We start from the raw sequence: 144,179 nt of genomic DNA, 5'->3' as shown, positions 1-144,179 counted from the left end.
TTATATATAGTTTCCTCCATCTTGATATATAGTTTCCTGGTAATTAATCATATATTTCTATGATAATAGTTATCCTCGAACAAGAACCGAACTCACTTCTTTTCATGTATACAGGAAACTTACCGATGATGAAATTTTACAACTGATTGTAGAGGAGACTAACAGAAATGCTGCATAAGTAAAAAATGCATAACGTTATAGCAGATAATCCAAAATTCATACATGGAAACATACCAATACAAAAGAAATTTTAAAATTTTTGGGTTGTGTTATGTACTTATATGGGAATTGCCAAGCTTCCCAGAATTGCTGATTATTGAAGTAAGTCACCATTGTATAATTTTACTTTTATCTCTTCGCTAATGACCCTGAACAGAGTTTGAGCTTCTTTTGAGATTCTTACATTTTGCTGATAACACACCAAACGATCGTTGCCATAAAAATTAGAAAACTATTTTAAATGACACAATTACTACGTTTTGCTCAACAATAAATTCCTGGCTCAATACTAGTTGTTGATAACAGTATGATTCCCTTTCGAGGAAGACTACCTTTCAAACAATATAATACCTTCAAAGCGTCACCGCTATGGCTTGAAACTGATTAAATTATGTTTTTCTACAGGTTATACCATGAAAATATTTATGTATACCGGCAAAATGGCTAATAAAGGGCAGTATTTATTGGGAAAAATTGTAATAGATTTAGCAAAAGACTGGCTACAAAAAAGAAGAGTTGTAATAACTGATAATTACTACACGTCTGTGCCATTAGTAAAACAATTATTAGATACTAATAGTCACTTATCAGAGACACCACGTAAAAATAGAAAATATATTCCAGAAGATATACTTTCCGTAAAATTAAAAAATGAAGAGATAAGTGGAAAGGAACATCGTGATGGCATTGTTATAGACAAATGGCACGATAAAAGTAATGTGCTCTTCTTCACGAGCAGAAAAGGAATCGATATGAAAGAGACAGGTAAACATAAGAAAGATGGTGTAGCTATAATTAAACCTAAAGCAGTTATAGACTGCAACAAAGGAAAAGATGGTGTTGACGCCTCATATCAACTCGCAAGCTTTTTCTCACCTGTAAGAAAAGCTGTTCGCTGGTACCATAAAGCTGCAATTAAATAATAATAATAATAATAATAATAATAACGTTTATTTCCATGAAATATACAATTAATAATATTACAATAAAATAATTAAATGACAATAAAATTTTAAAAAATATTACTTTTACTTTGTAGTTCTGTAATTGGTTCAAGGTAAATAAACAGTAGTGCCCATTAAAACAATTAAGTTGAGCATGGGCCATTTTTTAAATTGCTTATTTATATTGGTCCTACAGAAAGGCCTGTTTTACTACTTTATTAGTTATAATTATTACCTATATTAAGATAAAACAAAAAAAATAACAAAAAAATTTTTATTAATTAATTAACAAGAGAGAGACAATTCATGCATGCAATCAACCAAGATAATAGCATATATAAATTTTTAAGATTTCGCAATCTATTCTTGATTTGACATTAGTTATGACCTAATTGGTCTCAAAAAGGTGGCTGAACAGTTGTCTATGATTTTGTTTCAAATACCTAGTAAACAATGTCTTAATCATTTTTTGCGAGTTAATAGTGATTAGGTATGTTTTGTAAATTTCAGGGAGCAAATTGTAGATTTTTCCTTGTAAATACTCAAAATTTCGTTTACCAACTGTTTTCTTTGCAATATTTAATTTGACAAAAGACTGTGCTCTATTTCTCGTATGATAGGTATGCCCTAATGGTGTGAGTAAGTGTTTATTTTTGTATAAATTGGTGATTATTGTAAGAATATATAACTGTCTTGTATCTAACATTTGAGTTTCGGTATAAAGATCATTAGTAGGGTATCTCGAAGGTCTATTGTAAATAATTTTTAATATTTTTCTCTGGATAATGTCTAATTGGTGGAGGTATGTATTTGCAACTCCACCCCAACTAAGGATTCCATAACGTAGACGCGATTCTACCAAAGAATAGTAAATAACCTTCAGATGATGGATATCCAGTATATTACGTAAATATCGCATTTTGTACAATAGACATCTCAATGTTTTACACGTTTGGTTTATGTGTATATCCCATCGTAGATACGAGTCGATTTGAACACCAAGGTATTTTGTGTTACTCACTGCATTAATACTCAGATTTTTTATTTTTATAAATTTGTAATCTGGTAGACCACTCTTATAGCTTGTAAATGGAACATAAACTGTCTTATCCATATTTACTGTAAGAAGTTTGTGGTTAAATATATCAATAAGTCTTCCTAAGTCATGTTCCATTTTTCGCTTTAGTTCCATCCACGTGTCTGCAGGGTACAAAATTGCTGTATCATCTGCAAAACTTAATATCTCACCTTCAGTCCGGTAAGTAAGAATATTGTTTATGTACAGTATAAATAATATGGGTCCTAGTACAGTACCTTGTGGTATACCAAAATGTATGCTTTTAGCACTACTCAATTTCCCTTCTAGTCGCACTCTTTGATATCGATTTTTTAAGTAGCTTTCCATTAAGTTAAATGTGTTTCCTCTTATACCAATGTCTGCTAAAGTATCTAATAGTTGTGAGTGACTAACCGTATCGAACGCCTTTGCCAGGTCTAGGAATACACAAGCTGTTGGTGTACTGCTGTCAACTAAATTGTAAATTTTGTTAGATAGATACGATATTGCATTTTCCGCGGATACTCCCTCCCCAAAAACCATATTGTTTGTTTGAAATTAACTTATATTTTTCTAAGTATAATACTAGATGATATTTTATAGCCTTTTTCAATATCTTGCAAAGTGAAGTGATTAGTGAGATTGGTCTGTAATTATTTGTTAATTTTGGATTGCCTTTCTTATGAATGGGAATCACCACTGTTTGCTTAAGTTGTTCGGGCCATTTGCCGCTAGAAAATACATGATTTAATAAATAAGTAATGGGACCAGTTAGTATTGGCGATAGTTCTTTAAGTACTTCAGATTTAATACCATCTATTCCTGGAGCTTTGTTCGATTTTAATGAGGCTATAATCTGAACAACGTCATTTTCATCCACAGGTAATAAAAAGAAGGAATTTATTGTAACGTTTCTCTTTGGTGGTCGAGAAGGAGGTTTTATTATCTTCTGAGCATATGTTTCTCCAACTTTTGAAAAATATTTGTTAAATTCCTCGGCGATCTCATTTGTGTCGGTAATACTTTGGTTATTTGCAGTAAATATTTCTTTGATATTTTGAGTATTAACATTTTCACTATTATAGTTATTTACTATTTTCCACATATTTTTTGAAGACTTATTATTTTTCATAATTTCTTTTATAAAGTAATTTTTCTTTGTCACCTTAATAAGTGTGTTCAATTGTTTACGGTACTCTAGGTAAGCTTTCCTTTTTTGTTCATTTGTTGGATGATTTATGTGATCTTTATACAGTTTATTTTTTTTATTAATTGATTTGACTAGTCCTGCTGTAATCCATTTTTTTCGCTTTTCATTTGCGTGTTTTATTTTGATGGTTTTAGTATGTTTAATTATATAGTCATTTAATGTCTTTATTAGATATTCTGTTATGTCATTCGTATTTTTTATATTATAATACTCAGTCCAATCAAAATTTTTGATATCCATTTTTAGGGTCTTATAATTAATTATTTCTCTAGTTTTTTGTTTTAAATATTTGATACTGTTTACAGGTATGCTGATTAAAGTTGCTTTATGATCTGTAATGCAAGTATCTAGGACATCTGCTTTGCAAGTATTTATTGTCTGTTCAGATTTAAATTTAACAAAAATGTGATCTAAGCAGTTCTTTTGCCTCGTTGGTTTATTAATAATAGAAACAAAGTTATGTTGTGAAAAATTATTTAAGTAAGCATTAGTTATTTCATTATTTTCCAATATGTTTATATTAATATCACCTAACAAAATATGACAATATATTGAAGCCGTTTTTGTTTCCTCTAGGTATTCATTTAGTTTTGATACAAAATACTCAGTATTTGTTGAAGGTGGACGGTAAAGCGAAGTTATTAATATCCTTATTCCGTTATTATACATTATACATGTTTGTATCACTTTATGGTCCCTTATGTTTACAATTTCTGTGCAATAATCTAGATCATTGTTTATATATATAACTGTTCCATCATTTCTATTTATATTTCCTTGATTATAAACTGTATGATACCTATCAAGTTTATGACACTCATTGCCGTCATTTTTAAATGTTTCCGTAAGTACAATACAGTCAAAATCACAGTCTAGTTCCCTTACTATTACCTCAAATTCATCAATGTTCTTAGATAGGCTCCTGATGTTTTGATGCAGTATCTTAAAATGTAGGCGATCATCATGTAAATATTGTTTAAGATTTTTTAGATCATTGATCTCCTTAGTTGCGAATGGTATGTAATTGATGTCCCTTATATAAGCATCCATTATACAATTAATTGCACAAGTTCTCTCTCAATATTTCTAATAAAGATATTTTAACAAAAATGTCATCAAAATGTATATAAAATAGTTATAAAAATTTTTAGTTAAATTAAAAGAAAGACAAAAAATAGAAAAACAAAAATGGACAAAACTATAATTAAGTTAAATATATCGAATAAGAATATATAATTTATAAAGAATGTAATACAGCAATAAATGATAACTAAACGCCAAATCTATTGTACCAATGAGAATGTTATTAGTACCAGTTAAATATATAACAATATACAGTTAAAAGACAATAATTAGATAAAAATAATATAACATATACAATAAAAGTACATGCAAATACAAAAATAGAGAACACTAAAAAAAAAGAAATATAAATCTTATTTGAGCCTAATTTATTGATTTTTTCTGTACAAAAATACTAAGCTGAAATTAATAATTTATGTAACGATTGAACTTTTCGAATTTTTTCTGGTTCTATTGGCGATATTGAGATCCGTATTGTCTTTGTTAGAATTACCTGTTTTTGGTGTTCCTTGATGTGTTAGTTTTTGATTTGATGTTAATTTTATTTCAGTCTGTTGTGGTTGTGATTTCTTGTATCCGTGTTTTTCCTGAGATGATGGGTTTACCGGTTGTTTGAGTCTCACGCCAGTTTTATGGATAACTGGTGTTTGTAGTTGTGGACTTTCAACTTCTCGTTCGACTAAAGTAGTTATAGGGGTGCTAGGTTCACTTTGTGTACGATGTTCGCTTCGTTTCTCTTCTTCGGTGTGGTCCAGATATTTTAAATCTTCTATTGTATACTTTCTACCATTTACAATTAGAATATCTTTTTTAACGTAACAGTTTGGTTCGTTGCTTTCTTTGAACTTGAGTAGATATTTTTTTATAAGTTTGTGCTCTTGCCTTTGAATTTCTGTTTGGTCGTTAACAATGCTTATTTTTGAACCTTGTAGGTTTTTTTTATTTTGAAAAATTAATTTTTTTGTGAGGTACGACAGAAACTCTATTTTAATTGGCGCAGATTTACCTCTTCCCAGTTTATAGATATTGTTTATATCACGCTCGTTTATTTTTATTTTTAATAGACTATTTATCAACTCTAGTATCACATGAAAGTCGAAGATTTCTTCTGTACTATCCAAACCAAATATGATAATATTGTTTCTTCTATTTTGTCTCTGAAGTAGTTCTATTTGTTGTCTTAGATGCGAATTTTCTCTTTCAATATCATTCACTTTTCGTTTAAATTCTTCGATTTTTAGTGAGAGTCTCACCTCGCTAGCATCGATTTTACTTAAAATTTCATTATTTCCTGCCTTTATAGCATCTTCCAGTTGTTTTAAATTTTCTGGTTCAGGTTGATGCATAATTTACAAATTTTCGTGCGTGGCCACCTTTAGTTTGAATTCTTGTTTGGTATAAAAAAAGTTAGTATTGATAAATTATTATTGTATCGTAGATTAGGATTATTCTTGTTTTTTAGCTTTTATCTCATTAGTTACTGGTTCAATCAGATTTATTATATCATTAACAAGTAGTGTAGTAAATATATATCAACTTACAGTAGTCTGAATTTATTATATTTGCTTTATTCCTTCTGTTATGTAGCAATTTTTGGGAACGTGTGTTGTTAACGTGGCACTACACTAATTACTTATATAATTTCTTCAACACACCAAAACAGCAAGTTATCTCATTTTGTAAAACACTAATCTTTAGTTTAGTCAATTACAGTCCGATGCCTGAACCTATTACTACCGAAAAGCATTTGCTTGTTAAATTTGACGACAAAACTATGAACAATAGGAAGAAGAGAAAACGTTGTAACCAATGTTACACTGAAACAACTGCAACAAAAGGCAGTAAAGAAACTCAAAAGACATCCAAACTTGTTTCTTCGTTTTGTTATGTCAGCGAAAAGTTTTACTGTGTGACATGTTTCACTAAAAATCATTAAGTTGTTCAAGATCACCGGTGATACTAGTGGCACATACGTGTGTTATATGGTACTGCAGTGCCATTAGCATCACCCGTGATCTTGTTATTGTTTTTTTTCAATTGTAAGAGTGTAAACTTAATTTGTATTATCAACTGTTTGTAAGAATAAATATTATTTTGTAAGCATGTTTCACTTTGGAACCTGGAAACTTACCCAACACTCTTATGGTGACAGCCAATGTGTAGAAACTTTATTTGTAAAAACACTTAAGAAGTGTGGGCATTTTATGTAGAAATAACTGAAAAAGAATAAGGGAATACTTACATCTCTAGGTTTATTGTCATTTGTAATGTCAAGAGTAATCGCAATAGTTTGAAGATACAGATCTATTCTGTATTAAATTTAAAGGATGTTTTCAGTATTAATCACGACTTGGATCACACTGTATATATCGGTATATGTATTATCTTATTTGAAGGCGTTTGTCCATTTTATTTGAAACTGAAAACATTCCGCTATTCGTTTTCATTCTATTAAAATGAAAGCATTTAACCATACGAGATAGTTGTATTCCAACATCAGTTTATCACTAAATAAGTGGACGATTAAACAATGTAATTAAAAAAATAGCAATACTTACTTAAATAAAAATTGTATTTCATTTATGGATAAACTCCAAGAAATCTTTTACAAATCGGACAGTAATGATAGTGAGATTTACATGAAGATATACAACAGGGTATCCAAAAAAGTGGACAAAATGTCAAACACAAAATTGCGGTAAATATGTATGTCAACATATTTGGTACACTAACAACGTAAGTAACAATATGGTTTCCGCAGTAAGGGCATATGGCAACAACTGGAGTAGGTCCAAAAATAATTATAGTGGTTCGTTGTCTCATTAAAAAACGTAAATTTTTCCTTAAAAAAATTCGTCAAAATCTTAAAATCAGTGGTAAAAATTACATTCTATAAATTTAGATAACATTCTTGTTTTACGATTTTTTACATTTTATAATTCTTGACAATTACAACTGACACATATCACAAATCCCATAATAGTCCTGGATATCACGGTAAAAATAGTAGAATGCCTCCGATCATTTTTGCTTTTTGCTTTTATACTAAGGACGTAATAGCAACAGAAAAAAAATGTGGGAAATTGACAATTTGTTGGATGATATCGAACTAATTGTTATAAATATAAATAACGGAGATAGTGATGACTGTGACGATAATAATGATAATGATGATAGTGAAGCAGAAACTAAATGTGACAGCGACTGACAGAAAAAGGAACTAAATATAATGGTGTACAATTACGATTACTTACACACGAAATTAAATACAATAATTTCTTTTATTTTCAACTTATTTATTAGTTTTTTTTATTTAGAAAAAAAAAACATAATCCACATCAACCACGCAGGGTTATTAGTGGAGTAACGTGCACAAGAGTTCATTTTATTTACATTAAATATATGTATATAAACGTAAATCTTTTAAATAATTAATTACATGGTCAGTGTTTATGGTTAAAGTGGTTTTGATGTCATCTGAGATTCCATATTTCTTCTTGTTTCTTCGTGATACTGACAGTCAATCATAATATGCTTCACCGTCAATGGGAGACAATAGTTTCTGCAGGTTCGAGAAATTTCTTTGTTGATTAAGAATTTATGGGTCAGTGCAGTGTGTCCAATTCTTAGTCGGTCAGTTATTACTTGGTCCTTTCTATTGGATGGATTATTCGAGATGGTCTTCACAAGGGGATAAATCTCATATAGTTTGATTCCTGAATCTTTCCAGTAGTCTTGTCATATGTTCATACAGTGGTCTTTAATTAGGTTTTTGAGATCGGAGTATGGGTAATTTCTTGATTTGGTTGTGTATTGTGAGTTTATTCGACTTGTGTTTTCTAGATTGTCCAGTTTCTCATTTCCAGTTATTGCTACATGCGACGGTACCCAGATAAATGCTACTTCTTTTCGAGTTGATTGAATTATATTTATCTCATTTTTTAAAGCCTAAAATATTAGATTTGTAGGGTATATTTGTTTTACACCTAATAGGGCATTTAATAAGTCAGTGATGATGACACATTTATTCTCACTACGCGTTTTGAAGAAAATTAAGGCTTCCAAAATGGCTCTGGTCTCGCCTGTGAGGATGCAAGCAGTTTGAAGGTATGGATATAGTGTGAGTAGTGTATTTACACTAGTATGCAGAAGCGTGTCTGTTATAAGCTTTAGAGGCACCACTGAAAATTTGGAGATAATTAGGATAATGAGATATTACTTCGGAGTACAAGTGTTTAATGAAAATCATCCCTTGATTATCCCTCAACTAGTGATGATTCGTCAGTTTTGTCAGCTGAAGAAGGGTTAGGGTTTATTTTTTTCTCTAGTTGGGTGACATTATTTCTTAACCTAGAATTTTGTGTGTAACATTATTAAGGATCTGAATTAGTTCCTCTGGTGCATTGGAGTAATCTTTAGAAGTTAATTCAGGGTTATGAGAGTTTAAAACATTTTCCATTAGATCACATATTTCATTGAAATTTAGTATAAAAGGAGGTGATCTATTTTCGATTTTGTCTTTGATGGATTCTAGAGAGTGAATGACATCTTCGCGGGGAGTTTTGGAAGAGGTTTTGGGTTTCTTTGTTGGTTTATATTGTTTAGGGGTATTAAAAACGGATGATTTGGTTTTTGGGTTGTCTTCGTTAATTTCAGGAGATGATATGTTGTCTTTTTATCTGTTTAGAATTGACTGCATTATTTAAGGTTATTGGTGTTTCTGGTGACGTAGTATTTTCAGTGTTATTTACAGCTGGTGCTGTTGTTTTGGAAGAAGAAGACGAAATGTTTGGATTATCTTTAGACATGTTTTGGATGAGGTCGATTTTCGTAGTATTTTCAGTGTTATTTACAGCTGGTGATGTTGTTTTGGAAGAAGAAGACGAAGTGTTTGAATTATCTTTATATATGTTTTGGATGAGGTCGGTTTCCGTAGATTGATATATTTTATCATTAGTTTCAGTAGGTTTAGATAATAACGATGTGGTTTGAATTGTATCTGAGAGGGGAGTTGAAGGGGTATCATTAAGTTCATGAGGTTTAGATAATGATAATGTGGTTTGGGTTGAATCTAAGAGGGTAGTTAAATTAGTTTGGTTTGAAATGTGAGCGCATTCTGATTCTTGATGACCAATGGTTTTACATTTGGAGCAATTGAATTCGCTTATGAAGAGAAATACCCGGTAGGAAGTATTATCACGAGTTATGGTAAAAGAGTCAGGAATAGACATATTTTTCAGGGATGTAATGAATGACTGCCTTCTAAAGCTCAGAACATGACTGTACTCACTTTCAGATATACCTACTCGAAGAAAAGTCATTTTGGATACAGTGTGAATACCAAGTTTTTGTAATTCTTGTTCAATTATTTCGTTCAGAATTGTAGGACATGCATTAGATATTAGAAGTCTCTGGGCTGGAGAAATTAATCTTCTTACTTCGACTTGACATCCATTTATTTCGATATATTTATAAGAATGAAGAAGAGCATCAACAGTGTTTTTTGAAGAGAGGTATATGCATATCCTATTTTTAGCAATTCTGGAGTCAAAAAGTACATTAATTGGACCCACTAGTGATCCAACAGCTACGACGTAATCATGGATTTTTGTACCTTCAATGCTGGAAATGACTATTGCTTGTTGTTTTGTTGAATGTTTAAAATAATTTACGACATCTGAGTAACTGTGTTTAGTGGAGTTGTGGGTAGTATTATTGTTGTATGAAGTCATTTTATTAATTTTCTTGATCACAAGTTAAGCCGATCCTGTGGCCGGTCCAAAAAACTGGTCAAGACCCAACTGGAATTTTTGTTATCTCTTTACGTAGCTATTATTTAAAGATTATTTTGTTGTTGTTATAAAAATAATACGAAAAGAAGTGCTACTCACTTGAGATAATATTGTCAGCACTAATTAATGCACTTAAATTTGTAGTAGAGGTATAAAATATTAAATTATGGTTTGTTTTTAGCATTTAAAATGACTATATTTCGGGACAGCTGATAACGTGGTAGATTTGATCGCTATCAGGACCGAACTCTATATTTATTAGTTTTATTTTCGGATATTTCTACGTTTTGTTATTGCCAACATATACAGTGCGGTTTTTAAAAGTCCTTCCCGCCTTAACTTTTTAACGGAACAATACATAAATAAAATGTTTCTTTATATTTTAGTTTTATTTTATTAGATTTTATTTAAATCTATAAACAAATGGTTTGTATCGCTAGCACATACTGTAGAATTAAAAACAAACTGCTTGTATGACATAAATAAAAGGCATTTCTTAATTTCTATTTTATTTTAATTTAACCCAAGTATGTTGTAGCAAATATTATTTATGTTTGAGAACCACTGGTAGCTAAAGCCAGGCAGGGTCGTTAGTGGGCTTTAGTACTTAAGCTACCCTCAATACAAAAGATGGATTAGGCTAAGTAGTAAGAAGTGGCGTTTATTTTAATACAAGTTTGCAAAGAAGTATGGCATCGATTTTGTGCATTTACCCTGTACGGACTAGTCACTGAGACAATCTATAATAACAAGATACTAAAACGTATAAACTACATATACCTACTTACTTCATAATATGTTATAATTTTAAATTCACCAAAAAACTGCTAATTCCGTAGAAGAACTTGATAATAAATGCCACTTATCGTTTTTACAACGCATTATTCTCAACTGTCCTTACAAGCTATTTACGAGGTACCTTAAGCTAGCAAGTATTTATGCTATAAGTATTGGCATTATTATGGCAACACAGCAAGCAGGTGTAAAGACGTGTGAAATGTCTCTCCAAAATAAATATTGTAAAAAGTGTAAAAAAACTGTAGTAAATGGAGTAAAGTGCATAAATTGTGACGCTAGCATCCATGTGAGTTGTGCTCGAAAGAGTAACAATGTTAAGTTTATAAATGACGAGTTGATTGAATGTTGTTTACCAGTGAAACCTGAAGATCAAATATTTTTGGAAGCAATGGATAACTTAATAACAGATGATAAGGTAATTGATATTAACATATTCAAATATATAATTAGACAAAAAGATACCCTAATTAAAGAGCTATACGGAAAAATTGACCTTATGAGTCAACATATTGATTTACTAAAACAATTAAATTCGCAAAAAAATGTTGTCGAAAATCAAGAACAACTTATACATCAAAATAAGGTAATAAACAAAGACACACTTATGGATTCAGTCGAAACAAAATCAGTTCGTCAACCCATCAACGCGAACAAAGATCGCACTGTTGCCAGTTCTTCCCAAAAATGTGAAGTTACAAAGAAAGATGTTTCAGAAGCGATATTACAAGTAACTACAGAACAAAAGTTAAATGAGTACATATACGTAGGTGAAAGTAACCAGGAAAAATCTGAATGGACAGAAGTAGATAGAAGGAAAAAAAGAAAGCATTTAGTTGTGGGAAAAAACACTGAAATGATATTAAATGGAAAAGAAATCAAGGGAGTACATAAGTTGATAGACCTACATGTATACAGGGTCGATCCCGATATGACTGCGGAAAATGTGAGGGAACTTATGAAGACTACATTTCCCGAAGTAGAGGTAGAATCCCTAAAATCAAAGCATCCTGATATTTACAGTTCATTTAAAGTTACAATTTTTAATAACAATTTTAAAGAAGCTATGTCTCCTAAAATATGGCCATGTGGAGCTCACGTACAACGTTTTTTTCACGTAACACCCAGAAAGCCGCAAGAGATGTAGATAAAAGTGTACGAATAGAATCAGCGGTAGTGCAAAAGAATATAGGAAACACCTGTTTTTGTGAAAGTGATATGATAAGTTCTGATAAACAAAAGTTGGTAGTAAATCCTGACCAAACCAGTTTGGTAAGCATTTTTCATATAAATACACAAAGTTTATTAAATAAAATTGATCAACATAACATTTTTTTAAAAGATAAAACTTACAATATTTTGTGCTTTTCTGAACATTGGCTTAGAGAATCTGAATTAACAACAGTGATAATTGACAGATACTTTTTATCAACTTGTTACTGTAGAAAAAGTAGAGAACATGGGGGTGTTGCTATTTTCTGCGATGGCAAAATATCTACACGTCCAGTTTCTTTAAATGATATATCTTGTGAATATGAAGGTGAATTTTGTGCTTTGGAAATTATAGATATAAAAACTATTCTAGTATCAGTGTATAGAACAGGTAACGCAGATTTCCAAATTTTCTTAGGCCTATTTGAAAAATTATTAATATTCTGTTCTAATAATTATGTTCAAACAATTATAATTGGGGATTTCAATATTGATTTCAAAGGCACTTCAAATGAATTAAAATATTTTTCCGATCTAATTTCTTCTTTTGGTTTAACTATGAGGATTGATGAATTTACAAGAATCACTGCTACATCAGCAAGTTGTTTAGATAATATTTTAACAAATATAGATAATGAAATAGTTGGGTGTGGTGTTGTAGACCCATGCCTTGCTGATCATTGTGCTCAATTCCTGAATTTAAAAATAAAATCTGATCAAATTGACAATGATAGGATATTCAGAAGACACATAACATGTAAAGGCACCCAAATGTTAAAACAATCACTAAAATCTGTGGATTGGTCGTTAATAAACAATTCAATAACATCAACGGAATTAGCTGAGTTCATAATTGACACATATGTAAAATTAACTGAAGTTTGCTTTCCAGTAAAAAAGTCAAGAATTCATTTTGAGGCACCTGTTTCTTGGTTTGACGATGAACTAAGGAAAATGCGAGTAAACCTTTCGAAGATAAAAATTACTGCTAACCTTACTAGTGATTACACTCTGTATAATCAATTCAAAAAACACTATCAATTAACAATATCAATAAAGAAAAAACTGGCATATGAGCAGTTTTTCTTAAAATCTGATAATATATCTCGAGATTCTTGGAAAGTCATCAATTATCATAGGAATAAAACTCAAAATAAAAAAGTAACTTCATGTAATATTTCATCAAACGAGTTTAATAATTACTTTACTTCGGTAGCGGGAAATATATTGAACTCGTTAGATGAGACAGATGAAAATGATGCCATGAATTTTTTGGAGGGAATATACTCCCCTTGCCACTCGTTGTTTTTAACACCTGTTAGTGATACTGAAGTTAGGAATACATTATACAGCTTGAAAAACTCAAAATGCACTGATTTTTACTTCTTAAACAAACAATTAGTGATAGAAACTCTGGATATTATTATTGATAAACTGGTCATACTCTATAATCTTTGCCTTATCGAAGGAATTTTTCCTGATGTATTAAAAGTAACAAAAGTGTTACCGCTACTCAAAAAAGGATCTCCAGAAGAAATTGAAAATTATCGCCCTATTTCTATTATTCCCATTCTTGGTAAAATTTTTGAAAGTATTTTGAATAACCGCTTAATAGAGTACATAGAAAAGTACAAAATACTTCATTGTAATCAATATGGTTTCAGAAAAAAATGCAGCACTACTCAAGCAATTCAGGAAATTGTAAGGGAAGTAGTTGATGGCCTAGAGAGAGGTCACTTCGTGTCTTTAACATTGTGTGACTTATCTAAGGCTTTTGATTGTGTCTCACACACTTTACTTTTAGACAAAATGCACAAATATGGCATAAGGGGAAATGCTCTTAATTTATTTCGATCGTATTTAATAAACAGAAAACAGGCCGTTTTTTTAAATAATAACTACTCCAATTTTCACAATGTTGAACATGGAGTTCCCCAAGGGTCTATATTAGGACCTACATTTTTTCTTCTATATCTCAACGATATATTTCATTATACCCACCCCTTAAGGTGTATATGTTTTGCAGATGATACAACCGTTATTAGTACCGACCAGAATCAATATAATTTAAATAACAAAATAGGAAACGATGTGCTTAAAATTAAAAACTGGTTTACACATAATAAACTAAAACTAAACGAGGATAAAAATCAAAATATAGTTTTCAGTTCAGATCGAAGACACATTTTTGGATATAGCATCAAATTGTTAGGGATTTTTATGGATGACAACTTAGATTGGGGCATCCATATAGACAACTTAAGTTCTAAACTCGCCAGTACAATATTTGTAATGCGTAACCTGGTTTATTTGGTACCTAAAAGTACCCTTAAAATGTGTTACTTTTCATTGTTTCATAGTCATATACAATATGGAATAGCTGTTTGGGGCAACTCTGGTCATGCCGACAGAATATTTAAATTACAAAAGAAGGTGGTGAGGATACTTGCTGGAGCGGATTTAAGGGATCATTGTAAACCATTATTTTTGAACATGGGTATTATGCCTCTACCTTCGCTTTATATGTATGCAACACTGTTGGAAATTCACGATAATAAAAATAAGTTTACTATAAACTCCCAATTACATGATCATCTAACAAGATCGAGGGATTTAATTAGGTCACAACGATTCAGACTATCAAAGAGCACAAAGAATTCAATTGATATTCACTTGTATAACTATCTGCCTAACGAAATAAAAATTCTGTCTCCACCACTGTTTAAAAATAGGATCAGAAAGCATTTTTTAACATATTGTTTTTACTCAAAGACAGAATACCTCAATACACCTTTATAATGTGTACCCAGTTTGGTTAGAATACTGTCGATTTACTATCTACATATCACATTGTATTATTGCTATTAAAATGTACTAAGTTTTATGTATTAGTTTATTTAGTCATCGATTCGGGAATATTCTTAATTATTTGCACATTTTTCTTACTTCCATATTTCAAAGATTTTTTATGTGACAGTTTAGGTTTGTTTTTTTTTTTGGTTAGAGATTTTTTTATCTTAAATTTTTAATTTTAATTCTTCTGCTAATACTTACATATGTATATTACTTTAGCCAATATGGTTAAGTTAATTTTAAGTTTACATTATTATGTCTTTTATTGTATTTTTTATACGGACTTCAAACTTTATATAAAGTGGTCAATAAACGTTCTATCTATCTATCTATCTATTTCTGCACATGGAAAATTATCAGTTACGTTGAGATTTCTCGCAACTGGAAAAAGTTATGATAGGATTTAAAATTCTCAGCAATTATTTCATCTCAAGCGCTTGGAAAAATTATTCCTGAAACATGTGAAGCCTTGTATAAAGTTCTTAGAAAAGATTTTTTTATTGAAATTAACTTGTCTCGACATCTGTGGCCATTCACACGGGTACAAGAACGTCTGGAGTATTACATATACATATAAGATTATTACATTATATAAGATAAATACAGTAAGTTACAAATAGTTATACATAGTTACGTATAGTGTTACAAACTTTGTTTTTTTTTAACAAACAATGTTACAATATTTGTTATATTCGATAATGTAATCTGCAATCTTTTAAAAAGTCAATTAGAACACTGTACACATTAAGCGAACTAAGCATCTGTTTCAGGTTACCGGTTATATTATGCGCTAGTCTATATATTCTATAATAACTGCACTCAACGACTTAGTGTTCTACTGTAAGGTGGTGAGAATTACAATATTCACAAGCAGGTGGATTTTCGGAAGTAATCAGGTATCCGTGAGTGAAGCGAGTGTGTCCTATTCGGAGTCTTCTAATGATGAGTTTGTCCCACCTAGCCATTGTAGGTATCTTAAATAAGTATACAGTGGGATTAATTATGTACAGTTTTGTGTTTTGTCCATTCCAATTATTGTGTCATGTTTTACGAGTGTTTTGTTTTATGGTTGCTGCTAGATCTTGATGAAGTTGAATTTTTTCTAGGCTTAGGTCAGAACAACTTGCTTTTCTTGCTGCGATATCTGCTGACTCATTTCCAGTGATCCCCACATGAGATGGGGTCCAAAGAATGGTTATTGATGTTCCTCTGCTGTGGTTTTAATGACAGATGTGTTGGATTTTTTTGGACTATCGGATTTAAAGTATATGTTGGCAATGGACTGAATTGAAGAAAAAGAATCAGTGCATATAGCTAGAGATTTCGTATTGGGAGAAGTCATTTCAAGAGGTTTAAGGATACCATATAATTCTGCAGTTTGAATACTATAAGTAATTGGTAGTCGGTGTAGAGCTTAAGTTATGTTTTCGGTACATACAGCACAGCCAGTATTCTTTTCATCTTTAGATGCGTCGGTATAAAGAACTTGATTTTACTGTTTTGCATTTATTGCTTCTTAAAATAATTGTCTAAGGAGGTGGTTATGAGTGTCTACTTTTTTATGTCAAGTTAGACTAGTATTGAAAGCAGGTAGCTTATTGGTCCATGAATAATTATTGGAAGTACTGATGAGGGTAGTTATATTCAGGTCTATAGCTGCTAGCAAAGGATTTACTAATTGTGGTAGGAGGTAAACAGATCTGTCTCTATTTTCAGAAGCGTAGTGGATGTTAATGAGCTTCAGTACTGGGTTTTTTGGGTTGGCTGAAACTCTAGTGAAATATGAAGAGAGTAAAAGCTGACGTCTTATGAAAAGAGGAGGTTCCAAAGCTTCAACGCACATGCTTTTGGCGTGGCTAGATCGAAAAGCACCTAGACATATACGTAAGGAGGTCGTTTGTATTGAATTTAGGGATTTAAGAAAAGTATTACAGGCGGTCATGTAGAGCATAAATCCATAATCTAATCTAGAGCGAATAAGAGCTATATAGATTCTCAATAACATATTTCCTTCAGTTCCCCATTGATGATGTGCAAGTGTTTTCAATATATTTAGTTTACCAGCACAGTTGTCCTTTAGATTTTTTAAGTGTATTTTCCAGTTGAACTTATGATCGAATATTAGGCCCAAGATTTTATGATGATTTACTGTAGGTAAAGGACCATCTTTTAAATATATTTCCGGGTTTTAAACGCTTTGCTTTTTGTTAAATCTTAGTATCGTAGATTTTGAGCTGGAAAGTTTGATTCCATGTTGTATGGACCAAGAATGGATATGCTTGCTCCACTACAGTAAATAAGTAGATCATTAGCGTACAGCAGAGCTTTTACTGGTTGGCGAACTTCTTTTGAGATGTCAATAATTGCCAAGTTAAACAGAATTGGACTTAAAACAGAGCCTTGAGGTACACCATTGATCTGTTCAAGAACATTTGACTCATTACTGTTTATTGCAACTTAACATTTACGGTGATTTAAGAAGTTATCTATGAAGGTGTAAATATTTCCTGTAATCTTATTATCGATGAGTTTCTGTAATAGTACATTCTTTAGAATAGTATCAAAGGCGTTTTCAATATCGAAGGCCGCCACAACTGTATCATGTTGCTTATTGACATTCTCGGTTATATGGTTTTGTAGTTATACTAAATTGTCCATTGCGCTTCGATATGGTCTAAATCCCGATTGAACGGAGCTAATTATATTGTGCTTTTCAGAAAACCAGTTAAGTATATTCACAGTTATATACACATGCAACATGTTAATGAAATCGGTCTATAAGAGGATGGCTCTGTTGAAGGTTTGTCGTGTTTTTTTATTGGAAGAATGATGGATTGTCTCTACAGGTCGGAAAACTTTTCGTTGATCCAAAGAAGATTAGAAAATGAAAGTAATTTTGTAAGTCCATTAATGGCTAAATTTTTGAGGAATATGGAGGGTATATTGTCAATTCCTGCTGCAGAATTTTTTAAGGTAGATACAGCAAAGGAAAGCTTTTGAAAAGTAACAGGTGCGTTTAAAGCGAGAAGGTCATCTGAAAGATCTGTAGTAGAAGGAAGATCTTTATGTTGAGTCAGAGAATTTGTGTAGTTGTCGTTTTTGCTTTTATTATAAAAATGAGTTGCCATAATTTTAGGAATTTGATAATCTTCAGTTACTATTGAATTATGATAACTGAGCGCTGAAACAGGTGTGTTGTTTTCCCGTCTTCTTCTTCTTCAGCCTTAATTCATCCTTGTTGGACATAGGCCTCCTCCAATTGTTTCCACGCTTCCCTATCTTTTGCAATTCTCATCCACTGCTTTCCAGCTACAGCTGTTATATCGTCTATCCATCTCTTTTTGGGTCTTCCCACGCTTCTTTTTGTTTCTCGAGGTCTTCAGAATGTCACTTTATGAGACCATCTGTTGGTGTCTTGTCTTGCTACATGTGCTACCCATTGCCATCTTCTTCTTCATGTGCCTTGTCCGTTCCGAACGTTGGCAATCAACATGGCTATTCTGACTTTGTTTACGGCAGATCTGAATAGTTCAGCAGATGATAATCCGAACCATTGCCGCAAGTTTTGGAGCCACGAGTGTCTTCTCCTCCCTGGACCCCTTCTGCTGTCTATTTTCCCTTGAACGATCAGTTGTAGTACTCTATATTTATTATGTCTCATAACGTGACCCAAGTATTCCAACTTTCTTTTCTTTATACTTATTCCTACCTCTCTCTCTTTACCTATCCGGCGTAGTACCTCTTCGTTGGTCACGTGCTCAGTCCAGAATATACGTAATATACGTCGGTAAGCCCACATTTCGAAGGCCTCTACTTTTTTCATCAATGTTCCGGTCATTGTCCACGCCTCCATTCCATATAACAAAACCGGGAATACATAACATTTCAAAAGCCGAATTTTGAGAGGTAGGGTGAGGCTTTTAGAGGTGAAAATTTGCTTCATGCTAGTGAACGATGCTCTTGCCTTTTCTACTCTTATACGTATTTCCTTCGCTTGATCCCAATTTGAGTTAACTGTTGTTCCCAAGTAGATGTACGAATCCACGTGTTCAATTCTTTCATTGTCTAATATCAGTTGCTGTGGTGGTTGTTGGGTTTTGCTTACTAACATCCATTTGGTTTTTGTGATATTTAGTCTGAGTCCGTATTGTGCACTTCGTACTATCGTACCCCCTTCTTGATCTCAATTTTATTGGTCAAGGTAGATCCTACTTTCACTTTAGCTGTTTGGCCCCAATAGAGACTCGCTATTGTTCGAATGTCTCTGTAGTCGACTCCGATCTTATGGAGAACTTCAATTATCTTTTCGTACTTTACGTTATCGAATGCTTTTGCGTAGTCTATAAAGCATATGTACACATCTTTGTTCATATCTCTGCAGCGCTGGATGAGTACCTGTAGACTAAAAAGTGCTTCTCTTGTCCCAAGAGAATTCCGAAACCCAAACTGCGAATCTCCAATGTTATCCTCGCATTTTTTGCTTATTCTGTTGTAAATAACCTTGGTGTATGCCTTCGAAATGTGGTTAATTAGTCTTATCATCCGATGTTGATCACAAGACTTTGCTTTTGGTTTTTTCGGTATGGCAACAAAAGTTGAATCTAGCCAGTCTTCAGGAAACTCCCCGCTGTTATAAATATTGTTAAAGAGTCTAACGAGTGAGTCTAGAAATTGACTGTTTGTTTCGCACAGCATTTTCAATACTGCCCCGTATACGTTATCGTTGCCTGGTCTTTTGTTATTTTTAAGACCCTTTATAGCATTCTCCACTTCTGATTTTATTGCCATCTCAATGTCGCTATTTTTTCCATGATGTCGGTTACTTTAGTTCTTCGACGTATTTCGGTGTTAGGAATTTTGTCTCTGAGGCTTATATTTAACATGACCCTCTCCATGGCCCGTTGAGTTACTCTTAATTGAATCGGTGAGATGAAAAAGGTACACATTCCAAAAAATGCGAATTTAAACTGAGATAGCCATTTTGTTTCTAAGATCAAGTTCCATCTATGGAGTTGAAAAAGGTACACATTACATTACAAAATATTACTTATGCAGAGGTCAAAATATTCCGTTGAGTTGAAGAAGGAACACATTCCTGGAATGTGTCCCTTCTTCAACTCGACGCGTGTCACACAGCGCAAGTGTAGTGGGAGTCCGCACAGTTATCGTTTGCGCATATCCGGCTTCTACACATAAACGGCCAGTCATTTATCTGTTGTTGTTTAGTTAGTGTGGAGCTGTGTTATAACGTAAACAGTTAACAGTGAATAGTTATAGTGTGTTATTTGCGATGTCGAGTTCAGACAGTGAAAATGTAGAGCCACGCCGGAAGAAGGGAAAGTTAAATAAAGAATTACATGTCAGAGAGATGGAAAAAATTGCTAGACGCAAGGGTGAAGAGTTTGTTACGTCATCAGGTAAACTAGTTGAAGCTAAACAAACTGGCCCTGACTGTCAGTGTAAGAAACAGTGTATGTCTAAGCTATTAGATGAAGACAAAAAACGTATTTTAGAAAAACTTTATGCTGGCCAATCAAAAAATGAACAAGACACCTTTTTAATGGGGTGTATTGAAAGATTCGATGTCAAACGGCACAGACCAACAGTTGATCATTCAAAACAAATCAATGCCTCATTTAAGTATTATGTGATCGTGTCTGGAAATCGTTCAGAAGTATGTCGCAAAGCATTCATAAGTTTGTATGCAATTTCACACAAAATAGTTATCAGACTCACAAATCTCTTGGCGAAGGGAATGTCTCCTCTTGACATGAGAGGCAAGCATTTAAATCGTGTTAATACTATTCCAACCACTATAACTACCAAAATACATGAACATATCGATTCATATCCTAAATATTTAACCCATTACACTAAGCAACCTATAACCTATTTGGATGCTAAGTTAGATGTACTGAAAATGTATGATATGTTTCTTCAAAAACACCCTGACCTTGGAACAAAAGTAAAGTACGAGTTTTTTCTAAAATACTTCAAAGAAAATTTTGGATATAGATTTGGGAAGCCACAAGTCGACGTATGTTCAACTTGCGAAGACCTTCAAACTAAACTAAAATCCACTACATTGAATGATAACGCTAAACGTACCGCTGCTGCAGAGCTAATAGTGCATAAGAGACGTGCAAAAAAATTTTACACTAAGCTCAATGAAGTGAAAGAGTTGAGTAAAACTAGACCTAATGTAATGGGGATAGTTTTTGACTACATGCAAAACTTACCGCTACCCAGTTTGCCCGTACAAGAAATGTTTTTTCTGAGAAAGTTATGGTACTATGTATTTAATGTTTATGATTTTAAAAACGATAGGGCAGTATTCTACACATACCCCGAAGGTGTTGCAAACAAAGGACCAGATGAAGTCACCTCTTTTGTATTAGATTTTCTTCAAAATGAAATCCATGCAGAGATTACGGAACTCCACATTTTCAGTGACGCATGTGGCGGCCAAAACCGCAACCACACTATGGTGAGGGTACTTTCAGCCCTAACTATGACCGGTAGATTTACATCAATCCATCAATATTACCCGGTAAGAGGGCATAGCTTTTTGCCATGCGATAGAACCTTTGCAGTTATTAAGAGAGCAGTACGAAAATATGATCGCATTTATTCTCCAGACCAATACAAGGCCATCATAGAAAACGCCAAAAAGATTCAACCAACTTACAAAGTAAAAGAAGTAAAAAATGAAGATGTACTAGCCTGTAAGAAGTGGTGGCCTCTTTACTTTGTTAAATTACCAAAAAGCCTTGAAGATAAAAGAATATCTTTTGCCATAAGCAAATATAGTTATCTGATTCACAGAAGTGACCGGAAAGGATACGTGGTAGCGTCATCGTTCATTGGTGGTTTTCTCTCACACACCTTTAAACTTACAAAATCCAATGATGTAGTGCTTCCTTCAAGCAAGGCTTACGATTATGGAAAGGTACCTATTAAGGCAAGCAAGATCAATGACGTCATGAAACTCATCAAATACATTCCAGAGGAATACTTGCCCTTTTATGATGAACGTCGTACTTGGCCAACGACAAAAGCTGAGACCCCTGATGAAAATGATGAAAATTAACTTTCCATTATTGTGCTGTAAACTTTTTTTATAAATCATGTATGTATTTTAATATTACATTGCTATATTTCAAATTATTTTGTTTCATGTTGCCTTAAAATCTCATTTGCAAGATATTGAGTGTAAAAAGGGACACATTCCATTATCTAAAATGCTAATAACTCAGACATAGTATTAAAAAAACCAAAATAACCATAACAGTTGAATGTCTTCCATTTACTTGTGAAACTTCATAATGGAACCATTTTCTGTAACATATTTAGTTTTGCAGATAAACAGTTTTTTTTAGTTCCTGAAAAATAGCCATTTTGGAATGTGTACCTTTTTCAACTCACCGATTCAATTGTTCTGCCATTTTTCTTGTTATTGCCATAGTTTCCAATCCATAAGTTGCAACTGGTAGTATACAAGTGTCATAGGTTTTTCGTTTTAAGTGTATTGGGGTTTTTCTGTCTTTTAAAATGAAGCTCAACTTCCCAAAAGCAGCCCATGATAATTGTGTCCTTCTTTTAATTTCTAGGGTTTGATTTTCCTTTTTGTTTTTAATTGCATGTCCTAGATATATATATTGTTCTACCTTTTCTACATTGATGTTATCTATCGTGATGTTTTCTAAGCTGTTGCTTAATATCTTTGTTTTGTCGAGATTCATTTTTAATCCTATTTGATTCGATTTGTGAATTAAATCTTGTAGCATTGATTTTAGTTCATGGATATCTGTGCTTATTAGTACTATGTCGTCTGCGAAACGCAAATGGTTAAGATATACTCCATCTACTTTTAATCCCTTTTCGACCCAATTTAGTTTTTTGAAGACATTTTCTAATGCCAAAGCATATAAGAAAGAAAGCATATTTCTCGATACTGTCGAATGCTTTGTGATAGTCGACAAATGCCAGATGTAGTGGTATGTTGTACTCTATTGTTTTTTCAATAACTGTCTGGATTGTTTGCAAGTGATCGATAGTGCTAAAACCCTTACGGAAGCCTGCTTGCTTCACCGGTTGGTATGCATCTAGCTTAGCTGTCAATCTATTTGTTATTATTCGGGTTAGTAGTTTCTAAAGGTGTGACAACAAGCTTATTGGTCGGTAGTTTTCTATATTTGCGGCGTCTCCTTTTTTATGGAGTAGAATGACTTCCGCATTTTTCCATGCTTTTGGTATTTGTCCTTCCAATAGGCATTTATTCAGTAATGCTCTCATTGCCTCTTCTAATGCAGTGCCTCCCATTTTTAGCATCTCTGAAGTAATTTTATCTTCTCCTGGTGTTTTCCCATTTTTCATTTGTTTTAGGGCGGCTCTAATTTCTGATGTTATTATTTCAGGGATATCCTCTGAGCCCACATTTAAGTGCATTTGTTTAATTTTTCCCGTGCATTTTCCCGTGCATTTGTTTAATTTTATTTCAAACTTGACTGGGGACCATCAATAGATATGGAAAATATGTATTTATTCCAACAGTCTTTTTTGCTTTGTTTTATTAATCTTCACTCTATAGCTTTTAGTTGTTTGAATTTATTCAGGCTTGACTCAGTTCTGATTCTACGATATTTATTTACTGCTGTTTTACTTTCTCGGATAGCTTTCTTGCATGCAGTATTCCACCAGGGTAGAGTTTTACGAGAAGACAATATTGTGCATGTTTCAATGTGCGTTTGAGCAGCCAGAGTGATTAAACTCACTAGGAAGTCTAGTGCTATATCAGGATCTTCTGGTAGTTGTCGCTGGTTGACCTTGTTTTCAATTAAGTCTGAAAAGTTCTTCCAGTTAGCTTGAGATAATTTCCATTTTGAAATTTTTGCTTTGGGTTTGCTGATATAATTAGAAATCAAGATAGAAAAGTGATTACTGACATAAAGCCAATTCATTGTAGTCCAAGTAAGAAGTGGTGTTAATGCAAAATACCAATTTATATACATAGATAATGGCATAAATGGTAGAATATCCGATGGAGGAGTACTACAAAATACTTTATTTTTTTTTTTAAATTGGAAAGTAATGATTTACATATTCCAACAAGTGAGACGTATACAGGAAGTAACCGGAATTTACCATATGTATTTGTGGCAGACGATGCCTTTTCATTACGCCCCGATATTATAAAACCGTTTCGGCAAGCAGATTTAACATCGCGAGAAAGAAAAATTCTTAATCACAGATTATCTCGGGCCAGGCGCACTGTTGAAAACACTTTCGGGATACTGGCATTTTCGGATATTTTATACCAATATAAATTTAGAACCCGAAATTTTCCATAAAGTAGTGAATTCATTAATTAATTTCCTGTGCCTTACCTAATTTTTTAATTGAACACTCACAAAAGTCTTATGTACCTCAGAAATGTTTCTATCGAGAAAACTCTGAAAACGGAACTATAATTTCTGCAGAATACAATACACAAAATACTACCATTGAAAACTTAGAAAGGAGAAACCCAGGAAATACTTTGAATAACGCGAAGATTGTTCGAGAAAATTTTATAAATTATTTCAATCATTAAGGAATAGAATACCATGGCAAAAGGATCATGTAAATTAAATTATACTGAAATGAGCTGTTGCTTAATATCTTTGTTTTGTCGAGATTCATTTTTAATCCTATTTGATTCGATTTGTGAATTAAATCTTGTAGCATTGATTTTAGTTCATGGATATCTGTGCTTATTAGTACTATGTCGTCTGCGAAACGCAAATGGTTAAGATATACTCCATCTACTTTTAATCCCTTTTCGACCCAATTTAGTTTTTTGAAGACATTTTCTAATGCCAAAGTAAATAACTTGGGTGAGATGGTGTCACCCTGTCTCACGCCTTTGCCAAGGTCTATTTTCATAGTTTCCAGATCATCATCTATTTTTACGTGAAAAGTAGCATCATCGTATATATTCTTAAGGAGGGCAGCATATCTTGAATCTACTCTGGCGTCGTCCAGTGCTGTTAAGAAAGCATATTTCTCGATACTGTCGAATGCTTTGTGATAGTCGACAAATGCCAGATGTAGTGGTATGTTGTACTCTATTGTTTTTTCAATAACTGTCTGGATTGTTTGCAAGTGATCGATAGTGCTAAAACCCTTACGGAAGCCTGCTTGCTTCACCGGTTGGTATGCATCTAGCTTAGCTGTCAATCTATTTGTTATTATTCGGGTTAGTAGTTTCTAAAGGTGTGACAACAAGCTTATTGGTCGGTAGTTTTCTATATTTGCGGCGTCTCCTTTTTTATGGAGTAGAATGACTTCCGCATTTTTCCATGCTTTTGGTATTTGTCCTTCCAATAGGCATTTATTCAGTAATGCTCTCATTGCCTCTTCTAATGCAGTGCCTCCCATTTTTAGCATCTCTGAAGTAATTTTATCTTCTCCTGGTGTTTTCCCATTTTTCATTTGTTTTAGGGCGGCTCTAATTTCTGATGTTATTATTTCAGGGATATCCTCTGAGCCCACATTTAAGTGCATTTGTTTAATTTTTCCCGTGCATTTTCCCGTGCATTTGTTTAATTTTATTTCAAACTTGACTGGGGACCATCAATAGATATGGAAAATATGTATTTATTCCAACAGTCTTTTTTGCTTTGTTTTATTAATCTTCACTCTATAGCTTTTAGTTGTTTGAATTTATTCAGGCTTGACTCAGTTCTGATTCTACGATATTTATTTACTGCTGTTTTACTTTCTCGGATAGCTTTCTTGCATGCAGTATTCCACCAGGGTAGAGTTTTACGAGAAGACAATATTGTGCATGTTTCAATGTGCGTTTGAGCAGCCAGAGTGATTAAACTCACTAGGAAGTCTAGTGCTATATCAGGATCTTCTGGTAGTTGTCGCTGGTTGACCTTGTTTTCAATTAAGTCTGAAAAGTTCTTCCAGTTAGCTTGAGATAATTTCCATTTTGAAATTTTTGCTTTGGGTTTGCTGATATAATTAGAAATCAAGATAGAAAAGTGATTACTGACATAAAGCCAATTCATTGTAGTCCAAGTAAGAAGTGGTGTTAATGCAAAATACCAATTTATATACATAGATAATGGCATAAATGGTAGAATATCCGATGGAGGAGTACTACAAAATACTTTATTTTTTTTTTTTAAATTGGAAAGTAATGATTTACATATTCCAACAAGTGAGACGTATACAGGAAGTAACCGGAATTTACCATATGTATTTGTGGCAGACGATGCCTTTTCATTACGCCCCGATATTATAAAACCGTTTCGGCAAGCAGATTTAACATCGCGAGAAAGAAAAATTCTTAATCACAGATTATCTCGGGCCAGGCGCACTGTTGAAAACACTTTCGGGATACTGGCATTTTCGGATATTTTATACCAATATAAATTTAGAACCCGAAATTTTCCATAAAGTAGTGAATTAATTAATTAATTTCCTGTGCCTTACCTAATTTTTTAATTGAACACTCACAAAAGTCTTATGTACCTCAGAAATGTTTCTATCGAGAAAACTCTGAAAACGGAACTATAATTTCTGCAGAATACAATACACAAAATACTACCATTGAAAACTTAGAAAGGAGAAACCCAGGAAATACTTTGAATAACGCGAAGATTGTTCGAGAAAATTTTATAAATTATTTCAATCATTAAGGAATAGAATACCATGGCAAAAGGATCATGTAAATTAAATTATACTGAAATGAGCGAAGTTGATCTAAATACATAGTTTTAAGCTTTGGTGAAATTTGTGAAATAGTGTGTTTTATATAATCAACTTAATAAAAAATTACATTACGAAGTGTAAAATATTTTACTTACCTCAGAACTATTTTCATCATCAAGATCTAAATTGGATGAAGATTCTCTGGGAGTGCATGGTTATGAATAAAATTAAGTAAATCGAAGTACCACGATTTAGAACAGTATACATCATCAGCAGATGCCCCAGACTTTAAAGATTGTCTATATTTCTTTTTTTCCTTCCTAAAATTGCTTTTCCAATTTTTGATCTTTTTCACAACCACTGCTTTGTCCGCATCTATCTTAATTTTTCTACAGTAAAACCTCCGTTAACCGAAATAATTCGGGGGGGGGGGGAGGCCGTTTCGGATAACAAGAATTTCGGTTAAAAATAACATTATTTTTTATAATATTCTTGATCAAAGTATTGGTATTAAAAAATACTATGAGTTGATTTCGTAATGTTTTCTAATAAGTAAATCCAAAATTAAGTAATAAAATTAGGTAAAATGAACAAGTTTAACATGCTTTTTTAAAGAAATCTGCTATTTTTTTGCGTTTTCGTTTGACAATGATGTTTCTCTCTCCCTCCATCGTTAATTTGCAGAACGTCATGAGTTTGCCTCATTCGATTGTTCGACGAAGCGTAAAGCAATCCGAAAAGGACAAAACTTTATGTAATGACAACAAAAATTAAGAATCTAGTCGTGTCCCTAACTAATTAGGTCTACTGTATAAAATTCTTTTCTCTAAAGCATTGAAAATCTCGTCTACGGTCTTGTGCCGCCTGTTGCCTCTTGGGTCGTCATCTGATATGCTCAGGTTGTCTTGATAAAGATCCATATCAATGATGTCCTGGTCGATGAATTCACATTCTGAGTCATCAGCTGCTAACCAGTCACGTATCTCTTCTTAGTTAATTTCATCATGTCCCGGCAAATTTTTAATAAAAGGTTTAATTTCTTCTGTCATTTTCTTACTATTTTCTTCTTCAGGATCGTCAATCAACATCTTATCAAAAAGTTTGTTCCAGCATTTTTCCAAAGTTGAAGATTTGATCTTGGCTCACGACTCACCACGAGCTCACCAATAAAAATGTTTTATTGTTAAAGATTTGAGAATTTCGGGAAAACTTTTAGATTAATTCGTCTCCTGTAATAACAGATGGCTTAAGAATGCTTCTCTATAATGTCTCTATGACTCCCTGGTCTAACGGCTGGATTAAGCTTGTGACATTCGGTGGCAAAAATCTGACAATTGTCACCATTTTGTAGGGTTTGAGGGCGAGGGCGCATTGTCAACAAGAAACAATGCTTTGCTAAGAAGGTTTTTTGATTTTAAAAAGGATTTTACACTTGAGACGAATTCATTTTCAAACCATTCTAAAAATAAAGTGGTCGACATCCATGAACTTTTTTGGCTTCTATACCTTAAAATGCCTTTTCGGAAATATCTTTTAGAGCTCTTGGTTTTTGTGATTTCCCAACACACATAGACATCAATTGGTGAGTAAAATTAACGAAATTGTTTACGTTTTGCGACAAACATTTACTTTTTATTGACGAAATTATTGAAACTGTCAGCCGTTTCGGTTAAACGATGTTTCGGTTAAAAAGGTTTCGGTTAAGGAAGGTTTTACTGTATTAGCAATTTATAAGCAGCTTCTTGTTTATTTAGATTATGGTTATCTTTGTTTATGATTTCCCAAAGACACGGATGAATTCTATAAATTCTTCAAGCGTTTTTTAGTTGAAACTGGTGGCATCATTTTCTAGGGTTAATTAAAGAGTGGTGTGACAATACGGTGTGAACGAAAAGACCACCTTCACAGATAAACTCTAGAAAACAACTGACGGGACCTACACAAGCGGCCGGAGTACACGCACAGATGCACAGGTACATCGTACGGTGTCACTCGAAAAAATTAATTTTTGATTTTGCTCTGGTCGCCAGTGCAGGTTCAAAAAACTGCACAGGTCTATTCCCACACATGTTCCGGTCTGCCTACACAGGTAGACCTCTCCGGTAGACCGTAGTGTGTATGGCGTGCATTATGTCATACTAGCAATATTTTTGAAGAGATAATTAATCGCCGAGCAGCTATTAATCTAAAAATATCTATTATATATAACATATATTAATGTAAAAACTATGGCTTGATCTTTATTTGGTAATGGAGTGGCGTTTTGATCTAACGCTGCTGAGTATGATTTAACCTTATTGTTGACATTCTGTGAAGTAAAAAACTGCACTGATTATAGAATCAACAAAAATCTGTACTGATTATAGAATCATCAGTTTGTTAAACCACTTATTGAAAATTTTTCTGAAGGTAATACGTGGTCGTATCTACAATAAATGCGAAGAATATCTGGATGACACACAGTATGGTTTCCGTAACGGGTTTGAAACGAGAGAGGCACTGTTTGGAATAAACGTACTTGCTCAAAGTTGTCGAGATATATCTGTAGACATATACTGTTATTTTATTGACTTCCGAAAGGCATTTGATCGTGTTAAGCACTCTGTATTAGCACAAATTTATATTGGAATCCAACAACATCAGTTTTAGTCGATGGTGTGGAATCACAGGCTGTTAATATTAAAAGAGGAGTTGCCTCAGGCAACAGAGATGCCTCTTGTCACCTCTGATTTCAACGTTTACTCTAAAAGAATTTTCAGAAAAGCACTTTCTGAAAAACAAAAAGGAATACTTGTGAACGGTGAAGCCATCAATAATTTGCTATATGCGGATGATACAGTACTCCTATCTTCTAGTCAAGCAGATCTGCAAACTCTACTTGATAGTGTCGTTGAGAGTTGTAGGGAGGCAGGTCTGGATCTGAACATAAGGAAAACCAAAATACTCATAATAAGTAAACAACAGCATACAAAACCATCTATATATGTAAATAATACCAAACTTGAGCAAGTTGATAAAATCGTTTACCTTGGACAGCAATTAAATTGTAACGCAGAAAGTCACGGCGAAATTAGATCTAGGATAGAGTAGGCTAGAGCGGCTTTTAGAAGGATGTCCAAGGTGTTATGTAACAGAGACCTAAAATTGGCATTGAGGATCTGCCTACTCCACTGCTACGTGTTCTCGGTCTTCTTTATGGTGTCGAGTCCTGGACTGTGAATAAAATCGATCTAAATCGCCTTGAGGCTTTCGAAATGTGGTGCTATAGAAGAATTTTAAAAGTTTCCTGGGTAAAGAAAATTCGAAACTTTAAAATACTAGAACGTCTTAGCAAGACTACTGAGATCATAAAAAGCATCAAACAGAGAAAGCTGGAGTATTTCAGACATGTAATGAGAGATCCCAAATATAAGTTGCTACAAAATATCATGCAAGGAAAAATAGCAGACAAACACAGTAAAGGACGAAGAAGAACCTCATTGTTGAGGAACTTGCGAGATTGGTATGGTGTTGATACAAGCATGCTATTTAGGGTAACAGTGAATAAAATTAAGATAGCTATGATGGTAACCAACGTTCTGAAAGGACACTGTACATGAAAAAGAGAAACGTTCCAACGTTTGTTGTACTAGAGGAATTAAATACCTAACGTACTGGAATGACCATTGTTTGCTGCAATATCTTAACTTATTTTAAGAAGACAAAAAATAAAAATTTATTAAGGATCCTTTTTAGGACCAGATAAGCCACAAATATCAGATGATTTTCAGTATAATGCAATAAACTTTTATTAAACGCAAACAGAAAAATAGGATCTAAATATTAAGAACGCTCGCCCAATGTACGAATAAAATGTTTGGAATATGTTGATGGATTATACAAAGAAATTAACGAAGACTATTAAAACTTTAGTATCGTATTTTTCCAAATCGAGTTATGACAAAGCTCATTTGCATGTTATGTTGTATTGTATTCGAAGTTTGTTAAGGTCATCATACGATTTTATAAATTCTTGTACAAAACTAAGATAACAAGGTATCGATATTTATTTTTTTTTGGTTAGAAATTGTTACAAATTTTTAAATTAAGTTCAAATCAAAGATCTTCAACGTCACTAAAAAATAAATAGTAGATTTCATTGAAAACGATCTTTTGACGCTGCACCTATAAAGCTCGTGCCAAGGTCAAATAAAAGCGAATTGTACAAAAATTCACCCAATATTCAGAACTAGATATAAAAACTTTTAATAGGTATAACAATAGGGTATCTCCAATGAAATAGTAAAAGACTAGACATCTGATAATTTTATTGTTAAAAGGTTTTTGGTTATTGTAAATTAACAATTAAAAGATAAAATAAATAATTATTTTCCTTTTGTTGTTTGAAAAAAAGTCGTATATGTGTGCATCATTCGATAGACCTAAAAAAAACAAACCAACATTTACGAAAATATTAAAATTTGTTAAAGATGGGGAAATTCGATTTAACTACACAGTGGCTAAGCTTGCCGTCATATTTTTACAATAAAACGCGCTGTTAAAATATTACACAACGGAATACTCTATATTATAGGACAATATATCGACAAATTCAAATAGATAATTTTGAAAACTCTGTGAAAGGGAGTGTCTTAAATTGAGATAAATATTTTATTTATTAACAATTCGTAATTCGTAATTAGGTAAAAGAAACGTTTGGACGAAATAATAGACTATCGATTATGTATTTTACAACGAAACCGCAACGTTAACGAGGTTTTATTATTTCATATGATCAACGGCCCCCAAATAGTACCATTTAAAGGGGTGCATTTTTTGAGAAAAGGGTTAATTAGTTTCTATGCACTAGGGTGCATTTGGGTAAATTATATTCAGTTTTAGTGCATTAACATCTACAAAAAGGTTTTTCAAAATTAAATTTCCTATCAAAATTTGACCCTTTCCTTTAAAATTTCATTTTAAGTTAAAAAATAATTTTTTTGACAAAAAAAAACAAATCCAAAAAACGAAGCAAAAAAATAGGAGAACACTCAATTTTTCTGAATTTTCTGATTTTTATGAGCCCAATGCCTCGACAAGTTTATCCATGGTGAAAGGTGTAGCCCACTCAGCTCCCTTGTCCCTCTATACTCTATGCCATCTACCGACCGGAAGGAGCTCTCGTGGTACCTCGATTATTGTCCATAAGCATTTCATAAGGATATTATTATGCATGGAATCTTGAATCATGGATCTTTATGACGATCCTGTATTCCTGACCGCAGATGTCCTCATCTAGCTTTTCACACAGCTCTTTCCAGTGCCTTCTTTTTCTGTAAGGATTTTGATTTGTAAGGAGTTGATCCATGCTCTGTCCCTTCCTCTTGTTAATTTTCTTCTCATTGTTATACATTTATTTCTCAGTACCTTGATGGCAGCATTCCATCAATATGACATCCTGTTGACATCTTGGCAATCTGTCCTGCTCGGTTTCATTGGTGTCAGGTTTTCCACCGTCAGTGATTGGCACTGTATTATGCTAACTCTCCCTTTACTTAGATCCTCGTATACTTTCGAGTCATTTTCATGTCGCATTCGTCCCTTGATGTTCCAGACGCATGGACGGCGTTAGTTGTCCCCGTTTCGGTTATCAAGAATTCGATGTACCAATGTTCCGTTCTGGTGTAGTCTGGCAAAACCTTCCAGCCTCTTGCCTTAGCCACGATTCCTTGTGTTGCCATGGTCATGTCAATATACATGCCCGTACCGCTTCTAACAAACGTAGACTCTAGACCTGAGTTCAGTATCACCAGGTCCAGAGTACTCACCCAGTAAGTCAGTATTCTACTGTCGGTGTCGGTGATTGGAGATCTACACTTCTCTGCTTTTGCGTTAAAATCTCCCAGCATAATGCATTCTCGTATCCGCCCACTTTCACGTTTGGAGAAATATAACAGCAGACCAGCCGCACCCCCTCCACCTAAACAATTACATATCCTTCCTTCGGCATAATTTCATACACTCGCTGCTTCCTATTGTAGATTCGTACTGCAGCCCTCCCGATCGTATCCTTACCTCTGTTACATTTGGCTCCGCCGTCAACAGCACATCGATGTTCTTTTCTACTGCGGTAGCCTCGGCAAGATCATGTGTTAATCCTGCAGTTCTCCCGTTAGTTTGGAGCACCCTTAGTTCTCGAGTTTTGTTTCCTGTGTTTGCCATTATTAGGCCTTGGACTTATTTCGCGTTCTCTTTCGTAGTGTTTCCACTTACGCACTCTTCTTGGGACTAGTCCTTAGTGATATCTTCTATCAACCAGTCGGCTAAACTTTGAGCATATTCCTGAATTCTTCACATGACCAGTCATGTCGCAGTTGAGATATCTGGTTATTTCTTTCTTGCATTCCAGCGCTATGTGACCCTCTTTGCCCATCGGAAGCATCATTCTCTTCTGTTCTGCCCCTTATAGTGCCACTGTATCTTTCCAAAGGCGATTTCCACATCCATCACGGCACTCTTCATCCCTATTACTTTGCTTCGTTTCTCGGTCCAAATTTTTATGATGTCACAGGCCCGCTCGTTGCTAGCTGCTTTTTTTGTAGCCATTTCGATCTCCTCCTTCGTTGTATTGGGTGGGATTTCCTGTACCTGGATTCTTCTGTTTACGATGCACCGTGTTATCACCGCTCTCGACACGCATGTATTATCAGTGAGGAGTTTCTTCACTTCATTCGCCATTTCCCATCCGTCGCCCAGCTCCAGTGATATTCCTTGGCCTCTAGTCTGTGATTTTTTCCTGTCAGTTTGTTGTTTACTTCTGTCATTAGATTCACAAAAGATTGTTCTTTACTTTTGCTAATGATTACCACACCATTTTGTTCTTTGGGCTTGGGGTTGATGATGGCCGACCTTTTTGTTGATTTTTTACCTAGAAGTATATCTCTTTCTCTTACAACCCACTCCAAAATTCTCCCCGATGACTTAACTCCCAGTGCTGACAGCGTGTGAATTGCTACGTTTTCTCTTCCTAGCTCCTTTATCTTCTGTACCAGTTTCTTACACGTTTTAAGGCACTTTACCGGCTAAGGTGTTCCTTCTTGTTTGGGAGATTGAATCCATACTTCTTGTGGATCTACGCTTCATCTTTAAGAGCAGACATCATGACTCTCATAGTTCCCAGGCAGCGTTCCTAGTCCACTTTTGCTGGAACACCTAGTAACTTCGAAAATATAGATTTGGTCTTTTCAGTGGCTTTGTTGTCCTTGTCGTTCTTTGTGATAAAGACTGCCGACTTTCTTGAAGCCTCTTATTGCTTCTTATTTTAATCCACTTTCTCGATAGAATCGAGCATCTGATTTCTCAGGATTCTGACCTCCCTCTTTATGGATAGCATTGTATTTGGTACGTTCCTCATGGGATTCTCGAGATCCGCTACGCCGTCCCGAAGACGCTCCAACTTTGATCTGGCTTTGTAGATAGGTGGCTGTCGCTTTTTCTCCGAACTGGTCGTTTCTGTCCTCCTACTTGGTTTTCTTTTTTGTAATCTCAGCATTTTCCATTCATCGTCTAAGCTGCTTCCGCTGTCCGAACCGCTCGCTTCCCCTTCTTTTTTTCCTTTCCTTTTCCTTCCTTACAATCTCCTCCCTTATTTTATTTTTTTCTTTTTCTGTTTTTGTCCTTTCCTGTCACTTTACCATAACTATCCTTCCCGCTGGTTGTGCTTGCACTTTTTCTAGCTCCAATTTCTTACTTTTCTTCCATTTCTCTCCTCCAGTTTGTTCACGCCATCATATGGTTTAAGTTAATTTCATGCATTTTTTTTCTGATGTGGCAACGTAGCAGTCTATGCAGATGCAGATGTGTGTCATATATGCGAAGATAAAAGAGTAACTAAAAGAATCTCCAGATGACAGCATACAAGATACGAGAATCGAGGCCGACGGATAGCGAGCGAAACAATACTTATTAGCGGTCATAATATATTCATGTATTGTGTTAATTCAAAATAAATAAAAAAAATATTTTTGCACACGGAGTTTAACTATGTACCAGCGGCACATTCGAAGTGCAAATCAAGTTACATCACGGTTATTTTTCTCTCGAGTTTTATTCCTAGATTTATTTTACTTTCTCCCTCATCCCTGCTACTTCCTCTTTCGTCTTTTTTATTTTTCCTTTTCCTTTTCATCTTTCTTCCGACGAGTTGGGTTATGCTCGTTGGTCCAGTGGGGCCGTACGCCGTTACCTTGCTAAAGCAATTTACTCCTTGAGTCGTCATCTCCCTTGGGCATCGCTTGTAGCCAACCATGTTACCCTTGGACCATGCACTTCTTTGGCAAGATGGTGTTATACTTTGAGGTTGGGGAAACGGTATATTAATATTATGCATAGCCGCCTGCCCAATGCACATCCGTTTGTTTTCAGTGGTTTCTTCCACTGGTTTTTATATTCGTGAAAGTTTTCTTTTGGGGTGTAGGTTTGGCTTGGGAGTATTTCCTGTCATACCGGGATAAGATAGGACTTGGGTAATGGTGAGCGGAGAGCTGCTCCGATTTGACGCCATTTACGACGAGCAGAAGACACTGTCAATGTATTCTACTATAGCGACCCGCATTCACACAGGGGGAGTTTTTGAGAGTATGATTCTACATAGTTAGTCAGTACTAGGACTAGGTCTGTGCAGCTGGAGTTTGGTCAAAACCCTGCTCGTTTCACAGGGATATGTTGAAGAATTGTTTGGCCAATTCTATCCTATAGTATTTTTTCAAAAAGTTTGTAAACCATACTTAAAAATGCACTTGGACGGTATTTTTTTGGCAAATCGTTAGCTTTCCATGGCTTTAAAATGGCAAACATTTTTGCTCTTTTTAGTTAATAAGGAACATTTCCCGTCTAAAGAATATCGGAGAAGAACTTCGAAATCCAGTGCCTAGTAAATCTGCAACTGTCCTTTAGAAACTCCATGAATACCATCAAAGCGATCATTTTACTAAGAGTTTCTGTGATTTTCTTATAGGTGAAAGCGTTGGAATACTCTATTTCAAGTGAACTAGTAGATTTTAAATTCTTAAGGGGTTTTTTTAACTTTAATTGTGTTTAAGTAGTGTTGAGGTGCTCTTGAGGTGGATATTATGTTAAACGCCACTTGGTTTGGTGTTACTAGATTAGTTGGGCGGTCGGGTGGGTTACTGCTTTCAAGTTTTCAAAACAGTGACTAGGCTGGTCTACTAGAATTTTTAAAATCTAGTAGACACTTTCAACTGCTTGTCCATTTCAGGCGCATGGCGGTATCGATCCTGTAAGTAATTTGACTGCAATTTCCTGCTTTCCTTTAGAGAATTAGTCTTTATAGAATTTTTCATACAGTTTTTCGCTATCCTTAGACCACCAAGGACTATACTTTTTGTGGTACCTGTTGATGACCCATGGTGACTGTCAAAATCTCCTACGTACATGGCCGCAGTGTGTTACGTGTTCGTAAACATTCAAAACATATCTGCCAGGTGAGAGCAGGGGACTTTCTACGTTTGTTCATACATAGGTTGCTATAATACAAACTGCAGGCTCTATCGTAGGTCGCACCAAGTAGATCATAGCCTGAGAATTTTTATTATAACATATAATACGTTGTAGCAATTCATTATTTAATAAATAATAACACTTAAAATTAACATTTTTGTGGTTTTTGAGTTAAAAATTATAAATCTTAGTGATGTGAATATCATTTAAAAATACTTCAAACGAGTTATAAAAATGTCATTAAATATTATGAACTGGTATTATTTTCTTTACTTTATTAATTTGTTACTGTTAATTATACGATTTAAACAATATATTGTGAACGAGACATTTTACACATTAAGTATATAAATATTATAAGAAACTTACTTTGAGGACAAGAGCGCGATTCTGTGACGCATATCCGTAACAGCTTAATGTTATAGGAGTCTGAGTCTGCACTAGAAACATTGCCAAAAGTTGGCAATTGCTCTTATTCCATTGATACCATTTAAAAAAATGTGCTTTCTGAAATAAATCTTCTGCCTTGAAATAAACGGATTTTAACGTATTAAATATATATATATATATATATATATATATATATATATATATATATATATATATATATATATATATATATATATATATTAATATAACATATATAACATATTAATAAAATAAACAAACAAACAAATATCATTACATTAATTATATAATATGTTAATTCATAAATTGTGATAATTATTAAGGTCCAATTTTTTATATTATTTTGAATTCCTGCATTTTATAAAGAGTATATAAATAATAGTTTTTACATAAAAATAGGGATGTTGTTATTATTTTTTATTATTATTAAGGAATAAAACAAACGTCTTAACTCCTAATAAAGCAAGAATTATAACCAAATTAAAAGACAACTTGGCACTATCAGAGGTAGCAAAACGTTTTAACATAAGCAGAACCACAGTTTTTCTATTAATAAAAAGTGAAGGGGAACAAGAAAGTCTCGAACAAGAAAGCAAAGGTCTGGAAGACCAAAACTATACTAAATTAAGGTATGTAAAAATAAAACTAATATTTTGTAATATCTCCATCAGCATTGATAACAGCTCTGCTTGTGATAAAATTCTTCGGTCCATCTGCATAAAAGGAACTATGAAATTGTCTTCTTCAGAGAACTCTTCCCAAACCTGTTATATTCAGTGCCACAGATTTTTAGCATTTTGAGGTATCAAGTTACGCCAATACAACCGTTTTGTAGTTACCCTCCACACATTTTCGATTGGGTTTAAATCGGGACTGTAGCTGGGCCATAGTAAGGTTTCGATGTTGTTACTCTGGAGCCACTGGTTTATTATATTTGCAGTGTGAAAAGGACAATTATCTTGTTGGACGATAAAATTATTTTCTGGATATAACTGTTCTACACTGAGAAACATGATGTTTTCTAGAATATACAGATACCCTGCCCAACAAACCTGCCATCAATACGACATACCATTCCCACTCCTCTGGATGAAATCCATCCCCATACATTGGCGCTAAAGTGTCCAGCTGTTCGATATATATCAACATATAGAGGATTAAATCTATTATTGTCTGGTATGTATACTCCAATTTTGCCCTTTTTAGGAGATTGAAAAATATTCTCATCTGTAAATATTACCCTGTACCAAAAATCTTGATTTTGTAGCTGCTGGTTTAAAGCAAATATAAGTCTTGATTGCTTTTGTTGTAGTGTAAAAGCTTGTTTTTGTGCTGCAGTTCGGTACCTAAAACGCGATGCTTTAATTCTGCTTCAAGTTGTTGTCTTTTTTCCTGAAAACTGTCACATAATTCATACAGTTCTCGCATCTTCAAAATGATTCTCTTCTAATCTCTCCAAAAGCGTACGATCTTCATGAGCGGTAGATAATTTTGATCTTCTAGAACCTTGCTTTCTTTCGATCGTTTCTTGTTCTCTTCATCTTTTATTTATATTAAAAACTGTTGTTCTGCTTATATTAAAATGGTTCGCTACGGCAGATAGTGACCAGCCATCTTCTAGTTTCGCTACAATTCTTGATTTTAGTTCTTTGCTAGCCTGTGGAGCTATTAATTTTTTGAGTCGTCTCAGTTTTTTTAGGAACCAACCATGTTTATATACACGGACGGGTGAAAGTATGTAAGCGTCGCGTGTTAGCTCACTTGAAAGTGATTCAATTGTCCATTCAGTGACATAAATGTATAACATATGTGCGTGTACAAGGTCAAAATATATAATTTTCAAATTACTTTAATTTACGAAAGCAGAAGTATGTCTTCTTCTCTCCGTACCATATCCTTTACTGACGGTTGGCTATCATCTTATTATTGGGTGTTTTCACTTTTGTTCACTTTTTATTCATTATTATTTCCGGTTCACTTAATATGAGAGGCCACTTTTGGGCTTACTCTTTTAATTCAAAGAACTTGTTAATTCCTTTTAAGAGAGTGTTACTCTTACAAATATAGATTGCTGCTGTTTTGTAAATACAAAACGAAACGTTTCCTCTAATATACGGAATAGTTAACATCTACCTTGTTTGTTCTCTTCTCGTATCTGACAGATCTTCAAGAGTTACAGTGTGAAAGGGATTTTACTCCATTTCATTGTTTATTAACAATAATAAATTTGGGTAGGCAGTAAAAAAATAATGATTTGCGACCTAATGGTGTACAAAAATATTGGTGCCAAGCAGGAAAAAATTTAGTTTTCGGAAAAAATTTTCCACATTTTCGGTAATTTTATACAGTACGGCATTCATACAAAAAATTTCGAATCAGTGTATAGAATAATTATTTTTGCAACGCCGTACATTTGGGCTAGGACAGGGTTGAGAAGTCTGAGGAACAACCCTTAATTTTAATTCCCATGCTTTGTGTATCGAAAAGAATTAGCGGCATAGTTTTTAAAGTTGTTATTACATATTGTAGTATTGATTTATATGTGATTCATGCAGGGTCAAATGACCCATTAAAAATATCCAATGGGCTTGAGTTTCTATCACAAGTAAATATATATTAAAATCCTAAACACCACTCAACTGTCGTGACCAATAACGTTAGTCCCTACGGTGCGTGTGTGTGTGTAGGCTTGATGACCGACAAAAACATTTGTACCCGACCGATTTAGTTCTACAACCGAGACATTCCGACAGATGACTTACCCATACCCAACCTTTTGAGTCGGGGCGTAACAATTTTTGTCGGTCAACTAGCCTACATACCCCAATTATCGGGCCCAAAATTGTTGAACACGAAAGTTGGGTTGTTTAGTTGGAACCTGTGTAGGGGCTTTAAATGTGATATCAGTTATATAGACCGTTAAAATAAGCAAACAAAGTGCTCTGTTTGTGACACTGAACCGGCTAGGCAAAAGACAGTAGTTTTGAGTAGTATGGATCTCTCTAATAAGAACCTATATGTTCCTGCAGTGCATTTTTTGGACCACTTTTGGACGATTTATTAACAGAAAAAGGTCAAAAAAATGGTAACTTTTCACTGTTTTCGTCTATCAGCAAAAAGTAAAGCATTTAAAACAAATTTAATTATAATAAACTTATAAGTCATATTGTCAAAAACCTTTAAAATAGAGTTTTTTGAATGTTTCTATTTATATTTTTTGCTTAGAAACTTGCATAAGTTAGAAATTTGGTTTGTTTATGAATTTTAATTACTTTTTTCAAAATAAACCTAGAATCTTTATATTACACGTAATACTGGTTTTGGTAGTGTTTAAGATATGGTCAAAATTTCAAAGCGATCAGTCAAATAGTTTAAAAGTTGTATAATTTATTTATCTCAAAATAATTTTTTTGCGACAATATTTAGTTAGTTACTCAGAAAGTCAGAAAATGATTAAGTTACAGCATTTCTATATGTATTGTTCATGAAATAAGAAAATGTATTCTGTTAATATTATTTAAAAAAAAAAGGGAAAAAGGACGATTCTAAATATTGCAAAATTATTTTTTAGAAACATGTCGATTTTTTAAAAACTTTTTAACTGTTGCTTATACGAAAATTGTTTTTTTTTATATTTCGAAAACTTGCATTTGTTACAAATTCTGAAAAGAAAAAGTTGTCTTAGGACAATTTGAGACAAAATAAGTCCGTTTTTTTTTTAATTGACAGCAGCTTTTTTGATAACAATTAGATATCTCATTAGCGTCAATTAAAAGAATATACTTTAAATTTTTATTGTAAAAAATTTGAAAGAGATTACCTTTCAACGGAATCGTCCACAAAGCTTTAAAATGTGGTCCTTAAAATCGGCCGGCTTTGAAACTGGCGGGAGTGATGGAGGGATAAGGAGCTGTTAACTGTATCTCTGGTTCTTGTTTATGGATTTCGACCTTTCTTTTTTTAATTTGTATGCAGTTTTTGCGTACATTACGAATATGTAATATTTTTATAAATAAATGGTTAAATAAACCATCTAATTTATTTAATGAGTTTTTTTTTTATTTTTTAATTTTTCTTTTTTGTAATATTTGAGGTAATTTTTATTATAAAGCATAAATATGCATGATTCTTACTATTTATTTATTATTATTTATTTATTTAACAATTTTTAAGCAAATTATAATAACATGTTTTTTGCCTTAAACATACTTTTTTTGTTAACTTGAGTTATTCTGAGACGAAAGTAATTTTTGTGTTTTTTTTTTGTAACAATCAAAAACGCCGAAAAAAGCTGATTTTAATGTTTTTGGTGGCAATTTGCAATAGATTAGGTATCGGAAAACTAAAAATATGAATTGAAAGCTTTATGGGGTAAAAGTCCATTAGTTTTAGAAAAGCCTTTTGATTTTGTATGACCTAAGTCAGTTTAAGATATCCCTAGACCAATTATTGATATACCGTTGCATTTCGGGATCTATACAGGATTTAACGAACGTCTTAACTTTGTATAGACAAAGTGTAGACGATCGTGTAGACAACAGTTAAAAAGTTATTCTAATTGTTTATAGTGAAAAAATCGACAAGTTTTTGCAATATTTAAAATCGTTTCATTAAATTTTTTTTAATAATATTGAGAAAATAAATCTTATTAGAATTTTTTATTTACTTACTGCAACCTTATAATTTTTTAACTTTTATTGTTGCTAAAAAAATTTATTTGGGATAAACAAATTTAATAACTTTTAAATTATTTCGCCGATATCTTTAAAATTTTAACCATACAATCAATACAAGAATTTACATTTTGTGTAATATGAAGGTCGTCAGTTAATTTTTAAGAAAATATTACAATTTATAAAATAAACCAAAATTTTCGACTCATTTTACAAGTTTCTAAGCAACACATTTAACAAACAAGGAATAAAAACATTTAAAAAATACCATTTTTAAATTTTTTTTAAATGATTTAGAAGCTTACTACTCTTAAATTTGTTTTAAACACCTTATTCATTGCAAATAGATGAAAACAGTGAACTTTTACCGGTTTTTAACATTAATTTATTAATAACTAGTTAAGTCCAAAAAATCGACTGCTGAAAACATATAGTTTCTTGTAACAGAGATCCATACTACTCAAAACAACTGTCGTTAGGCCGGTTCAGTGTCACGAAAAAAATCTTATTTCCCTGCTCTTGTCATCGAATGCGATAGTACGCACTTCGATGCGCATCGCCCCGCCTCGAATTTTCCCATTGGCTCTTGACCTGGAAATCCCTATTTATCGCTCGAACAGCGCATATAAATATTGGCGATTTTCAGGTCAGCCAGGTCAGTCCCTCACGGGCTCTCCGAGAGCTTAGTGCTCTTGGGGCGCTGCTTCCTGCTGTTCCAATTATACTCTGTGGCTGAGATATTATTCAACTACAATCTGATGTTTTATTTCGACCTATATTTTTGTCATGTAAGAAATATCTTGTCTTTTTCAAGACAAGCCTTCAGAAGATAAATAATTACAAGTCCATACCCAGAAAATGGACTTGGGTAGAGGATCTTCTGACTGCGATATTCGAAGCCCTCTACAGAGCACCCGGAGATAACAGAAGGTGGTTAGACCCTTATTTGTTCCCCCGAGGTGACACACTATTAATTTTTCGTTCAGATACAAAATACTCTACAAAAAGATTATTTCCAAATTTTGTTTAAATGTTTAAAAAATAATGTTTGTATTTTCACAGTGGTAACTGACAACTATTCCTTTACTAGTTGTATGACTTCAAGCATCAATATGCACTACCGATAATTGTTTTCACTTAACTAAAAATAAATTATTTTAGTAAAAGCAGTGGACCGAAAACTTATGTAACTAACGCTCTTAGACCTCGAGTGGAAGAGTGGTAAATCGCCTACTTATATTGAACCTAGTCGCCCGTATTAATATAATTTTACGTTTAAATACTAAAGCTATCTGTATACATACAGTTATTAGTAATTGCTCCCCACTTTCAGCAACATAAGTAAGAGATGCTATTGCTGTCAAAGCAGCTCCGATATATGGAACAGATCTATTCACACCTTTAGTCTAAAAAAAGAAAAAAATATATCTTTACTCACTATTAACTTTTTTTATATAGATAATTTTTGTTATATGGCGTCTTGGTTAAACTGTTTTTGATATTCTGAACTGAAAAAACAAAAAATTTATGCTTAAGTTTAACCCTTAACTGGTATGGTAATTTTAGAGGACCTTTTCTGGTGTAGTCGGGTCATCCACAACCAATAAGTTTAGGAAACCTGAAAATGATTTTATTTGTAATAAACACACACACATAAACATACACATGAAATGAGAACATGAAATCACACCACAACCATTCCTTCGACACTTAAGAATGCTGATTGATGCCGGACTCAAGCAGCAAGTAGAGTATGTCTCTGTTAAAGCGTCAGCAGCCTTATCACGGCTAATGCTGAATGTATGTAGCCCAAAACAATGCAGGAGGACGTTATTGTCGTCAGTAGTCACTTCAGTATTAACATACGGAATGTAGATTTGGGACTGACACTCTCGGAACCCAGGAGTCATGTAGGAAGGTCACATCAGTATAGCGTCTGATCGCTTTAAGATTTCTCAGCGCATTCCGCACAGTATCTGAGGATGCAATATACGTCGTAGTCAAGATGCTATCCATTGAAATGCTAGCTGAAGAAAGGAAGACCCTTTATCAGCAAATAAAATCAACTACATTTACATCATGCCGAGATGAATTAAGAAGAATTGAATGGCAAAACAGCAATGATCGATGACAATAACAGTGGGATTTCGCAACAACAGGTGAATGTTTGGCTGATCCACAAACGTGGCGAGGTCAACTACTACTTGACACGCTTTAAACATGGCGATTCTCCAGAGTGCCCATCCTACGTTGGGGTCAGTTAAAATGCGGAACACGTGTTTTTCGTGTGTCTTCGTTTCAACTTGCTGCTGAGTACTCTGGAAACAGTTATTAAACAGAAAATTGGACCAGAAGCAATAGTAGCAGAATTGCATTTATCGCAGGCAACTTGGGATGCAATCAGCACATTTGTGATGTAAGCCCTCTATGATTTTCGCCGCATTAAAAGGAGACGAGCTGAAAATAGAGACGGTTAGAAAGAAAGAAACAATGACAACATGAAGGAAGAGCAATAGCTAGATCCTCTCCCCGTGAAGTAATATACCTTACGGTAGTACCGTGGAGAAAAGATGTAAAGACAGGAAAAGGGGATGGGTTTTAGTCGGTATTGTATTGTAATATAAGAGTCCGACATACCAGTCTAATCCTAATGATCTTTTTCTTCTTCGCGTGTCATATCATATCAAAATCATATCAAAATTATCCAACGTTGGCGATCACCATTGGGAAGACTTCTCGATCTTCTGCAATATGGAATAATTGTCCTGCATTTGTTATCTGTGTACATTCACGAATGTTTTTTAACCAAGAAACTTGTTTTCTTCCTACACCTGATGATACGTGAAAGTTTTTTTAACCAAAACGAAAAAATAAACACACACACGTACACACCTGTGTATTCCATTGGATAGTGTGACTCACATCTTCCAAGATGAAACCAATCATACTCCTATCTGATCTCCAAGCTATGTCAGCACCCTTCCTCATTGCAGGACATAACGATTGGGGAGGCTTATGTATTGATCGTTGGTTTTCATTGTGCCTGATTTTAGAGATAGCTAGAAAACAACTTTTCTCCATATGAAATGACTAAATTTAATTTTAATTACTTGACTTTAAGACTTTGGCACCAAGCTAAGTTGGTATTAAACAGTTTATGATAAATTAATATAAGGTTAAATGCTCGAATAAATGAACTTTGATCAAATAAAAGGCTGATATCGAGCACAGTTTATTAATTAAATCTTGCCCAAGTATTTTCGCTTCCTAGAAAATGCCCCTGAAGATGCTCTAGGAAGCGAAAGTACTTGGGCAAGATTTAATTAATAAGCTGTGCTCGATATCTGCCTTTTATTTGATCAAAGTTTACTTTATGATAAACTGCAGATTTTCCTGGTCTTTCGCGATGACTTACTTATATAAGGTGATTTAGGTGATTTTCTTATTACATGGTATACCCAGTCCAGAGCATGATCTCCATTTCTTTAGTACCCCATTTAGATAGATTTTAAAAAGTATTGAAGATAGACTGCAGCTTTGCCTTAGTTTCTTATTTACACTAATATTCTCGTATAACTGATTGTTAATCTTTATTTTTGATCGAGGATCGTTGTACAAGTTAATTATTAATAAATGAATCTTTCGGTACTTGCTATAGTCTATATATAAGGACTGTATTATAAGCTTCCGTTAGTGTACAAATAATAGATAAGTTGGTCTTTGGCTAGCCAATATTTTTTCATTTAGTGTGGTTAAAGTATAGGTATGGTCAATGCAAAATCATCCTACTCGAAACACTGCTTGTTGTTTCAGCTCAAGCGATTCATATTTTTTTTGACAGGGGTTTTATAACTTTTTCGTATAATTTACTGAGAGCACTACTGGTAAATGAGATGCATTCTCACCTCTTCTATGCATTGGTATTATTCATTCTTCTTTTCAGCTTTAAATATTATAATATCCCCTTAAATATATCTTAATATATTTTGTCAGCATATTAGCAAGCGTTGGTTTTGCATTTTTTAGAAGTTTGCAGAATTGTTTTTTGGTTTATAGGCTCTTTATTTTTATAGTTTTAATAAATTAGCAGTTAGGTCCTATTGTAATTGTAATTTTTGGTCCATGGTTTTGGTATATTTAGAGTATTTGTTAAAAATATTCAGGTCTGAACTCTTGTAGTTCTTTTGCTTAGTGACTTTCAAATACATTAATGTTGATGATTTGTAGGTTTTTTTCTACTTATACTCTTTCTTTTTAATGAATCTCCAAGGCTCCGAAGACTTGTTTTCACCTAGACATGGTTCCACTTCCTCACATTTTCGTTTTCATGTTTGGATTTTATGTCTTATAATCATTATTTTAAAAGTTCTTTGTTAAATGCGATATTGTATTTTATCATCGACTTATATGCATAATGCATATTTGTGTCGTAGTTTACATAATGTACAATGAAATCTATGGTCTAGTCTCTTCTGATATAGTTTTCTTTTTATCCAAATTGTAAAGGGTGTTTATACTAAATGTTGTTTCTTTCTTAGTAGTTTCGTACTTTTCGGTTAAAATTTAATTGTGTTTATGTTTATAGTAAATTTGAGCTCGAGTTTCAGTAAGTAATGATCCGATCCACATTATTAACCTCTGTATAGTTTTGCATTTTTCATGCAGACGTCTAGTCATCTATTGATTTTAATTGCCTTGTGTCCTGATGCTTAGTTTATTTTTATATATTTTTGTGGATCTAGGTAGTATTACATAATTTCAAAAAATATCTGTCAAACTTAATGTGAATTTTGGGGTGAAATTTAAATAGATTATTAGTAAATAAATATATATGTTTGTTTATCCAGTCAATGTGAACGAAAAGTAAGCTCTAAGCGAAGTGAAAATGTTTCCTACAGGGAACGGACCAGGATCAAGTGATTTTCAATACGCTAGAGTGCAGTTTCCAACTATAATGCAGAACGAGCCTACAAATATAATACATCCGTATTACCAAGTAAGTCAAATAAATACTCAAGCTTCACCATTGTGCTTAAATCAACCAACAGTAAACCGAATGATACCTTTGATAATTATCAACTATATCAGGTACAGCTAAAACTTGCCCAGCAAACCAACTTTTCTCATTCCACATCAAACTCTCAAACTAACTTAAACTAAAAAAACAATCCAGAAACACAGAATGAATATGATTCCATGCCCCAATGAAGAAAATGAAGACTATCAAAATAATAAACACCCAAGGCAAACAATAAGATCAAAAAGAAAAAGGCTTAAACGTCAAGATTCAAAAGAAAAGGAAGCTCCAATTACACTCAATAGGTTTTAGCCACTTTCACAGGAAAACTCCGTAAATGATACGAGCAAACCAACTTTTCTCATTCCACATCAAACTCTCAAACTAACTTAAACTAAAAAAACAATGCAGAAACACAGAATGAATATGATTCCATGCCCCAATGAAGAAAATGAAGACTATCAAAATAATAAACACCCAAGGCAAACAATAAGATCAAAAAGAAAAAGGCTTAAACGTCAAGATTCAAAAGAAAAGGAAGCTCCAATTACACTCAATAGGTTTTAGCCACTTTCACAGGAAAACTCCGTAAATGATACGAATAAAAATATAGCAAAATGATAGATAATTTAGTTCAAGCAGTAAAAGTAGAAACTTACTTTACTAAAGCCTTAACAAACACTACAATAAAAATTTTACCAAAGATACCTGAATCCTACAGAAAACGATCACGTACGAGAGGAAAAAATCGTCCTCCATACATACCAACCTAAGGAAGAAAGAGCATACAGAGCAATTATTCGAGATCTACATCACTCCTTTCCGATAGATGAAATAAAAGCGGAAATCCAGAAAAAGGGTCATAAGGTAAGGAAGGTTACAAAAGGCACAGACTGAGCCGAGAACCATTACTATTATTTTTTGTGGACCTAGAGTCTCAAGCAAAAAACAAAGAATTATTTGAACTACAGTATATACAACATTGTAAAATAAGGGTAGAACCACGGATAATTAAAAGAAATAAACCACAATGTACACGATGTCAAGAATATGGTCAAACTAAAACGTACTGTGCAAAACCATATAATTGCGTAAAATGCGCTGGATCCCACAATACAAAGGACTGCAAGAAACCAAAAAACATGCCAGCAACTTGCACTCACTGCAATGGAGAACATCCATCTAAATATAGAAGATGTTCTGTTATGGTGAACTAGTAAATGTCAGATACAAGGACAAATCAAAATAAATCCCGACTCAAAATCCTAATCCTAATCCTAAATCATAATGTAAATATACCTACCCAACATCATGCTCATTATTTCAGCAGAACCAGTTATAGAGATGCTGCCATTGAAAACATAAACGCAGATAACAAAAATAACAACAATGAATTAGCAGATTAACTATCAAATTTCCTAAATGAATTTAAAAATATGTTCTCTCAGCTCTTAAACCAAAATAGCACGATTTTAACCATGTTAACTACAGTCATTTACAAAATAACAAAATAGCTTTCAAGTCCTTACGAATTGCGTCGTACGAATGCTAATGGCATTTCAAATCATGTACTAGAAATAGGCTACAGAATAGCACAATGCCACATAATAGCTAATATAATTAAAACAACTCCCGAAGAGAAAAAGTTTTACGCTCGACTGTTTCTAGATATACAAGAGGTATTTGATAGAATATGGCATAAAGGTGTCCCCTACAAACTGAATACGAATATACTTTATACTAACATCGCATCTTACTGACCCTTACTTCCAAGTCAAAATTAAAGACAGCTACTCAAATTACCACATCATACAATCTGGCGTACTTCAGGGTAGTGTTTTGGGCCATTTCTGTATCTGATATTTACAGCAGATGTTCCAACCAGCAATAATACCTTCTTAGCTACTTTTGCCGATGACAAAGGAATCTTGACAGTGGATGTCGATCCTGATGTAGCATCACAAAGAGTACAAAATCATTTAGTCAAATTACAAAACTGGCTTAAGCGATAGAAGATCAGTGTTAATGATAGCAAATCAGTACAACATACTTTTACAACAAGAAAATCCTCATATCCGCAAGTTTATATTAATAATACTTCCATTCCTATAAAACCAGTTGTCAAATACTTGAGATTGCATCTGGATGAAAAACTTTAACAACATGGACAACGCACATGAAAACTAAACGGAAAAAAGTAGATCTTAAACAAAAAAATATGAACTGGCTATTTAACAAAAAGTCTCAGTTATCTCTTGAAAATAAACTACTTCTGTACTACAAAGCTATACTCATACCATATGGACATAAGGACAAACTATGGACTGCAGTAAACCTTCAAATATGATCATACTTCAAACATTCCAATTCATAATACTTCGAATGACAAGTATAGCTCCATGGTAGGTATGTATCTAACCAAACACTTAACAATGATCTGGATATCCCATTACATAAGGACATAATAAAGAATTACTCAATAAATTATAAAAATCGCACCACTGATTACAACAATGAACTTATTCACCCAACCACTTGCCGAAAAAGATTAAAGAGAGTATGGCTAGAAGACCTACCGCAATAATACTTAGAGAACCGTCACTGGACGCTACCTAACTCACGTTAATTTACTTACAGACTATTTACTTATTACTCTGTGTATGGAGTAGATTGTAAACATGAAATATAACAATAAAAAAAATTGCGTACATACAGAGTACTGCATTAATGCTAGTAAGTCCAATTACTTATTTGTCGAAAAAGATACGAAAATAAATATTTAGGTAAAGTTGGAACACAGATATCTTCAAATATACCGGGAAACCCATATTGACGGGGTGAAACAAACTTATCTTTTATTTAATAAAACACCCTGTATATTTTTACGTTTTTGGTTACTTTTCGATGTTCGATACTCGTTTTTTCAATATAGGGATTGGCAGTGTTATGATAGGTAATTTAAACGATAACTATACTTTTTTAATAATTTCGCAGCAAAATTAACACCCTGTAAAATTGTAGAGATTTGATATAAAAAAAATTATTATTAAAATATTATTGATATGCTTTGCACAAAAATATATCAGTAATCGATCAAAAATTTCTTTTTCTTGGACATACTCATCTCGAATATCATGCAGATTACAATTAGAATTAAGAGCAAAAAAGCTAACATGTACCAATCATGATTATTGTAGGATACCTAGGTATATAAGTAGAAAAATGGCCCACAAAATGCTTTTAGGAATTTTTAGAATTCTTATCTGCTTACTTGGTCGAAAGCAAATTGACTATTGAAAGCAAACATTGTAATAAGCTTTAAATGAGATGGCTCCGATATAAAAAAGAATTTGAAATTAATAACCTTTCAGTTCACGCGCCTCAAAAAGTTGCATCAGTACACACGGCGGACTATGAGTCCGCATATTGAAATAGCAAGTATGAGACGGACTAAAAAATTCTCTGGATAAAATAAAATAAAATAAATTACAAACACTTATTTATTAATTATTTTGCATGTTATACACATTCATTACAAATATTTTTGCAGTGTTGTAAACACATATATATTTTTCACATTTAACACATGAATACTGGGTCGAACGGTTCTTTTTTCTGTCGCAGTAACTGCAGCTTCCCCTTTGTTGGCCAATATTTAACATGGAGTATAAAACTACCATTGGCCATCTCCTGGTATTTATTGCAGTGTTATAGGCAGCACACAGCTTGTCCACGATATTAACACCCTCTTTAGTATTGTTATAATCCATTATGATTTCGGGTTTACCTGTTAGTTCATCTATTTTAGTATCATATCGAAGACTGGATAACAGTGGTACGTTTTTATTTTGCTTGTAAACTGTTGTTAACTAACCGTGACTTTGGGAGGTTGACAAACTGAGGTGGTAATTCTGTTTTGTTTTTACGAATTGTATCAAATAACATTATCTTTTTCGCGACAACGGCGCTACATAGATTTCAAGATTTGAAGTAAAGTAACACTTGGCATCAAGTAGGGCGAAAATTGGTTAATTTGAAATATATTGCCTATATAAGCAATGCCCTCGAAACCCTTCCAATTTCTCATCCACTATTACCAAATGAAAAGGACTGTAAGCAGTTTTGCAGTTGGTAACGAAGGCATCAAATATTTTCCGTATGTGTGCTAACTTATCCAGTTTCTTGCGTTCTTCACGAGTTTCAGAATTGTCGAATCTTAAGTGCCGTAAAAGAAATTGAAACCTGTTTAGAGACATCACAAGTCGAAATAACTCCATCCCTGTTCCTTGGGTATCATTAAGACGCAGGCCAAGTACAACAATCCAAAGAATGCTTGAAGCTCGCACATGTTCGAAAGTGATGTATCTCTTTCGCGCGAATAATTGGCTGCAGTTGAAGCAATATGCTGATTTGTATATTCGACAATAATTTTTAACATATCTGTAATATAAAAGTATTTCCAAGTTTCAAGTGGATATTTCAATATTTTAGTTGAAGTTTTCGGACCAGGTAAATGTTTCAATAAATCTGATTTTTAAGATCTGGTTTTAACAATCTGAGATGATGCGTCTTTTTTTCACTTAATAAATTTGTTTTTGCCAATAAAAAATGCTTCTTTGACAGAAGATGCTTCTACTTCAATATCCGAAATATCTTGTTCGCTCTCTGAATTATCACTTCTTTCTTCTACATAATCTTCTTCTTAATGATCATCATCATCCTAGAAAGGTTCTTCTAACTCATCATCTAATAATGCTTTCTCCATCAACTTTTGATTCGTAGTAAGACTGCTCTGAGTCGTAAGACGAAATCTGGAAAAAAAAAATAAACTGAAAAGATTATTTGTTTATAAAAAGAATTGATTTTGATTATAAGATTAGTAAGAAAAAAGATTAATTAACACATGAATATTATGGATATATATGCTCACATACTAACTAGAATAATATAAGTTGAAAAAAATATGATCTTACTTTTATTAATTAAATACTCCAATAAATATAAAACCTATGTCAATTACACTAGTATACGCGCGCGGACTCTCAATCCTCATTTGCTTGTAATTGGGAAAGAAGTTAACTTACTAACTTCTCAGTTTAGACTAACATAAACCTAAAACAGTCGAGTAGCCGAGTAAATGAAGACTTACAAAGCGGCTACAGAAAATAGTGGGATGTATGCTAGAAATTTTACATTTCAATCAAACGCGGACAGTGAGTCCGCGCGCTTGTGGTGGAAGGTTAAATTCAAATATTTTTTTCTCATTCACAGCCGTTCACAATTTTAGAGATTTAAACCTTTTATGACCAACATTTTGATAAAAACAGCGAGGACCAAGGGGGGTGAATAAATGTCTACACATATATGTATTAATCAAAAACATGCTTCTTTATTAAAACTAGTTTGAAAATAACACTTTTACAAATAAAGAAAAGTATTCCTAGACGTAAATAAAACAGTTAAAAGGATAATAATTTATAACTTGTCCGGAGTAATCGGTTACAGTTGAATTGCCATCATCGCAGGTTATACATTCATTTTACTTCTTGCTGTGCTTACAGCATACATACTTCTGGCATTTTGACCAAACAATCTATGGTTGTTTTTGCCAACTTATTGGTCTTTTTTCTTTTAGATTTAAATGGCATCGTCCCTTTTTATGTTGGAATGGTGATGAAGGTACAACTTGGAAAATTTTGCGTTGAAGTATATTTTTCATGGCATGCTGTACAAAATGTTGAAATCTATTTGAATTTGCACCTTTGCTTTAAATAGAAGGTAGAGTTAAGGCAAGTCCTAATTCTTGCAGAAACAAACCACGACGATTGCTATTATTTTCATTCCAATTTAGAAAATTAAAAACAAATAGACTACGTATTATTGGTTTCAACATCCAACAAAGTGAAAAAATTAAAATTGGTAATGTTCGCGTAGATCGTCATTTGGTCTAAAGTATTAAAACCTCCTTTAGTTTTATTACTAAAAATATTGATATCTGAATTATTTTTGAATTTGTTACTATAACATCATCAGAATGCTGGATTGATAGAAAGAAAAGTATCTTTGTAGGCTTCTGACGTGTTACATAAGAAAAAAACTAACTGGTGTTTTTCCAGATTTTGCATCTGAAAATTCAAACATATTTGAATACAATTGCCTTTCTTTTGTTCAGTAGGTACTTTCGGACCAAAGTCTTTTCAGACCAAAGTCTTTGTGGAGATCCTCTTCAAACTCCACAGAAGTGTAATATCGGCCCATCGTTACTTTACCAAAGTTTCGAATCGGAGACAGCAATCTTTATTCTATTCTCTGTGGATCTCTAGATGCTGCAATCTGCAATTAAAAACTTTAAATGGGGATTTGTTTTAAAATAAAAATAACATTTTGTCTATTACGATGTCTATAAGTGGTATATTTATCTCAAAAATATATTGTTTAGCAAATTAAATATTTTTCATAAGGGTGCAAACTTGTCTGCTTGGTTGCTCTCAGCTCTGGTGGTTTTATCGTTAAATTTTAAAATGTCTTGAAAAAACTTCTCGGAATTTATTTCGACTAATCGGGGCAATATACGCGTCCTACGATGCACCCACCATTCGAAAACTTGAACTTAATTTAATACAGATTTAGTGACGGCCTAGCTTTAAACTCCATACAATAATGTCGAGAACATGTAATATTTGATGAGTCTTATTTTCAGGTTTTTGTCAATATTCCGTCCACATAATACTTTTTTCATTTGGAAGAACACTGTTTTGGTCGTTTATATTTCCAATTGTCATTTCATTTATATTTGAACCGTAATAAGACTTATTCTTTTACATTTAAAACAAGTAAACAAAGTGTCACTTTCATTTTAAGTCGTTTTAACTAAATTCGTAAATACCAAATATACCGAGTTTTTAGACCCAAAATCGTTATAATCTAATTTAATGTAATATTAATTTTTTTTAAGTATTTCCGGAGTAAAGCATTTTTTAAACAGCTGCAATATATTTTCTACTTTTCCTTCGTGTCAAACTCCTAGTTGCTCACGAAAAATATTTGGTACAGCTCGCCGCATAGGGCTCGGTGGGTTGGTTAAGTAAATTCTTTCTGGCTTTGATTTGTATACATATGGCGTGTCACAACTTTCATCAATTGTAGTAAAACTGGAACTATCATCAGTTGACATTTTAATGCCGTCGTTTTCGTTGAAGACTTCAATATCGTCTTCGTTTTGACTCACGGCTGAGTCACTGTTGACGAAACCAATAACTGACCGAACCTCAAAATTAGAGAGGTTTGATACCCTTCTTCTAATTCTTTCTGCGTTAAATATTTAATAATTTTCATGTTCCTTATCACATATACACTATATACAAAAAAATGCTTTAAACTGCGCTACGCAATATAGAAACGCGAAACAAGGCAGAGGCAGTTCAAATACTGCAAAATATAATTTCAACGTAACTGTTTACTCGTATTTACGACGTTGTTAGCCATTAACTACTAAGCAGTCTAGATAACTGTCAGTTCCAAAAGCAATTTTAACCTGTGAGACTTCTTTACCGCCTATAATAACGTTCGGATGTATCAATTCATTGGAGCGAGGTGTATTAATTCGCGTTTAAAACAGGAATCACTCCACCGTGCTTCAATGCTACAGACCATCTCTTTTCTCCCTATAGCACTCTGCTGCGCAACAAGGGCACACTATTAGCCAAATGCTCTTCATTGTGCAAATCCTGGGTAATAGAACTCCAACATCGTTCCCTAACCGATTCAAATTAAGGATAGCGTTAGGCGCTTTATTTCTGTTATCCCCTAGTCAGTTCCATAATGGACCAAGAGGGTTATTTTATAGTCCGCTGTAAAGTTTGTATAAAACTAAAAGAAAATTATTTAAATTATTTAAATGCTAATTCCGTGGCAGTTAATAGAGCCGTAATACGCGACAACTACTAATTATTTTAGATTTGTACGAACAAAGTTATTTAGAAAATTGGATGTAAAACAATTATGTAGATAATTTTTTACCTACCCTTCGTCCTTTTAGGGTTAAAAGGCAAATAAAAAAGTAAAACATAGTCACAATCGTCAATGGATAACTTAAAACTTCTTAATTGTTGTTTCCCAATCGACTATTGTCGATAAATGCCTTAGAGAAGAAAGACTTAATGAGCCCTATTTATGAAAACTTTATAGATGAAAATTGTCTTGCGTTTTATTACGCCTTAGGTACATCAAAAAAAGCAACCAAGGTGGATTTTATGAACAACCAATTTTTTATCCAAAATAGGACCTTTGTCCATAATATCCAATAAGAAACATGTTTTTGTTATTTAATAGATTTCTTGATTTCATATTTTTCTTAACTATACCTTTATAGTTTTATGGTAAACGTTGATATGACAAATATTTTTCTTACAAAAACCCTAAAAACAAATTGGTGTTTCTACTTTTTTTTTTCTTATTATATATACATATAAAATTATAACAAAATTATACAAAATAAATTTCACCAAGTAAATGTAAGCCTTATTGCAAAATTATAAAATTATTCGAACAGGTCTCCTATAAAATTAGCAAAAAGTAACAATTTAGCTTTTGCCGTAGAGTCACAGAAATAATGAAATAAATAATGACTGGTATTTATTACTATACTAAATACTATTAGGGCGCGGATTATATGCAAATAGACTATACGTGCATATTTTGTTTTGTACGTAAAAAAAATGCATATTTTGATAACTTTTTAATTTACCTGCATATTAAGGTCATCAACCCGAGAAGCAAGTGATCCTGTAAGTTTCCTTGTCGTATATTCTTCTATTAATTATCCCTTAGTTTTCTATTAGGGATAGAGTTGTGTATTTGACTGATTGGAGAGAATCTATTGCAACTGGCTGAATGACTAATGTCTATGCCATTAAAAAAAAAAAAAAAAAAAAAAAAATCTTTTAACCCGATCTCACTGTGGTCCTTAGACAACAATAGAGTATGTAGTAGGGACTATTTATTTTTATTACTGTTATCTAAAGGAGTTTTATAATAATGAATGAGACACTGTATTTGTAAATAATTCTACTATTGTTAGAAAATAGATAATCCTATATCATTTTAAGGAGGTTTTAGGATCTTATAATACGGTTGTTTGTTTGCGAATTAAATATTGGGTTAATCAGAACTAGACTCAGGTTAGTATTCGTTTGTTAAAAACCTTTGGTGTATTAACATACAATATAGCGAGTTTTGATTGGTTTTAAAAATGGTGAAAATAGTAAAAACTGCGAAGTGGATTAAGGGTATTTCCAAGTTAGAATTTAGTGGAGAATAAGTTTTTTGCAAAGCATGTTCAAAAAAAATTGTTTGGGAGAATAATTTTCAAGTGAATTAGCATTTAAAAACAGCGTTGCATATCGGAAAAGTTGCAAAAATGAAATGTGCGCCTGTTCAACACAATGTTAAAAACGCATTTCAAAATGTGGGAGCAAAATCTAAGCTGAATAAGGAACTTTTTCAAGAAAACTTTAGCATTCCCAATTTAGAAGTTTTTTACCAAGGCATTGCAACCAAACCATTCCTGATGAGTCGACCATCAGAATGTTCATGTTAATTCGGTCTACGAGACAGTTTTTCAGGAAATAAAATCTTCAATTGGCATGAAAAACTTCTACATCGTTGTGGATGAAAGTACTAATGCTTGTGACAGATATATAGTACATCTGAGAATTGGAAAACATCAAGAAAATAAAAAGGAAAAGACAGTTAAGATTTTATTTCACGTACAGGGCGCCTGTGCATCCGCTTATATACGTATTTCGGCCTAATGGGCCTCTTCAGAACGGCTTTCACAGTCGCTCCGAACGTGAAAATAAATCTTTTCTGTCTTAGGAAGCAACTCTAACATGGCTTCGTATAGATGCAAATAGCGACATCCCAAGACAGAAAAGATTAATTTTCACGTTCAGAGCGACTGTGAAAGCGGTTTTGAAGAGACCTATTAGGGCGAAATACGTATAAGCAGATGCACAGTCGCCCTGTACGTGAAATCAAATCTTAACTGTCTTTTCCTTTTTATTTCGATATACTCTGTACGAGTACTAGAAACCAATTCGCTAAGAATTTTGCTTAGTTGAGGAGATATGTTGTTGAATGCAATTTTTAAATTCCCCATGTCTCCAATAACATCTTTATCAACGTGTTTTTTGCCTTGCAATTCTTAGAAGGCACAGTTTAAAGCAAAATTATGAATGTGGTTTCGAAAATTAGATTACTGATTCTAATATCAAGAAAATAATTCTACAAACGCATACTTAATAGCTTCGAAGCAGTTAAACAAAACCAATAATGTGACGGTATCCAGATTCATATAGCAATCTCTATGAAGCTTCTTTCTTCCAAATCCAGTGCAAGAAGAAAAGTTGTTGGTGCTTCTACCTGATGCCGTACACTATACGGTAAAAGTAGGACAGAACCTTAAAGTATTTTACCCCAATTTCGTGCATGTTACATGTCTCCTGCACGGGACAAACCGAGTAGCAGAAACCACCAGAACAGAATTTCCGTTTGTAAATAAGCTTATTTCAAATGTTAAAAAAGTATTCATCAAAGCCCCTCTAAGAGTGCAGATGTGCAGATGTATAGGAAGAGACTGCCTAAAGTTAGTTTATTACCAGAACCTGTAATTACCAGATGGGGAACGTAGATTAACGCGGCTATATTCTACGCTAAACATTTTAATGCCGTTAAAGACATAATTTTGGACATAGAGGACGACGCTCGGAGTTTAGTTTAAAGTAAGGACACTTGTTACAAAGTGCAAGTGTAGCTAGATATTTACTTTTTATTAAAGTTAATTTTGGCTTTATACCAGGTATGATCACATCATTAGAGAGTGGACAATTAAGTTTAACAGAGTCCATTAGTACTATTGAAACTTTATGGCTAAGTAATATGACAACGTTCCGGGTGCCAAATAAGGCGCAAAGCAGAAGTGACTTTAACAAAGAATGAAGGATTTAAATTTTTTAAAATAGTCAAAAATATCTACGAAAATAAGTCTTTTGACAAACATGTACCATGGCCTTATAGTATACTGCCAAAACTTCAATATTGTCTAATCACGTCAGTAGACGTTAAAAGAACCTTTTCTATGTCTATATACATTTTTGCTGATAGAAGAGAATCATTTTCACTGGAAAATTTCGAAATATATCTTGTTATAAATGCCATCTTTTGAATATAGTAGGTACTTTTTGACCCTATTTTATTCTATTGCATAATTAATTTTTATTACATATTGGATTTCATATTTTCCATATTTTGTAAAAAAGTCAATATTTGTGTATCTTTTCATGAAAAAAGATGCATATACTTGCGCATATTTTTTCAAAAAACTATTGCATACGTACCGCGCTCTAATTATTATACAGGGCGGTCCTTAAGTAATTGTACAAACAGAAACCGTAGATTCTGCACTTTAAAATATTACGATTTAAGCCTACTTGCTTTAATAAAATGTTGATATTAAGAAAGATACAGGGTGTTAAAGTGGAAATTTAAAATTATATTTTTCGCTATAACTTTTACGTTTCTAAATATTTTTGCACAAAAATTTACATTTGGATGCTTTTGTGTAGGATAAATTATAATTTTATACCTACTTTAATGTAACTAGTAGAGGGCGCCACATATGCCACATGGTTGGCATAAATTTGCGCTTAACTTGTTTGCTTTTTAAGTTAGCTCTATTTGTGTTAAAGAATATTAAAGATACATTATTTTTACAAAGAAAAGGTATACTTGTTAGTAACCTGAAAATTTAACCGTTTTTGAGATAAAAGCATTTTTTAAGTCAATTGCACAATAATTCTTAGTTTGATATTTGTGCGGTAAAGCACTGAATACCTGTAGATAAGCATAATTCATAGTTTATTCTTATTAAAACAACTCAAAGATGATAATGTAACATCACAAAATGCTTTGTTATATGTGCTAAATATCTTATTGAAGAAAATATATTTCATCTTCTTCTTTAGGAGCCGTGTTCGTATTCAGACGTTGGCCGTCATCATGTTTACAATTTCCCTTTGCTATCGCTTCTTAAGTTTCTATAATGGCGTTTGATTACTTTTCTCTATTGTAAAATGCTAAAAACCCAAAATATGTGGCTTATGCAAGATGATACACAACCACATTCTAGAGAGAAGGCAGTTAGAACTAACTTAAATACAACTTTTTTGAACGTTGGATTGGTCGTGGTAGTCATATTCCTTGGCAATGTGGTGAGATATTGATATAATTATTTAATTCATAAAAAATCCGAAAAGAATACTTATTGTTCATTAGGTGAACTGTTTACCCATTTTTATTAGGACAAATAGTAACTAGAGCACAGGCATTGAATAACACATATTATGTGTCCTGTTTCATAATCCTCTTGCTACAAATCTAACCTGAAAGACTCAGCATTTTTACAAAAACATCATCGTTGTCCTAATAACCGATATTGTTATAAATATAATAAATATACAGGCAATTTAGTTCAGCATAATATTATTTCGTTAGTAAATCATAATAGTCTATTTGTTCGAGATGTAATTATAGTTACTAGTAAGCTGTAACGTAATCATATGAATAAGTAATGTCATCAATATATTCATACATTATACATTATAGCCACTACGTAGATCCGAATTTAATCCGCTTGATTTTGGAGTATGGGGCGCATTAAAACAACATGTCTATAAGAATCCCATAAACATTCGCAACGAACTATGGGAAGAAATAAATACTGCAGCAGTTTCTTTAGAACCAATGATGCTATTTAATATGAGACGATTTTTTATGGAATATATTGGATATATTGATAATTAAAGAAAATGTAAACATATTTATATAACACTTACTTTGATAAAAAGTTGTGTTATTGTGTTTAAAAATCTCTTAATTTGATTTGTAAACAAAATGTTTTGATTATGACTTTAATTTAACATAAAACGTAAAATGTTTGATGTCAAATCCTATTATTCTGTTATTTTGCCAAATCCTATTATTATCCTGCTGATATATTTATTTTATTTAATATTTCGATCCTATTAATACAATATAATAAATATAATATAATATAATATAATATAATATAATATAATATTTCGTTCCTATTAACTTTAGTTAAAGGTATTTTATACCAAAATTCAGAAGTATTAATGTGTTTGTCTATTTTTGTCTTCGTTGCCTGGAGTAATTGCCTTAGATCAGAATTATGCAGCTGATTTTTAAAATGCAATTATCTCGAAAACTGTTGGGTTCTGAAGTTATTAACAAGTATACCTTTTTTTTGTCAAAATAATGTATCTTTAATATTTTTATTCCCAAATACAGGTATCTTAAAGAGCAAAAAAGTTAAGTGAAAATGTATACCACATATGTGGCATAAGTGGCGCCCTCTATTAATTACATCAAAGTGTACATCAAATTATAATTTCTCATATTTAAAAGTACCCAGCTGTAAACTTTTATACATAAATGTTTACAAACGTGAAAGTTATAGCAAAAAATAAAATTTTAATTTTGCACTTTAACACCCTGTATCTTTCTTAATATTAATATTTTATTAAAGCAATTTGGCTTAAATCGTAATATTTTAAAGTGTAGAATCTACTGTTCCTTTTTGTACAATTACTTAAGGACCACCCTATATATTAATATAATAATTATTACTTATAAGTAATAATTATATTAATATGTAAGTTATGACATTACTTATGACAAAGTAATTGCTGCAATATTAAAAAACATGTAGTAAGATTCTAATAATATATTATATGGTCTGCACTTACTAGTATACAAACAAGTATAGTGGCCAAAAGAATAGTTCCAGCAATGGTTATAGCAGCAAACCGAAACTTTGAGAAACTGTTATAGATATTCAGGCTTCTAAAATAAAAGTTTTGCATTATTCATAATACTAAAAGTAAATAATGTACATAAATTAGGCAACAGTAACGCAGCACATGTTGTAGATTTACATGGCGATCATTGATCTGTTATTATATTTAAAGATAGGCTATGTGCATCCTTTATTATTTTCAGTATATTCTCTTTTATTTCGCTCTCTATAATTAGATTAATAATTAATTTTTGTCAGAATACATTCTACATGAATTTTTTCACGTGTTATTTTGATAGTGAAGAAGAAATGGAAGTAAAGACAAAATTTTGCCCAAAGCAAACTGCACTCCTATAATGTCAACATAAAATTTAAGTCTTGGTCTTTTGAATAAGAATGCAATATAATTTCACTTCTATGTTTCAGCAAATGGAGTTCTAATGGTGTAGTGATGTGTCTTAAATAGGTTCTCCTATTCTAATGTTAACCTCTCCTTTACGATGGTGAACCCTGTTATCAAAAACTAGGCTCTTTCTTTCGACTTTCAGTGGAATAACTGTAATAACTAAAGCTCAAAAATTTATCTGTATCCTTATCTCAAAATCTATTACCCCAGGCGAGTAGAAAAATTATTCCAGAATCTCGCACTAAACTGCTAGTTTGTCCCACAGATCCTTAAAGGGCAAAATAATGACCTGTAAGCATATCAAATTTAAAAACTCTTAAAAATAAACGACGGTACATTGAATGCTAGATCCCTAGCAACCGAATTCGAAAATGAAATGGTATGTGATAGGCGTTAGCGAGCTAAAACAATGAGGGGAAAGCCTAAAAAACTGTAACCAGATTATTTTTTTTATCAGCTCGGTAAAAAAACTTAGATTTTTATCATCAAAGCGCAACATCAAAGATTGGACAGGATTAGACTTTCAAAGTTTAAAAAGGAAATCCCAAAATAGGGAAGACTTTGCAGAGGTCATCGCCAACCTTCGCTAAGAAGACGGCACCTAAAAAAGAAGAATATCAATGTTCAGATACATATTACATAAAATCTTCCTAAGGCGATTGAAGACAGCTCTCGCCTTTTCTATACGACATCTTATTTCCTGTGAGTAGTCCCATTCCTTATTTAGGCTGCATCCAAGGTATGTAATTTTATCGATTATTTTCAAGGGTTCATTATTAGCTGTGAATTGGTGATGCCTTACGTCGTTTTTACTTACTACAAGAATTTTGTTCTTCTTACAGTTTAATTTCATGCCGTATCTGTCACAGGCTTCCACTGCACGGTCTATTAATGTTTGCAGATCCTTTGCATTATTAACAATCAAAACCGTATCGTCCGCATATCTTAAATTGTTTATGATTTCACAATTGATTTTTATACCTTCTCTTAAACCATCAATAGCTTCCCTGAGCAGCATTTCCGAGTAAGTATTGAACAACTTCTTCTTCTTCATGTACCCTGTCCTTTAAGAACGTTGATTACCATCATAGCTATCTTAATTTTATTCACTGCCACCCTAAATAGCATGCTTGTATCAACACCATACCGATCTTGCAAGTTCTTCAACCATGAGGTTCTTCTTCGTCCTGGACTGTGTTTGCATGCTATTTTATCTTGCATGATATTTTTTAGCAACCTATATTTGGGACCTCTCATTCTTCTTCTTCTTAAAGTGCCTATCCGTTCCGGACGTTGGCGATCATCACGGCTATCTTCACTTTGCTTATTGCAGCGCGGAACAGTTCAGTGGTAGTCGTGTTATACCACTTTCGCAAATTTTGAAGCCAGGAAATGCGTCTTCTTCCCGGTCCTCTCTTACCATTTACTTTCCCTTGGAGAATCAGCTGGAGAAGGCCGTAACGTTCTTGATTTCTCATTACATGACCTAGATATTCCAACTTTTTAGTTTTGACGGTCATGAGAATTTCACATTCTTTCCCCATTCTACGCAGGACCTCCACATTAGTAACTCTGTCAACCCAGGATATACGTAAGATGCGCCTTTAACACCACATTTCGAAAGCTTCGAGCCGATTCATAGATGCAACAGTCAGTGTCCATGCTTCCATTCCGTAGAGCAGAACTGTGAATATGTAGCAGTTCAATAGACGGCATTTTGTTTTTAATGATATGTCTCGACTGTTGAAAATAGTTCTCATTCTAACGAATGCTGCTTTTGCTTTTATTATTCGCTGTTTAATTTCTGTTGAGTGGTCCCATTGGCTATTTAAATTGGTGCCTAGATATGTATATTGCTCGACTCTTTCGATATTCTGTTGGTTGATTGTAAGTTGAGCGTTTAGTATTGGTTTTTTACTAATTGTCATAAATTTGGTTTTCTTTATGTTAAGAGCTAGTCCGTATCTGTTGCTTACTTCTGTTATGCGATTTGTTAATATCTGTAAGTCATTCAGATTATCGGCAAAAACTATAGTGTCATCTGCATATCTAATGTTATTCAACCATTCACCGTTTATTAGTATTCCTTTCGCACAACCGTCTAAAGCTTCCTTAAATACCCATTCAGAATAAATATTGAACAACAATGGAGACAAAATACAGCCCTGTCGTACTCCACGTTCTATTGCAATTTTATCAGTTAACTGGTCTTCTATTTTGATTTTGGCCGTTTGATTGTAGTAAATGTTTCTGATAATTCTAAGATCTTTGTTGTCAATTCCAATTTCTTGCATTAGAGTCATTAATTTGTCATGTTTTACTCTGTCAAATGCCTTCTGGTAATCTATAAAGCATACGTATATATCACAATTCACATCCCTGCATCTCTGAAATAGCACCTGTACAGCAAAAAGGGCCTCCCGTGTTCCCAGAGCATCACGAAATCCGAATTGTGTTCTTGTTAGTTGTTCCTCACATTTTGCATATATTCTTTTGTGGATGACCTTTAGAAATGTTTTAAGTAAATGGCTCATAAGGCTTATAATTCTATAGTCTTCGTACTTTCTCGCATTGGGTTTTTTTGGAAGATTTATAAAAGTTGACACTAACCACTCTTGGGGAACCACGCCCGTATCATATATACTGTTAAATATATTTGTCAACCATTTTATGCCATCATAGTCCATAAGGTTTAAGAATTCTGAGTGAAAATTATCAGGGCCTACTGCTTTACCATCTTTGGTGCTTTTGATGGCATATTTTACTTCTTCGACTGTAAATGGTGGTCCAGATTCGCAATTGGTGTTTGTTGTAATACCAGTGTTACTTCGTATATCTTCAAAAGTTTTTTCCACGTATTTGATCCAAATATCTCTTTTATGCTCTATTTCCAGTACTATGTTTCCCTGATTATCTGTCAGGAATCCAGTGTACTTGTGTTTATATAAGCCTGCCGCTTCTTTAATCTTTTTATGGAGGTTAAATGAATCATGTTTTTGTTGTAATGACTCTGTCTCTGTACACTTCGAGCTAAACCAATTTTCTTTTGCTATTTTAATAGCCCTTTTTATTTCGTTATTTATGTTGTCTCTCCTCCGTCATCCATTCCTTTTTATTTGTTCTTTCAGGTTTTAAGTATTTTTCTGTTATTTCTTGACTTACTTTGTGCAAATTTTCTAGTTCTACATCTGTGTTATCTGTTTTTGTACATGCCCATGGTTTTTCTGTACGAGCCCACGTTTTTTCTTTTAGGCGTTTTTGTACCTTTTCCTTTACTGTTTTATTTTTCAGTTGGTTAATATCGTACTTCATAATTTTTGGTCTTTGAACTTTCTTTAAACTAAGTTTCATTTTGGCGATAAGTGAATTGTGGTCCGAATTTATGTCGGATCCCGGGTACGCTTTAACAGATGTTATAGAGTTTCTAAATCGTTTGTTAATAAGAATATAGTCTATTTGATTTCGTACTGTGTGATCTGGAGTATCCTGGGAAGATTTCCACGTATATAGTCGTCTTGGAGGAAGATCATAAAAGGTGTTTGTCACTACGAGCTGTTCTTCAGTTGCAAATTCAATCAAATGGTCTCCGCGTTCATTACGTTCCCCTAGACCAAAGGATCCCACTAAATTTCCACTTTGTCCTTTGCCAACTTTGGCATTAAAGTCTCCCATTATTAGTATTATTTTGTTTTTCCGAATCCTTTTGACAATATTAGTAAGGTCATTGTAAAATTCTTCTATGATTTCTTCTGGGGCGTCCGCTGTAGGAGCGTATACTTGAATAATGTTTGTTTTTATGGGAGTTGTGTTTAGCTGAACTAAGAGCATCCTTTCTGATACAGGTACAAAGTGACTGACACAATTGGCGATTTTATTATTCATAATTAGGCCCACTCCATTTATATGTTCGTTCTTAAGATTTCCTGAGTAAAATATTTTGTGATCTTTGATAACTCGGTATCCCGTATCTGTCCAGCGCATTTCGCTTATTCCCATAATATTAATCGAGAGTCTTTCCATTTCTTGAATGGTATTATAGATTTTTCCCGCCTCGTACATTGTTCTAACGTTCCATGTACCTATCTTTATGGCTGTTCGCAATACTCTTAGAGATCCATCATCTAGAATGTAGTTTGGTTCGTGAGGATTTCTCTTGATAACGACCTGGAAGGCCTCACGGTTTGAGCTAGATTTACCTTCCCTGCCGGATCTTGAATTCCGATTTTCATGATCAGTAGTCGGAATCTTAAAGTTTTTTATCACCATGATAATTGTACTAGAGATACTTACAAGAAAATCCACAAGGAAAATAATTCCTGTAGCTGGCTGTATACCACGTATAACAAAAGAGGTTAGTCTTTGTATGTGGGTATATTTTATTTTATAAAAACCCTTAAAAGGGCAACATTACTAGCACGAACGTTTTCGGAACAACTGTTCCATCATCAGGTTTAAAATGCCTAAAATAAGTATAAACCATTTAATTACAGCAAACGTGGTTTAAAATTTTGACTAAGGTTAAAAACAATAAAATGGTTATACTTACAGGTTAACATGCCTGAGCCACCAAAATATTTGGGTAAAAACCCTTTAAATTGAAAAATGTTACCAAAGATTGTACATGATGTTTATAATATTATGTGATGTTTAATATTTTAATTAGATTTTACTTCAGGTAACATACACCCATGCTTAAGTGAGTTCCAGTGTCCGGAGAGTAAACCTCTTCAAACGGACTACGGTTGGCAACTGATTGATGAAATACTCATGAGCGGTGTCAAAAACAAAATGTCAGTGAACCATGAAACAGTGTTAGTTAAACATTATATTACTACAGCCAAAAGATTAAAAAACTTTGATGATGTTAAAATGATAACAGTAATCCAGGTGTTGGGATTTAAAAATTTTTTCTATAATTATTTAATATTGGATGTAAAAGATGTAAATTACTGGTGTTGTTGAAGGTCATGTTTAAGAGGATGACGTATGCATTAGGCAGCTTATGTTACTCTTTATCGTATGGAGTGTGGTCTAAAAGGTGTAATTTGTGAAGAATTAGCTGAAATATATGGAAATGTCCTTTTATGTTGCTCACATCTAGGACAAGGAAAAATAAATAATATATATTTGTAGCTAATGTAAGACTTTTTTTAGTAGATGAAATTGTTTAATACTGCTAGTATCGTAAAAAATTTTTTTTAATATAAGTGAGTCCAATAGATTGAGAAAAAATGATTGAAAATCTTCCGGCTGAAGGAATTAAAGTTATAATATATGTGATTAAATTTAAAAAATTTTTTGGAAAGACTGAGATCCTCAGAGACCTGGCAGGAATAAAAGTAAATGGAATGACTGAAGAATAAAGGAGAGTGGGTTAAAGGGAAATGAATGAGTTAATCAACAAAATTAGAGATGATAGAGGTCCTTCATGCTTAAAGCATCTAGCACCCTGAACAAAATATATTTTGGTTATATTAAAATCCGATACATAAAAGCCTGAAATTTTATTTGTGAGTATGGTGTACTAAGTTGTTGACTAAAAGAGGGGGGAGCAATGGTTGATTAAAGGTTTAGGTAAAGTGGGAGAAAGTGAATTCTGATGAATTGCTGGATTGTGTTTAAATGTTTACTGAGTTTAGAACTAATGGGTGGATGGAAGATATATGAAAAGACTGAGAACTAGCAAAAGAAAAAGAATGGACAGGAATATGGTGAAAACGTGAAGATTGTAAAATAATGAAATAGTGAGGTATAAAAGATATGATGTTAACAATAGGGGGCTGAAAAATTCTTTTGGAGGGAGTATTGTGACAGTAGTGTAGAGAGAATGATTGTTTTAAAAAACAACAATTGTTGAGAAGGATTAAGGTGTTGACATTTATAGAGGAAGGACAGATGAAGAAGATGGGGTAAATTTGAGAAGTGTGGGTTATCAGTATCTATAGGAAACCCACACAAACCGACCATATCATACCTTTATCTTCCAACCACCCAATGTCACATAAATATGCAGCCTTCCATAGTTATATTCACCGCCTAGAAACAATCCCACTATCACAATCTAACTACCAAACAGAACTCAATATTCTAAAACAAATAGCATCCAACAATGGGTATGACCCCAACCTCATTAACAAACTTATTAATAAGAGACAACTCAAACTATTGAGAGAGGCTGCGTTCCCCAGAGACTTAACCATTAAACCTCATTATGCTTCCTTACCTTACCTTTAAGAACGTCTTTCTGGAGATATCAGATATATCTTAAAAAGATCTGTTGAGAATACCCACATTTCTTTTAAGGTCCTGAACAATCTAGGACAATGTTTAACCAATTCAAAAGATTGCATCAACTACATGGATCGTAGTGGTGTTTACAAATTACAGTGCTCTGATTGTGATGCTACATATATAGATAGAACCTGTAGATCACTAACTTCCCGTTCCCAAGAACACACTAAAAAAGAGAACACTTCCACCTTCTCACAACATCTTGCACAACATAAACATACCCTCAACATACCAGAAGACGTCTCTTTGTTACATAATATACCCCAAAAAAATTTTCTAAAATTAGATCTATATGAAGACTTGGAAATAGTCAAGGAAAAGCAAAGAAGCCCCAACTGCGTTAATCGCCATGTATCTTTCAACCGTGACTTTCAACCCTTACACCGACAACTCTTCTCATAACCCACACTTCTCAAATTTACCCCATCTTCTTCATCTGTCCTTCCTCTATAAATGTCAACACCTTAATCCTTCTCAACAATTGTTGTTTTTTAAAACAATCATTCTCTCTACACTACTGTCACAACACTCCCTCCAAAAGAATTTTTCAGCCCCCTATTGTTAACATCATATCTTTTATACCTCACTATTTCATTATTTTACAATCTTCACGTTTTCACCATATTCCGGTCCATTCTTTTTCTTTTGCTAGTTCTCAGTCTTTTCATATATCTTCCATCCACCCATTAGTTCTAAACTCAGTAAACATTTAAACACAATCCAGCAATTCATCAGAATTCACTTTCTCCCACTTTACCTAAACCTTTAATCAACCATTGCTCCCCCCTCTCTTAGTCAACAACTTATTACACCATACTCACAAATAAAATTTCAGGCTTTTATGTATCGGATTTTAATATAACCAAAATATATTTTGTTCAGGGTGCTAGATGCTTTAAGCATGAAGGACCTCTATCATCTCTAATTTTGTTGATTAACTCATTCATTTCCCTTTAACCCACTCTCCTTTATTCTTTAGTCATTCCATTTACTTTTATTCCTGCCAGGTCTCTGAGGATCTCAGTCTTTCCAAAAAATTTTTTAAATTTAATCACATATATTATAACTTTAATTCCTTCAGCCGGAAGATTTTCAATCATTTTTTCTCAATCTATTGGACTCACTTATATTAAAAAAAATTTTTTACGATACTAGCAGTATTAAACAATTTCATCTACTAAAAAAAGTCTTACATTAGCTACAAATATATATTATTTATTTTTCCTTGTCCTAGATGTGAGCAACATAAAAGGACATTTCCATATATTTCAGCTAATTCTTCACAAATTACACCTTTTAGACCACACTCCATACGATAAAGAGTAACATAAGCTGCCTAATGCATACGTCATCCTCTTAAACATGACCTTCAACAACACCAGTAATTTACATCTTTTACATCCAATATTAAATAATTATAGAAAAATTTTTAAATCCCAACACCTGGATTACTGTTATCATTTTAACATCATCAAAGTTTTTTAATCTTTTGGCTGTAGTAATATAATGTTTAACTAACACTGTTTCATGGTTCACTGACATTTTGTTTTTGACACCGCTCATGAGTATTTCATCAATCAGTTGCCAACCGTAGTCCGTTTGAAGAGGTTTACTCTCCGGACACTGGAACTCACTTAAGCATGGGTGTATGTTACCTGAAGTAAAATCTAATTAAAATATTAAACATCACATAATATTATAAACATCATGTACAATCTTTGGTAACATTTTTCAATTTAAAGGGTTTTTACCCAAATATTTTGGTGGCTCAGGCATGTTAACCTGTAAGTATAACCATTTTATTGTTTTTAACCTTAGTCAAAATTTTAAACCACGTTTGCTGTAATTAAATGGTTTATACTTATTTTAGGCATTTTAAACCTGATGATGGAACAGTTGTTCCGAAAACGTTCGTGCTAGTAATGTTGCCCTTTTAAGGGTTTTTATAAAATAAAATATACCCACATACAAAGACTAACCTCTTTTACTTACAAGAAGTCTTCAATGCAGTGGTTTCTCCTTGCCTTCTGCATCCTTATGCCGTTCACTAAAAGTCTTAGTTCCTCCGCCTTCGAAGCCGATTTCTCAAACTCCAGGACAAAAGAGTGCCCTAAGATCGCAGTATCACAGCCGCTTAACTCATGATGTGAGTGTCGCCTGTGAGTATCTGGAATTAAGCTTACAGGATTTTTACTTCCCACAGCCTTAATCCAGTAATGACATTACTGCTGCCTAATGTCATATCCTCAGTTGATCCTCTCATTACATGCCCGAAATACTCCAAATTTCTCTGCTTGATGCTTTTTATGGTCTCAGTAGTCTTGCTGAGACGTTCTAGTATTGTGGAGTTTCGAATCTTCTCCACCCAGGAAACTTTTAAAATTCTTCTATAGCACCACATTTAGAAAGCCTCAAGGCCCTTTAGATCGATTTTATTCATAGTCCAGGACTCGACACCATAAAGTAAGACCGAGAGCACGTAGCAGCATAGTAGGCTGATCCTCAGTGCAAATTTTAGGTCTCTTTACATAACACCTTGAACATCCTTCTAAAAGCCGCTCTAGCCTGCTCTATCCTAGAACTAATTTCGCCGTGACTTTTTGCGTTACAATTTAATTCCTGTCCAAGGTAAACGATTTTATCAACTTGCTCAAGTTTGGTATTATTTACACATATAGACGGTTTTATATGCTGTTGTTTACTTATTACGAGTATTTTGGTTTTCCGTATGTTCAGATCCAAACCTGCCTTCCTACAACTCTCAACGACACTATCAAGTAGTGTTTGCAGATCTTCTTGACTAGAAGCTAGGAGTACTGTATCGTCCGCATATCGCAAATTATTGATAACTTCAACGTTCACAACGTCGGTGATAAAATGCAGCCTTGATGTAGTTTCCGTTTCACCACGAATTCTTGTGAGGTTTCGTTGTTTACTAGTACAGTTGCCCTTTGCTGTAAGTATACATTTTTAATTAGGCGTAAATCTTTGTCATCAACACTAGATTATCCTCAGTGCAAATTTTAGGTCTCTGTTATCTTTGTCACCAACACTAGATTCTTTCAGTATCTGAAACAATTTTTAATGTTGCACCTTGTCAAATGCTTTTTGAAAGTCTATAAAGCATGCGTAGACTTTGCAATTTGCATCTAGAGCTCTTTGTATCAATACTTCTGTGGAAAATAGGGCCTCTTGCGTTCCCAGTCCGCTTCTAAGCCCAAACTGAACACTGTTAATGCTTTCTTTAAGTTTTCTTTATATGCGAGAGTGAATAACAGAAAGAAGGATTTTGGGTGCATGACTTATTATTCTGTAATCAGAGCATCTGGTGGCATTTGCCTTTTTGGGGAGAGGGATGAATGTGGAAACTAGCCAATCTGTAGGAAATTCTGATTTCTAATCATTTTCTTTTTTTTTTTAACAGTCAGCTGGAGATTTCTAATTGTAGAGTTTCGAGGTGGTAATTGGAAAAAGGTGTTCATTATTGCACTATCCATTTCCTGGCAGAACTGAACAAGGCGGTCTCCTCTATCATTTCGCGTTCCTAGTCTAAAGGGTCCCACAGTATTGCCAACACCTCCTTCGCTAACTTTGACATTGAAATCTCCTAGCAGGATATTCTCTTCTTGTTTTTTGGTATATTTTAGGGATTCTTTCAATTGTTCATAGGATCTTTCTATTTCCTGCTCTGAGCTTTCCGAAGTTGGAGCATATGCTTGAATAATGTTCACGTTAACTGGTTTAGCATTAATTTTGAGTACTGAAACTCTATCTGATATTCCTATAAAACTAAGTACATATTTGTTAACTTCTTAATTTATTACTATGGCCACTCCGTTTTTGTTTCTTGTAGCATCTCCACAGTAGTATATTGTATCCTAAATTTTAATGGTAAATATCTTTAACTTAATCTTTTAATGTAAATATCATCTTAAATTTTAATAAAAAAATATTTAGTTTTTACCCTAGAACCACAAGGTGGAGTTTGCAGAACATTAGCAACAAGGTGCGTCCGTCACGTAAGACCACTAAACTCGCTTTATTAATTTCAATCCCTGCTATATACAACTTTAGTTGTTACGGAAAAAGTGTGTTTATTCGGTATTCATCAACATTTGATACTAAAATTGATATATTTATTAACACCATAGTTATAACGATTATGATTAGAAAATTAAAAAATTTGCCATATTCGTATTGGTATATACCTAAATAAAATAGTGCGTTACCAAACTTTTTTAATATAATGTTTATTAAAACTGGTAAAATAAAAAACAAGATACATTTTTTTTTCAAAAAAATTTATTTAAAATCTACACACCTGCTAAGTCGATGTTCAACGCATATACTTTTATGGCAATGTTCACATTTATTTTGAGCCTTTCTATTCTTTTTTCTTTCTTTCTTTCTATTAGCCCGTCGGGATACTTCCTGTACTACGATTGGGATGACACTGTGAGGTGTAATATTTTAGAAATTACACCTGGCAGACACGGCCCCAAGGTCAGGGAGGTAAGAAATTCAAGCGGATCCCACTCTAGTTCTGCCTAGAGCGTGAACTTCCGAGTAAAGGTACTGGGTGGCACCTAGAAGCCGTGCTGACAACGGGTCAGACGGTCAAAAAAATAAGCTTTCCTCCAAAGATTAGGACTTCCACCCCACGCGATTATGGATCGGTCACGATCCCCACCCTGCCGAAAGGCCACTCCAAGCCCCAATGGTTATAGTTCGAGGTATAAACTCAACTATAATATCTATGATGCCCTCCTAGAAGACCAGGACACAAATTACGAGATCTTTGAAGATCTCACCACCGAGGACATACACGAAAGGGACTTCAAACGCCCCAAGACCAAGAAAAAACGAACAAAAGACCGCGCGGAGGGAAACCGCGAAAAAGAAATGTACTCCACTGACGACGACGTACCACTCGAAAAACGAGCCACTACAAAAAGGATGAGACAGAGGAGCAGTAAGGACGAAAAGTCCGCACTGGCAAAGATGAAGATGATATTGAAAGAAAAGGACGCCGAAATAGCAGCACTAAAACAGAAAATTGAAGAACTGCAGGATACGATAGTAACCTCGCAAAAAACAATAATTGGCCACATTGACTCAAAGTTCCAAGAACTTAGCAATGGAAAAGAAAATAAAAAAACCAAGAAGACAACAGAAACGGTCTCAAAAGAGAGCAGCAAAAAAAATACCTGGGAAACCCAAGCCAAAAAGGCGTCAAAACCGGAAAAGTTTACGGGAACAATCCCAAAGACAAAAGCAACCGCAGAAAAGTCCACGGGAACAATCCCAAAGACAAAAACAACCATAGAAAATACAAAAAAGGGAAAACAAGCAGAAGAACCCAAAAACAGCAAGAAGAAGGCCGTGAAGGAAGACTTCCCTCCACTAGCGACCCCTAGTGCAACAGAACTAGAGTGTCATCAGGAAAGAGATGCGTGCGCTACACCACGACCTCCGACTCCATGCCAAGCACAAGCAATGGAAACCGACAGAGAACAAACCACGAAACAAGATAAACCAACGTGGAAACCAAAGCCGCCTGTAATTAAATTACGGAGCGTCAGCCAGACAGGAGCAATACTAGACATTGCTCAGAAAAAGAAGGTGATAACGTCGAATAGACTATCAAGAAGTGGACAAGAAACGTTAATACAAGCGAAAAATCCAGAAGATTATAGGTCTATGGTAAAAATCATAGAGGAGTATAGTCAAAAAACACCTATACAGTGGATTGCCTTCCCACTAGAGGAAAACATAAAACCAAGAATGGTTTTAAGAGGACTACCTCTAAACACAGACGTTACAGAAATGTTCAATACTCTCAAAGAAGAGTATGATATCGAATGTGAATCAATAAAGAATATGATTTCCAGAAAGAGTGATAAAAGAAATCTACCAATGTTTGTGCTGACACTGGAGAAGGAGGACGTGGAAAAAGCCAGGCGCATTACTAATCTGATGCATATGAAGGTTCACATCGAAGACCTCAGAAAAGCAACTGGGCCCACGCAGTGTTTCAACTGCCAGGGGTACCACCACGCGCAGAGAGCGTGTTTTAAGACACCTCGATGCGTACGATGCGGAGAAAATCACTCCACAAGAAACTGCCAAATGCCCCGAGAACAAAAGGCAAAATGTGCCAACTGCCAGGGTCAACACCCGGCAAACTTCAGAGGATGCCCCAGATGTCCAACCTGGGGAAGAAAACAACCACAGAGACAACAAGCCCCGCAAACAAGGCCGCAACAAACATCAAGCGGACCTTCCTACGCACAGGCAGCAAAAGCGCAAAATACCGAGAACACCATCTTGATCTCGAAACAACAGCAAGACGGCCTAGTGAACTCAGTTAAGGAACTGGTCACTAGAATTGTCCACGAGGCGATTGCAGATATAAAGCTAGCACTGAACTAGTGCAAGCAAACAGGGGATACTTGAGGATAGGCTCCTGGAACCCAGGAGGCATAAGGACCAACCAGAATATACTGGACGAACTGGTCAATAGATATGAAATGGACGTCGTGGCAATACAGGAAACAAAGCTCACGAACAACATCAACATCAAGTTTCCAGGCTACGACATATACAGGAACGACAACACAGCAAGATCAGGTGGCACAGCAATATTAGTGAAAAAAGGCATAGGTCACATCAGAATTCTAACACCACAACTAAATACTATGCAAGCAACAACAATAAGAGTACAAATGAGGCAAGGAGAAGTCAGAATTACCTCCGCCTACGTAAGACCACAAGACCTACTGATTGAAGACGACTTAAATATGTTCCTAAACAACGAACCCTCAATCATAATATGAGACCTAAACGCAAGATCCCCAAACTGGAACGACAGAGCTACGAACAGAAACGGAAGACTACTAAACACATACATAGAAAATAATGACGACGTTATGGCAATGGGCCCCACAGACCCAACGCATTACCCAGGAAACGGACTTCCTACACACATAGACATTGTAGTAGCAAGAAACCTAGGACTACAAACAGAAATACAAACATTAAACGAAGGCACAACGGACCACAACCCCATCCTATTAGAACTAGGAACGTGGGAAGAAGAAAGTACAATCAAAAGAGTTAAAAAGAAAACAAAGTGGACAAACTTTAAAAGACTCGTGAGCACTGGAATTAACATGGTTCCAGTGATAGACAACCCACGAGAAATAGAAGACAGAGTCCTAGAGTTGGAAAACATCATCCAACAAGCACTCAGAAACAGCACTACAGAAGAGGAAGTAGAAATGCACACGGGAAGATTTAAGGATATACCACAAGCAATAAAAGACTTAATAAGGAAAAAGAACAGAGCAAAGCAGACAGCGGGAAGGACAAGGAACCAGGCAGACAAAAATAGAGCAAATAGGCTAAACAGAGAGGTCAAAACAGCACTACAATAACACCGTAGTGAAAGCAAGGAAAACCACATAAGAGACATGGAGGAGCAAGGACCAAATATGCAAAATATTTGGAGGCTCCAGAGAATACTGAGAAACGACAGAAAGCAAATCCCTCCATTACATGGAGAAAACGGAATAGTCTACACCACAGAGGAAAAAGCAGAAGTAATGAGGAGTACTCTCGAAAGAGAGTGTACAATAAATTACCACCCAGATGAGGACATCGACTTCATAGAAGAAGTCGAAAGACAAAGAGGAAGACCCGAAAACCCGAACGAAATCATCCCTCCTACATCACCGGAGGAGATAAACGAGCTAATTAAAAATAGCTCGCCGAAAAAAGCACCTGGTCCTGATCAAATAACGAACAGGGCTCTAAAATACTTACCAGCGAGAGCCATAGTATATCTAACAAATATTATCAACGCGATGCTAAGATTCAAGAAATTCCCAAACAGATGGAAAGAGGCTCATGTCATAATGTTACCAAAGCCCGGAAAAAACAGCACATTCCCGCAAAACTACAGGCCAATAAGCTTACTACCTGCAATCAGCAAGATTGTAGAGAGAATAATACTCGTCAGACTCCAAGCTGAAACAGACAGATTAGATATAATACCCGAAGCCCAATTCGGTTTTAGATCAGAACACTCCAGTGAGCTACAAGTACTCAGATTAACAGAGTACGTAGCAGCTGGATTTAATGACAAACAATTCACAGGAGCTGTCTTCCTAGATGTAAGCAAAGCTTTCGACAGAGTCTGGCATAAAGGACTTATCTACAAAATGAGACGATACGGCTACAGCGGAGCAATGACAAGACTAATCTCTTCGTACTTAAGCAATCGTAGTTTCAGAGTCCGGATAGAACTCGGGAACCCGGGGGCTGGAGTGCCACAGGGAGCGGTACTGTCACCTCTACTGTATACGATATACACAGCAGACATACCTAGAACACCAGGTACACTACTAAGCCTCTATGCCGACGACACAGCGATAGCGGCCAAACACAAATGTAGACATAGCTGTAAACAACTTACAAACAGCGCTAGATGACATAGAAGAATGGAGTTTAAAATGGAAAATCGCTATAAACTCCGAAAAGACACAGGCTGTACTTTTCAAAAAGAGGCACCAACAACCAGAAGAACAGGTAACTGTGCAAGACAATCCTATCGAGTGGAAAAGTGAAGCAAAATACCTCGGAGTAATCATGGACAAAGGCTTAACATTTAGCAAACATGTAGAAGCTACAGTACAAAAAGCCAACATGGCAAGAGCATCAATAAGAGGCCTAGCAGGAAGAAAAAGCAAACTTAGATTGAAAACAAAAATAAGATTAATAAATTGTATAATTCTTCCTATACTAACATATGCATCTCTCGCATGGGGACACATATGCAATACATCAAAAAAGAAAATACAAGCGGCACATAACAACAGCCTAAGAGAAGCAGTCAACGTACCGAGATACTTAGCAGAAAGATTTCTCTTTAGAGAACTACAACAAATCAGAGTGACCGACACAATGAAAGAAAAAGCTAGGACAAAGTTCGCGGAGATAGAGAACCACCCCAACCACATATTGCGAGAGATATTGAGGTATGACGCTTTCCACAGATGGAAGCACAAAAGACCCAAACAACAAATAGTAGAATAAAATTATAATACTAGAAAGAAAATCAACAATCACACCAGAGAGAAAACAAAACACCAGAGAGAAAACACTTCAAAAAACAACAACAACGCACAATGAAGACAGTTCGTAGCTCATAACCCTTGTGGACAATCGCAACGTACAGCGTGGACCCAGTAAATTTTATGTAGATAATTTATTATATAAATATGCACTAATTCTGATTTTATGTTTCAGGCATCCTACAAAAAAAATCCAAAAAACAACAAAAAAAAACGGCTTCGGCCACCAAAAAAATCAAAAAACTACTAAAAAAAAACGGCGCAAGCCACAAAAAAATATTAACAAAAACCACTAAAAACTCGGGCATGTAGGGCCCAACCCCTTGAGCACCAAGTCGCCGAACTGAGCCTAGCTCAGAGCGGAGACTTGAGGCCCAAGTAAGCAATTTTAGTTCGCGGATAAGCCACATTAAGATAACAGGAATATAGCGACAGTGCGCTGTCCTGAGTTTTGAATTCGGTTAGGAAACCATGTTGGGGTTCTACTACCCACGATCTCCACATGAAGAGCATTTGGCTGATAGTTGTGCCCCTATCGCGCATCAGAGTGCTATAGGGGGGAAAGGGATGGTCTGGAGCATTCGAGCGCGGTGGAGTGACTCCTGTTTTTACTCGAGTTAATACACCTCGCTCCAATGAATTGTTACACCCGAACGTAATTCTTAGGGGTGAACATTTTTCACAGGCTGGGTTTAATTAAATTGCTTGCTTGCTTGCTCTTTCAGCAAATCGGACCGTTTCTGCAATTTTGTTTTGCAGTTTAATTTGTATATTGCATGAAAAATGAATTTAGCTGTATCAAACACAGCATACAAAATTCGAAGTGGCCATCTTCGAATTTTCCTTGAGACTTTCGTTATATGACAAATTTGATCAAAAGTATCAACACCGCCTCTTTTTCATTGTAGAATAAAATTATTTTTGTGTTTTTGTCAATTTTTGCTGCATAGTTACAAAGAATATAGTTGTCTTGTTTACACAAGATAACACGTCACGTCAGAAACTAATATGCTGTTCTTAATTTGTTCAAAAACAAACACAGATGAATCAATAGGTTTGTCATTTGTTTCCCCTACCTACTTTGGAATATCAGGTTTATTTTTTCTTATTGTTTCTAGCGTTAAATTATTTTCTTATAACTTTTCTGTGGCTTCGTACAAGGTAAAACAATTGTTCATAGTGCAATTTCTATTAAAGCTTAAGCACGGAGTGTGTTGGAATCTAGCATTGAACTTGTCCTTCCTCCTTTTCAATATAACGTTAAGCAGAGCACATAAGTATAATATGTTTTCGCATCACACATAGTAAGCAGGTTTGATATAATATTTGTCGGGCCCTTTGGAAATGTACACGATTTCGATCGTGTTCGCTTTCGATTTCCTCATTCGTATACTTCAAAATTATGTCAACCACTTCTTTATTAAAAAATAACTCCAAAAGTTATTTTTGGATTTATCATATTTCTTGTTGGTCCTTTTGGTCTTAGCAAGTGAAGCACCAAGTTTTTTTTGAAACCCTAGTATTTTTGCTATATAAACTATTTAATACCACCTACGCCCATTTTAGCATACACTACACTTTTTGTATTGGGTTAGCACTAGAAAGTCGGGCTTAGCATACCTACCTAGAAAGCCCGAAGGGATCATTTTGGCCCCAAGTTCCTAAATCGATAAAAACCAAGTTTAGAATTAACTATTTATTTGGGAATAAACAAAAAATAAAAATAAACAGTTTTAAGAAATTATATAAACTCTTGACGATAGAATTTGATTTAATTTTTTAGTTTCATTTTAAACATTTGGAACACCATACAGTTTGCAGTTTTTGGCATTTGCCACACATTGCCTTGTTACAGCCGTGGCACTCATTGGAAGTATAATTTCCTTCACAAAACATTTTTAACTGGAGTTTTTTTCTTTTTTGGCTAGTAACAGTGCTGGTGGTTGGTAAATCCGGTGGTGCTGGGTATAGTACCAGATTTCGGAAGGCAAGGTATGGAGCCCGTAATTCTTCACACAGCTAAAGAATAAACTTACGACGACTGATTTTACTTCCAGTAACTTCTTTATAAATAATCCATGCATTTATTGCTCCTAAGTCAAGAATGTTATAAAACACGTGCATTGGCCATCGTCTTGAAGCAACTTTTGTAGTATAAAGACGCGCCATTTGGTCCACTACATCAACCCCGTATTTTGTTTTATTATAAAAACTTACTGTTTGAGGAAGTTTTTTTCCATCGACAGCAACATCCACTGATTGATGTAATGAGCTCAACAAAAGCACATTTTTGTGACTCTTTCCTTGGTATGCAGTAAGTGTTATCTTTTCGTCGCTCTGGTATATATGGGTAACATATAATTCTCCATGTTTACTCTTTACGCTTAGAGGAACTTCCTTTCTGTTGCGATTCAAAGTACCCACAAGACTTGTTAATTTTTTTTTGCAATGCCTTGGCCAACTTTAACGATGTAGAGTAGTTATCTGTCGTAATATTTTTGACTTTTCCCAGTTGATTTTCCATTAACCGCAAAACAACATCACCAACACTTGTATCTTTCTTGCGTAGATGATCAGTGCCAGTATAAGGGTAACCATTTACAATATATTTTGATTCCACGCATGTCAAAAGCCAAAATTTTATGCCAAACTTATCCAGCTTATTTGATATGTACTGTGTGAACGGGCACCTGGCTTTACAAGGCAGTAGTTGTTCGTCCACAGTAAGGTTTATTCCCGATTTGTAACATGCACCACTATTTTCTATAAATCCATTCCGAACCGCAGAGGCTAGAGCAAATTTGTCGGTTTTCAATCGTTTAGATCTCGTTTGCTTTATGTCAAATCTGAGATATTTAATAATATCCTTGAATCTGTCTTGTGGCATAGTTTGCCTAAAAAACTGAGGACCCCATACTGTTGACCACAAGCTGTTGGTTGGGAAATTTTTGGCGCCGTAGACTCCTCTTGCGTACATAATAGCAAGGGCAGCCTCCAGTTCTTCCAAAGTTATAGTCCATGTGTCATTTTTCAAACATCGATGTTCTTCTGCAATAGTGCATTCTTTTATATGACGTAACATGCTGTCGTTGATTATTAGATGCCAAGCACTTACCACACAATTGTTCCTCGCGTTCCTTTTTGCATACGACGTAGGACCTGATTCCTCTCGATAATGTTGTGCTGAGCGCGGCGTCCTGTAATGAACAAACATTCAATGAACATGAAGATACTAAAAATCATAATCTTACCAGGTACTGATCCAGAATCAATAACTGTCCACGTTGTTCCGTCTTTCGATTGTTCGGTATCTCCGATTGAAATAGTTTTTCCTTGTTGACCTCTTTTTCTCTTGTAACTTGACTAACCAATTGAACAAATGTTTCAATATTCTAGAAACGAGAGTCAGCAGAACCTAATAAACCTCTCAATAAACAAAATACTTTTAAGGAACAAACAGTATGTAACAAAATACCTTCTAGGAATAAACGTACATAAACATAATTTTATCTATCCGACAGAAAGTTAAAAGAAATCGTCAAATTTCTAAGAAAACGTTAATAATTAATACAGGGCCAGTTTGGCCCCTTCAGACTTCTATGGTAGGTTTGTTAGAAAATCCATTTAATAAATTTAGTAAACAATATTTTTTTGCATTAAATAAGACTATGTATCAAAATATGAAAAGTCATAAAATATGAAATTATTATTGTGTCAAAAAAGAGAACTACAATAACTTCAAATCGCAACAGGGGAAAAATTGGCCCCTCCGACTTTCTAGTGTTAACTTGTTCTTATACTTTGTACTGCTATTTCCGGAGAGACATCAGGATTTGCTGACATTAAGACATCACATTTACAATCCTCCATATCCCCTATATCTATGTTGTTTCCGGTTTTACTCTCATCACTCTTTACAAACTCTAAGTTCTAAAGTAGCTAAACATGTCTAATGAAATATAAATAAAAATGAAAACAGTCTCCAGTACAGGTGCTCTATTTTCTTAAGTAACTACACGCGTGGATTACATTAGTAATCCATACGTACTGGAGCTCTGGAAAAGTAATATTATTTGAAAATAGTGCTATTGTTTTAATAAGGTTTTAATAATACCACTACAGTCTATAATTGGCTTTATTTTGTAAGGAAAATGTATATTAAATTAAAAAAATAAAAAAAAGACAATGATAATTAACAAAACAAATACTATAAATGAAACTTTCCTATAACCAAACGTTACAAACCAAACTAGGTTCTATAATATCCTAAATATAACATCTTAATCTGATTCAGACTGCATGTTCTGTTTTATCTCAACACCATGTTCACATATTTGCTTTAAATGTCCCAGGCAAGTCCGCTGATCACAGCTACTGCACCATTTTCTTGTGCTTTTATTCCTTGCTCGTCCCCATATATGTCAACGCCCAAGGACCGAAGATCGAGTCGAAACTTCTTTAGGAGTTTCCTTATTTATTTTCAGCAAAAATTTAATTTTTTCTTTTATTTCTGTGATGTGTGAGTGTTGTCCTGTCGCCCTAACATCAGTGGTTTTATTACCTCAAACGAAATGTCCTGAAGAAAAGTGCATCTTGGGAGTAGGTCAGTGACATTATTAGCCTTATACAGGGAAAATGCATTATTTCCTAATATATTTAATAAATCAAAGAACATGGTGAGTGGCCAACTCCGAGAGTTTCGGAAAACATATTGTACACACAACTGGTCAACCAGATCCACATCAAATTTTGTTTTGTTGTAATCCGTTATTATTTCAGGTTTGTTCATGTTTTCTGTTTTAGGATCAATACTGTGATCATGTTGCATGTTTGAAACAGCTACTAAGACCTTATTTTTTTGAAACGTACGTTAGCAAAATACATTTTTCTAGGAGGAGTCCAAATAGTGAAGAATGTATGTCTCTGTTTTTGGACATTACAAATTCTTGTGGCAACTCCCTCTTATTTATACGAATTGTACCAACAATAGTTAAACGCTTTTAAAGTAAGTCCATGGCCAAATTTGTACTGGTAAACCAGTTATTGATGGTTACATTTTTGCCCTTCTACGGATTTAAACATTATTTTAAAAACGTCTGCGCTACTCCAATAAGTTTCAAAAGGACCAGTTGGTTGTGTTTCACAGTAAATCTCCATATCATAGGTATATGTGTATTTGCTATCTACTAATGTAAATATTTTTATATTATATTTGGATGGTTTACTAGGGATACATTGACAGAATTGACATTTTCCCCTAAAAGCAAGTGATTGCTCGTCAACTGTTAAATATTCTGAAGGTATAAATTATTTTTTTGGAAAATTTTCAATAAAAAGTCCAAAAATGTCTTATATATTAGCAAGTTTATCCAGCTCTCTCCTTTGTTGTCTAGAATTAATGTCGTCAAACCTCAAACATCTCAGTAGAAATAGGAAACGATTTAAAGACATTGTCAAGTAAATAGCTTTAATACCAGTACTTTTCTTATTATCCCACATTTGCAAAACATTTATTCTTCCAGATTTTAGAATACCTGTTAAAAAGAGTATACTAATAAGTCCTTAAATCTCTTCGACGTCGGTCAATTTAGCATCTCTGTAGCGTTAGAAATTTTATCTTACCTTCTCAATATAGATGTTGATAAAACGCGTAATTTCTTTGACAATATTATCATCTAGCATACATTTGAAGCTTTCAAACTGTGTTTTTGCGTTTCTAGCTTCTCTTATTATTTCTGGTAACTTTAAAATAATATTTGTTACACGAGTTCTGAAAGTAGGCGCAGGACACATCCTTCTCCACTTTGTTTTTTGTCTTTGACAAGATAGTATTTTGAAATTATTTTTTCTTCATCTTCTTACCCTTAAACCTCTTCATCACAGTCTTTTTCCGATGCTTGTTCAGACATGGTACATTCTTGTTCTAGAACATCATCAGATACATATTGCTCAATATTATTGTCACCTGAGCAACTATCGTCATAACTACCATCTATATTTGACTCCTGTTCGTTATCTATTTCATTATTCCACTCCATCAGCATATTTTTTCAAAATTCGAGTCGCCGAATCTTACTTTTTTTCGTCGTCATCACATTGATGATAATAATATAATAATAGTCTCCCGTTTTATACCGCTGTCGCGGCTTTGGGAGTATAGTAGGGTAGTCTGCTATATCCAGGGCCTACGGTATACAAGGAAGGTAACATGGCCAGTGCTACGCTTCAACCGTCTATTATTACCCCTGGTTTTACCCAAGGTACTCATTTTTATTCAGGCTGAGTCGGCCTGGGGCCTATAGACATTTTTAAAATGTCTAGATGTTCTTGCCGGCGGTGGGATTCGAACCCCGGACCACCAGCTTGCGAGGCAAGCATCCTACCGCTTGCGCTACGCAGGCCCACATTGATGATAATTGAAACAAAAATAAAAAATAAATATTTTTCTTACTCTTTTTCACGCAGAAAACTTACCTTCACCGCCAAATACAAAATATAATTTTTAGTTTAGGGTTACGTAAGTACATGCGTGGATTACAATGGTAACAGAACACAATCTATTTCTTACACCTATACACATCAAGCGACAGTCGCATACTAAAACAGTTCCTCATACTATGCCCTGAAGGTATAAGGAGATACGCAATTTTATATTTAGTATAATAGTCCAAATAGCAATATTATAATATTCAATGGATTACGTATGTAATCCGCTTGTGTACTGGAAAGTTAAGAGCGGATATTATAGTATGATTTGCCGGTCGCGGGCGACGCCATCTTGTGGTTCTAGCGTAAAACAGGTCGAAAACTAGTGATTTTATTGTAGAGGTCATAGCGAGAGACTATGAATGTAGAAAGATATAAAGTGTGTACACTTGATCTACTTATTTAACTAAATACGTACTTCTGAATGTTGGAATGTTGCTTAAGGTAATAGATCATTTCGGTTTTTACGAATTTTTGGTAGTATTTATTTTCCATGCAGTCCACGATATCAATGTTCTTTTCAATGTTTATAAGGTTTTCCATTTGCTCAGATAACATTTCAAATGATGTTAGAATATGGCAAGTAAAGTATCCGCTTAGCGAAATTGGTACTAGACAAAATAAAATATTATGTGGTACCAAAAGGTACAGTACTACCATTTGAGGTAGAACTCGATCCAAAAAGACAATTTTGGTGATAATAAAAACTATTTGTTTTTCCTTATCTTCTTCCCACAAGAACCCTCCGTACATAGCAAGTAATGCCAATACAAAAAACGTTATAGATTTTTTCAACAACTTGCTTCGTTTTTCGATTCTCTCTGTTAGCGAATGGCTACAGCTGCGAGATGTTAAAATACAATTGTCTCTTAAGTTAATCATGCCGTCGTAAATTTCAGAAAAGTTCCTCATGATGGTTCCATATACTCCTGCAAACTAATGATGACATTAATTTAGCATACTTATACGCACAGCATAATTATATATATATATATATATATATATATATATATATATATATATATATATATATATATATATATATATATATATATATATATATATATATTATATGTATTATACAGGGTGCTTCATTAAGAATTGTCCATATAGTAACTGGAGAAACCTTAAAACAAAATATGAAGATTTAACCTAAAATACATAAATAAAATATTTCTCGTTACCGAGATACAGAATGTTTTATTATAAATATTCTTAAACTATTGTTATGTTATGTTTAAACACCTTCCAATATTTTTTTTTTAAACTTGACAAACAGTTTACCCATGTTAGAATGCTTTAACTAGTGTTAAAAGATAGTTTTCCGCTGTTACCAGAGGCGTGCTGTAGGGATAGATACTTCCTTTTCACCCCTCATAATTTACACCACCGTCGTAATAATCATTTCAGCATGTTTTTCGATTCTTCGTTACTTTTTACTTTTTAAGTAAATATCATCTCTTAGTCTTAATTCGACAGACTTAGTAGTTTTCGAATAGTTTGCGTTTAAAGGTAATGTTGTGTTATGTAAGTTATGATACAGAGTTTACAATAGTGAAGAAAAAAATTATGTAAATTATATTTTCTTAAACAATTGAGAAGTCTTCAAAAAGTCTATTAGGCGCTTAAGTCGGTTTGAACAGTTCAGAAGTTCTTCTAGACTATGGTTTATATTGTTGGCAATGCGGGTGGCCTGGTAGTGTTGACATTCTGTGAGGATGTGCTTGACGGTAATAGGAACATCGTCGCAGTGAGAGCATAACTGTTGGTCTGTAGAGGACATGAGATGACCGTGTGTCAAACGTGTGTGTCCTATTCTCAATCTTCGTACTGCTATCTTTTCTTTTCTGTTTAGAGATGCTAGGGATAAATAGCTGTAAACATTAGGTTGTATTTCTCTGAGTTTTGTGTTTTTGTTGATCCAAAGTTCCTGCCACTTCTCTTGGATATTCCTTTTGAATTTTGATTTTAAATATTCTTGGAGCTGTATTTTGTAAACGGGTAAGTTGGATATAGATGCTTCTTTTGCAGCGCTGTCAGCCATCTCATGTCCTTGGATGCCGATATGAGAAGGCACCCATATTATTGTTATTGAAGTCCCTCGGGAGGTGTGGAGATGGATTGATTCTAATATTTTTGCACTAAAGGATGTTGATTGTAAATACTTTTTAACGAATGAATTGCGGATAAGGAATCGGTACACAGAGCTACACTTTGATGATTGTCGAAAGGGAACTCGAGAGCTTTTGAATTACTTAAAAGTTCTCCTGAAAATACGCTACATTTGTTGGATATTTGGTATTGTCGCAGCACTGTATCAACTGTAGTGACAAAACAACCAACTCCATCTGCGTTTCGGGATGCATCGGTATAAAGCACCTTATCATAGTGAAATGTATTCACAATATCCTTGAAAGCTTGTCGAAAAATGATATTGTTTGTTGCTTGTTAAATTTACAGAAAAAAGTGTTTATAAAAGGAGGTTTTCTAGACCATGGCGGGGATTTTGATTTTATAGATGCAATGTTTGAGATAATTTTGTGTCTTGGCACAAGGGTTGTAGGATCTGTGGGATTGAAAGTATACATCTGGGCGAGATTACGAGTCCAGGTCTTGGCGAGGTCAGAAGATTAAATACAGGGTTAGTAGGATTCGACGAAATTTTGCTAGCATAAGATAGGAGTAGTTGCTGCCTCCGGAGGTAAAGGGGGAGTTCATGAGATTCACAATAGAGACTTTCAGCGGGACTGGATCGAAAAGCTCCTAAGCAAATTCGGAGAGCAGGGTTGTGAACGAAGTTTAAAGATTGTAATAAATTATTGGATGCGGACAAATAAACTATACAATCATAGTCTAATTTGGATCGGATTATAGCTCGATATATTTTGAGTAGTACACTTTCATCGGCACCCCATTGATGGTGAGACAATGTCTTTAACAAATTCATTATGCTTAAACAGATGCCTTTTATTTCGTCGACATGACGTCGCCAGGTGAGTTTGTTATCGACGGTTAGTAATAAAAACTTGTAATGATCAATTAACTCTAAACTTACTCCGTTTAGTGTTATTTTGGGTATTTCTGCGCTGTTCTGTATCTCCTGATGAATTTAATTATTTTGGATTTATTGGAAGAGCCTTCTCGGACCATGTAGTAAGCGACTCGACAGAATTTTGTAATGAGGATGAGGTTGCAGCTGTGACTTTTCCTTGGCAGTATACAATAAGGTAGTCTGCGTATAGGGCAAATTTAACAGGAGATTTTATATGAGAGCAAATATCATTGATGGCTAGCAGAAAGAGGGTAGAACTTAAGGTAGAACCTTGAGGTACACCATTTTCAGTGATTTAGTTGTCGGATAATACTTCGTTAACTGTAATTCTGAAATTTCTATTATTTAAAAAGTTGTGTATAAAGCATAATGTTACCCGTAAGATCATTTTCTACCAGTTTTTTAAGGTAACCGACTTAAATGTTGTATCGAAAGCACTTTCTGTATTAAAAATTACTGCGATTACGTCTCGCTTGGAGGCCATAGCATTTGCTATATCTGTTTGTAGGATCACTAAATTATCAGTGGTGCTTCTATTAGGTCTAAAACCTGATTAAGCAGGGTTAAGGATATTGGTTTTTTCTAGATACCAGATTAACCGCTTATTGATCATTTTTTTCCAATAATTTGATAAGAGTTCATATTAGGGAGATTGGCCTAAACGAGTTTAGAGAGTTGGGAAGGGAGCTGCTTTTTTTTGATAGGAAATATAATCGATTCCCTCCATGCGGAAGGAAATTCTTGTCGGGACCAGATTAAGTTGTACAACTCAAGCAATTTATTTATAGTTTCTTCATGGAGATATTTGAGGAAAATTGAGGGATATCATCAGGGCCAGCAGCTGAATTTTTTGTAGTATATAGGGCTAGAGTCAATTCTTGTTTAGAAAAGGGTAGATTTATTGGGTTGGAAATATCGTTAGTTTTACCACTTGCGATGTTAAAAGAGTGTAAAGGAGACTTTTTGCTTTAGCGTTTTGGATTGAAAGTGATGCGCAAAAATCTTGGCAATACTTTGACTTTGAGTCACTATTTTTTTGTCATGAATTAAGTCGGGGATTTTGTAGGCGGTGCTTTGACCGTTCATATGTTTAATTTTGTTCCAAACTTGGCTTGGAGGTGTGTCGAAAGAAGTAGAATTGATATAAAAGTTCCATGAAGTCTTTTTGCTTTCCTTTATGATACGTTTTGATTTAGCTTTCGCTAATTTAAACTTGATAAGATTTTCATTAGTTGTTGTTCGTCTATATTTATTCAGAACGTTCTTGCATACACGAACTGCTACAGCACAGGAGTCATTTCACACGGAACTAATTTTCCGTGTAGGTTTAATAGAATATTTTCCTATAAATTTTTGAGCGGACTTAATTATGCAATTGGTGAACTGATCAACTAGGTGGTCTATGCTATTTTCATATTAATTGAGTTGAATTTACCTCGGACATTTAGACTGAAATTCACCCAGTCTGCTTGTGCAATACGCCATTTACTTACTGGGTTGTACAATTTGGGTTTATTATCTGAGATTAATATAGGGAAATGATCACTATCGAACAGACTACCTAGTGGACACTATGTTAGAGATGGACTCAGTTTTGGATCACGAAGGCTGAGATCGATATTCGACAAAGTTCCTGAAGATATATTGAAGTGGGTGTTACAACCATTATTGAGTAGAAATATATCTTCATTGCTAATTATATTTTCTATAATTTTTCCTCTGTCAAATGTGCTGTTAGATCCCCACATTGTGCTGTGAGCATTGAAATCTCCTACGAAGATGAATGAGGATATTATTAGGCGGTAAATATATATTGCAAATAGTGACTTAATGAGGACACCAGAATAAAACAGCTACTACCCCTAAATTAGAAGTGATGTTAAATTTTTCGGAATATATATATCTGACGACACAAAAATAGAAGTACCACCACTTGCACGTAGGGGTGTGGATCTAATCTGATGATAGCCTATGTAATTTTTTAGGTACGGATTTTGGGTTTCCTTCAAATTTGTTTCCTGTAGACTAAGAATATCTGGAGCGGTCTCTTGGATAAGTTGTTGGATGCGTTCTAGATGGGCGTAAAACTCATCACAATTCCATTGTAGAAAAGAGAAAGATAACACAGAAAGAAGAAAAGATATCTCAGAATTAAAAGAAAACAGAAATGTATCAATAAGATTATTTTAAAGAGTTTTGGGAAGTAAGGGAATTATCAGAGTAAGATTGGTCGTCACTGGGATGTTTGTGAAAGACATGGTAATGTTATTAAATCTTTATTTTCTGCAGATTTAACATTGTATTGCTGTCTGATTTTTTTCATTAATCGTGTAAATCTGTGTTTTATTTTTCTTTGAGAAAGGTGCGGGTAGATAGAAATCAAATTGGTGAGGAGTGTATTGATGCCGTTTGTAAATTTTAGGGCTTCATGATAGGGGTCACTGTCATTAAGTATTTTCTAAAAACGCAAAAAGATCGTTTAAGGAGAGAATATTGTTTTGTGGATCTTTGTTGTAATATTCGGTAATGTCAAGCTTAGTAATATTAGAGATACTAGTATCATCCGTTTTTCGCTTTTTCTTCTTGAATTTTTTTTTTAGTTAAATCATTGGGGATATAAGGCGGTTGCATTTCAGAGGTTTCGGCTAACGGAGTTGTAGGAAGACTAGATTCGTCATTAAGTGATTCTAAAGGAGGTCTTTTTTGGCCTATTACTTGAATGTCTTGAAATGATTGGACGCTTTCATTTATGTTCGTACTAGGTTCATTGTTAGAAATGGGAGCTTGGGTATCTGACTGCTTGGGTATCTGACTGTATAGGAATAATGGAAGATGGGGGATTAATGCAGTTATTTGCAACATGTCCTGTTTGCATGCAGATAAAACATTCCATTCTATCTAAAGAAAGAAATATTTTATGTTCATGACCGTCATATGAAATAGTTATTGATGTTTGTAGTTCGTAGTTATCAGAAGGGGGAAATATATAAACTTGGAGCCTGAAGCTTAAGACACGGCTGTATTCATCTCCAGGGATGAAAAACGATATGGGGAATGCTAGTTATAAGACAAGACTTTTTATAACATTTTCAGCTAGATCCTGAGGAATAGAAGGTGATATATTTAAAATAAACATTCTTTTAGTTGGAGATATAAGTCTCCGAATATTTAGTGAAAATATATTAATTTAAACGAATGGATGAGAATTTATCAATTTTTCGACAAGTTCAGAGTTAGATAAGTAAATACATACCTACCCTATTATTTGATATCCTGGATGCGAAGCAAATGTTCTTGGCCCCAATGATAGTTCCGATTGCATGTACATAATCGTATAGCTTTAAACTATTCTCGACATGAGGAACCACGGCCTGATCCTTTTTTGGGATCATTGGTCTAGGTGCTGATTTTACTGCAGTCGTGTAAGATATGTTACTGTTAGTGGTTGGGTTTGTGTTGGTTACAATTTGGTTTGTTGACATTGTTGTATTTGAAGCATTCTTGTTGTCAAAGACAGCTTCTTGCAATTTGTTTGTATTCATTGCAGAGTGTCAGAAGGCGGCACCTTATCATACACCATAGTGATGGAAGTTGCCTAGATATGGAGCAACTAGTGTAATGTCCAAAATGGTTGTTATTTTCTTGTAAGGTTATAATATGCACTTAATGAAATATTGTTTATGCAAGTTTAGCGATTATATGCACCCACGAAAGTACAAGTAAATAATTACACTGCACTTTGTTATTGTCTGGAACAAGTATAAATCGCAAGACAAGTTTAAAAACTATTATAAACACTGTAAATTACGAGAACGGCAAAAACGATGTTTACTCGTTCAGGCACAGTTCGGTCACTAAGTTTTTTAATTTAGAAGATTTGGTAAATTCCATTTTAAATGATTTCTTTATATTATTGTTTTAGTTTATAAAAAATAAGAACTTTGATTTTTATTATACATACTTAAACTATTTTTCTTGGAAAGTTTTCGGATCGAGCTTGGTAACAAAATGATGGTTACATATGACAAAACTATTGAAAAAAATATTTTTTTTGACTACTGCAACAATAATTCAATTTAATAAACTTTCAAAGTGGCGTCCTTTCACCTCAATACATTTTTTAATTCTATCGGAAAAATTTCTTCTAGCCCTCAGACATATGTTCAGTTCTAAGATAATTCAATGGTACCTATTAAATCATACCTAAAAATACTGCACCAAACATTTATTCTCAGTTTGTGTTAAAAGTGTGCTTCTCTGACGGCATGTGTATTTTCATCATTTCAAATGTGACAATTTTTTGCCTCTACGTGTAAAAGTGTAAATTCGATTCGTTGAGGAAGATCTATGGGTAGCAACTTCTGTACTGGAGTAAAATGGTACGGTCTTAAGTTTCATTTTTAATATTTTGAAAACTGAAGCATGGCTTATTCTACTTATTGCTGATAAAGGTCTGGTACGTATTTGAGGTTCATTAGCAATTCTTACCAACACATGGTCCTCCTGATCAGATGTAGGGGAAACCGGGGTAATACCGCGCACGAGGGAATATCGCGCATCAGTATCTTGGCAACACGGCGTAAGTATTGCAACATTCAACACAGTACGCTGTCTCGTACTTGCTAGCCGACCACTTGTATGTAATATGACTGCATTCGTAGTATTGGTTCAGACAAGGTCACAGATTGTTTATTTTTCAAGACTTTGATGTAATTTTCGACTAATCTTTAACAAGCGGTAAGTGCAATTAATGAGAGGAGGCCCAATTGGAGCCATCTACAGATGTTCAAAAAAAAACGGTTGGATAAATGAAGAGTTATTTTTCGACTGGATAAAACATTTTTGTCAGCATATAAAGGCCTCGAAAGAAGATCCAGTGCTTCTCATATTAAATAGCTATGGGAGTCACATTTCTTTGGAGATTTATACTTACTGCAGATCACACGGAATTGTTATGGTTTCACTTCCCCCTCATACCTCACACGGGCTTCAACCTCTTGACCTAACTTTTTTTGGGCCCCTAAAGAATGCTTTCAATCGTGAGTGCGACTTGTATCTAAGAACTCATACTCATGAAAATATCACACATTTTGAACTTGCTTCCATTTTTAACAGAGGATACCTAAAAGTGGCCACGGTGGACAAAGGAATATCCGGGTTTCGTGCTGCTGGAATAAGGCCCGTAGATCCTAATAAATTCTCTGAAGATGATTTCAGCTTAATAGATCACACTGAAGTTTCAGATAGGCACGTTGTAATGGACTTAGAAACCGACGTTAAAAATGAAGACAGGGCCCTTGATCAGTCGAGATGTGACGAAACTCTGCAGAGCACTTTACCGAGAAATACCGAACCCCAACCGGGACCATCGAAATGTAATGAAACTATACAGAGAACTCCACCTAGAACTACTAAACCCCAAATGGGACCATCGAGATGTAATAAAACTATGCACACGACTCCATCTTATAATGCCAAATTGAAATCAAACCAGCAAGCTGCACCCCAGCCTGGAACGTCAGGAAATATTAAAACCCAGTCTAGTATATCTATTGAAAAGCTACCTCCTCTTCCTTCCAAATTTATAAGGAAAAGTTCCAAATCACGTGCAAAACAACACTTAAAAAATTTTCACTTCCACGCCACTAAAAACGCAATTAGAAATAAAACAAGAAAAGAGAAATATTAAGAAAAAAGCTGAAGAGGCCAAAAAAAAAATGAAACCAAGAAAAAAACGTCAGAAACAGTAGGAAAACTGGCTACTAAAGCAGAGAAACGACCTGTACGCAAGAAAGCTGGAGTTAGAAACTTACATTTTGATGATTCTGAGTCTAACAGTTATGATGAGAGTAAGCTTTGTGATGATGATGATGATGTAGTAGATGATATAGATCTAACATTAGAAAATGAGGAGTGTTTGGTGTGCGGTGAATTCGGACGAGACAAATAAATTTGGTACCGTTGTGTAATGTGTTCGAATTGGGCTCATTCAGAATGTAGTGGTTGGGACTCAGCAGTTAATTATACATGCGATATGTCTGCCAAGGTCGAACGAAAGATAGTCAGAAAGTAAAATTATCTCTTTATTGTTTTTTTTTTTTAATTTTGTCTTTAAGAAATCTGTTTTGTTTACAATATTTGCTTTATTACAATAATTTTTTTTTCGAATAAAGATTAATTTAATTCTGCGCAAAATTACCCCGTACTTGGGGAAATACCGCGTAATGACAGTTTTTTAAAGTAAATTTTTTTCTTCAAAATCCGTTAAAGTTTAATAATATTTTTTATGGGAATAACGTTCCCAATACATACAAGTTTCAGTAGTTAAATTATGGAAGTTTGTTTGCACATAGGAAACTTTTTGTAAGTATTTTACCTTAGGTGCGCAGAATTCCCCCGGTTTCCCCTAATTATTTTTGGACGTCATAGATCTCGCTTTGGATGAAATTGACCAGTTTCTACCGCTAACCGGTAGTAAATATTTTTAAAAATTCTGAAATGGGGTTGTCGTCTGTTAGGATATAGTTGTAGATATTTTTAAACAAAATGCGTGCTGCTGAAGCAGGCCCTGTATAATTTGCTTGTGCATAAACACAAACCATATCTACCATATTGAAAAATTCTTATGACGTGGCATTTTCACAAAAAATTATTATAAGAGTAAGCAATCTCACGCTTTTTAATTACAATTATTATCGGTCTGACAGTTGCAATACAAATAAATGGCATCAGCCTACTTACTAATAACTATTAAAGATTCATGTAAATTAACGATAAGAATTAACAAAATGATTATTACGACAATGGCGTAGATTGTGAGGGAGGAAAATAAAGTATCTAATACAACGAATAAAATGCTGTTTGTTTGCAAAATTTTTACATCATAATCGCTAAAAAGGTTATAGAGGGAAAACTTAAAATTTTGAAATTGATGAAATGTTTGCTACGCTTATTAGTTTTGATATGTCTGTTATCCTTAGTAGCACACCTTTCATATTAATAGGTTACACTCATCGATAGAAAAAGCAACTTCAGTAAACATTTCAGGAAGATCCGCTGAATGCTGAAAAAGTTATGTCTTCTTCTTCTTTTTGCCTCTCCTATCGGAGATTGGATATCATTAGGGCGATTCTAATTTTATTTACTGCTGTTTTGAATAATTCGTTAGTGGTACAGCCAAACCACTCTCTTAAATTTCTCATCCAGGACTATCATCTACGCCTGGATTTCTGCGTACTTGGATTTTTCCTTGCATTATATTTTGTAGAAGTGTGTACTTTTGTCCTCTCATCAGGTGGCCTAAGTATTCAAGTTTTTTTTTATATTCAGTATAACTTCTGGTTCGTTATTTATTCTGCGTACTACCTCTTCATTTGTAATTTTATCTACCCAACTTATTTTTAGTATACAGTGGTAGCGCCACATCTCAAAGCTTTCAAGATTTTTAACATTCTTCTGTTTAAGAGTCCATACCTCAATACCGTAAAGCAAAGTACAGAATAGATAGCATTTTAACATTCTAGTTAGTAGCTGAATACTAATATCACGATAATAATATTACAAATACCTAATACAAAGTAATTTTTTCATTATTATAAAGGTAGACCTGGCAATTTCAATACGTCTTTTTATCTCTTTCTATTTCTATTTCTATCTATCTATTTCTATCTTTTATTTCATCCGATGTTTGGTCTTCTATTTTTATATTAGTGTCGATGTTCTTACCTTCCAGGATTTCTTTGAGTTTATTGTGGCGTACTTTGTCAAAGGCCTTTTCAAAGTCTATAAAGTAGGCGTGTACCTCTTGGTTATCTATCATCTAGACATCTCTGTGTTAGGACTTTTAAGGCAAAGAGAGCTTTTTTTGTAGAGAGCTTATGTAGGGAAATGTAGGGAAAAAGTTATGTAGGGAAATGTAAATTATTCTTTAAAATACACGCAGTAAATTCCGCGTTTTTCTTTGAAATTAACAATTTTTGGTTTTACAAACTATTAATTAATATAAAAAAGATAGTCTGAGGACATTCTAATATACTGGAAAATAGTTTATTTATTGAAAACAATTTTAAAAAATCAGTCGTCTAAAAGATAATAAGTTGAGCCGTATTTGAAATTAAAAATGATGAGGATTTGTCCATATGCCCCCCCCCCCCCCCAACCAAAACTGTCGTAACTCAAGATCGTTTATTCCGAGATAATTGCGTTTAAACACAATTGTAAAAAGTGACGTTCTGTAATTTTTTAATTATCACTAGGTACTCCGTTTTTCATTTTTTTACTTAGTAATTATTTGTGCAATCAGAACTATTGCAAACGAATACAAATTTCATAAAGATATTCGATTTTGCATTTTAAATGAGTTACTACAGTCTTCGTCGACCAAAATTTCATTTATAAAAACATACTATAATAATAAAACAAATAAAATTAATAAATATTTTATTTTTAGCAATTTGTTTATAATGGTATTATGGCACTAATTACAATAATAATTAACGACTAATTGCTCAGTACAATACACTCAAATATTTGACATACAGTCAAAAATTTTATAACATTATTCTGAGGGTATAACAACAACAGAAATAAATAACAAGCAAGCATATGATTTGATAAAAAGAAGTAGACTGTGGCTAGCAATGCTAGAAATGGAAAGACCAAGAAAATTAGTGAAGCTAACTCAAATATGCGTGACAGACTCATATGCACAGGTAAAGATAGCAAACAGAACATCGATGTCATTAAGTATAACATCAGCACTTAGATAAGGAGACCCCTTAACGGTGATATTTAATTTAGCCTTAGAATATGCTAATAAGTAAAGTATCGTCTGAACTGACGGAGAGATGCTACAAGGGACATGAGAGAGGTGTGTTTTCAACTCGAGGAGGAAACAGGTAGTCTGGATCTTCGAATAAATGAAGAGAATACAAGATACTTGCTTGATCAGGACAAATCGTTTTTTTTTTTCGACTATAGCGCCTTCCATAAATAATTCGAAAAATTGTTTCGAATTAAAATAATAATAATTTTTTTATGAGGAATAAAATCTGCAATAAAAAATATGGGTTGCCATTTCATATTTTATAGTTACTTTCCGCTTAATCAAAAATGTTTGGCGTCATTCGATAGATTTTTAAACAATATTGAACATGTATTTCTCAATTTTTCGATACAATGTAAATTTCGCAAAAGATTCTTCTCTCTCGCGTCTTTTGGAACACTCTGTATAGTGGACACTAATAGTTAAACTAATATTAAAATAATTAATTGATTGGTTGACTTACCTGTAATAAAAAACGTCTATTGTCACGTTTATCCCTAAATTGTCCATCACATTACATTTCGAACATTTGTACTAATGGTAGTGGTATTTTCTGGAGGTTGACCACAGTTTAAAGAAGAAGAAAAAAGAAGATATGCAGCTTCTTGACAGGTGAATAGGCGCGAATCACTGTTTTTTTTGATCGCACAATAAATGGGTGGGTTCTAAAGAATCAATGGGGGAGGGGGGGAGCGTACAAATGTTCGAAATGTAAGATAGGACAATTATGATTGTCCTTCCTTAACAGGAAGGACAGGATTACATTTCGAACATTTGTACTAATGGTAGGCTGTTGAAAGATTAGACAATATTGTGCAATATAAATAAACAAAATTATTTTGCCATCCCCCAAAAATTAATAATTCATACATTTTATTTATTTATTTATTTTTTTATTAGGAACTAAAAAAGTGGATAACATATTACAACAAGTAAGGGTAATGTTTATATTTTAAGTACATAATATGTGTACCTTTAACCAGGTACGAAAAAATAGTAATAAGAAAATTAATGTTATGTCATAACCATAACCTACACATATAATTACAAAATTCATAACAGAATCAAACAAAACCAAAATGTATATTCAATTACATGGACTAACCAGATAATATAGTTTTTGCAAAGAGCCCGTAATATTTTGCTAAAGGTTTATTATAAAAAACATTGAATACTTGAGAATTTTCTGTCCATCCTGTTGTTTCCCTAATAGTTTCTATATTTAATCCAGCCCTAGCCCCTGCTGAGGTAGATGCATGCCGAACACTATACCCTTTAAAAATATTGGTGTCTATATTACATAATTCTAAAATATCTTTTAGCCATCTACTCAATGTCTGTGTAGATTCTGCTTTATATGGTTTATTTATAGTTATAAACATCTGGTCTACCAATTGAGGACGAATGGTTTTAGAAATCTATAAATACTGGCATAAAGTCGATGCTACACACAACTGTGGTTTTTCCTTAAAATGGAAATCTTAAAACAGGTTAATTTTTATTTTTTGACGAAGTTTTTATCCTATCTGGTATCAGAATCTCAATCATATCTTGATCAATGAGAATATTTTGAATTTTTATTAGGGATACGGTTTGCAACCTGTGTGCTGAAGTAAGAGCCATTAACATTACAAGTTTGTAAGTAAGTTCCTTTATGGAAAGGCCTGTGAGAGGAAATAATGTTTCTAAATAAACTCATACTGGTTGACGGTCCCAAGTAAATTGATATTTGGACAATGAAGGTTTGAGGTTATATACCTTTGTAAAATTTTTTAAAAATGTTTTTATGATTTTCTGGAATATCTATTATCAACGCCAATGCAGCTCTGTGAATGTTTATAGAACTATAAGTGTAATCCTGATCTACTATAGATTTAATAAAATTAATAATATTTGATAATTCATAAGCAAAAGGGTCTATATTTTTTTTTCTATACTATACCTCCACCATCTCTTGAAAACAGTATTATACAAATTTAGTGTTTTTGTTGTAATAGATTCAGTTCTAATTGGGATGGAATCCCCAGGAATGGCCATTCTCGTACTACTACAAACCCTATGGCTTTGTCACATATTATTTTTTCTAAAACTTGTGGAATAATAGAAAAAGGTGTAAAAGCATAAAATTGTAATCCCTGCCAATTTAGAGTGAATGCATGAACCTTTTCCGATCCGAGGTCAGGTTTCCAAGACATATACCCTGCACGTTTTTTGTTAAGATATGTGGCAAACAAACCTATATCTGGAATATGAAGCTGCTCAAAAATCATATCATATTAACCCAATTATCACTAAAAGAATACTCTGTTTCTATTTTTAAAAATCTTGACTCTGAATGAGCAATAATATTTTCTTTTGTACTGATATAAGATGCAAATATTCTTAAATTTCTGTTTTCACAATATTGCCAAATTTCTCTAGAAATGCTATTTAGATTAGAGTCCTGCACACTCCCCATCTTGTTAATGCAAGACACCGCTGTTGTATTATCTATTCTTAGCCAAATGTTACAATTCTTATATCCCTTGGAAAAGGATTTCAAGACATTATATGCTGCCAGTAACTCAAGTGCATTTATATGTAGTTTCTGCTGTTCATAACTCCAAAAACCATGAGTTTTGTTATCATTACAGCATACCCCCAGGCTAAAAGAGATACATCACAAAATATTTCAAGTACATAATTTGATTCTTTTATATTTTGCTTACTAATTGGTATGTTATTTAACCACCAATTGAAATCGTTTTCCAAGTATTTAGGTATGGTCATTTTAGTGTTATACCTATTAGTTTTAGAAAGAGCAAGCCACTTTTCTCTTTCTAAATTTTTTAAATATAATTTACCATATTTAACTGAAGGACAAATCGCTACCAACTGACTGATTAAAGCTGCAAATGATCTTATCCTACATGTACTTTTATTTTTGATTGTCTGAATTCTATTAACAATCTTTTATTTTTTCTCAGCAGGTCCAAAATATATCATTTCTCTGGAATCAAACGTAAAACCAAGAAAAGTTATACTTCGCATGGGTGAACGTATGCTTTTTTCTTTATGTAGAGTAAATCCTAAGCGAGAAAACATAGAACATGTTTCAGCAATATTTTCTTTACATTCTAAATATGATTTTGAAATTATTAAAGTGTCATTTTAAAAAATGAAAGTAAAACCTCTTGTCCTTAGATTATTTAGAGCTGGTCTCAAAGTCTTTGTAAATATAAAAGGTGAGATATTCAAACCAAATGGTAAGCAGTTAAAATGATACAGAATATTTTTGTACTCAAATTTTAAATATTTTTTAGAATTTTCATGAACAGGTATAGCAAAATAGGCATCTCTTAAATCTACCTTTGCCATAAAACAACCCTTGAAAATGAGCTTAAGAACTGACCTATAGTCTTCCAGCTTAAAATGTGGGGCTTCTATAAAGCAGTTTAATTGTTTTAAATTTAAAACGAATCTGTATCTCCCATCCTTTTTGGGCACTAGAAAATATGAAGAAAGAAATTGCCCTTGTGTATATGAAGAGGGAGAAATAGCTCCTTTCTCAAGTAATTGTTTTATAGCTAAGTCATATGACTCATTTGGGTCTATCAAAACTTTTGGTGCTCTCTCTTGAGAGGGCGTTGTTTTAAATAAAATATTAAAACCTTGGACCCAACTTAAAACTTTGTTGTCCGCAGTAATCTTTTCCAGTTTTCAATATAGTTAGCCACATTACCTGCTAATTTCTTATTTACCTTTAATATTACCTCTTGGTTATTCTACTCTGGTCCTGGTACAGCTGCATGTTCAACTGCTTGTATCTTGATGTTGGTTGCGGGCGATTTGGGTACTGGCTTTCTCGAAATCTCGGTCTGTTCAAGGCTGGATTGTAGTTTAAACGCTGCTGATTGAAGTTGCTAGATTCTGAAAGAACTCTTGTTGGCTGTTGAGCTAAAATAGCAGCTTGGCGTTGAGGAGCAGTCCTAGGGTAAAAATTTGACGTTTGTGGCTTCATAATAGAGCTGACCTGAAAGGCTGCTGATTTAGTGTCCTTGTTCTCTTTCAACCTTTCAACCAAATTCCCTCCATATAAATATTTATCTATAGGTTGCTCATCTAATAATTTCTTAAATTTTGAATTTAATGAAGAACTGAGCAAAAACCTTCTGTGCAAGGACATCTTATAAAACACCTCTATATTGAGGTTTATGGAGCTGGCACTTGTTTCGATACTCCTATTTTCATTTAATCCCAATTCGACCTGTTTATAAAGAGCCATAATACTTGCCGCTAAAATTGTTTGCATTGATTGCAAGTACTTATCTTCCCTAATTTTACTTCTATCTTTTATTGCAGATAAGCTCTCAGGATTTAACTGTAACTAAATCAAATCTATTTCTTTTCTAAACTTTTGGGCTACTGTAAAGTGCCTATGAGAAATGGAAGCAGGTCAAATAAACACTTTTTATAACAATATTCGGAAAACACTTGTGATCAACACCGCACAGAAAAAAACAGTGATTCGCGCCTAGTCACCTGTCAAGAAGCTGGATATCTTCTTTTTTCTTCTTCTTTAAACTGTGGTCAACCTTCAGAAAATACCACTACCATTAGTACAAATGTTCGAAATGTAATGTGATGGACAATTTAGGGATAAACGTGACAATAGACGTTTTTTATTACAGCACTTGTATTGATTTAATTTTTGAATTTTTTTTTAGTTATTTGTAGTAATAATGTGTTTGAGTAATAAATAACTTTAAAGATTTATATGTTTAGAAAGTGCTTTTTAGTTAAAAATGAGATGCGTCTATACCGCTTAGGATTTTAGTACAAATTTTAGATACGTCAAGAAGGATATTGCATTTTGCTAATATTATTATTATATATTTGCTAATATTACAAAAGAAATGGACAGCTTTATTACATACTTTTTAAACAAAGGTTTATTGAAAGTAAATAAGTTTAACATATCAGCTTACAACACAATACTAATATTTTAGTTTGAGTCATCGTCTTGGGAAACTGGAAGGTCTTTCCAAAACTGAAGCCTGTTTTTTACAAAGTTTATATTGCGAGGTGTAATCCTCCCAAAGAAAAAAATGCTGTAACTCCATTGGCAGAACTTCAGTTTGCCGTGCGGATTGTTTTACAGCTTCAACAAAATCTGCAAAATCGTATAGTTTGCTGCCCATCTTTTTCATTGACAGTTCAACTTTGTGATGAAATGAATCCGCGGCCATAAATGTATGGCCGGGCTCGAAATTTTTTTTAATAATTTCATTAGCATTAATTTCATGAGAATTAACAATGCATAGGAAAAATGAAAAGAATGACGAATTCTTATTTTGCGCAGAGCAATTGTCAAGCCATAATGTTATTTTGACAGCGTCTCTCTTAACAAGAAAAAACTGGTAAAATGTGCTTATTAATTCATCTTTACTGCGTTTAAACAAGGCGCCATACCAAACAGCGGCAAACGTTTTGTCATTCGTTTTTTTTTGCACATTGGTACAAAGCTTTCATTATAAACTGTTAGTCTGTTTGTGAAAATTGCAGTTTTAAATGTTTCGAGTCTTGGCAGCATAATAACTTTTTCAAGATCTGCGCAGTATATAATCTTACCTGGTTCATCTGGTTGACTACCATCATCTCTGTAATTTTTACGCGACTTTGTTGTTCTGTCTATATGTTTTTTCCAACTGTTACAATTATCACAGGTTTCGTCAAGATTATCTTTTGTGTGACTTTTATCATGTAGAGAAAACTCTTCACAACTTTCACATTCTTCGTGTCCAAGATTTGCTAGCGAAATATTCATCTTCTTACCTACTACACGGAACTTTTCATAAGAAATTTGTATATTGGGATATTTAATTAGAAAATCCTGATGCATTGCCGCAAAAGTAAGGTCACTTGGAAGGTAAAGACGTTGGGGTGCATGCTCTCTCCGATAGTGTGAAATAGTTGGGTTGTAAGAATTAATATGATTACGAATCACTTCATCGTCCATTTTATTGTGAGGTTGCTTCGTGCATCTTAAGTCAGCCACAGGTACTACAGAATTATTATTAGCATTATGTAATGCTGTCCCGATAACTTTGTCACTTTGTTTATTAAAGCCGAGAGTTGTCAAAAAAAATACCTTGCATACATTTTCAGATGTTCCTTTTTCTTTTTTAACGGTATAGTTATAAGTATTATTTCTTTGATAACCGAGATCACCTACTGAAGTGTTTCTGTGTTTCACAGGTTGTGATGAAACATGATGTAAAATAAAAGATTTTCTGTCTTTATCATTTAAAATTTTCCAAAATTCAATGTTCAAAAATTTTCTTCTCCCTTCTGATATCTTCAACAGACATTTTTTTAAACAATCTTTTCCACAACCTTCTTTAACGCTGTGCTTTTTCGCAAGTGACCCATGCTTAGCTTTTTTTCTGGAACTTTCTGATAATTTGAACTTTTTTCTTTTTCAATATATTCCCTTTTTAGTGTATTGAACTACAATTGCTGTATTATTTACTTCCGTTCCGTCGGGTTCTACAAAATCGTCAGAATATGTAACAGGCTCGTCTTGAATAGGTTTATGCATCAATTGTGACTCGGCTGCTTTCGTGATTTGATCACATAATTCAGTCACTGATTCCAACTCAACATTTTCTACTTCTGACGTAAGGCGGCATTAGTCTGCTTCTTCGAGAGCTTCAAAGTGAACTGGCACAAAAGACCTAGAAATATCGAGAAGAACTGGCCTTTCCAATTGTACGTGTATGGCAGGGGCGATTTCTGTTACACAATTCCCAGAGTTTATGTCGTTATTCAAATTAATGTCGTTATTAATATTAAGTTCTTCACTGAACTTACTTGCCGTGTCACTAGTACTATCATTTTCCGAATCAGGGTCAGTCGGATAATAATCTAAATCTCCTGAAACCTTACGGTTTTTATTTTTTTCCTTGGGTTGGAATGCTTGTTTAGTTTCCTTGTTCAGCGCCAACATGACCAGTTTTTTTTCTCGTAATTCTTTGTGTTATGTCCATTGAATCTGAAAGGAAAGGGAGAGTTAGTTTTAAGTTTTTTTAATAATAAAAGCTATTTCTGGATTTTTTTAAGATGTAAACCTTATTAAACGTAAATAGTAAAATGACGAATGAACACAGACAAAAGTGCTGTTCAGACAAAGACGGCCGCGCATAAGCTCTTTATTTTATATTTATAACCTTAAAATATATGTCTCGTCTCTTTTGAGGTATGATTAAAGTATGATTCTGCGTAATTTTATAGAAATACCTTAAAACGTTATTAGTTCTCAGGCGCTTTTTACTTTATCGATGTCTCTCTATCATGATGCTCGCCAAAAATACGATCTAATTGACTAAACAAAATTAAAAATAATTACTTACCTGTCGAAAGGGTCTTGAAGTCGATATGTCTTCTGTTACAACTTTATAATATACTGTATTTAGTAAATCTCACAGTTTATCACCGCGATAAAACAAATTTGTTGAAACAACGATTACTACAATTCACATAAAAGTTAGGTTATAAACAGCCGATAACCGGTTGCTCGTGTGTTATTACCACCACGAATTCATTACACAGAAACTACCATATAACAACATAATTAATTTGGACGGCATCTAAATGCGCACTGTGCTTGTACTTACCAAAAATCCTAAGCGAAAAATGCGCATCTCTGAGAACCGTCATATTCGCTTGGGAATTTTAGATACGTCGAATCGGCGTAGAATTTTGTATTCTTTTTTAAGATGCGTCTAATTTTATTACCAATTTTTAGACACTATGGAGTTAAAATGCGTGTTTTTCGCTTAGAAAATAGGTTAAACATCATATTTGGGGTCATTAAGAACCATAATATAAAAACCAAAAAAATTTGAGATACGCCCTTTTGGCTTAGGACGGCAGTATAGCTAATAAGACTTTTGTTTTATAAAATAAGTAATTGTCATTTCTAATTATACTTAGATAAGTGATTCGAAATATCATTGACTTACATAGAGCATAAAACCCATTATCACCAGGTGTTCTTTTGTTGCCTCGGAACTTGGTTTGCGTAGAATTATGTAAGTTGAAATAAACAAAATTCCAAAAGTATTTACCCAAAAACATAAACCAGATAATATTCTTTGAATTGGTCTGCGAAACAAAAAAGTTCCATAGTCGGCTAACCAATAAAAAGGATCCTCTAAAAGTACAAGTACTAATTTTATAAATTTTGCTGAAATATTTTGACATAACGAAACTCATGTATATATTAACATGTTTGTGTTGCTAGAATATACCAAATGGGCTTTATCTTTATAATAATATAGATTTGAAATCCATATGAGATTTTAATTGGTTATCTGACCAAGGATAAATCACATATAAATCAATATTACAATATGTAATAACTTTAGAAACTATGCGCTAATTCTTATTGGTACAGGTAATATAAACCTACGACCCAAGGGGGGATTATTTGGCCAAACATGTTTTGTACGACGTTTATAGCTTAGATAGATAATATAAAAATAATAACCTGCAACCTAATGCAGTGCAAAAATATTAGTATCAGTACCAGGAAAAATTTTTTATTTTCGGAACATTTTTTCCCCATTTTCGACAATTTGATACAGTTCAACATTCATACACAAAGTTTAGGAGCGGTATATAGAATAATGTTTGTGCATCACCTTACATTTTGGCTGAAATATGGCTAAACCCCCATGATTTGAGTACCGATAAAAATTGGCAGCATAGTTTTCAAAGTTACTTCTTCTTCTTCTTCTTCTTCTTTTTCTTCTTCTTTCTCTTTATAAGCAATTCTGCTTGTTCATTGGCGGATTAATACCTCTATGGAAGGTTGTCACTCCATCGTTTGTGCGGTCGTTCGATACTTCTGCCGGTTGGTGACTTGGTAACTTATCTCTTGCTATTTTGACGACACGGGTCTCGTCCATTCTGCTTATGTGGTTATTCCATTCTTCTTTTTTATTTTGTGTCCATGCATTTATACACTGAACGTTACATTTTCTTCAAATCTCTTCACTTCTCTTTCGATCTCTCAGCGTATTTCCTGTAATTCTTCCCCGTACTCTCATCTCTGCCGTTTTCAGTAGCCTTTGCATTGTGACTGTGTCGGGTCTTGTTTCTGAGGCGTATGTCATTATTGGTCTTACACTGGCTTTATAAATTTTTGACTCCGTGTCAATGTATTTGTTTCGCCATATAATGTTATTAAGGCATCCTACCAGTCTATTTGCTTTTTTGTACTTGATCTCTCACTTCTTTGTCCAAGTCTCCATAGCTAGACAGTGTAATTCCCAGATATTTTATTCCCATTACTTGTTTAATACTGATGCCATCAATTTCTATTTCACATCTAGTTGCTTCTTTGCTGAATACTATTGTTTTAGTTTTCTGAGATGAGATTGTCACTTTAAATTCTTTTACTTTTGTGTAAAATCTGTGGACCAGTCTCTGCAGACTATCTTTATCTTGGGCTATCAATATTGCGTTGTCTGCGTAACAGAGTATTTTGATTTTTTTGTTTTCCATTCTGTATCCTCTTAATTTATTAACAGTTTTAATGATTTCATCCATGATCAAATTGAAGAGCATGGGGCTCAACGAATCCCCATTTTCTTATTCTACTGCCTATTTCTATAGGTTTTGTAAGTTGTCCATCTATTTTGACTTCCATTTTGTTGTTTTGGTAGATGTTATCAATAGTTTTGAATATTTAGGGGAACTTTCCTATTATACAGACGGTGGATTACTTCTTTGAGTTGACTCTGTCAAACTCTTCCTTTAGGTCAATCAGACACAGAAATGCTGGTCTATTATACTTTAGTGATTTCTAAGTGATTTACTTTATAACGAATATCCTCTGATTTATTAGCATTTACAAAATTTTAGTTGTAAGTTTTAGCCTAGTATTTAACAAGTTTATACCTTTGTAGTTTTCTGGCTGATTTTTTATCTCCTTTTTTGAATATTAGAATTAGTTCGCTCGCTTTCCATTCTTCTGGTATTTTATTGTGTTTTATTATTTTATTAATTAATGTTGTTACCTAATTGTTCTGTCATTCCTGCTCCAAAATATTTCAGTAACTCGTTTAGTATCATGTCTTTACCTGCTGATTTTCTGTTCTTTAGGTTTTCAAGAATTTTCCGAACTTCTTGTACATTTATATTAAGTTCTTCATTTGTGGTAATTTCTTTTGTTTCCGGTTCTACCGTCGTTTGTTCTTCCTCTGCATATAACTTTTTTAGGTAGTCAATTCACGTATCCTTTTGTTTGTGTTTTGGTTTTATTAGTTCCTTTACCTCCGTTCTTTGACCTGTTATGAAGCGCCATATTTACTTTTGCAAACCGTAAAAAGCATGTTCCATTTCTTTCGAAAAGCGTTCCCAGTGATTGTTTTTTATTTTTCCTACAAGTTTATGTGTTTCGTTTTTAATTTTCTTGTAATTATGGCATACCTCTTATGTTTTTATTGACATGTATTTCAGGAAAGCTTTTTTCTTTTCTTAAAATTTTTCCTTCACTTCAATATAAAACCATGAAGTTCTTCGCCTTGGGAAAGATTTATTTTGATTTATATTTCTTTTACCAAGAACTTCCCTGGCCGAGGCTAAGATATTAGACTTAATTTTGCCCAGCTTTCTTTGACTCCATAACTTTCTGTGAATATGTATTTCTGCTTTTATCGGTCATTATTTTTTGGAATAGGTATCTCGTGGAGTCATCCTATAAGCTTTCGACTTTGATATTTGTGATGTATTCTGGTGTTTTGTTATAACATATATGTGTTTTCATTCGGATCTTGCACAATACCGATTTATGATCGCTTCCTATTTTTACTGATGCTATTGCTATTACATCCAAGATTTGGGAGGGCTGTAACTCTCTATTCGACAGAATATAGTCGAACATTAATCTTTGTCCTCTATTGTTTTTAAAATGGAATTTGTATTGTTCTTTGTGAGGGAAAAATGTATTATTAACACGAATCTCTAATAAAGTTGTTAAATCTAATAAAGTTGTTATTATATATTGTAGTATTGATTTATATGTGACTCATGTTGGGTCAAATGACTCTCGAAAAATGTTTTATGGGCTTGTAGGCTGACAGTATTAGATTAAAAATTAAATAACTAATTACTACGGTTAAATAGTGAATACCGGTTTAGATGCTATTAATTAACCTAATATGTGGCAATAAAAAGTAATAATTTCAAACACTAAGATGGATGTTCTAAGAGTTTCTAATTTACACGCCAAAAAGTTCTTGAACTGATGAACCACATAAGGTTGAACATATATTATGCAACAGAATGGCAATTGCGAGCTTTTAAGAATGTTTGTAATTAGTATAGTTGACTTAAACGGTACAGCAGGGTTAATAAATAATATTACGATTAAACAAGGAAATAGGTTTTGAACAGTATGGTAGGTGCTTGGCATTGTTTTTTAATTTCGCTTTAAAAGTGTTAAACTTTGTTCTGTTTTACTTTTTGTATATATCATTTACAGAGAGAGAGAGAACAACAGAGAGAGATGGAAACGGTTGAGCGAGGGAAGGCAGTGAATACTGTAGAATCCCTAAATATATATATATATATATATAATATATATATATATATATATATATATATATATATATATATATATATATATATATATATATATATCATTTATGTTTAATAAACCAATCCGATTTTCATATCAACTTGGTTTTACCCTTACTCTGCGATTTTTTCTTAACCCTTAACTATAAAAACGTACGCTCGTGGGGTCCACGCAAACGCCACCTAAAGTGTAAAGTTGTGCAGTTGTCGCATTTTTCTGCTAATTGACAAATACGGCTATTTAATTTACAAAGGCATTAGTATTCACAAGTTAGCTTTGCTGCGAAGTCATACCTCTAATATTTTAAGTGATATATGGAAAATAAGTTTCAAAGACCCCATCAGCACGTAAGTGTATTTAAAAAAGAATTGGTCTTTTGATTTTTTTTTATAAAAACGACATTCTGTAGATTAAGATGTAACTGCCGTTTTTTATTAAGAGTTATTTTATTTTATTTCTGTAATGAATAATAAGAATTGGAATAAACCTCTAACTGAAGGGGAATTAGGAACGATACTAAACGACCCACATTTTATTTCTGATGATGAGAGTCTTGCCGAAAGCAGTGAATTTGAACCAATCACTACAGCAATTCTAAAGTAACATCTGACGAACAAGAGGAAAATTTAGGAGACTCTGATGTGCAAAACAAATTATAGTAAAATAATAAAAATTTTTCTATGGCAAAAACCGCAACTATAAATGGCATAAACAGCGCAACAGATCCACCCGTACGCGTAAGCATAATTTAGTAGTTCATCTACCGAGGCCAAAAGGACTAGCAAGAAATATGGATCATGGTAACTTATTGAAAGTATGAAATTTGTCGTGACCGATAAAATGCTGCAAATAATTCTCACACAGACTAATCTAATAATTAAATCAGTTCGATCCAGGTTTATAGAACCATTTCCAACTTACACAAATAATATCAATATTGATAAGCTAATAGCATATTGGTCTCTTATACTTATCAGGACTGATGAAATCTAACCATGAAAATATAACTTTGCAAGTGACAGAACAGGGCGCGATATTTTTCGCGCTACAATAAACTTTAGTCGTTTTTGGTTTACTTTATGTTGTTTGCGTTTCGACTTGGCAACAACGAGAGAAGAAAGAAAAGTCGAAGATAAGTTAGCAGCGATTAGGAACACTTGGGATATATTAATACATAATTTCAGTCAGTCTTCATAAATATCCCTGGAGAATATTTTACTATTGACGCAATGCTTGTATCGTTCCGGGGTAGATGTTCGTTTAAAATGTATATACCCAAAAACCAAGCTAAATATGGATTGAAAATTATGTGTTTATGTGATTCACGTATATTTTACATTTGCAATGCTTTTGTTTATATCAGCAAGGAAAGTAGAGTCAGAGTTTGTGTGTCAGCCCTTACTAGCGACGTTCTGACTCTTTTCATCCCTTTACAGAAAACAAACCGCAACATTACTACAGACAACTCGTTCCGCTTGAATTAAACCAAATAGAAATAAAAAAAAATCACCATTATTTGGCCATAATAATGAAATGATAATATGCTCTTATTTGCCAAAAAAATCGGGCCGTCACACTTATTTCAACAATCCATGATGATCAACAAATATACATTAGATCAATTATTTGCTAAGTAATCTGTTGGTCGGCGAACAAGGCGCTGGAAATTGGTGATTTTTTAATAAATTTTAAATATAACTAACGTTAACAGCCAGATATTGCTATGTAAAATGTAAAAATGACAAAGAAAAAAAGAGATAAAATTGTCTTCTTACACTAGGAAAATCAGTCGAGATCGATCATAAGCGACAAAGGAAACTGGACAGTAGACAGGTTACCACGTAAACTCCAAGGAATCATTAGAAAACAATTGGGCCAAAAAATATCCATGACTTTTTTATTAAAAAATCACCAAAAATCTAGTTGTTCTTTCTATCCTAGAAGTGAGGATAAGAAAGTTTAAAAAGTGTGTAGAAAATGCAAGATACATATATTTGCCAATATATGTGAAAATTATTTGTGATTAATATATTCTGTAAAGCAAAATACTGTTCCTACTTTATTTATGAATAAAATTTTAATTTTTAAAGAACTGTATTTTAACTGTTAAAAAATTAGAGTTTTCGAGGACCCCACCAGCAACTATAAGCAACAATATTTCACCAGCACATTTAAGGGGTAAAAGAAAAATTTCTAAAGGTTTGGTAAAAGGTAAATGACGAACTGTTATTTATTTGCAATAGATAACGATCATAAAATTACTCCTGTTTCCTTATCAGTCAATAAAGATACCAAACAATCCATTTTGGGAGATAAACCAAAAGAAGGTATTTCTAAAAAATGGGGGTGGCGTATACAAAAGGACGTGTCAGCACTACGGGTCAACATTTGTTTCAGTAAATAGTTGTAGTAGTAGTTAAGTGTTATGTCATTTAAACTATTGCTAACAGTGTGTTTAACTAACTTCAAACTAGGAAACTAAGAGATGAAAGTGGTGCACTTATAACAGATATAAAACAAAAAATGCAGAGATTTACACAATAGATAGCACAACATTTTGAAGACAAAGAGAGAAAAGAAGCACCAGAAGAATTTAAGGATGATACTGGGCCTGACATTATACGAGAAGAAATTGAATATCCCGGGCCTGATGAAGTTCTTATCGAATTACTCAAAATTGTGAATACTGAATCTATTTATCTTCTTTTGGATCTATTCAATACCATATATACAACAATGGCTTCAATCAACATTCATACTGCTATTTAAAAAAGCCAATGCAAAGGAGTGCATTGAACATCACACGATAGCCTTAATGAGTCATGTCTTGAAATTGTTTTTAAAAGTAATGCACAATAGAGTACATAAGAAATTATATGAAGGCATAAGTAATACACAAATGGGATTTAGGAAAGGACTGGGAACATGAGATGCACTGTTTGCAGTAAGTGCTCTTTCGCAGAGATGCTTAAATATAAATCAGGAAGTATATGCCTGTTTCATTGATTTTATTAAATTTCAGTTAAATTAAACTTTCAAATTTTATTAAATAAAAACATAGACAGTAGAGACAGAATCGTATGTAACCTCTATTGGAACCAAACAGTAAAAGTGAAAGTTGAAAATGAACTGACCGAGGATATCCAGATTCGCAGTGGGATCCGCCAAGAGTTTAATTTATCGCCCTTGTTATTCAATTTACACAGTAAATCCATTTCAGAATTAGCGCTTGCCGAGGTCAGTGAGGGTCTTATAATAAACGGTGAGCCACTTATAATAACATAAGATATGCTGACACACCGTCCTTCTGGCAGGAATACTAGAAGAACTGCAACACCTTGCTGAACAACTAAATATATATTGCAACGATTATGGACTAGAAATAAATTTGAAGAAAACCAAGTTCGTGGTAGTTACAAAAGCACAAAACATCAAAGTTAAGCTAGTACTAGATAATACAGAAATTGAACAAATATCTTCGTACAAATACCTTGGAGCATGGATCACAGAAGATACTGATCAGACAAAAGAAATAAGATGCCGCATTGAAATTGCACGGTCAACTTTTAATAGAATGAGAAAACTTTTTTGTAATCGCGATATCAATATATCGCTCCGAATAAGAATACTTCGATGTTATATTTTCCCTACCTGTTTGTATGGGTTTGAAGCTTGGACACTTAAAAATCCAACATTAAAATCCTAGAAGCATTCGAAATGTGGTGTTACCGACGTATTTTGAAAATATCATGGATGAAAAGCAAAACAAACGAAAAAGTTCTCAAACAACTAGGAAAACAATGCGAAGTTTTAAGCTCCATTGGAATACTTAGGGCACATCATGAGAGGCGAAAAATAAGAACTACTAAGAAATATAATGCAAGGTAAAATCAAAGGCAGAAGAAGCGTAGGAAGACATAATATCTCGTGGCTACGCAATCTCCGTGAATGGTTTGGATGCAGTTTAATTAAACTATTCAGGCGCGTAACCAACAAAATTATAATTGCCAGAATGATTTTCAATCTCCGATACGAGCGGAACTTAAAGAAGAAGAAGAAGAAGAACAGTATGTTTAAGAGAAAGCTTTCTATATCTAGATGTAAAATATCTTACCATCAAAAGTAGTAAAATTACCAAATAAGACAGCATTAAAGCCTGTATGTACCATCTTATACAAATAATTATGTTTGGTATTATTATATTGAAATACTTAATATTCAAAGTTTGTGTTTGTAATTAATAAAGCTATAAATTACCAGTGAGTCTTTAGGTAATATACATTATACTGAGCGCTTAGAGTATATTATCAACTAAATAAGGTTATTTTACTAGTATTTTGTGAAATTAAAACATTTATTTTTTTTATATTTTTACGTAATAGCTTATTGTGTATTACGATTGCTTATCTTAATGAATTTTCGATATTTTGTTGTCCAATACAAAGTATTGGACAACAGTAGCCAATAGACTTTTTAACCTTTCACGCTTCAGGCCGCGTGGGGTAACTATGATACCCCACTAAAATAGTTTAGTAATTCATTTAAATTATACATTATTGTTTGGGAAGCTATACAATGAAGCACTAGTAACTAAAATAATTTGTTTTTATTATTAAAAAAATGTACATTATTTTTATTTTTACCTTTACCTAAAATCTTTAAATTTATTATTTTTACATTCGGGGCATACAAATGTTTTACTTTCTTCTCGATGTATGTTGCAAATGTGTTTTCTACATATACTACATGATATTTTAGTTTTTATAACCCGTGATCTAGCACAAAAGCTGCATCTTCGATTTGTATAATGTTGAGTTGCTCTAGCAGGGTTTTCTGATACTGTGGCTTTTTTGTTAGGAAGAAATGCATCTATTGCGGTTTTTATAGTTTTGTGAAAATTATTGCTATTCTGTTTCCGGTGTAGAACGTTTGGGAGTGCAAGTTCTTATGCCAAGTTTTGTAAAAAAATCCTTTGCCTACTTCGGTCATTACTTTTCCAATCGGGAAACATTTTAGTGAATATAATATAGGCACTAAGTGCAGCCATATCAATAATTTCCATAAAAATCCTAAACGGCCATCTCCTACTTGAAGAAACGCATGTATATTCTCTGGTCATTTTATTTCCGGTGTCAACGGACCCTTTGGTTTTATTATAGTGTAAAATAATTTCAGGCTTACATTTTGCTTTTTCATCAGAGGATATTTCGTTGCTGTGAAACTGTGTTAATAAAAGAATAATAGCTTTTATTGTAGGTACATAGGACACTAATGTGAGATCATTAGCAAATCCAAAAATAGAGAAACGTTCTTCGCGTGCAGAATTTTGAGCAAATTCGGCAGAAATCTCTTTTTTGTTAACCCTTAGAGTTTCCTTAATTGTAAGTTGATATCTTAGCAGTTCTTCGGCTAGGGGAATCGAGGTAAAAAAATTGTCTGTAGTAACTCCACGCCCCGATCCAAAATAGGGTCTAACCATATCTAAAACTACCCTAAAACCGTAATTCACTTCTCGTTGTTTTTCTATCATTCCAGTGTATATCTGACTGTTCAAAATATAAGCAGTATCAGAGTCCGAACAAACCCAAATTTTTATTCCATATCGACCTCCTTCCATCTAAATGGACATTTTACTCTGAATGTAGCTAACCTCTCATCGACTGTGATATTTTCACCAGGTAAATAATTATCAATTCAATTTTTTACAAATTCATATTGATTGATCATATGTATTGCGAATTGCTTGTAGTTTATCTTTAATATTATTATTTATTATTCTATTTGTTCTTGTGGAGGGGTCATCAAATCTTATGTGTCTATTAATCATCTTGAATCTATTTCGAGACATTACAGCAGTAAAAAATGGTTGTTTGAATAGTTCATTTTCGGCCCACATTTCGGCCAAGTGAAGTTTTCTTTCGTGATTTCTTCCACCGGTTATAAGTACTGCAATGAAATCGTATAATTCAGTAATTGCAACATTTTTTCAAATCATTTGATCAGCAGGATGATTTTCATTAAATTTTTCAGTATATACTTCTCCCTGTCGACCAGTGTATATCAAAATATAAGCAGTATCAGAGTCCGAACAAACCCAAATTTTTATTCCATATTGACCATGTTTACTTTTTATAAAAACTCTAAATGGACATTTTCCTCTGAATGTAGCTAACCTCTCATCGACTGTGATATTTTCACCAGGTGAATAATTATCAATTCAATTTTTTACAAATTCATATTGATTGATCATATGTATTGCGAATTGCTTGTAGTTTATCTTTATTATTATTATTTATTATTCGATTTGCTCTTGTGGAGGGGTCATCAAATCTTATGTGTCTGTAGATCATCTTGAATCTATTTCGAGACATTACAGCAGTAAAAAATGGTTGTTTGAATAGTTCATTTTCGGCCCACATTTCGGCCAAGTGAAGTTTTCTTCCGTGATTCCTTCCACTGGTTATAAGTACTGTATAATTCAGTAATTGCAACATTTTTCCAAATCATTTGATCAGCAGGATGATTTTCATTAAATTTTTCAGTATATACTTCTCCCTGTCGATTTGTGTGCGTGCATATGTCAACTAGCATATTCTCATTTATTTAGAATTGGAATGCTTCTTTTATTGAAGTTTGAGTCATGCTAAAACAAATTGCGAATTTATCAAAACGTTTGTTTATTTTCAAAATGTATACTTACCTATTATTTTGTAAACCTTCACAACAATTTACTATATTATGAGCCTTGCGCCTTGTTGGTATAGGTGGTTGTGTTTTTCATTCATATTCAGATTTCGATTTTAGTATTTCGGCAACTGGCTCAAAAGAAGATTTTTCGCTTTCGTTTTTAAGGACTGTAATTCCATCTAGAACTATTTCTTGTTTTTCGACATATATTGTCCATACTTTCTGATTCATTATCACTAAGCTCGCATTTATCGTCACACTTGTCACTTTCTTCTAAAATTCTACGTAATTTTTCTTAAGTATAATATTTACGTCTCGCCATTTTCTTCAAAATACACACATATGTGAAGCAAAGCAAAATAAAGACTAACAGTAATCTAAAAATAGAATATTGTTTATGTATTTAGCTGGCCGACGACAGGAATATACGTATAGGATTTCAATGCATAGCAGGCCGTGCGCGGTAACGGAGGTACCCCAAGTAATTAATTTCAATTTTCGTAGAAAATTGAAATTAAATCTAATAATTTTTATAAAAAAAGGATTTAGTAATGCATTTTCTAAGATTACCTGGAGGATCAAAAAAAATAAAAATATTTTAAAAAGTTATAATAACAAAACCGCATCTGGTGTACCTAAAATATCCCGCACGGTCAAGGAAAGTTTATTTTAAATAATATCTGATATTTGGTTTTGAAGATTTCATATATATATATATATATATATATATATATATATATATATAATGTTAGGATAAATTATGATTCATATTTAACTGTAAACATCTTTTTCTAACAAGTATTTTTTAGAAGGTAATACCCAAACGGGTCCCCTCTTATACCTGCGATTGGAACTCTCCAGAAAAGGGGTCGAGTAAATTCGTTGGCGATCGAAGATCAAAGAAGCTTTGAGACAATTCAAGGGTCAACACAGGTCAACATCCATGGGTTTTGAGAGATTCCAGGCTAGCGGCTGTTTGATATAAAAAGCGAAATTTTCATTATGGGAGGCAGTCTGAAAAATAATATCGCGTCGAGTTTCGAATTGTAACGCGGAAATAAATATTGTAAATAAATAATATAAATTAAAGTAGTTGTGATAAGTGTAAGAATATTGTATATATAAATTAAATAAAGATTTTAATAAACTAAGTGTTAGAATATTCGGAAGCATGTCGGAAGCAGAAAAAAGGACCTCCACACTAAATAAACTGATGCCAAATATAGGGGGTCCGGGATCCCAGAAAAGGACAGTGATGCTGCAATCAATCCTGTCCATAGTGTTGTACGGGGCCCCACTGTGGCACGAGGTCCTTCGAATGACAAAGTACAAAGACATGCTTCTTAGGGCTCAGAGAAAACCTCTAATCAGGGTGTGCAGCGCGTACAGAACCGTACCAACCATAGCCTTACAGGTGGTGGCTGGTTCTGTACCGGTACATATTCTGGCCGGAGAAAGAGTCCGAATGTACCGAAGGGGCAATGGGGCAATAGGTTCAGGACCACAGGAAAGGACGAGAAGTCTACAGATGTGGCAGAGGGAATGGACAGCCGAAGTCGGAAACGAGATCCCTGATTCCGGATGTGGTGAGGTGGTACGAATGCCAGCATCGGTGCGTCAACTACTACTTCACACAGTTCTTGACGGGACATGGATCGTTTAGGAAATTTACCCACCATATAGGGAAGACCGCGGACGATCTATGTCCCGAGTGTGGAGTGGTGGATGACGCGCGGTATGTTGTGTTCGAGTGCCCTGCATATCATGCAGGGCGTACCGAGCTACAGCTGGGTCTTGGATCCCCTCTGGGCGAGCCTCACGAGTTAATCGATAAAGCTATCGATAGCAAGAGAGACTTCGACCTGGTCATTGCTTTTGTTACCAAGACAATCAAACACAAAGAGGAAAAAGAGAGGCGTCTGCAAGCGGGATGACCGATCGTCACTATTTATTTTTTAACGTGTTTGTGTCATGTATGGCAGTCAGCGGGGGAGGACCCTTTACATCCAAACTACGTTGACTGCCGTTATTTTATTTTATTTTATTTATTCTGTTTTATCTATTTTATTTATTTATTTACCAATTTTATTTATACAACATTTTATTGTTTTTACTCTAATTTTATTTAACTGTGGTGTATGTCTTAAGAGACATTCAGCAAGGGAAGGACTTTTACATCCGACTCAGACTGAGTGCCTCTTGTGTTTCTTGTTTTGTTTCTGTTTTGATTTATGTTTTCCTTGTTCTACCCGTGTCCGTCCTGGGGCAGTTAGCAGGGGAGGACCTTTTACATCCATCCTATGCCGACTACCTCCGTGTTTTAAATCTTGAGTTTTGAATGAATGTGTGTATTGAATGAATGAATTGATGAAAATAAGAATGTTTGGCGTTGCTCGTAATTACCAACTGGTCCTGTCTCGCTAGTTCCATCATAGAGGGAGGGCATCCCGGTCGCCCGACCCGCGAATGACTTGCGCCGGACGGTCACTTCACCGACCAGTCTGCCGCGAGGCTTTTGCGGAGGGGGGAGGATAGGTGGCCGCCAAACCAATGGAATGCACGCGAAAAGTGCCAGAGGGAATTAGGAGTAAGGTCGGCGGGTCAGACATGCACGCTAAGTGCGGTTCCAGACCAGGTGGCTGGAGGAAGAGGGGGTGAGTTTAGTCGGTAGGCGGCCTCGCCACGCGGTGAAGCGTGCCGGACTGAATCCGACACACCTGGGACACCTTCCCAGACGGTCTTTTTGAAGATTCTCACCTCCCAAAAAAAAATGTTAGAATATTGTTTTTTTATAATAGATAAAGTTAATAAATTAGATAAATAGACTCAGTTCAATATATATTAAACCTAAAGTTAGGAAATTTTATTTCTTATTCAGGTGCGGCTACTTTTAACTTTTCGGTCATTAATTCTGGGCATTCCTATGTTTAATTGCAGATCTGTGACTTCATAAATTTCAATGGTATACATCCTTGTGATGCTTAGTGGATCTGCACATCTTATACAGTTTTCGAAGAAACCTATTCGTTGTTCACAATTTAGATAATAGGGGTAATTGAAATTATGGTCGATATTAATTCTTATGTCGGTTTCAGAATTTCCTTTAGTTTTGTGCTTATTACTTCATGTTGTATAGTTTGTTCTTTCAGTTGGGTTTGCTTTTGTTGGATATCACCAGTTACTTCTTTAGTCAAAGGGTTGTTATCGTTTTCAATTCGGTTCTCAATTTACTTTGTATTGTAAGATATTGAACTTGTGTTGCATATTACAGTTACTTTTGTTGGGCAGTCTTTTGATAAAAGCTTGGTATATTTACGTATTGGTGCATATTCTATCTATTTCCTTATAAGTAATGTTTTCTTATAAGTAAGGAAAAACTAGGTTAGGTATGGTTGGTAAAAGGAGATATGTAAGTTTATCGCTCGGTCAAAAAATAAGGCACACCGGGTAAAATCCAAAAAAACCTTAGAATTAGTGGATAAGTAGATACCTTATAATTAGTGGACGAAAGAAGACTTTTGTGGAAATTGGTGGAAATTGAAATTAGAGGAATATTAGGCTAAAAAAAATACTTGTTTATTTATAATACATAACAGTCTATGGAAAAACGTAAAGTAGTACACCGAACAGTAGCTACATCCTATAGCAAGAAGAATTTTCTTAAAATTATTAAATCTATTTTATATTTTAAAGAAGTAAAACGTATGACTAAAACAATATAAAAAGATAACAATACTCAACGTGTCCTTCAACAAATTATCACAGTTATTTTTGATGGAAAATTCATTACTTAATTAATTTAATCAATAAAGTTAGATGAAGTTAAAAACTTTATTTACCTTGTTATCCAATATTTTCTATGACTCCGATAAAGTCAGAATATAAAAAGCAAACTAAAATTAAGAATGCAATGTTTAAGTTAAATAAATATTTTAAAGAAGCTGAAAAAATAAGTAACAATGACCAATTGACTAAATACGTGATTAGTGATCAACTATCTTGTCCTAAATAACTTAAAAAAAACTAGTGATATTTCTCATACTTTCCATCCATTAGATAAGAATATATTATACTAGCTTTTGTAAAGTACCAGTTTCTCAGTTTGGAAAAGGGTCCGAAATAAATTTCATTACACGCGTGTGTGTTTACACACACACACGCGTAGAACCTAGCTCCGATTAAGAAGCTCAACATTGACAAAATGAATTTGTCCGTATATGCTAGCGACAGAAAAGAATTGCCAATCAGACTCACAAAATTGTGAGTTTCTCTATCGTAACTAAACTACAAAAATATGCACGTCTGAATGCATAATAATACAAATAAATCTGGTAACTGAGAACTAAAATCGGGAAGTGGATTTTTATAAGTTCACCCTGAGCTAATTAATTTTTTGGAAGGGGATGTGTAGTTTCGTTGAGAATATTTTGTTCACATGACAAAATATAAAACGATTCAACTAAGAACCAAAAAAATTTTGAGAGGGATTATGCCTCTATTTGGAATATAAGACGTTATCGATTATGGAATATAGCCCTAAACACAATTTAGTACTAAAAGGGTCTTTTAAGTATAAAGGTATTTTAAAAACGCATAGAAGGGATAGCCAGACTAAAATGAAGGTGTGCAGGACACATAGCTAGAATGACGGATGGGTGATAAATAGGTTTTTGGAATGTAGACAAAGAGAAGATAAACGACGCGTCGATCGACCATCTACACGATGGTCTAACGATTTAAGAAGAAAAAATAAAGACTGGATGAGAGTGGCGTAAGATAGACGGGGTTGGAAACACAAGGAAGAAGCCTATATTCACCAGTGGACTTTTGAGGCTGGATGATAATGACTCAAAGCGATCAAATTTTAATAATCTCAAGACATAGTATTGAAAATACAGGATTTTTATAAGTTGTAAATTTGAGAAATTCTACATGCTACAATATGAATTGTGATGTCTCTAAAGCAAGAAGAAAGGTTACTTTCAAACTTGAAGAAAGGATCTTCAAAAAAGTCAGCTTGTAGGAATGACACAATTGATAATTCTACGTGGTTTACTTCTAAGTTTCATTTGAAAATCATCCATAGACATTCTAAGAAATTTGTAAATTGACCTAAATTTTCAGTCGTTTATTTAATGGACAATACATATCATGTTCTCTTTTTCTTTTGTTTGGTCCACAAATTCTGACACCACATTCTCTTCTTCTATTTTTCTCGGAAAGTCCTGCAATAACGATGAATCTAGCAGCACTAATGATTACATCTTCATCTTTATCCGAAATTTCGGAGGGATCATCGACGGCTGCGAACGTTTGCTACAATGTAAATGGTCCTACTTTGTAAAATACAAATAACCAAGCGAAAACCTACGAATCCGTTTCTTCATTCGTTCGTTTGTGTTGGCTTTAATTTAAATTCACCTTGATTCAAAATAAAACTGCTTGAAATGCGACATATTATGTGTACCACGTCGCCCAAAGAGCAAGATTAGACGCGACACGCGCATTATATGCATTGGAGCTTAACGTATTAAACGCATTATAGGATGGTATAACTTTAAGGTATATATTTAAATAAGAGTAGACTTTCAACAAGGTGGCCGAATGATATGAAGAGGATTACAACAAACTGGATTTACACGGCCCAACATTGGTAGCAATGGAGATAACTGAGAAATATCTATGTTTACACATGTATCTACATTCTTTTTATATTCGTATAATATGTAGCACTTGAAAACAATGTGTATTATTACCGTTGCCACAAAATGATTTTTCCCATTTAGTGATTTTGCAACTGCTAATTCTATACTATTTTGATATGATAGTTTTTATTTGATTTTCTATGAAACTAAAAAGAAGCACTGTTGTAAATTATATTTTTTTCGAACTAATAGCTTGCGAAGTTAGGTCAATTAAAAATATTACCCAGCTCTGTTGACTGCACAATACTCAATAAAGCTTTAAAAATCATTACACGGATTAAAAGACGATTTCATAAGCTGGCCATTATAGGTCGTTAATTTGTCGAACGATTAATGTTTTTATAACGGTTTTAATTAGGTAATAAAAAAGGAAAAAAGGGATTTTAGTTTTAGGAACAAAAATTTAATAGTAAAAATGTTATTGTTGGTTGTTGCGAAAAAAGAGCATTAGAAAAACAAACTGATGCATAATAAATAAGGTAATACAATAATAAGGATAATTTTTATGAAAAATATTTTTGAATTGTTTGTGTAAGGGAAAAACATGCAAAAATGAATATATTACATTAATATCAACGTCAGATTCTGAAGTGTTCTTTTATATCTCTACTTCTTTTTGCATTTACAAAAACTTGACTAAAAATGAATTACTATTTTAGTGGGAATAAACCACAATTGAAGGTTAAAATTAGTTTATTGACGTTTCACTCTCCACTTCGGAAATCGTTCTCAAACTACAAACAATAATAAATTATTTTAAGTTGATTTCAGGTAATCGAATAAACTAACTTACAATAAAGTAAGCAATATTGGCAATATGATTTTAAAGTCTTCTACTTTAAAATGTACATTATATGTCTGAATTGTCAATATAAATGAGTAAGATAAAATTAAATTATTAGAAGAATTTTTCACCACGTAACAAAAAACAAAATTTGTTTAATCTATTAATGTTTGTATTTTCAGAACGATTTCCGAAGTGAATATAAAAATGTCTTATTTTAACCTTCAATTGTGGCATATTCTCATTAAAATAGTAATTTTTTTAAAATGCCACAAGAAAATAGCTTCTGAACAATATTACTAAAAATTGAGATACCTACGTTTAGTATGGTCATTAATTCTTGTAAGCCCGTAAATCTACCTTAATTATTTATTATTTGTTTATTTTGGTAATATACAATAAGGATTTCAGCCATGGGGCTCTCACTCTTGCACAAGATGAAAATTCACTCATCCAAGATACCTAAATTATCAAAAAAATTAAGGTAATTCAGTGAAACGTCACGAATTGGCAACGCTACTGACGAAAAAATATAGGCCGCGGGCTTGCGACGTAAACGTTGTGAATCTAGAGAGTAGGAAGTTTAGTTATTGTGGAGAAGTCCTCGGGTAAACAACACACATTTGCAGTGAAAGCTTATTACAAAAATTTTGCAACTATTTGCCGCTCCTCACTTCAGTTTTGTCTAACAAGGCTATTCAGACCTCGGTTGAAAGTAGTGGTTCAAGATCACAGAAAAGAGGCGGCAGTGTCAGAACTGCGTGCACACCACAAAATATTAAAGTAGTGCAAAACTCATTTTACGTGAGTCCTCGAAGATATCTGCAATGACGAAGCTTAAATCTGTGATTAAGCTATACTGCTACAAGCAGAATTTTGCATAAAGAGCTCCAATATGATCCATACAAAATCCAGATTGTGCAAGCTTTTACCGTTTGAGATTATCCCACCCGACTAGGTTATTATAAACAAATGTTAAAGCGTATTAATGAAAATTACAACTTACTGCATAATCTTGGAATGAGTGATGGAGGCCACTTTCTTCTAAGTGGGTCTGTAAGCAAACAAAATTTCCGCTATTGGTCCTAATCTGCGGCAATTACACAAAAGACCCCTATATTCAGAAAAGGTAACCGTGTGGTGTGCAATTTCTACATTGAGGATCATCGGACATTATTTGTTGAGGACGAGGATAGGCCCGCAGTAACAGTAAACACTAATCGTTATGTGCACATTTTAAAAATTTTTTTCTTCCGACAATCAATAATTATAGAAATGAACACACGACGTTTCAACAGAAAGATGCAACATAATCAAACCACGAGTTTCAATGGATTTACTAAGAAGATCATTCCCCAGACGTCTTATAAGTAAAAACGGCGATATTCTCTTGCCACCCTGTAGTCCGGATTTCTCTCTATGCGACAATTTTCTTTGGGGCATATAAAGTCAAAATAGTTTCAATGTAACCTATAAGAACTATTAAGACTTTGAAAGAACGGATATGCGAAGAAGTAAAAGCAATACCTCAAGAAATGTTACTCAATATCGTTAACATCTGCATGGCATAAAATATCATGGCTGCAAGAATATGTCCGATAAAATAAAGGCCACCTTACCAATATTATTTTCAAAAACCAAATATTTTTTCAATCATACAATTTTTAATTCTATTTAATAAAAAAATATTCTTTTAGTGTTTTGTTGTTTATTTGAAATCGCGCCATTTCATTAAATTACCTCGTATATTTATATTTCAGTTTGTCGCAATGCTTTTCGTGCTCCACAAATACGAATTATTTGATGAGTTTATGTATTTATTTAAAGCTTTCCTATACACGTTCCTTTAGTTGTTCTAATAGTTCTTGATAATGTATATAGATAGATAGATAGATAGATAGATTTAATAAGATAGCTTTTAGTCTATTTCTATTCTATTCCTAGATTTCGTTATCTAGCCTAACCCTTGTTAAAAAGTTTAAAAACTTTTAGACTAAACCTTCTATGTAGCTCTTTTCCATTGACCTTTCTTTGCCTAATCTAAAGAACCACACGGTACCGCACTAACCAAAATGTGCTCTGGTGTTTTTTTTTCTAAGTTACGGAATCTCCATAGATCATTATCTGCCAATCACATTAGCTTCAACTGCCTATTCAACTTACAGTGCCCTATTAGCAGATCTACTATTGCTTTGACTGTTTTTTAGTCTTTACTTATTAGGTCTGCTGTAAGTTTAATGTTTTTGTGTTGGGACTTTTTTCGTGTTATTGAGTTCTAAGAGACATGGTACGTCGGAGTATCTCCCAAAAATTTTCTTACGCATTTGTTGAGCTGTTGGAAGTAGTTTTTCTTTCTGTATGGTCTTATAGAAATGTTTATTCATACCCAGCTGTTTTGTGATCTTTAGGATGTTTTTCAAATTGACTTCAGTAGTGGAGAGATTAATAAGTATCATCTGGGTACTTTTCATTCTCCTTGATCTTCTTATTTGTATTTTCAGATATCTATACACGCGCGTTGTATTTAACAGAAAGAATATTATTATAAGTTATCGTCACATCTATTAGTGTTGTTTGCCTCGTAAATTTATTAGGTAATATGAGATCTGCGACAGCCCTCTCAAATCTTGGATCTAAGAGCACTAACATCAGCAGAAATAGGAAGCGATCATAAATTAGTATTGTGCAAAATCCAAACGAAAACACATATATGTGATAACAAAACACCAGAATACACTGTAAAGATAAAAGTCGAAAACTTGCAGGATGACTCCAGAAGATACTTATTCAAAAAAAAATAATAACCAAAAAGCAGAAATACATATATCACAGAAAGGGATGGAGTCGAAAAAAGCTGGGCAAAAATTAAGTCTAATATCTTAGCCTCAGCCAAGGAAGTTCGTGGTGACAGAAATATAAATAAAAATAAATCGTTCCCAAGGCGAAGAACTCCATGGTTCTGTACAGAAATAAAGGGAAAATACAAAAAACTTACCTGACATACATGTCAACCAAAACACTCGGAAAGCTTTTCAAAAGAAATGGAACGTGATTTTTACGGTCCGCAAAAGGAAATATGGCTCTTCATAAGAGGTCAGAGAACGGAGTTAAAGGAACTAATGGAACCAATACACATACAAAAGTATACGTGGATTGGCTACCTAAAAAAGCTATATGTAAAAAGCTATAAAGAACAAACGATGCTATAACCGGAAACACCAGAAATTACCACAAATGAAGAACTTAATGTAAATCTACAGAAAGTTCGGAAAATACTGGAAAACCTGAAAAACAGAAAAACAGCAGGTAAATACGGGATATCAAACGAGTTACTAAAATATTGTGAAGCAGCAGTGACAGAACAATTAACAACATTAATTAATAAAATTAAACAACACAATAAAATACCGAAAGAATGGAGAACGAGCAAACTAATTCTACTATTCAAAAAAGGAGATAAAAAACAGCAAGAAAACTACAGAGGTATAAACTTGTTAAATACTACGTTAAAACTTAAAACTAAAATTTTACAAGTTCTAATACATCAGAGGATAAGTTTAGCAGATGAACAACAGAGTTTTCGTAGTGGAAGATCGTGTAAGATACAATATTCGTTATAAAGCAAATTACTGAGAAATCACTAGAGTAAAATACACCAGCACTTCTGTGTCTGATTGACCTAAAGAAAGCGTTTGACAGGGTAAGACTCAAAGATGTTATCCATATTCTGTATAATAGAAAAGTTCGCCTAAATATTATAACAACTAACGATAACATCTACCAAAACAACAAAATGGAAGTCAGAATAGATGGACAACTTACAGAACCTATAGAAATAGGCAGCGAAATAAGACAAGGGGTTTCATTGAGCCCCATGCTCTTCAATTTGATCATGGATGAAATCGTCAAAACCGTTAACAAAGGAAGAGGATACAGCATGGGAAACAAAGAAATCAAAATACTCTGTTAGGCAAACAACGCAATATTGATAGCCAAAGATGAAGATAGTCTGTAAAGCTTGGTCCACATATTTAACAAAAGAGCAAAAGAATTTCATATGAATATCTCATCTCAGAAAACTAAAACAATAGTAGTCAGCAAAGAGCCAACCAGATGTAAAATAAAAATTGATGGCATCAGTATTAAACAAGTAATAGAAATAAAATACCTGGAAATTACACTATCTAGCTATGGAGACCTGGACAAAGAAGTGAGAAATCAAGTACAAAAAGCAAATAGACTGGCAGGATGCCTTAATAACACTTTATGGAGAAACAAACACATTGACACTGAGATGAAGTCAAGAATTTATAAAGCCCAATAATAACATACGCCTCAGAAACAAGATCCGACAGAGCCACAACGCAAAGGCTACTAGAAACGGCAGAGTTGAGAGTTCTGAAAATAATTACAGGAAATACGCTGAGAGATCGAAATAGAAGTGAAGACATTAGAAGAAAATGTAACGTACAGTGTATAAATGAATAGACACAAAATCAAACAAAAAAGGACCGAATAACCAGATAAGCAGAATATAGGAGACCCATGTCGTCAAAATAGCAAGAGATAAGTTGCCAATCGGCAGAAGAAGTATCGGACGACTGCGCAAAAGATGGAGTGACAACCTTTCATATAGGTATTAATCCGCCAATGGACAAGCAGAATTGCTTATAAAGAGAAAGAAGAAGGAGAAGCATATGAGATATGTTTTGCTATGTCTCGCTGGTTGGATTGTGAGCACAGTAAGGTCCCAGTATAGCTTGTAGTTGTCGTTTCAAGCAATATGCCAGGGACGTATTGATAATAAGGAAGAGAATCGGTTTAAAGAATCGGTTTAAGTTTTTTAGCTGGTTCTTGGTGAATAATCTTCTTTACTGAGATAAGGCGTTCTATATAATCAGTACCGATAAATGCATGGCAGTTTACGGTGAGATGTTGGATTGTTTCTTAAGCTTGACATCGATATTGAAATTTGTCTTATACTATATTATTATTTATTATATCCAATATATTATAAAATTACTATTATTTTTCTATATTATAAGATAATTTATTAGATTTTACATTTTTGTTAAGTGTTATGTGTATTTTAATTGATTGGAATTGACATTATTTTTATTACTAAAACTCGAGTTTATATAGACATATCTGTACACAAAAACATTTTCACGAACACCAAGTTTCGGCATAGGAATAGGAATAGGAAACGTTTAACGTTTTTAAAATAGACTAAAATGCATACAACGTTGCTCATAGATTCACAGATATTTATAACTTAATACACATTCGTAGTCATATAAAGATTGTTCTAAAAAAAATTAATAGTGGATTTAAAGAGCTGAGAAAATTTTAATACAGTTCCAAATAAAAACCATTCATAAAAAATAACGAAAAATCTTATGAACATTGTCAATAATAAAATAATAAAATTCTTTATTATTCTTCTTCTTCTTCAAGTTTCATCTTCTATCGACGATTGGAAGTTATCATGGCTATGAACCCTGTTGACTGCCGCTCTAAATAGTTCTGCACTACTGTATTTACACCTGTCATGAAGTTACTTATTAGGAATAATTAAAATTATCAGATTTTTTGTTTAAACCTTATTATTTAAAAATTTTTGAACATATGCGTCGATGCGTGTTTCTTAGAATAATACTCACTTACCTTACTATCAAATTGTCTCAACCTAGGCTCGTTCCGAAAAAAAAAAAAAAAAAAAAAAAATGAGGCAAAAACGTAGTAGATCGATCTTTTCCTTACCCTATTTGTCGTGATGTTAGCCATTAAAGGATCAGATAAACGGAGACGCATAACATGTGATAAGTCTCCCAGTGACGTCGCGGACATCCGCTAACGGATTTAAGTAGAAACTTTACGTTTGCTCTAGTAGTTTCTAGCAAAAAGGCAGTTGTGAGATGTGAATTCTAGGAATGCTTCTGTGTTGCAACTTACCATATAATATATATACATTATATATATATATATATATATATATATATATATACATTATATATATATATATATATATATATATATATATATATATATATATATATATATATATAGATATATATATATATATATATATATATATATATATATATATATATATATATATATATAAATATATATATATATAGATATATATATATATATATACATATATATATACATATATATGTATATATACATGTATTTATATCCTCTAGTATTGTGTAGTCATGACTGTAAAACGGTAAATGAGAATACAATGCTTGATTTATATGTTTTTTTGCCACATGAATCATTTGAAATTTGTAAATTGAACATCTGATGATGGCATAAATTTTCGCAAAAGAGGGTGACAAGAGTGATGCGTCGCAGGTTAAAAGGCCTCGACTCTATGAAAAACGGGTTGGACGAAAGTTTCCACACGATTAATTTGAAATCTCCGATGAAAAGCGAAGACTGAAAAATTAAAAACATCATTTATGGAAATTGAATAAATAAATCTAACAGGCATTAAAAATTGTAATATATGCAAGTCTGATTTAATTTGTATATTATTTTTATTACCCTACATACAGCATACTTATTTCTAAATGTTTTAAATATTTAACAGTTAAGTGAACTGAAATATCAAAGAACTAAGAACACAATAAATTATTAATGTTTGTATTTTGAGAGCGATGTCCGAAGTGGAAATTGACAGGTCAATAAATTTACTTTAACTTTAATTGTGACTTCTTCCCAATAAAATAGTAAATACTTTAGAATGCCACAAGAAAATAGCTTTAAAACAATACATAATTAGAGTAATGAGCATTATAATTGTTGACACACTAGATCTATAATAAAAGATTACATTTTTTAAGGAGACTCCCCAGCTCGAAAAAGGAACCTTAAAAGGGAAGCGGTAACAATCAACTCAAGATTAGACATTAAACTAAAATAATTAAAAAAGAGCGTGGCACATGGGAAGTGCCGACAGAAGTGAGTACTTCTTATAGCTTGTGATTGCTGTAATATGTAAGGTAATGAAATTTTATGTCTGCTTATTACTGAATTATTAATATTTTTTATCATAACACCACACATTTAAGTGTTTATTTATTAAACTTGTAAATTTAAAAAAATCTTAATTTTTGTCTTTAAAAATTTTGTTTAATTATTTTGTTTATTTTCAAAACTTTTTTAAAAAATATATGTAAAAATGTAAACATTTTTAATTTGTAACAGAATCTAAAAGGCTATAGGAAGATGAAAAGTAAATAGAAGAATAAATTGTCACATAGAAATTTCAATTAACAATTATTGTTTTCTATATTTTACTAAAATATAGTTTAATACTTTCCGATTTAATATTTTTTGTTCTTCAATTTGTTCTTATTTTTGTTATATAAATAAAGTTATATAAATATAACTATTTTTATTGTACTAGAAAATGACTTAATAAATTTGTTCTTTTAAGGAAAAAAAACGATTTTTTTCTGCTAAGAAGTTCAATTCAAAATTTCAATACTATAAATCGATTTTAGGTCACTTTGAAGACATGGAGATGTCAACAAAGGAGATACAATTTCTAAGTTGTATTTAGACGAAGATTATAATTTGGTTTTTAAAAACGTTATTAAGAGAAATTTTTTAGAGAGAATTTAGAGAGAAATTATTTAGAGAATAATATACCGCTAAATACTCCGGTTTTATTAGAACAAACAGAGAAAATTTCTTCATCTTCTGCATGTGCCATCTCCTCTAAGAACATTATGGCAACCATTATGGCAATTCGAACTTTCGTTACCGCTGCTCTAAAGAGGCCAGCAGACGTGCAGTTAAACCAAGCTCTCAATTTGTTTAACCACCATATGCGTCTTCTTCCGCGACTCCTACCCTGTAGGCTTCCTTGCATTATTAATTGCAACAAGTTATAACTCACCCCTCATGACATGTCCCAGATAATGCAGTTTTCTGGCTTTAATTGTATTTAAAACCTCTTTATCTTTTTTCATTCTTCTCAACACCTCGACATTCGTGACTTTATCCACCCAACTTATTCATAATATTCTTTTGTAGGCCCATAACTCGAAGGCTTCTAATCTGTCCGAAACATATTTTTTTAATGTCCAAGCATCCAACCCATTAAATAATACGGAGAGCACATAGCATCTCAGAAGTCTTATCTTTAACGAAATTGAAATATCCGTGCTGCAGAGTACTTTTTTGAGTTTGTTGAAAGAGTTTATTGCCTTTCCTATTCTTGCCTTAATCTGTTCTGTGTACTCATTATTTTCGTTAATTATTGTACCCAGATTTATATATTTTGTGTACCCATGTGTTGTTATGTTTTCTTGGCGCTGTTGGGCTTTTGTAATTAACTAATTGATTGGCTGAGACTAATTGATTGGTTAACCTCTAAACTGGAAATAAAAGAGAAAGGATATCTTTCTAATTTGAAGCCAGTGTGTTTTAAAAATGATTTAAACACAATATATATGAAGTTAAAATACAAATATTGCATCTTTTTCTGGAACATAATGCTATAGATTGGAACAACTTAACAATAAGTAATTTTACTGTGCATGGAACATGGTCAGAATGTGAAAATTCCTTTTAAGAAACTTATGGGTATAAGGAACTATAAAAGTTGGCGAACACTGTATTCAGCTTACACTTAGAAGTATATAAACGGTAGTTTTCTAGACTACGTACTAAAAATAAAAAGAATGCTGTTAGAGACTGAGCCTTCTATGCCAGATCAATCACGCATAATCACATTGTGGTGGGTATTCCATTTATAGCATTTCGAATCACCTTGTGTGTATTAAAACACTGAAAAATATTTTCATTCCTTTTGCGCCGGTAAGATTGATAATATTTTGTTTATATAGCAGAGATGGTATTTCTTTAGTATTTTTTTGATCGTTTTCGCTTATTATAGCGGATCTAATAAATATCCACTTAGATTGGTGAGAAAGTTATGCGGGGAGGCGAATGATTTTTAAAGATTATGATGTCACTCTATAATGAATCGTTAAAGTGGTCAGTTTATTGTTTATTTCGAGATAAACAGAGATTAAAATACTCCGACGAATATCAGGGAAAAGTCTGTTGGATAGGGAGAGAAGCGAAAACATAAGAAGAGCATGCAATATAGAAGACACAAATGGGTGGGTGACAAAACGGAAACATGAGTGGAACGAACACATCAGTAGAATGGCAGAGAATAGGATAGTACGAATAGCATAAGTCACTAAATGGACGAAGAAGTATTGGCAGACCAAGAAAAAGATGGTGCGACAATTTAAACAATTTCGAAGGCTAATATTGAAAAAGAAACAGGTTTTAAAGCCTACATACAAGAAGGACGAAGAAGAAGAAGGATCTAATACTTATAAACTCAAAAATTATTGAAGATGTTCAACATAATATGTTGAAAAGTAAAAAAACATTTAAAATAATTAGCCTTTAAGTGCTAATATGAATTATTTTAACATGTTTTAACGTCCGTCTCTGGTACCTTATATTTATACATGCCCCAGAACTGTAAATTTTACAAATATTTTAAATTTAATTGTCTTAAGGGTCATAGTAACAATTTTTGTATTTAACTATTAATGGCCAATCATTGAAATAATCAGATTTTTTGCAATTCAAGTTTATATACCTTATAAATAAAGGCATAATAACAATATTTTGTAACGATAAGACTACCAAAGAGAATTGAAATACTATTGTAAAAATAATATCTCAATCAACCATGGGAGCTTATCGTCTATACCTTGCCTAGCTCAGTATCTCAAGGGTGAGTTCGTCTTGTCTTAAACTAGGGATTGAACCTGAGTTCTCAGTTGATAGCAAATAAGACAAATTGTAACCAATCATATTTATTTAAATCAATAAAAAAAACAATAATTAACCCTGCCAAAGCTTAACAGTTATAAGTGTTACTTATTGCTTCGATGGGCGGCTTGTGTGTTCTAGCTGTTGGATCCTCCAATTAGAAGTTGTGGCTTCTGGAGAGCTGCAGTCACACGTGGTTGTATGTCCTGACTAAGTTTTGGTGTCCAATAAACCAATAAATTCAATAAATCCAATGAAATGTCCAGTAAATCAATAAGTTTTATATCTCCAATAAACTAAAAGGATAAGAAACAACATGCATTAGAAACACATCAAAAAGAAAGGTTTAACTTCCTTGCCATCTTACAAAATTACACTTAAACAAATAGCGTATGGCAAGGATAAAATGAAATATGAATGTTACTACTTAATTAAATTCTGTTAAAGAGTCCTAATGCATATATCAGAAAAAAAAAAATGTGCTTTTGAAAGAAAGTAAGGTTACATTGGAAATGCGGTCAGGATTATAGAATAAATATCACAATGAAAGTACTTACCCCAAGAGAAGTTGTAGACCATAAAAATGAGTCTTATAATAATTTTTGCCTTCTTTTATAAATTTCAAAAAGAGGCAAAAAATAATCCCACTACAGAAAAGTTGTTTTGACAGAAAGTGGGAGACTGAATGAAGTTAGCACAGATGTCATAGAATGTTGGAATAGATATCATGAAACTAGCTTGTCAGTCAACACAGAACAGAATAGTCTGCCGAACAAAAGTGAGAGGGCAAATATTTATTCTATGGGACAGAAAGAGAGAAAATAAAGACAGAGGAAGAAGAGAAAAACAGGGGCGCCAACTATTTTTATAAATAAAAAAATAGTAAAAATTAAACTGAAGATAAAGATATTAATAAATTAATCAACAAATTAAAATGAAATAATTATTTAAATATAAATTAATAGAGATGTGACATTTATAACGTTACACACTCCTACCACCCATCAGAAAAATTTCGAACACAACTGAGAAATTTTTCTCAAAGAAAACAAGAACACAATGTTCTACCTAGGAATAAATATATGCAGTAGTAATCCGTAGTAACAAATCAAAAATAAATACTTTATAACAAAGCAATCAAGTTAATGAATATAATAACAAAAGAATGATCATACAAAAAAATTTAGAGTATTACTCAGGGAAATTGAATACTTCCCAACGAATTGTAGTATCCGTCAAACTAAAATTTGTTATGTTATTTAAAAAATTTATATAACAAAATAATTAAATTAATGAATATAAGTAATTAGTATACATTACTATTCATAGAAAAAGTATAACTCAAATTTGCTATATTTAAAAAAAAAATAACAAAATAATTTTCAGATGTTAATCTGGGGAAAATAAAAAAAATTACCCAATGAATTGTAGTATTCATCACACTAAAATTATTAATCTAATAATAATAAATTACTACAGAGATTATCTCTGGAAAAATAAAAAAAATTACTCAATGAATTTCAGTATTCATTAAACTGAAATTAAATAGGTACTGTTATAAAGTAAGCAGTAAGATGGTGTAGCATAAAGTTTATAATAAAAATTTAATAATTATAATATACAGTTTTTGAGGGGAATGCCCAGGGGAATATGAATGCATATTACCCAATGAATTTTAGTATTCATCAGACTAAAAATGAATAGAGAATATTAATTTAAACTAATCAGGTGTCTGTAGACTTTGGTATTGTACATGGACCCTACCAAAGGATTAATTGAAACCATGTTGGTATCAACGCAGTAGCCCATAGCCCACGGTTAAACCACGACAGCGCTCCTCGGAGACGACAGCCCTATGTGTCATGAACCCCCCGACGCCATACCCTGGAGACAACCCACCATTTAAGGAAGATCCAGTGGTACGAATGTACATCTGCATCAAATCTCAGGCCCACAATAACAAAAATAATAATACAAAAGGGGCAATGCATCTGATATATTCAGATATACATTGTTGAAGAATTCTGTCTTCAGAAATTCTTCTTCGGAAGTACAACAACTTCCTTTGCAAAATAGCATTCTATACACATAGTATGAAGTCTAGTTAATAATCAAAGTCAAAGGTAAGTATACAAAAATAAAGACAAATAAGCAAAGTCAGGTAAATACATAATATAGAGATCATATCTCACAAAAATGAATAGTTAATGGATACTGCTAATGAATGAACCTCAAAAAAAATTAGTACTCAGGATAACTGAGTACCTAAAGTAAGGTAACAATAATATCAAAATTATAAAATGAGTAAAAGCATGTAGACATTGATATGCAAATGTAATTATTGATAAACAACTCAAAAATACATATAAACTTTACTTGATATGTCAAATAAGACAAAGTTCTACACAAAAGAGATATAGTAACTGCATAAAACAAGTCTTAGAAGACTAAGAGTAAGTTAATAATGAAAATAAGATAATGATACATAAGAAATGTTATTCTCACTAAATATAAACCAGGGATCTACACAAAAGAATAAAGTACTGCATAAATATAGTTTACAAAAATAGAAGAAAACAAGTGAAAGTAGGTATACTACAATCAAACTTCAAAGCGCCATAATTCTACACCAGATTTCTAAAAGTAGATGCATAGAATTATTTTAACTCCAAAAGAAATAAAAAAAACACATCATCCAAAAAAATATATATATACCTACTATGGTATATTAATTGTCTCTAAAAGACCAAAAAGGAACACAGATTCATATAATCTGGCCCAAAATCTCCTTCGGATATATGTATCCTAGGAAAACTAAAACACCATGTATGCAACTAACCATGTTGTCATACATAAAGTGCTGGATGAGGCTTTTAATTGTATCAAAATCAAAAACAATTACCCAAAGTAAAATAATAGGAATATATAAACAGTTAGGGTAATGTCAAATAAATAAGATTAATATGTTTATCATAACTACAGAAATATCAAAATATAAAGAGATAAAAGATAATGCTTTACTATATTATACAACATTATTGAGACGCATCATCACTAGAATCAGTAACATCTAACTTAATATCTTGCACATGAAAATTACCAAGGTCTTTACCATCTAGATCCTTAAGATTATATACTGAAGGAGATAAAATTTTATGTATAATACAGGGAATAAATTTGGGAGCTAATTTAGCAGAAAAATCATCCACAGCATTTGAAAGGATGTTATTTTTCTTCCGGACTTTAGTACCTACATGAAATTTTACATCATGTCTACATAAATTGTAGCATTTAGTGTTGGTATTGTAAGAGTGACCTATTCTCTTCTGAACTTCATTAAAGACAGGAGAAATATTCTCTAAAGGCTTGCAAGAAGCACAAACTTTACATTTATGAATATAGTTCACAACAAAAGATCTCATTTTAGGCCAGTAATACAATTCTGAAATCCTAGAAAGGGTTTTAAAGACACCTAAATGAGCAGCTGTAGGATCATCATGATAAATTTGCAAAATTTCCTTCCTATGTGGAGAAGGAACAAAAATTTTCCATTCTGGAGAAGAATCAGAAAACTTTGAGCTAGAAAAAACATATTTATAAAGAACATCATCCTGAACCTTAAAAGCAGGATATAAGTTAGGGTTTACTGTAACTTTCCCTATCATATTCCTATACCAAGCATCTGTTTTTAAATTAGATAAATTCAAGAGAGAAACTTGAGATACTTCAGGAATTCTTGAAAGAGAGTCAGTTACTACATTTACAGAATCACTACGATGAACAGAGTTAAGTTGTGACTGTTGAATGTCAGAAAGATTTTCAGCACTGCTAACAGTATTTACTACACAAGTAGATAAATCTGTAGCCTTAAATGAAAAATTTGAGAAATCCAAACAATGTTGAAACAAACGAATAAAATCCATACCTAATATCATCTTATGTGAAATAGAAGGAACTATTAACACTTTAAGTGATTGAGTTTTACTCAATAAAGTAACAGGTAACCAAACATATCCTAAAATACTCTGAATGTTTCCATCAGCAGTAGTGAGTTGACTTGAAACATCATAATTAAGTGCTAATTTGAGTTTTTTAAGTAAAAATAAAGAAGGAGAACCAATAATACTAACATTACTGCCAGTATCAAGAAGTGCAGAGATTGTTTCACTACCTACAGAAATAGAAATATATGGTCTATTATCATTATTATGAACATCTAATAATGAAGTAGAATTTAAATGTACCTTAGAATTTAAAGGACCACTAGAAAAAACAGAAGTACTAGAAGAAGGTAAAGTTTCAGATTGTACTGAAGAAAAAGTGCTTAAATTATCATTAGATATAAAAGAAGTAGTTTTAGGTATAATTTTCTTAGACACATTCACTGACTTGGGTTGTTTGAATGTCTTCGAAAAGTTTTCCCTGGAATGTTGTTTCAAACCGTTTTTTGAACATCTGCTACATTCATTTGTGGTGATATTCTTAAACCCACAACCATGACAAAACTTTCTCTTGGGTTTATTACATACTTGAAAAGTATGGCCTGTCATGTTGCAGTTCCAACATGTAGCAGAAGAAGAAAGAGACTCAACAGAAAATTTACTGCGAGAAGAAATAGTAAGAGCGGCTTCAAATCTCTTACAATACTTTGTAAGGTCTGCAACTGATTCCACATCCTGGAAAGCAAGAGCCTTGACATAATCAGGAAGAAGACCATTAATGATTTCATCTACTTTTTCACACTCAGGAATAGATTTTGAAGACCGGAGCATCAAAGACTCCATATAAGAAATATATGCAGAGACAGGTTGTTTGAAAGACTGTTTTGTAGAACGTATTTGTTCCCACAAATTTCTTTCATAATTGTAAGGTAAATAAGTTTCCTTTAAGGAAGCAACTAATTTAGACCAAGAATTAAAAGACTTTTTTGTAAAGTGATTATGCCACCAAGTAAAAGCAGCACCTTCAAATAGGTCGCCTGCAGAGATGAATAAATCTTCATCGGTGCAGTTCCTAGAAAACTTTAAAGTTTCAATCTGTTCGAGAAATGGAATTAGAGGTTCTTTACCAGAAAATTTTTTAATACCCCATTTATAAACAGGAACAGACTTAACAGGTGAGACTGAAGATTGAGAATAATCGAGGTTTACTCTATCAGGAGTAGAAGCAACAGGTTGGTCTACCATATCAGGTTGATCTACAATGTCAGACAAAGTACCTTCTAATTTCAACAAATCATAGCGGATAGCCTTTTTTAATTTTTCTTCGTCTACAGAAGTTGGCTGTAGACGGGAGATTCTACCAGACAAATGAGTTAAACGAGAACTGAAAGCTTTGAATCTACTATCAGATTTTGTACCTGAATAATTAGATATAAGACTTAATAGGTCAGAATAGGAAGCTAAAGCTTGTTGGTAATCAACATCAAAAGATAGATTAACAGAAACATCAGAAAAACTACGGTTACTGGCTTCCTGAGAAAGAAGTCCAGCAAGGATCTTTCGTTTTTCCTCTACTGTATTTGGGACAGAGACATTCCTAATAAGAATTTCATATGATAATTCATCTGTCTTTAAATGTTTAGGTAGCATCTTAAAGAAATAATTTAAAAAAATTAAGAAAGTAATTAAAATACACTATCCACAAAAACTGGTTAAGTTAAAAAAAAAACAAACCACTTAAAACAGTATAAAAGTACCTACCATAAAAAAAACATATAAAAATATCTGAGTATAAAATATATATGCTGAAATATATAAAAATGGTAATACTTTTTAACCCAACATGTGAAAATATATAAAAACAGTCAAAAATATGGAAATATTAGAATTAACTGCAAATAATGATAATATGAACACACAAAAACAATAAATAATAAAGTATTTATTAAAGTTTGTTATTTGCCACCAAACCAAAAACCCCGTGCACAATTCCCTGAATAAAACAAGTACGGTTGGGCGCCAATGTGTAACGATAAGACTACCAAAGAGAATTGAAATACTATTGTAAAAATAATATCTCAATCAACCATGGGAGCTTATCGTCTATACCTTGCCTAGCTCAGTATCTCAAGGGTGAGTTCATCTTGTCTTAAACTAGGGATTGAACCTGAGTTCTCAGTTGATAGCAAATAAGACAAATTTTAACCAATCATATTTATTTAAATCAATAAAAAAAAACAATAATTAACCCTGCCAAAGCTTAACAGTTATAAGTGTTACTTATTGCTTCGATGGGCGGCTTGTGTGTTCTAGCTGTTGGATCCTCCAATTAGAAGTTGTGGCTTCTGGAGAGCTGCAGTCACACGTGGCTGTATGTCCTGACTAAGTTTTGGTGTCCAATAAACCAATAAATTCAATAAATCCAATGAAATGTCTAGTATACCAATAAGTTTTATATCTCCAATAAACTAAAAGGATAAGAAACAACATGTATTAGAAACACATCAAAAAGAAAGGTTTAACTTCCTTGCCATCTTACAAAATTACACTTAAACAAATAGCGTATGGCAAGGATAAAATGAAATATGAATGTTACTACTTAGTTAAATTCTGTTAAAGAGTCCTAATGCATATATCAGAAAAAAAAAATGTGCTTTCGAAAGAAAGTAAGGTTACATTGGAAATGCGGTCAGGATTATAGAATAAATATCACAATGAAAGTACTTACCCCAAGAGAAGTTGTAGACCATAAAAATGAGTCTTATAATAATTTTTGCCTTCTTTTATAAATTTCAAAAAGAGGCAAAAAATAATCCCACTACAGAATAGTTGTTTTGACAGAAAGTGGGAGACTGAATGAAGTTAGCACAGATGTCATAGAATGTTGGTATAGATATCATGAAACTAGCTTGTCAGTCAACATGGAACAGAATAGTCTGCCAAACAAAAGTGAGAGGGCAAATATTTATTCTATGGGACAGAAAGAGAGAAAATAAAGACAGAGAAAGAAGAGAAAAACAAGGGCGCCAACTATTTTTATAAATAAAAAATAGTAAAAATTAAACTGAAGATAAAGATATTAATAAATTAATAAACAAATTAAAATGAAATAATTATTTAAATATAAATTAATAGAGATGTGACGTTTATAACGTTACAATTTCACTTAAAATTATAAACAATAATAATTGCAATATACCAAAAAATATTGTTTCGTTAACGAAACTTTGGCATAATATATGCAGTAAATTGAAAGTTATACGTTTTATAGTGTGTAAATGAAATTTTTTGGTTTTATCAATTAAAACCTAAAGATATTGCTACAATAGTTAATTATATACGATAAAGTGATTACTTGGCAGTATGGTAGTATGGTAGTTGCGTCAATATGGCATCTCATTTTTTATGGAAAGCACTAAAACAGTCAGCGTGCAAGTGAACCTTGCATTTTCCGCACATATAAACAGAGTTAGTTTTGCACAGTCTGCACCACCGTCTACGTCCCTTCTCTTCGCGAACGATATTATGACCGGTCTGGTCATATTGAATATCAGAAGGTAAACTTCCTTTAGAAGGACGACCCCATGCAGATGGCGTTGGCTCTGGGTCTGATTCGGAGTCACCTTCTTCAGCAGCTGTTTTTACTGTAAATTTTTTTCGTTCTGTATCAACGACAAAACCAACGAAGAACGTAATTGCAATTGGGAGATTTGGGAGTCGTTCATAAGTTATAAAGTAGAAAGTTCATAAACAAGGGCCACAACCACTTTTTATTTTTTACTCGGATCCTTTAACTTGATACCGAATTATCTAGGAGATCAACACCTCCCATATGTCGGTTATAATCGTTAATCATATTGGGCTGAGGTATTGAATCTTCCTTTCGTAGCTTCCGATTATATCTTTTAACTGTAACAATTGGATGAGCCGTTCCATTGTTGCCGGCTACAGTCACAACGGAATTATCGTTCCACCTTGCAACTGATACTTCTGCCTTATTGTCGAAAGCACGATCAATTTCGCCCCTGTTCTTCTTTCCAAGCACTTTGCTACTTTTTAGAGGATATCCTGGTAACCTATTCTCTCTCACGGTGCTTGTAAAGAAAATTCTTTTTCACCTAGAATGTGGACTAGTGCATAACTCGAAGAAAGTGCATCTCGAGTTGTCGAAGAAAACTCTATGTTCTGAAGGGTTTTGAATTACACGTAGCAGATCCAAAACTACTTGCGTCTCTAATGTGTATTGAGATTTCTTGATTTGCGCCACCATAAGGAATGGATTGGTATAGATATCCCTCTGAGCTACACAAGCACCAGACCTTGAAGCCAAAGCGCACTTGTATACCCTTCATAAACAAATATCATATTCAAATATCCTTCGTTGATCAGCAAAAATAATGGACGTATTTTGGCAAATTTATCATTTTTGTCTGTATCATAAAAACATCTGTTTTTATTTTGAAACAAGTTGTTTTTTGTATAAACAGAAAGAAATTTTAATTTTTTATTTTATTTTCTTTTAATTTTTTTATAATTTTTTAAAATTTTTAAAATTTTTTTATAATTTTAATTTCTTATATTAAATTTTTTATAATTTTTCTAATTTGTAATAATTTTATTTTATTTTATATAGTTTTAATTAATTTTTTTACTTTTTTTTATTTTTTTTTAATTTATTAAAATTTTGTTATAATAATTATAGTTTTTATTAATCTGATTTAATTTTATATAAATTTAGTCAATTTTATTTAATTTTAATAAATTTATTCTATTTTATTTTATTTGAGCTTATTTATTTTATTTAATATTATTTATTTTTTTTTAATTTTAACAATTTTATTTAATTTTATTTAATTTTATTTAATTTTATTAAATTTTGTTTAATTTTATTTAATTTTATTTAATTTTGTTTAATTTTATTTAATTTTAAAAAATATTTTTCACAGAACTATGTCATCGTACGGTAGCATATGCAGAACGGATAGTAGGAAAATACCATCCTGATTTGGGAGGTGGTAAATCGACAATTCATTAGATTGCAACCCGGAAACAAATTTTGGAAAAAACACTAGAATATGGAATTGATACGACTCTGTAAATAGAAGAGAAATGTTCAAAGCAATGAAAGAGATAGGAATACCAAATCAGTTGGTAAATTTAACAAAACTCTTGAAAAAGTTGAATGTAGAATAGGAATTCAGGGGGAACTGTCTGAACCTTTCAAAACAAATAACGGGCTGCGCCCGGGAGACCCCCATTCATGTATACTGTTCAGACTGGCTTTGGAAAAATTAATACGTATGACACAAATCACAACCACTGGTTCAATATATAATAAATCAGTGCAAATCCTGGCCTATGCTGATGATATCAATATTCAGCCCTATTCTGTAACTACAAATCGAATAGAAATGAGTCAAATCGAATAGAGGTCGGCAAGTCGGATCGGAATTGTAGGAATTGGTATTCTGTAACTCATCTCGACCTCAACTATCGGAATGTTGTGTAGAAATTGATTTCGACTCGACAAGCTCTGTCGAGATCAAGTTTCGACATCGAAATTGGTCTTGACGCTTGCGCATTGCTATCATTATTGTTTTGACATTGACATACCTATTTGTTGACTTGTTGATATAAATTAGCGGTTAATTCATTTTTGTAGCTGCTTCATTTTCTAGTCTGTGGTGTTATTTATGTAGATTTATTTAAAAAAAGTTTACTATATAATTTAACTGCTCAGCAGATGTCTTTTTCTTTGGTTTTCCGCTTGGCATTTTGTATTCTTGTAATGAACTTACTTTTTTTACTCAACCAAAATAAATCAAAATTACTTCAAAAGTCACAGAATAGATCTGATTGTTGGAAGAACGGAAATTATTTTTGGGAGAACGGTTTAATAATAGACACCAAATAAACGAAGTATATGAAAATAAGCAGGCAACCACAAATACTACAACCACTTGTTATAGAAAACGACGTCATCCAATCATTGAATGAATTTGTATACCTGGGAGCGCTCTTTAACACTGAAAATAATACTACCGCAGAGATTCCACAATCCACAATTATATCGAGAAATACAAAAATAAAACTCTACAAAACAATAATACGCCCAGTTCTAACATATGGTTCAGAGACCTGGACACGTAACAAAAAATAATAAAAAAATCATCCGAAAGAAAAGTACTAAAGCGAATTTATGGAGTAGTGAATAACAATGGAGTGTGGAGAAGACGATACAACTTCGAACTTTATAGAATATACCAGGAACCTAATATCGTAAAAAATATTAAGATCTGGATTAAGAAGGACATCTGAGGTGGATAGGACATGTAATGCTGATGGCACAAAATGATCCAGCTAGAAAAACGCTCCTTGATAGACCCATTGGTCATAGAAGAAGAGGAAGACCTAGAACAAGGTACCTGACATCATGACCTGACCGATCATCGATGACATCGATGAAGACATGAGAAATATGGGAATACGTGCTTCGCGTAGAAAGGCGATGAATAGGGACGACTGGAGAGAATTTTGAGTAAGCTAGGACCCACGTAGAGTTGTAATGCCAGAATGATGATAATAATGATAATTTTAGTTATTTTTTTTTTATTTTTTTTAATTTTTTTTAATTTTTATATATATTTTTTAATTTCATATAATTTTAGTTGATTTTATTTTATTTTATTAAATTTTTGTTATTTCGTTAAATTTTATTTAATTTTATATAATTTTATTTATTTTATTTAACAGCATTTAATTTATTTAATTTTATTTTATTTTATTTAATTTTATTTAATATTGTTAAATTTTATCTAATTTTATTTAATATTATTAAATTTTATTTAATTGGTATAATTATTTAGATTTTTTATAATTTTTCATAATTTTTTATAAGGTTTTATAATTTTGTATATATTTTTTTAAATTTTATTTAATTGTATTTAATTTTATTTATTTTTTTTTACGGTAAATAATAATATTACGGTATATCGCAAGGTAACTACACCCATCTCGATTTTTTCAGTCACTCTAAATAGGATTTCAAAACATCATACCGAGCAATGAGAAGTATTTACTTCAAAAATTAAAGTCATGTAAAATTAGGGATATTTTTACCGGTCCAAAGAATTCAGAATAAATTATTGAAATAAAGTTTTATTATTTTAATTTTGGCTAAATAATTGTTAACAACTCCACAAGATTTCATGGAAAATTAATGCATTCCCAAGTCTTATTTGGTCTCTGAGATGATCTATTCGTTCCTTCCTTGATTTTGTACAGCTTAAAACATAAATAAATTTAAATGGATAATAAACTTTGAATTAAAAATAAACAAACCAAAAAGCCTATTTCTTATTTTAAAGATTAATGTCAAAAATAGCTTGATAGAATTCTTCTTCTTGTATTTTTAAACAGATCTCAATCCTATTAGTAGTACAACAACTTATTTTAAATAAATTCTTACTGGACAATGGCCGGCGCCAGATAAAAAAAAACTTATCTTTAATTTTTTTCTTTTCCTTTCTTTGGTGGTTTTTTGTATGGAAAAGTATTGGTTCGTGTAGAACTTACAACGCAATTTTGCGGCTTTTCTAGAGTTTTCTTGATAGTTTTCCGAAAATTTAATAGTTGTAGCAGTGAGAAGCTGAGCAATTGTCACCTATCGTGTCGATTTGTTTTCTAAAACTAAAAGAAACTCGATTTTATAAACTAATTTCGTATTAGAAACACTTTAAGGCCACATTTGAACAAAGGTAGGTTTTCTTTTGGAAAAAAAAATAAATAATACTTACGTTTTAAAATGCTTACGTTTTAAACTTAACAACGTTTTTTTAGGCCTTTTATTTTTAATCTGTGATTTAATCTCAAACCATTTTGATCATCTTTTCAATTTATGTTTATAATCTCGTGACTCCCTAAGGCATTGGCTATCAGTTTTCCATATTAGTTGGGATCGGATGTTATCTAATTGTCCATAAGAGAGAAAGAACCTAAAACGTCGGATTATTAAAGGAAATAATAATAATAAATATTAAGTACTCACCTGGGATCGAGTCTCCAGAAATCAAGGAGATAGACTTTCTAACAGCTAAGTGGAAATTTATTCTTAATTTTGGTAGAATCGAACATTACACTAAATTTCTCAATTTTTTTAGTACGACACTGTAATTAGAACCCCACTGTAGTGGTTATAATAAGAACTTGTTAATTAACCTTTTCACTTTATTGTTCAACTATTGATTCTAAATTGATTTAAAAAAGAAATCTTTAATAAAGACAAAAGTAGCAATCGAAGAAGATATTGATCTATTGATAATCATTCCTTTACCCACTTCTCTGAGGGCTCTCCGAAAGAGCGTTTTAAAATACATATCAATATATAAAACTTTAAGATAGGTTTGCACGTATTTAGTAACTGGCGCCAGTCGCAATGGCACGACAGCGCTGGCATAGTAGTGGCATCAAGTAAACACTTTTTTGCGCCAGTCCAGTGCTGTCTCGAATAAAAATCTGGTCCTTTTTTCATGCCAGTGGCCCTTGTCCACATCCCATCTAACCCTGCGCCAGCGGTTTTAGACACTTCTTGTATGTAAAAAGATCATTCCAGTCGCTGGCATAACTGTAAAGAGTAAAATAAACGACTGACTTCGCCAATACTGGTGTGCCAGTGAGACTAGCGGCAGCTACTGGATACGTGTAGACGTGCCTTTAGTAAAACTGCAATTTAATGCACATGAGAAAGTAGAATAGTCAAAACTTACGATTTTGTTAGATATATAATGTACTATGCTGCTATTTCTATAGAATATCTTGTCTTTGTTCAACTGACAGTTGTTCATTTAGAACTTTTTTTCCTAGCTATATACTATGAATGTTTCATTAGTAACACACAACGGACAAGTCCGTCTAAGTTCTCCTTTACGTTGATACGGCAATGTCTCTTTGATTAACAGTATTTACTAAATGGCCAGAAATCTCACCGCAAATAAAGGACATGAGGCGAAAGCTACAACCAAAACTTCTATAAATACAAATAAACTCGTGTAGTTTGTGTTGCCTTTGACTTAGTCCCGTATAATCATTAAGTCGACTTCAATAAATGTTTACTAGATTACATGAACGTAGATTAAATAAGAGAATGTTTAAACTATACGTATTCGATATATTATGTAGTATACATGTAATGTATCGATCAAATTTATAAACCGATTAATAGCAATATCTAACGGATAATACCAAAAGGGATAGAAGGTATTACGGTGGTTTCTGCATGAAAGCAGATTAATTGGCTATGAAAATGGTAATGAAGAAGTAAATTAATGCTTATTAAAATTAATATTAATATTTTTCGATGTTAAAGATTTGAAATTTGTCTCAGACGTTGTACGATATTGAGATGTACACCTCTGGCTTTATAAGAAGAGAATTTAGAACTAATTTCCCCCGTTAATTTGTTTCATCAATTTTCGACTGTTTTGGATTTGTGATGTGATGAAGAGTACGTATTTAGATATGCATGTAATAAGGTTATAAACAGACAGCGAATTCTTAGCTGATTCGCCTGCAACGTGGCCACTGTAACCGTAATTTCTCAGGCACCAATACTTCGTAGGTGGTCGTTATTATTGACACGGCAGACACTATTTTCTTTGAACCGTTAAGGTGTAAAGCAATGTCTGACACCGGACAACAAAAAAGAAACTGACAAAAACTAAAATAACAGTTTAGTTAATAGGCTTGGCAACGGATAAATTAGTTCTATGAGATAACAAGTTTGTGTGACAAGAAAGAATATACGTTATGTATAATTATTATACTTAATATGCTGTAATTCAAAATGCATTAAACTCACTCATCCCAACGTACCAAAAACTGATGCAAACCGCAGGGCAGTGTCAATCTAAAGGTATAATGTATTAAAATTCTTACTATCCTACATCACCAATATAATATTCACAACTTTTTACTTGTATAACAATTTAATTAATGTACAATTGCCAACACATACTCAACAACCGTTAGAATCATCTTATATGCAGAATGATCAAAAAGAATGTACCACAGTATATTACAAGAAAATATCAAAAAATAATGATAGTCCAAATAATAAAATTATAAAACTAATACCTTTAAAAGACTGCTGGCTAAATCAATTACCCATTACCAGTAATCGGTTCCAAGGTCTCGAAAGTACTAAACAAAAATTAATTAACAATGACTTTTATGTTTCATCAACTAAACCTCCACCAATATTTATACATAATGTATCATTATATTAAACCTCTCTACGAACTCCTAACTGAAACAACATCCAAAACCTACACTGTAAAAAGCTTAAACAACAACCAAGCTTTTTTTACACTTTTAAAGAGAAGAATGAATATCTGCATACAGGCACATGTGACTTACACAGGTAGTGTTTGGTTGGGATTTAGACCTTTGACACTTCGTCCCGTCACCACTCCGAGACGGTCGGCGTCTAGCTAAAAACCTCCCCTCTGTCACACCAGACATCAGGATGGAAGGGCTGGTTAAGGCAAACATCTCTCCTGATGCTCTGCTATCATACGAATCCCATTCTTTCTCCCAGATATTCATTGAAGAAACCACATCCACACTAACCACCAAAGACTTTCAACCCCCTGTCTTAGCGAGACACTTTTATGCACACTTTTATACACACTTTTATGCACTCCTATTTCGGCCTGCGACAGTCCGAATCCAACCGAGGTGCTGCTCGCTTGTAAAGTTCTGTTGCGAGTTCCCTCTCCTCTCGTTCTTTCGAAGAGAGCAGCTCCCTGATAAATTAGTAGTTTCGTATCCACCACCATTCATCTCTCATTATTTTCTCCGCCATATCTTCTACGGAATCAAACCTTCTACAGTTACACTCTCTTTCAAACTTCTCTCTTTCATTTGCCCAACGCTTACATTTCAACATCGTGTGTGACACAGTATACGAGAGACCACAGTAACGGCACTGATCGGACTGAGCCCTCCTAAACCTAACAAATAGCTGCGGAAGCAGCCATGGTCTGTGAGCATTTGCGTCAGATAATAATCCAGCTGCCTATGCC

Source organism: Diabrotica undecimpunctata, chromosome 4 (assembly GCF_040954645.1).
Source record: "Diabrotica undecimpunctata isolate CICGRU chromosome 4, icDiaUnde3, whole genome shotgun sequence".
Lineage (NCBI taxonomy): Eukaryota > Metazoa > Arthropoda > Insecta > Coleoptera > Chrysomelidae > Diabrotica > Diabrotica undecimpunctata.
The sequence above is the reverse complement of the archived record's forward strand: the minus strand, read 5'-3'. Positions refer to the sequence as shown.